The following is a 144,179-nucleotide window of genomic DNA, read 5'->3' as shown; positions in this document are numbered from 1 at the left end:
AAGATCTGAAGATCTATTTCTTTCAGTCGTAATTCATGGGCCATCCTCTGCTCCTCCTTCTCCTTCTCCAGCCTTGCTAAGTCCCATGTGAGCTGTCTTTTCTCCCTCCGGTCTGTTAACTCCACCTCAGACAAGCCACCGCTAGAGGCACTGCTGCCCTTCCTAGAAATGGTTCTGGGCCCTGCTGACAGGTTCCCCACCTCAGGTTGGTACATCTCAGCCCCCTCGGGGTCAGGCTCTCCATCCCTGTCTTCCTCCTCAGCCTTGCTTTCTCGGCGTGCCTCCCCCCAAGCCCTTAAGCTGGTTTGGAGTGCACCCTTCTTTGCTCCTGGGGGACAGTACACCCCCTCCCGCTGGCAAAACTCCCTGAGTTGGGCCACAGTGCACGTTTCTAGATTTTCTAGTACAAACTCCATCTTGCCCACTCAGGTTAGAGGACAGGTTTTTGTGCAGTAACTATGCAGGGGGGTACCTTTAATAATACCTCCTCCCACCACCAGAGTAAATTTGGAAAAAACAAAAACCCACAATTAGGAAGGCCGCTCTTGAGAAAACTCCCAGTGTAGGCCTATGGACTACCCACAGTTATTGTTGAGTATGCATAGGCACAGCTCTATCCCACCACTGAACACCAATTTATGTTGGAAAACCACTCCCACACTAGAAGGGGTGGTGGTGATCTTCCGGACACACTGTGGTAGCTTGGCTCGAGTGGTCAGGAATCAGGCTCCGTGCTAAGCATACAACATACCCAAACAATAACCATGCGTGCATCCGTTCCAAAAACGACTCTACACCGTAAAAATTATGAAAATAACTTTCTTTATCTTCTTTTTCTCTTAGTTGCTGATTGGAGAAAATAAATAACAATCACAATATACAAACTTTTTTAGAAAGTGCAGGTCAAATAAATACTGGCTTAATGATTCAATAAATAGGGGTGATCATAAATACTGAAGGCATAAATAAAAGTGCAATACAGACAGGCAATTAAATATTCTGAGGCAATAAATACTGTAACCAATAAATATTGTGCATCAATAAATACTGTGGACCAATAAATACAGTGGAACAATAAATAGGTTAAATACAATAAATACAGTGCCCCTAATAAATACTTAAAAGCTGACAGTGACACTCATGGAATCAGATCACTTTTGAATTCCTAAGGGCTGATTTGGCCCAGGCACAGCTTGTGGGGATGTGGAAGGCTTGGGGGTGTCTACTCCCTGGCTTGGTCAAGGCTGAGGCCTAAACTGAGGTAGATAAAGGGGGAAAATACCAGAGACCTGGCTCTCTCTCTCCACACAACTTCTCTAGATTAGTCCCAGTTCACCCCTGGCACAGTCAGGTTGGTTCCAGCACCTCCCTAGCCCCTTAGAGCAGTCTCTCAGGTCTCCACAGGGCCTTAGGCGCCCTCTACTCCACTTACTGCCCTTTTTCTGATGCTCCGACGCCGCTGGAGTCGTGTCGATGCCGTGAGGCGGTTCCGGATCGATGTCGGCGGCCTCGGCACAATGTCAGTTCCTGTGGACGCCGGTAGGCGGTTCCGGTTTCGATGTCGGCGGCCTCGGTTCGATCTCGACCTCCGATTCGATGGCGTCGGGCAGTCTTTACTCGATGTTGATTTCGGGCGGCTCCGGTCCGATGGCGACCTCGGCTTCGATGACGTCGGCCGGCCTTGCCTCGATGTCGACTTCCGGCGGCTCCGGAGTGCGATCCTCACTCCCGACCTCCGGTGCTCCTCACAGGTTTCCGGCGACTCCGGAGTGCGACCTCCACTCCCGACCTCCGGCACGATTCTCACAGGTTCCGGCGACTCCGGAGTGCGATCCTCACTCCCGACCTCCGTTACCCTTCACCTCGGTCTCCGACGACTCCGGAGGGCGGACTTCACTCCTCCGATGACGCCGCTCACTCGACCTCGGGTGACTTCCTCCTCGACCTCTGGTATTCCTCACGACCTCTGACGGCGCCCTCTCTCGACCTCTGGCGGCTCCGGGTACGACGTCTGCTTTTCCAGTCAGCTCCGCTTCTCCACCTCGGGCTCCAGGTCTTAGGCTACTCGACGTCGGACTTCAGGGAAACCAGCTTCCAGGTCAGGATCTTGCTGTTCTCTTGTTTCTAAGGCCTGTTCCTGCTGTCCAGGTCCTCAGGATGGTTTTTCTGACTTCTTCCCACACAGGGCTCTAGGCTGGGCTCCGTCAGTAGGGACTAGTATCAAGGGTGGGTTTATGGACCCCACTCCAGGCACAAGTTTCCACCCCTGCTGCTTCACTCCTTCCTCCTTCAAGTTTGTGCTGCTCACTCTTCACCAGTCAGGTGCCAACTGCCAGCTCCAACTGCCAACACTCTGTCTTAGCTTCCCAACATTCTAAACCGCCTCCAACTGTCACAGGGTTCTGGAATATTCTGGAAGGGGCTAGCAGGTTCCAGTGGATGCTGGTGATGTCACAGGTGGCCACCATTTTGTGCTCCAGGCCCTCAGACAGAAGTTTCAGGGGTAGCTAAAATGGCTCCCTGAATCTGCAGCAACACGAAAAAGTCTGGTGGTTCCCAAAAAGGAAAAATTCAAACAGGGTTTGAGGCAAAAGTGGGACAAAATAAATAATGATGAGGAGGGACCACCCAAAGGGCTGACAGGTCTAACACCATCCCACTGAGGGCGAAAAGCGTTACAACAAACAAATGATGGACGGAATGCTGACAATGCAGACATTCTCCCCCAGTCAAGAGATCTGGGTTAAATCCATCGTTCTTTTGCCCACTACGCCACCCCAGTTTAGACATGGGCATATGCAAATCAGTCTTGACCCTGTGCCTCATGGGAACAGTCCAGCCCGAACTGCCAAGCCATGTCTTCCCTGGACCGGAATCAAGCATCCTAGGACCGGTTTCTGGCTATCAGCTGTCATCAGCCAGGATAGCTTGACTCCAGTGGCGTAGTGAGCACGGGTCCCACGTCTGGGAATACCCATCCCACTTAGGGCGAAAAGCGTTACAACAAACAAATGATGGACGGAATGCTGACAATGCAGACATTCTCCCCCAGTCAAGAGATCTGGGTTAAATCCATCGTTCTTTTGCCCACTACACCACCCCAGTTTAGACATGGCCATATGCAAATCAGTCTTGACCCTGTGCCTCATGGGAACAGTCCAGCCCGAACTGCCAAGCCATGTCTTCCCTGGACCGGATTCAAGCATCCTAGGACCGGTTTCTGGCTATCAGCTGTCATCAGCCAGGATAGCTTGACTCCAGTGGCGTAGTGAGCACGGGTCCCACGTCTGGGAATACCCATCCCACTTAGGGCGAAAAGCGTTACAACAAACAAATGATGGACGGAATGCTGACAATGCAGACATTCTCCCCCAGTCAAGAGATCTGGGTTAAATCCATCGATCTTTTGCCCACTACGCCACCCCAGTTTAGACATGGCCATAAGCAAATCAGTCTTGACCCTGTGCCTCATGGGAACAGTCCAGCCTGAACTGCCACGCCATGTCTTCCCTGGACCGGAATCAAGCATCCTAGGACCGGTTTCTGGCTATCAGCTGTCATCAGCCAGGATAGCTTGACTCCAGTGGCGTAGTGAGCACGGGTCCCACGTCTGGGAATACCCATCCCACCTGGAATGGCATGGTGAGCAAAAAAACGATGGATTTAGGCCCAGATCTCTGTACTGGGGTGAATGTATGACATTGTTCTGCATTCTGTCCATCAATTGTTGTTTTTGCATTTGTCACCCCGAGTGGGAAGGGTATGCTCAGACGTGAGTCCCTTGCTCTCCATGCCACTGGAATCAAGCTATCCTGGCTGACGAGGGCTGAAAGCCCGAAACCGGTCCTAGGATGCTTGTTTCCTGTCCAGGGAGGACCTGGCTTGGCAGTTCGGGCTGGACTGTTCCCATGGGGCACAGGGTCAAGACTGATTTGCATATAGCTGGGTTCAAACTGGAATGGCATGGTGAGCAAAAAAACGATGGATTTAGGCCCAGATCTCTGTACTGGGGTGAATGTATGACATTGTTCTGCATTCTGTCCATCAATTGTTGTTTTTGCATTTGTCACCCCGAGTGGGAAGGGTATGCTCAGACGTGAGTCCCTTGCTCTCCATGCCACTGGAATCAAGCTATCCTGGCTGACGAGGGCTGAAAGCCCGAAACCGGTCCTAGGATGCTTGTTTCCAGTCCAGGGAGGACCTGGCTTGGCAGTTCGGGCTGGACTGTTCCCATGGGGCACAGGGTCAAGACTGATTTGCATATAGCTGGGTTCAAACTGGAATGGCATGGTGAGCAAAAAAACGATGGATTTAGGCCCAGATCTCTGTACTGGGGTGAATGTATGACATTGTTCTGCATTCTGTCCATCAATTGTTGTTTTTGCATTTGTCACCCCGAGTGGGAAGGGTATGCTCAGACGTGAGTCCCTTGCTCTCCATGCCACTGGAATCAAGCTATCCTGGCTGACGAGGGTTGAAAGCCCGAAACCGGTCCTAGGATGCTTGTTTCCAGTCCAGGGAGGACCTGGCTTGGCAGTTCGGGCTGGACTGTTCCCATGGGGCACAGGGTCAAGACTGATTTGCATATAGCTGGGTTCAAACTGGAATGGCATGGTGAGAAAAAAATGATGGATTTAGGCCCAGATCTTTGTACTGGGGTGAATGTATGACATTGTTCTGCATTCTGTCCATCAATTGTTGTTTTTGCATTTGTCACCCCGAGTGGGAAGGGAATGCTCAGACGTGAGTCCCTTGCTCTCCATGCCACTGGAATCAAGCTATCCTGGCTGACGAGGGCTGAAAGCCCGAAACCGGTCCTAGGATGCTTGTTTCCAGTCCAGGGAGGACCTGGCTTGGCAGTTCGGGCTGGACTGTTCCCATGGGGCACAGGGTCAAGACTGATTTGCATATAGCTGGGTTCAAACTGGAATGGCATGGTGAGCAAAAAAACGATGGATTTAGGCCCAGATCTCTGTACTGGGGTGAATGTATGACATTGTTCTGCATTCTGTCCATCAATTGTTGTTTTTGCATTTATCACCAGGACTGAAGCGCACCCCATCCCCAGAGCGGATGAGCTCTTTGATCGGTTGACAGCTGCCAAGTTCCTCAGCAGATTTGATTTAACGTCTGGGTACAGGCAGATTGCTTTAACCGATGGGGCCAAGGAAAGTCCAGCATTTTCAACTCCAGAATGTAATTACCATTTCCGGGTGATGCCCTTTGGGTTGAAGAATGCCCCTGCCACCTTTCAAAGGTTGATCAACCAGGTGTTGAGTGGACTGGAGGATTTCAGTGCTGCATACCTGGATGACATTGCAGTGTTCAGTTCCAGCAGGGAAGAACATTTGCAGCACCTCGGGGAAGTGTTGAGGGCTCTTCAGAGAGCAGGCCTCACATTCAAGGCCAGTAAGTGCCAGATCGGGCAGGGTTCTGTGATGTACTGGGACACTAGGTAGGAAGCTGCCAGGTGGCACCCCTATGACCCAAGATTGACACTATTCTGGCTTGGGAACCCCCCAAGACCCACCATTCCGGCTTGGGAACCCCCCAATATCCAAACAGAGGTGAGAGCCTTTTAAGACAGTACCAGTAACTACAGGAGATTTGTTAAGGGCTATGGCTAACCCTGGGAAATGAACTCCTGAAAAACACGTAGTTAAGCAAAAGATTTGCTCCACCACATATCGGAGTCAGCTTCTAAACTGCACCCACAAATGCTTTGATAAAGGAACTTCACATGTTAAAAAGCATATAACCAATTCACAAAAGTGAACTTTGACATTGAAAAATATCAGGCAATGAGAGAGGTGATGATTTTGGGGTCCCTCCTAACCTAGGGGGAGGACCAAGCAGATGCCTTGAACACAAAGAGCACATCATGCTGAACGATTCAGTGGTGGTCCCATCCTCTTAGGACCACCCCAAGCACAGTTATTATGGGCAAAAATACAATCCCAACCAAAGGCCCTGCAAAGCATTATGGGATGAGATTAGCAGTGGGCAGTGAATATTATAGTATCCAATATCAAAATAATTCTACAAAGAGCTGCAGTTCAACTCGTCCTTACTAGATGTCCCTCACAAGTCAAATACAAAAGCATTGAAACCCTTTCATGAAGCTGCAGTTCAGTTCTTTGTAGAATTTATTGTATTAGCTCTCAGCTCGGGGTTTCAATGCTTTTGCATTTGACTTGTGAGGGACGTGATGTTATAAACAAACTCCCCAACAGAATGGGGAGTTTGTTTATAACATCTTATAAACATAACAGGCCCTGGGAACAAGGTAGGAAAATACATTTTAGTATGCCTGGACTCGTAATGTTAAAATGTATCTTTTAGTGGGTTGATTTTTACATTCTGTGTTTGAAAATACCACTTTAAGAAAGTAGGTATTTTCTTGCCTAACCATCCAGTGTGCCTCTGCTAGGTTTGTGTATTGCATAGATGACAGGGACTGTAGGGGGGCATCCAGAAGTCTGATGGGTCAGGGCTGGACTGAATAGACCTGGGTTGCATTTAGAATAGTGGGAGGAGATTTCCTTGCACCTGAATGGGCCTGATCTGCCTTGCATAATGCCGTCCCCACCCCCTGCCAGGAAGCTGCACCAGTGAGGACAGAACCGGTTTGAGCTGGGTACAGACACACTCTGCCTTCCAAGCACAAAGGATTTGGTGGTCTAAATATTGGGCCCCAGACCCCAGAACTCTAGAATTGTTTTGGACCACGAAGACTGCCAAGAAGAAGAGCTGGAGAAGCTGTGAGGAGGATCTACCACTTTGCTGACAGCTTTGCTGTGTTGGCCTGCAGTGGCTGCTTCTGTCTTGGGCAGTGAAAGGACTGGACTGAACTTTCTGAAATCTATTTTTGTGAGTTTCTCCAAGGGCTTGAGGTAGAGCTTGCCCCTGTTCAAGAAGTCTCAGGGACAGCAAAAATGTCAAGTTCTTCTGCCCTCACCACTGGCAACTGTGTGTTTTGTGCTGCAACAGAAGAAAAAGCAACCCGACGCCATCTATGACGCCGCTGCCGACTCCGTGTCCTGAAAGCACTGCAGAGGGCACCGCCGTAATGCCGCACCGCAACCCTGGTTTCACCGATGACACCTGCTGACACCGCCACCGAGCTGCTGCTTGCACCATGACCTGTGGTCACCGCACTCCGCACCACCTTGCTTCACGACGCTGCCTTGGTATCCCTGACGACGACGCTCCACGCAGAAATGGACGCCACTGCTTACACCGTGGTTCGAGGGCACCAGTTCATGTTTGGTGTCTTTGGAATTGGAATGATAAATCCTCTCTTATGGTAACGTTGGATTGTGAATTACATTCCTGAAAATGCAACTTTTAGAAAGTTTATCTTTATAAAGGACATTTAAACATGAGAATATAATAGGGTTGTGATGATATCTCTATAGGCTGTCAAGTAGACAGTTTATAAATCAATTATTTCTATCAATATCAAACAATGGGGTAAAAATGAAAAAAAAAAAATAACAGTCAATTTTGACTTCAAAGAACCAGCCATTTGTATGTGACATATTTAACTAAATAGATGTAGTCACAATTCAATAGTACCTCTGCCCTTGTGTGCATTATTGTCAACATTACAATAGGGTCTGACTACAGGAGTCAATGACGTTTCGATCCTTACAGGATCATAGGGTCATCATGAGGTCATAGAAATAGCATGCCCAAGAGACTAGTTACATAATTGTAAACAAACATAAACTGAAAAGGAAGAGTGGAAGGGGAAGAAAAGAAGAAAGAAGCGAGACAATTAGTTGCCAAGCAGTGGTGGAGGGTTAAGACCTCATCTGTGCAGGTAGGAGAGAGATGTATTATGTTTCTAGGGCCAGGCATATTAGGGTCCCAGGTGCAAGTATAAGATGGGCCCCATAGGGTGCCATCAGTAGGTAAGGGATAAATACCTGGAAATTACAGTCCAGTAGGGAAACCAATGGATGGCTCAAGGCCTAAAGTTAATGAGCATCAGCTAAAAATGAGCTGTGAAGGGCGAAGAAAAATTGCCAAATTGCATGAACACCATTTGAGTAACATTTGTCACACACAAATGTCTGACCCTTTAAAGTCAAAATTCAATTTTTTTTGTTTCTTTTTGCCTTCCCATCCCATTATTTGATATCGATGCAACAAATTTATTTATAAACTGTCCACTGGTATCATGGCATCCCTATTGTAGTCTCATGTTTTCATGTTATTTGTGAGGGACCACTGATCCTCTATAAATACTATGTACTCCTGGTACCTCTACATCCATGGGTTTCCCATGTTCTTTAGAGGCACACTTTTAGAATGTTGGCATTTTCCTGCCTCAGCCATTTGGTGCCTGTAGCCTACCACTGATGTCACATGACTGGTTGTAGCTGACCCTTGGCCTTTGTGTATTTCACAATAGAGAGCATGTGTGTGCCTGGATGAGTCATCACTGGCAGGATAGGAGGGCAGAGCTGAGCGTAGCCTTCTTGCACTTGAATCAGCTGTGTCCTGCATCCACACAAAGGGCTGAATACCCTCGTAATGAGTCCGGAGCCAGGACAGTTTAGACAGGATGCCTGTGGACTTCTGAGGAAAACCTCTAGAAATTCCCCAACTTCAAAGTCAGAACTGTATTGGACCTCAAACACCAACTCTTCAGTACAGTACTGGGCTTGTGGATACTGTGCCAGGAAAAAGTATTGCTCTGCTGCTGAAAGGACTGCCCCTCTGCTGGACTGCTGCCCTGAAGGACTGCTTCCTGCTGTGCTGACCTGCTGCCCTCTTGCCTGGGTGAGAAGGACAGGACCTGCATCTGTTGAACCCAGGACCACTAGAGTGACTCCAAGGGCTAGTTGGCTGGCCTCCTGACTAGAGCCTCAGAGATCGAAGGCTCCAATGGCCTTTAACACAGCACTTGGACTCTGCCATTTGTGAGACATACTCTTCCAATATGTGCCACCTGGTCCTGGATCCTTGGAAGTGGGCCAAAAGGTGCTCTGCCAGCCCAACAGTAGACTCAGCAGAACTGTCACATTTCCTCTGCTGAGTGGCACAATCCAGAGTAGAACCAATGCATTGCCTCTGCTTCAAGGTTCTCCCAATGCAATGGCTCCACATCAACATTGCAGACTGCATGGGAACCGCTGCCTGTACAAAGCTTTCTCAGTGCAGGATCTGGCGTGGCAAATCTCTTGTCAACACAGCCTTGCCGATGATGCAGGTTATCACATCAGATCCTCACCACTCCACGGAACCAATGCATCACCTCAATTGCGCAATGATTTCTCGACACCGGACTTCGCAGTGCAAGGCATCATTGACAGGATACTCGATGACGACATAGGACCTCACATTGCAGCTTCAAAGGCCCTCAAAACTGACGCATTGTGTCTGCTGAGCAACGCATCTTCGACACTGGACCTTGCAACACCCTGCTATCACGACTTAAGGTACTCTTATGCAGCAGGTCTAACTGGGTCCCCGTAGCCAGTCCACACTCCATCATGGTCGGTCTGAACATGTGACTTTGTCCAGGTGCTTTTTGCTTTTTGACGCTATTTTCACTGACTTCAATAAACCGGAATAGCTCCAGTTCTACTGATTGGATTTTATTTGTTTTAGTCTTGTTTTATTTATTTAAAAAAACACTATATTCCTAAATTGGTGAGAGATCCTTTTGTGGTGTGTTTTCACTGGGTCACTGTTTGAAGAATTGCTCGAATACTTTACACATTGCTTCTGAGATGAGCCTGACTGCTTTGTGCCAAGCTGCTCGAGGGTTGAGCACAGGTTTATTTAGGGTTCGCTTGTGACTTCACCCAGACAAGGATTGTGGTTCCTTCTTGTGTAGGGTTTCACCCCCCCCCAACCACTAACCCAATTTCTTACAAAATATATTTAGGATTATGCTGCTTATAGACTAATACAGTCCGCTATAGGCATGAACATTTAGGCTGCAGGAGGCGTTAGGGGCAATGTGACTTTTCACTCTGATTTATGTACATAGAATCAGGCTGGAGGCTCCACTGCAACCTCTGCTGGTGTTAATGACATCGTGAGCTCTGGAGTGGGCTCTCATTCTGCTACTGCCACTTCCTGCTTGAACCTGCACTGACATTCAGAGAGTCTATCGACGTGCACTGCACTTTTCTGCAGATGGCTGTACCTTCCGAAGCACATTGAACACTCCTGCTTGCAATGCGGGAGCCCCTGCAAGTTTGCATTATTCAATGAAACGGGTGCACGTTCAAAGCCAAAGCGTGCACAGCCCACACTTCTCATCTGGGTGTTTTAAAGCTTTTCATGATATCATTTTGATACTATTCAAGTCCAGTGACAAACATTAATTTCCACCCTACCCAATACTATGTTCCCCTCCTTCCTCCCTATTCACTTTTGCATCCTTTTTTATGTTTAACCCTTTGACTATACACTACTGTCAACACTTGCACAGCACTCTTTGAACCTCTCTCTGAAGTGAATACGTTACCTCCATAAATATTATCACAAATTATAATTGCTTGTACTAAAAATATAATACTGAATCCAAAAATATTTTTTTTATGTTTGTAGTCTATGTTCTATTTTTATGCTGGTTACACTGAGTCAAACAAAGTGGCTATCACAATATTAAGAAATAGCCAATAAGCAACAGTATGATGAAAGAAAAACACCTGCAAAAGTCTATGAAATGTACACAAACATTTATTAATAAAACAGTGGCTCGAGCTGACATGCCCCACGGCATTCCATTCACATTGGCAAACGCAGGGCACAAGTCCTACAAAAAGAAGTGGGGTACGGACCAAGTTAGGCAGTATGCAAGTGACATCATGATGAGTGTCATCAAAGCACATAACGTCATGATGCGTGTCATTCCACATGGCATCACAGGAAGTGACATCACTGGAAGTGACATCACAAGAAGTGACATCAGATGCTAAAATCTCACACATATGTTTATAAGGTGCATCATGAGTACATTTAAGTGCATTATGATATTTAACAAATGAGATTTGGAGTCAGGGTTGTGCCAAAAAAGTGACGCAATCTGACGCAAAATCTGGCCCTCAACTAATACATTTTTTTTTTAAACTGCCACAAAGAAATTGGCAACGAGGAAAAGCAAGTTAGTAGATCTGTTCTGCTTAACTGGTTGCAAAGTCTGCATTTTAAAATATGTTATGGGGTTAAGGCATCTTCTGCAGAGCTACCCAGTAAATCTCAGGGAATAATAATAATAGTGAGATATTCTAGGAGCTTGATACATTTGTTGGTGAGATCTGTGTTTCGTGTAGTCCCAAATTTGAATCAAAGTAGTATAGAATATTAAGTTGTCTCCTGCAAAATATAATCACCCACTGTTGTGGGGGAAGGAGGGGACGTTTGGAGATTGTTGAACCTCTATTTTGTTGCTACCTACTTCGGGTTTGTTATTCATGATATCGCAACACACATGGTGTACATCTCATACAATGTTGTGAGCATAAATGTACCACTTAATTATGTAATAGTGCTCTGATGTGTGTATGTTATAACACGTGTCAACTGAAAATGCAATATAATATGTTTTTTTTAAAGTTGTCTCCTGCAAAGCATATCATGTAACATGAAGATCACAGATTTTTATTTTATGTTGATAGTAAGTGGATTACTGATTTGAACACAGATATCCTTTTGTTACTTGCAGTTAATAAATTGTAATCCTTCTAGTAGACCACAGCGAGCTATGAAGGGTATTTGACTCCTACACCTTGTAACCCTGACTGTCTCATGTAACACATCTTGTACATTGATGTACACACTTACATAATTTACTTGGAATGGATAATGTGTATGTTATGTAAAGTGCTCCAACACTCTGCATTGGGATGAGTAGCGCTATAAAAGAAATAATATTGTGCTATTTAAATTATTTGTTTAAATACTGGGACAGACCAACCCATCTGACATTCTACAGGTGAAGAGATAACAAGCTGTGTGCTTTTGTTTCTTCGCTGGTGAATTTGTATGGTTCCAGGATGCCTCCAGTCCGAAACTCGATTAAATGGAGACCTGATGGCCCCTTAACTTCTGTCTTTATCTCCTGCAAGCTGGAGGTTAAAACAAAAGCCCCCTCGCTGCCCCCACGTTGCTGCTGGGAATGGAAAGTAGACAACGTGCAGGAGCTGCTAAATGTGTCCAGTGTCTCAAAATTACACTGGGACAAGTTCAACATATTTCTGTGGGGCCCAACATCTTAGCAGGGTGGACAGCGTCCACTCTGTGGAAATAGTGTGTGGACACCGTGTACCCACGTGTATCCCCTGACTAGTGCCCCGGGCAAACGGGTGATACAACCATCTCTGTGCCCTCTGCTAGTGACAGGGCCATCTGGGCACACAGGATGTCTGTGACCTCCTCCGAGGGGGGATTTACTTCTGGAATGACGTACACCACAGCAGCCATGTTCCAACAATACACACCAGGTGCAGATGACGGCTTAAGGACCTTGGTCAATAGTGTCAATGGCTTCTGAAAGGATAAAGAAATGTGTTCCTTGTCCACTACATGGACCGAACATGCAGTTTGCTCCCTCCTCAGAACAGTGTGAGGAGATCTTCATACGTATGCAGCTCTTCCAGGACTAAGACCTTTTCTTTTAACTGGTCAGTGACGTATCTCGCAGGAGTAAATAACCATACCTATATTTTTTAACGTGTTCTGTTCGGGAAGACGTGTAATATTAGAGACATGTATGTTATTCTCTTTTAGACCTGTTTAGTTGGCAAAGATTCATATTTTTTTCTAGGTAAAGTGGGCTGGTAAGTCTGAAGCAAGTAGTAGAGATGTAATCAGGGCAATGTGGCCCAAATCTGTCACTATTGCACTGAGATTGCCACATTATCAGGAAGTAAAATTATAGAACTAGTAATATTGGTTTGGGGTATACTGTAAATGACTATAAACATTACTTACGAAGACATCAAATAGTTTCTAGCCATTAATAATAGAGAAGATATTTAGCCGCCTTAACAGTCTTTCAGTGCTTTTAAGGCGGCTAAATATCTTCTCTATTATTAATGGCTAGAAAGGAGATTTTGAAAGTGGCTTCCTTCAACGTTAATGGCCTTTATAACAAAGAGAAAATGAGGACAATTGAAGCGTGGATTAAGACAGAAAATCCAGCGGCTATTCTGTTACAAGAAACCCATATACCGGCAGCGAAATTACCAGACTTTTGCTATGTTTAGGTACTGGGCAGCCTATAGGGGGTTTTCCTCATCTTCAGCATCCTATCGGGGCACAGCAATATTCTTGAGTAAAAGACTTCAGGCGGAAGCTGTCAACTTTGCAAATTATCAGAGCGCACGATGGTGCTGGGTCACCTGCAATGTAGGGCATAGACTTATAACTTTTGCTAGTATATATGCCCCAGTCGAGGATAATTCAATGCCGTATGAAGAATTTTTTCAATCCTTTATTCAAGTACCCGGCGATTTGATCATAGGGGGGGATTTTAATTACTTAATGAATCCTAAAATTGACTCCTCTGTTCTGTCTAAAAAACAGCTGAAACCGAAAACTTTAAGAATTATACAAAACTATGGCGCGACTCATATTGGATCCTTGGAGGGTGGCATTTCCATCTAAGATCGCCTATACTTGTTTGTCAGGCAGATTTCATATCTCATCAAGCATCGATTTCTTTCTTATTTCTAGGAGACTGAGTTTCAGCTAGCAGAGATTCCTTCAGAATAGATTCTCAGACCATGCGATGCTGATTTTTGAGCTACAGTTAGAGGATTATATTAGGACCCCTAAAAGATGGATGCTAAATAGGCAATAACTATCAGAATAGAATTGAGTGCTTTTTATTGAAACCGAGATTAAGGAATTCCTCATACGAAACCATGAATCTGCACCTTTGAACATGATTTGGGACTCATTCAAGGCCTTTATTCGGGGGCTGGCCATTGGAAAAGATGCTGAAATTCTCAAGAAAGCCAAGGAAGAAAAGGGATCTCTAGAGCAGACAGTACAAAGGTCTCTCAACACATTTCTTAGCAGCCCCACCGTTTTTAATCAGCGGCAGCTTGATCAGGCTAAACGGGATCTTAGTGAAAGATACTATCTTAAGAGCGAATCCTTCTACCAGCATCATAGACAAAAAATGTATGAAGAAAGTAATTATACGGGTAGGTTTCTCGCCTGGCAGGCAAGGGAGCAGGCTGCCACTAACCATATAATGCTTTAAAATGTCCTTCAACTGCCTCCCGTACTGATGACCCGGTAAAAATAGGTGATATAATGTTACAACATTATAGGTCTATATATGGCCAACAACAGATTGTTGATACTACATCTCTGAGAGGTTTCTTTCAGAAAAATGAATCACCGGCACTCTCGGATATCGAGAAAATGACAATGGCAAGGCCATTCACAAAAGACGAGCTGGAGAGGGTCATAAAAAATCATCCGAGCGGAAAAGCCTGCGACCCAGACAGCCTCCCAGCAGAATTTTTTTACATTTTTTGAAAAAGGGAAAGGATAGTGAAGATCCGAATTCTTACAGCCCCATCACGTTATTAAATTCTGACTACAAAATAATCACCAAACTTTTAGCTAATCATTTTAATCAAAACGCCTCGAATTTGATTCACCCTGACCAAAATTATTTTATTGCTGGCAGGCAGCTTGGCACAAATATGCACTATTTAACAGAAGCATTGGACTTTTTTGAGACTCAGAGGATACCGGCGATAGTCCTCCTTTTAGATGCTGAGAAGGCATTTGACCTAGTATTCTGCAAAATGCTGGTATACCGCCTAAAATTACGGGGTTGGCTCAGAATGTATACCTTAACGCGGAAGCCAACGTAATCATTAACACCTCGGAGGCTGGCCAGGTTAAGGTTAAATGGGGGACTACACAAGGGTGCCCTCTGTCACCAGTTTTATTTGCCTTTTTAATCAAGCCATTAGTGATTGCAATCAGGAATAGTATTGATATCCGGTATCAGAGAATCTTCAGTGGTAATACAAAAATGGGCCAATGCTGGATTCCAGAAAATCTCAGATTTTTTGAGGAATGATAGATGGCTAAGCATAGCTTAAATGTCTCATTTAATCACCAATGATTTCCTTCTCCTTGGGTCATGCAACATCTTTAGTAAATTCCTCAGCAAACTTGATCTGGCTCAGATATGTGAACAGAAACACGTGGTATATGAATTATTAGATGATACCGCATTTAAGAAACCTGGGGAGTGGAAACAGTGTTTAGGCTCCACCAAGGGTATCGATCTGGAGCAGAAGGCTATTACGAAATGGGCTAAGCATGAGGGGTTGGAAATCTCAGCGAGTATGCGGTCAGCAGTTAATAATCTTAACTTTAGTATGTTAAGGTAAGCCAATTGGCGAAGGATGTTGTTTTTCAGTAAATGGCAACTTTATAGAACTCCTCTTTTTCTATCTAAAATTTACACCAACTAATCAGCGCAGTGCTTCCGCTGCCTTAACCATCCTTCAGCCAATTGGGAACACATTATATTACAATGCCCCTTGATCCAGAGGCTCTGGAAGGATATTTTCTTTCATTTGGAACGTGAATGCAATATTTTAATAGGATTGAGCACTTGGCTAATAATACTTGGCTTCGACCCAGATCTTGTTCTTCCAGATAAGCTTGTTAAATTATTATACATTGCAATGGCTGTAGCTAGATCAATTCTGCTTCAAAGATGGCGGTCAGATCTTATACCATCTATCCATAATGGGAAACTAGTTAAAAAAAGTGAACAAGCCAATGCATTAGGAATTGGGGGACTTAAACAGTTTGAGAGAATTTGGGCAACCTATTTTGACTAAGATCTCTAAATTCAAAGTATTTTTTAGGAGATACCTCCATTACCCTTGATATCTAGGCCTGGCAAAATTAGGATCTCAATTTATTATGTAACATTTGACAGATTTTTTGTGAGTCAGTTACATCATTGAACATAGGAAGTTGTATTATGCTCTACATACTTGCTGATTTTTAGGCATACGTTTAGGTACCCAAGTCTTAATCCATTGTTCAATTTATATTTATGACAGTGGATACTGTGTTCTTTGTCCCTCGTATAATGACTCAAATGTTTATGCTGCTTATCTTTCTGGATTTTAAGATTTATTCCCTCTTGGTAAATTTGTGCTATTTATCAACTTTGTATTATTAACATCACATTTAAATGAATTTTTATGGATGCATTTATGGATACTAAAATGTTTGTTATATGGATTTCAATAAAAAAAATAAAAAAGGAAGACATCAAATAGTTTTTTGACATGTTTCAGTAAGTCACCGTTCGTGTTTTTTGGTTCTGCTCTCTGGTACTTGCAGTTTTGTTTCACTTGTTATAAATACAGGTCTACAAGTACCAGAATGCAATGCGAAACAGATCGGGAGGAAAACTAACAATTGGCACGGAACAGTTATCTGCCCTGCTAGGTACAATACTACAGGTTATGTTAGATCTAGAGTACCTATACTCCTCAATACTCTGTAGGTACTGTGCTGAGGGTAGAATCTTATACCTCGAGGCATATTGATCAATGTGTAAAGCAATCACATCTGAAAATACAGATTAGGACAAACTGGTGATAAAAGGGATTTCAACAGCGTCTATTAAGTGGAGGTTGTAAAAAATAGAAAAATCTACTGTTTATGAACTACGACAGAAAGCGTGACCGCGGGGACCACATTATATCACAAGAAAGGCAGTGTACCTTCAGCCATTATCTAGCTTTGTATAAATATAGAGGTTTTGCTTCTCTAGGGGAAGCCCATGGATGAAACACTAATTTTGGATACGGGTGGGCAATATTGTTTTCCTGATTACAGTAATAAAAAGGAAAATCTGCCCAGGGGCGTGGCCTGTCATATTATAGAATTGTAGGTCTGTAAATTACAGGGTCCAGCCAATAAACTACCCTCCCCAAGGACCACAAGGCAAGGCTCTGCATCCTATAAATCTGCTTCTGTGGCTCATATTTGTGAGGATGGTATCAAAAAGCAACACACACACAGACTGCTACTGTTAGCTATGCAGGCATTTTGGGCAACGACAAACCCCACATTTTACTGAAACAATACATTTTGGCTGGAGATCTTGAATGCTTGACAAGATTGCAAAGGTAAGCATCCCGACCCAATGTAGTTTGTTGAAGGTTTTCAGATTTTCGTTATCTTCTGAATTTCTTAGTGCGTGTTGCTTATTTGCAGTCAAATGTTGTCTTGTAGCAAGCACAAGCTCCTTGTCGTTGTGTGCACATGTGTATTATTCATAGCAGACATATCATAAAAGAATTCCAAGACAACTTCAAGGAAGTCCACATTATGGTAGAAACTGATGTAATATGTAGAACATAGAGATATAGGGAACGATTTACATAAGCCTGGCTTGGGGAGTCACAGCAAATCTTGTGTTGTATGTGATGTATTTTTATTTAATTCTTGTTTTGTGTTAGGGTTAGTGGTCTCTTAAATATACCAATAATGTAGATCAAGGATTTTTTTTCCAACCATCTTTCTCGAGTTTTTACTTTTTAATTGATAGCATTCACCTATCTATATACATGTATAGAGTTTACATAAGTATAAATGTCGTGTATAATGGTACACATGGTGGGTAATCATGCAGTCGAGATAATGCACAAAGGCATACCCACGGAAAACAAGAACAGAACTGTGATCCTGGCTTTCTACAATGCTTGCAGTCATTGTGGGCGTGGCGTAGCTGTGACTGTAGTAGGCTGTGTATGATAGATGGGGTGCTAGCTGCATGTGTGTATGTGGGGGGGAAAGAAGGGCTGTGTAGACGGCCTAGTGTTGCGCCCCGTTTCAACACATGGGGGAGGGAGTTGACCCTCGAAGGGGGTGGGGGTGAAGAGAGCCGGGTGGTGGGTGTTCAGCTATATGGAGCGAACACCGTCGTCTGGCGAAAGTAGTTCAGAGGGGTGGTCTGAGGCTAGAGCTGCCGAGTTTGGAGCTGGCAAACCAAGGTTCGAGCCTCGGGGTCGCGTCCACATCCTGTGATTCTGGGCAAATCGCAGGGGGAAAAAAATAACGTGTAGTTGTGTAACGTAACCGGTGCTCATGTAAAGCACTCCAATACCTTTGAGTCGCGTTCCCACTATATAAATCTGATAAAGAAATCCCAGGTGGCGCAGCAGATTCTAACTTGCCTAGCTGAGCTGGTCGGTCATGTCCCGGCACCGCTCAGTACCAGGCAGCATTGGGACCCTCCAAAGCACTGCAAGGCCAGCTCAAGGGGGCGCTTGGCTCCTCCGCCCCCTTTGCAGCACCTGTGCCGCTAAATAGAAGCGCTCAAATGCTGGACCCCCAGTCCCCATGATCCGTCGGGAGTTGCACGTGGTCACGGCCACTCTACGTCCCCTTTATTACATAAGAGGGTGCCCAACCTTTTATTCAGCGCCTGAAATGTGTTTTAGAGGGTATTGACCGGTAGAGTGGGAAAACGTTTACAAATTCCTTGGCAACATTACTAGTATGCAGATCAAGGAAATGTATATCCCAGAGCAGTCTACCAAGTGCTGCTTCCAGCCAACAAGAAGGACAACACACAAGGGTACTGACCTCAGGATTCTCCCATACCTCAAAGCATGCTGTATACATCATAAATATTCATATCCATGCTACTGTGTGCTAAAATATGAAAATTCAATATTTGTTTTCAAAATATATACATGCATGAATAAACGCACATTTTTAACAAATGATTCAAAAGTAGCTATGTTATTTTTATTTCGGCAACATTTCAACATTGCAGATTTGTTTCCTTAGAATTGCCGTCTGACAATTTTACAATCTGGTGACAAGGTCAATGTGAGGAGAACACTGTATATATTTTTTATTTTTTTATGCAGCGTTAAAACGTTAGAACAGACATGTTGTACATAGCATGGAGGACAGTCCACATCTAATAAATGTTGGGTACTTACATACTAGGTGGGGATGGAATTTTCCTCAAGGACACATGTGCCAGTAGTCGAGTCTGTTTGGCGAAGAAAAACACAAAACGAAGGCGTCTTATCCTGTCAGTAGCTTGAGGCACATATAAGGCAGGTAACAATCACACTATCTATATAATGACAAAAGAAGGGGTGTCTAGTCAGCCAGTGTTTCTCGTTGCAGCCCATGTCTTTTGACTGAGAGTGTGAACTCTTGGACTGAGTCTGCGGTGCGAATGGAAGGTGCCTGGAGTTCCAGTGATGTGGGACTAACAGGCAGAAGGCACAGATACTGGAGGTGGCCAGGCTGCATTAGGGGTTTTCATAAGTATTTGATTGGTGGATTTAAGGTTCTAAGCTGAGGTGTAGAGTAAGAGGATATTAGAAAATGTTGATATTGTTTATTGATTAGAATAGTAATATAGGACTGTATTCTTAGAAGTGACCCAACAGAATAGGTGTCGGAAGGTATAGGTTGGAGGGGACTTAGCTGGGGTTAACTGAGTCTGCGTAGCAAAGATTAGACCCAGGTAAGGCGTAACAAGGAGAATTATCTATAATTCTCCTCTTTACTTCCTCTTTCTATGTGTGCTGCATCCTGCAGATACATAGGAAGAGGAAAAAGCCTCAAGGAGTTGCCTCACGGTGCCCCTTCCTGCACAAAAACAATCCTCCTTACAACGCATTTGCGTTGGTGCTAGGCAAAACATAGGGCACGGGTGCTGGGAAATGACAGAAATGCACTGTATATTGCTGATTATGGGGCATTATTCCCCTTTCCCTATCATGCAGCGCAGCAAGGTGACTTGCTGCACTGTGTGATAATTTCATAAATATGTCCCCGAGTGTTTTGACTTTGTTTAACCCGTTCCCTGCTCATGACGGAACCACTCCGTCATGAGCCACGGGCGCCGTGTGCTCATGACGGAGTGGTTCCGTCATGCTGCGGCCTTTGGCGGCCGCTCCTCCCACGCGGCGCTAATTCCCCGCCTGTGCGGGCGAATAGCGCAGTGGGCGGAGTCGTGACGGAACCACTCCGTCATGAGCACAGCTCGCCCGTGACTCATGACGGCGTGGTTCCGTCATGAGCACAGCGGCGCTGCACTGCCCCTAAACCCCCCCAGCGCCACGGCGGAATTCATGCCGCGGCGAAGGGGTTAAAGATATCAGAGGGCAAATCGCATCCATGTTAAGTGATTGTTAGCTTGCTCTTGTGGCTGTGTTGATACTGAAAGCTTTGATACTCATACATGGCCTAGAGAGAACCCTGAAGTTTCTAGATGATGAAGTGAAATTCATTGAGTCAGGGAGGGGAAATAGGATGGTGCTGCTAAGAGTGGCAGGTGCAGTGGAGAAGAAAAATGTGAACTCTGTGGCTTATTTATGAAAGACTTGCGCTGCCGGAGCACCACTTTTTTGACGCTCTGGTGGTATAAGCCTCCCAATCATATCTGAGGCCACACAAAGCCTCATAGATATGGAGTGAGACAAAGCAGCACAAGTCACAGCGTTGCCTTACTCCGTGCCAGGGACGTGATCCATGGACTTTGTGTTGGTTTTCCCAAGCAACATCCATGGATTTTAACACTGCCACAGATTTACTTAATGACAATGGGTGTGGTTTGTAGAAAATAACACAAAGCAACCTAGATGCTCAACCAATGAATCTATGGTTTTAATCAGGACTTCATACTAAATGCAGCAGGAAGGTCCAGAAAACTAGTAAAAGTCTGTCAACACCTGAAGCATTGTACACATTTTATGTTTAAGTATTTATTTATTTATTGATAGTTTTATTTGGCATGAATCTGGTGCCAGGGGGAGTGAGGGTACTCTGCAGAGGTCACTCAGTTATACAGGCTAAAATGCAATAGAAACATAGAGAAAGAGGAATGTAAACAGTTTTGCCAATAAACAGACCCCGATAATAGTAGGTCTTATGTCCAGGTGTAAAGAAAGAGAATACATACATGCCAGCAAAATGAACAGCAGGAGTGGAGCCCAAGAGAGCAAAACGAGAACCCCTTTGTCAACATAGTAGAAAGGCAAATGCATAAGTACACAGATTAGCGGTGTGTATCAAGCAAGAGGTATTTCAATTCTGTTTTGAAAAGGTGCACCACAAGTAGATGCTCTGAGTTTAGAGGGAAGATTTTTCAGTTGTTTCAGTTATTTGGGGAGTAGGTTTAGAAATAAAGGGCCTGGGTGCAGTGCTTTTTAATACCTGGTGTCTCCATAAATAATGTCCCACATCTCAATAATGATCAAAGACCACCCAAGTGCACCTGGCATCAGTACTTATCCGCTGTAGGAAGAGGAGGCTGGATGAAGCCACCTGGGCAAAAGCTGCTTGAGACCAGGAAAGCCTCAGTGTGCAGGGCAGCCTTCAGGGCGCAAGATGGACATTGGGATTCCTGGTGAAGAGAGAGCACCCGTAATCCAGTCCAACAACACCAGGGCCGGTACCAATGTCTTACCACGTCCTGCAAGGGAACTAGTTTGTTCTACTTCTCAAAGGCTTGAGCTGGAATTGTTCACACGGAGGCTAAGTCTCTTATCTAGGGAGAGCTAAAGGAAATTGTTTATTCAGTTATGACAGCTTTGGATTCGAAGAGGTGAGGGAATCTAGTCAAACGTATAAGGCGTGATTAAGAATGATTGCAAGCGAGATTGAGGGTTGGTATGGGGTCCTAATATAAAGTCAGTTTTCTGTGGCTTGAATATCTGATGATGTACTCTAGGAGTGAATGTTTTCCAGCGTCAACAAGACCCTTGAGGTACCACCTACTGAAGAGAGTTTCAGATACAGTTGAGCATCAAAGCATTCCTGTTGCAGGCAGCACGTGCGCTTGGATTTGGCCACCTAGAGGGTCAAGGGGAAGGTTAAAGTTTGAAGATTGACGGCCGATGCTGCTGCTCCCCTCAGATGCCTAAGAGATGGGCAGCATGGTACCGGGATGACGATGTCGGACGGGCCCCTTGGGAGGTTGACCTGTAAGACTGTGAGTGGGGCCTCCTGCAGCCACCAGCTGAACGCCCGCGGCATACTGGAAGTTGCCCTCCTCTATGTGACTTTGTATGCCACCTGTACTTACTGTTTGCTGTTATTTTCCCTTTCCTTTTGTTTTCAGTCCTGCTTTGGGCTGCCTTTAGTGTTTTATGACATAAAACCACTAAATAACATTTTTAAAAAAGATTGGAGATTGAACAGTGTGCTGACAAGGATGGAATCCTGGCTCACATCTAGCAGGACGGAGACCAGGACAGAGGGCGTCTTCCGTTTGACCTGCTGCGCTCTGATGGTGTTAGGAGGTTCTCAGTGATTGATTTGAGTGACAGCTGAGCCTTCTTGCCATTCACCAGGAAGGTGCAGGAAGGTGGGAGACAATATTGGACAACAATTGATGAGCTCGTCCAGGCCAACAGAGGGTGTTTTAAAGAGGAGCTTAACTAAAGGTACTCAAAGACAACACCCTGGGCCGGTGATGAGATCAACCGAGCTGCCTGATATGGAACAATACGGTGAGTGAGGTCCGTCTCAAATGGAGCGGGGAAATAATTAGAGTGAATCTAAAGGTAAAGCGCATCAATGGTGCTAGTGATGTCAGCTCCAGAAACAGCCTCAACGTAAGACGGCAGGATTATGATTTCCTAGTGAAGGCCATGGGTGGATAACTGTGTGTGGGAAGCACGAGGTCAATTATTATGCCTCCTACTTTGCCATATCTCACTTGTATCAAGAATGATGATGGGGATATGGGGGGATTTGTAGCCTGTAAAAATGGTAAAAATGTTCCGTTAATTATTTCATATTTTATTCCTATCAGCCTTTTTAAAAACTCCCTGGCTGTAGTCTAAATGTTAACTGAAGATTACGAATATAACATTGGCGTTACACCCTACGCCTCTCCTTGACGCACCCTGGAGGCATTAGTTGGGGGACCCCTTAACCTGCTCAGTGTAGAGAGGAGGAGATTCTCCCTTGCTTCCTCACCAAATAGCAGTATTGTCGGTTTCGTGTGCAAACTCAACTCTTGTTTGAGAAGGGAATGGGGTTCCAAGTCGGGTGGTATTAGGCTGTGCGCAAATTGCATAGGTTGTGTTTGTCCATGACCAAATATCTTAGCGAATAGTGTGAAATTCACAATTCCACACCGAGGAACACATCCATAGTGACAAATTCCTATTTATCAACAAGATTCCCACCATATTTTGCCTGGTACAAAGGGAAGAGACACATGGAAGTGACTTGGAAGGGGTGATACTTGGTATGGACAGACTGTGGCACATTATGGGCAGCTAGGGCAGGGGATACAGAGGGCGAATCAAATTAGGGGTAACTAAATGTACCTTAGGGATGCCAGAGGGGAGGTGGAGATAGGGTAATAAGTGTCGTAAGGTCAATGCAGGGAGTATCGGGACTGAGGTACAGAGGGAGCATGTCATTGTGGACCCAGAGTGCACTCTGGGGCATGACGTGGGAGCATCTGGAACACGGTGCAAGGACAGGCTTTTAGGCAGTGGTTGTTGAGTGCTCAGTAGCTGGGCCTGGCAGGCAGTGGTTGTTGAGTGCTCAGTAGCTGGGCCTGGCAGGCAGTGGTTGTTGAGTGCTCAGTAGCTGGGCCTGGCAGGCAGTGGTTGTTTAGTGCTCAGTAGCTGGGCCTGGCAGGCAGTGGTTGTTGAGTGCTCAGTAGCTGGGCCTGGCAGGCAGTTGGTTGTTGAGTGCTCAGTAGCTGGGCCTGGCAGGCAGTGGTTGTTGAGTGCTCAGTAGCTGGGCCTGTCAGGCAGTGGTTGTTGAGTGCTCAGTAGCTGGGCCTGGCAGCCAGAGGGAATACTTGGCTGCCTAGGATAGCTAAGGTATATCACAAAAATAATCCTTGAGGATTTATTCAACTTCTGTTAATCAATTCAATAGTCACCGCAGTGAACTTAATTTATCAAATACTCAGATACAGAAAAAATATATACAAAAAGAGGACCACAGTTCATTCTTTTGTATTTGTTTTTATCTGAAATGATTCTTTTTACTTTATAAATATTTTCATTGGTTTCATACGTAAACATCCGGAATACACAAATTAAATTTGAACATTGGCAACACAAACTACTGTCTTAGTATAAAAACATCAGCAGTAGTTATTGACACTTTTCTCTCCAATATGTACCATCCACGGTTGGTCATATAATTTCAACAATTATAATGTATATTGACAACAAATGAAATTTCTTTGCGTCAAAACAGTGTCATAGCGTCGACGTTTCGGTCTCTTTATCTGTAAGGTTATCCACCGAGACCATCATCAGGACCAAAGTTGCACCATGTATTCCTTCAATAAAGATTTCTCTCTCATTAGATTGTCTCGTTTTTCAAAGGAGCAAAGGTTCCACCCGTCAAACAAATCCGAGAGCGGCTTGCTATTCGGATTTGTTTGACGAGTGGAACCGGAGAAGCCGACTGGGTAGTTTACGAGAGTACGGAAGCATGGACGAAAGCAGTTGCTTCATTTGCTCCCTTGAAAAACGAGACAATCTAATGAGAGAGAAATCTTTATTGAAGGAATACATGGTGCAACTTTGGTCCTGATGATGGTCTCGGTGGATAACCTTACAGATAAAGAGACCGAAACGTCGACGCTATGACACTGTTTTGACGCAAAGAAATTTCATTTGTTGTCAATATACATTATAATTGTTGAAATTATATGACCAACCGTGGATGGTACATATTGGAGAGAAAAGTGTCAATACCTACTGCTGATGTTTTTATACTAAGACAGTAGTTTGTGTTGCCAATGTTCAAATTTAATTTGTGTATTCCGGATGTTTACGTATGAAACCAATGAAAATATTTATAAAGTAAAAAGAATCATTTCAGATAAAAACAAATACAAAAGAATGAACTGTGGTCCTCTTTTTGTATATATTTTGTCTGTATCTGAGTATTTGATAAATTAAGTTCACTGCGGTGACTATTGAATTGATTAACAGAAGTTGAATAAATCCTCAAGGATTATTTTTGTGATATACATTATACCCAATTCCTTGGGGTTAAGTGGGTTGCCCTATTGTTAGATATATAGGATAGCTAAGGGGCACAGAAAGAGTGGCTCTCTCGGGGCTCTGAGAGATGCACCTGGGATGTCTTTAGGTTTATAGTTAGGGCTGGAACTGGGGCCATCAGTGACTCCCAAATATCTGCTGAACTCAGGAGTTTTATGGAGGCTAAAAAGAACTGTGGACACTTCCAGCCTCCACAAAACCAGTCAGAAGAGGCCTCCTAGAGGCTTACGGAAATCCAGTGTTCTGACTGTGTGGCCAAGTACATCATCACTGATACACTCCTGTCGGCAATTTAGCCCACCTGCTGGTAAATACTAGTTTATTTGCTGTTTGACCAACTGCTGACCATGTAATCCATGATGTGCTTTAAATACCGCCAGTTATGTAGGGTAGTTTATTTGATATTTCCCTCGGCGCCGGCCCAATGATCATGAGCTCTTTTATTTAGTCATTAGCTGAGTAAATTATGAAATGTCTTTGCTCTATGTCTGGTGGCTGGGAAAATAACTGAGAAGCTTCACTATTTTTCCAGCAGCTAGGTAAGGATCCATCTTCAAATTTAAGAAACTGGCAAGGAACAAGCAAGCTATATCGTTTTACAAACATGATAATAGTCACAGGTAGAACAACTATTAAAATCAATAAAACATGGTGTGATATGATCAGTAATTCAATGGCATTCAGCCACAAGGAAAGAGAGCGAAATAGCAATGAATGACCTGAGTTATGCCAACATTGAATGAAACACAGTCTGGTGAGCATTAGAGGCGGAGCTTGCAGGGGTCAATGTTCTCCTAATAGTGTCCCTCGGGTCACCGTTTAGTAGTTCTAAGACGACCTTTCATTTAAGAGATAAAGGTATTATCTCTGATGTGCTATCACACAGATATCACAGATATGGGGAGGTATTCCATCATTGTATGACAACACAAAGGGCTGACAGGAGAATTGCTCAACACCAGGGTGGTAAAGGTTGTCTGACTAACATCTTTCACAAGGTTGGGTGTACAATTTACATTAAAACACCTTATTAGTCACATTTCTGCTTCAAATGTGTTCTTTTGATTTTCTGACCTCAGCACAATTAGTGATCCATAAATAGTCCTTGGATGAGTATTAAACCAGAAAATCCTTGGGGGATGCTTGTTCAGCTCGACGGTTTGTGACAAAGGTTTAAGAAAACATATCATATGGGAATACCATTTAGATCTATTTGAGTTTGCTCATATTGGATCGTGTCTTATTTTAACCTTTTTGTTTTTTTGTCCAAAGTTGTCAGATAGTGCCATACCTTCCATGCCACTTTGTGAAAAGGCAGTTCCTGGCATTCTCTGAACTGCAATGCTTGTTTTCTCTGCTAATGATCCCTTCCCCAACCATATTCTTGCTCATTTGTTTCCTTTTATTTTCAGGTACAGCCACAATTCCAGGTCACTGATCTGATTTAAAAAACCCTCAGAAGGTAGACCCATCCATGATCAATGGAAGACGTGCACGATGTGTTTCTACTCTCCTTACTCCTGATGCAGCCCATGCTTTTCTCTGGTGTCAATGCAACTGAAGACCTCACAGCCGACTGTACCATCCCTAGCAAGCCCAACCTGGCATACTTCAGAGATGGAGACCTTATTATTGGTGGCATCATCCCAGTGAACCTAAAAGCCGTCTACTCTGATGCCACATTCAGAACCCAGCCCAAACTTGTGCGCTGCGAGACGTAAGTCTTTTAACCTCATGAGTGTTTGACTGACTTGAGAAAACTGAAGCTGTCACAAGCAAATTCTCGAAAAGGTATTGGAGCATTCCAAAAATGTAAACCTACGTTGTTATTATTCTGTTAATAGAGGTTCATCTATCTTAAGGTTTGACATACTGAGATTGAAATTTCCAATTAGTAGTTTGAAAATTACATTTATCATTCTTAATGTGATTAGATTTTTGGAGCATTACCTTAAATCCTCTAGTACAGGTAATGAATTCTAAATATTGGGACCCAACCTATTTCATTTGTGAATGCTCCCATTTACTCTCCGAGTTCCCTAACGCCCAGTGTAAGAAGCACACATGACAACAATACGTAATAAAGGCTAGATTTGTAATTACACAAGATGCTCATTCTTAAACTAAAATTAAGGGCTGCTGTGATTAGAAACCTATGAAAAAAGAGAGGCAAAAAGGTACCACATTTGTTCTCAATGGCATAATCCCATAGGATTAGCCGTGCATCCTGGAACGGATAGCTGGAGTATATTCTCCACTTCTTATTTTCTTACGCCCTCTGTTGACACAACGTATAACCTTTCACAAGCCCTCTGAAAGATGGAACCACCTGCTCTGCAGAAGTTTCTTATTTTTACATCCACCTCATTCTCCCTGTTGCCCAAGAAGGCATTTGTGAAACTTCTACCTTCAAGTCTTTAAAATGCCTTGGATTTTGTCGCAACTAGATTGTTCCCATATTTTCACACAAAACATGCACCCAGGGCTCAACAAATTAACATGCAAAAACAGTGTTTAATTTGAGCTGGTGGTTGCAGATGGGGCCCACCAGTACTCATTTTTCGTGACTAGGTCTTTGGCTCTGAACAAGGCAGAACAGGGGGAAAGAAGGAGAAAGAAATAGATAGAAAAACAGGGAGAAAGCAAGGATAAAAAAGAACCTTCAGAGGTGAGAAAGAGTCAGAGAGCTTATGATGGTGGATCTAAGAGTCATGTGATGAAATCAAGACTAAGCAGCCTTACTGTTCAACAACCCCGACATTCTGTAGCTCTGGCCAAAGGCGTTTGAGCACAGCAAAACCTTATGTCCTGGCATTGACTCTTTCACAACCTAAACACTTTACAAACTGCAAAAAAGTTAACTTGTTTACGAGGGCCACCCGTAGCTTGAGTGCAATGTATGAATCATGAAAAGATTGGCTCCATCACAAGGCATTCCCCTTCTATTAAAGGAAACTTTAGAACTTCCACTCATCAATCACCTCGCCCTCTTTCCCTGCATGAGTTCCATGTGACAGTTCCAGAAATGGACTTGTTGGAAAGTGGATTATTATTAGTGATAAATAGTGACTTACCACTAGTACTAAGGCCACAACCACAATAAAAGGGTCAGTCAAGGTCTCAATAAATTATTTCCTTGCTGAACCTTTGGGAGCTGGCAACGAGCAGGCGGGTGTAACTTAGGAGACGTGTAAAACATTTAAAAACACCAAACATAAAATAAGACATTACACACAATAAAAACCCAACCGGTTATATGATTTTTAAAAAAGAATAAATACTTTCTAGTGCTTAAAAACACATAGCTCCACTTTGGGACATCTGGTCACGCTTGACAAGGACAAAGTCAACGTTTGAGGCTAACCGCGATGGAGCCCTGGTTGAATACATTAAGCGATAGGCCTTGGTCAAAATGTAACCTTTGGATTTGGAAACTTTTCTAGAGGATTTTCTCTCCACGTCGAGCGGTCCCTCCAGCAGGCCAATTTTGATGCAACATTGTCAGACTGCTTCCCCACATGGCCCAGGCCAAATTGTGGAAGTCTAAAGCTCCAAAGCTTTCAGCGGGACAAACCTGAAATCCAGGCTGGGTCACAGCTGAAGGTAATCGGCTTGACTCCCGATGTCAAGTCGGTCACCTTATGGAGCTTTTATTAAAAAGTTGCTCCAACCATTTCCAAACTTCTGGAACTTCTTCCTGAAGTTCCTCTTGAGGGTCTAACGTGTCGAAAACATAAATCCAAGGGTCTGGAATCTGTTAGGTGGTCCTTGGGATTCCTGGACTACACTTCTCAAAAAGGACCTGACTTAAAAGTCCACTGGACTCACTCCAGGATGGGGACTATTGGTGAAGATGATGCAGATGCCCTCTGTAGCTTGCAGGCAGCCAACTCATTAATCCTTTTTGAAGTAAGGTACAGTCCCCAGTTCTGAAGTACCAGATTGTGCAGCAGGTACAGTCAGTCAGAGTTCAGGCCTTTGGTTGCAAATCCAGAGTCCAGCAGGGAAGCCCTTCTTCTCCTTGTAGCTTCAGGCAGCAGATCTGAGAGACTATGCAGCTCGCACATATTTATTCAAAGCTCTAGGACACCGAGCAGGGGTGCACCTCCGTTCACTGAGATGCTAGATGGCACCTAACAGCATGACAACTTCCTCCAAAGTGAGGCATCTTCTTGTCCCACAAAGCACTGCGCTTCCAAAATACCACATGGATGATTTCAAATCCAGAGGAGTAACAGCTGGCTAAACCAACCAACATTGTGGCTCATTTTCATTAGCTCTCCTCCCCCTGACCTCTGCAAATTCCTATCCTAAGCCTCCCATCTAGCTGGGACACAGGATGTAGGGGTAGGTACGATTGGTATCCCTTACTGATCTGCTCTCTCTTTGAGGTCAGTTTTATTTACCCAGCCCCTTCTGTAGGACCCATCCTCCTCAGCTTCAGAGATCTCTCCATCAGATAATCTCTGCTCTGACCAGGCCACTTATCATCTAATCAAAGCAGCCTGGCTAGGCCTGTTAAGGCTGACCAATCAGCAGAGACCACTAGAAGGCTAGATTTCGACTCACAGATTAGAAAGTTCAATAACTTCTCTTCTGTACTAGTTATGATGAATTCAACCCATATTTTTATATAACTTAAAATTTTCTTTTTTAACATACGTTTATGGTTTATCTCTAGTCACAGGACCTGTCTTTTTAAATGTTGCACACACATGGGGGGTGTTCCTAGATAGATACTAGAACCATCCCCTTCCTAAATGAAAAATAGGGGGATCCCATGTAATAAGAATTAAGGGGCTGATTACTATGTGACTTGGAAAACCTCTGATACATTCGGAGTCTTTCCGAGTCACATCATATGTTTCACTTCCGACCGCCGCATTACAATGCAGGAGGTCGAAAGTGAAACTGCCCGGTCATTCAGGCTGGATTCTGATGGGCTAAACGAACCCGTTGGCCAGTCGAACGTCTCACTGTGATCCCTGAGGACGGTGTTTTCTCCATCGGGATTACGTTGTTGGTTTCTGACAGGCTTCCATGTTGAGCTTTCCTACATGGAAAGCCTGTCAGAAAGTGACTTTGGGGGCCCCTAGCAGGGCCCCTTCTCTTTGCGGCCTCCGGTTAGGGGCCGAGGGGGCACCTCTGGTGCCCCTTGTTAATCCGTACACCGTGTGGCAGGCATTATGAGGTGCAGGGATTAACAGAAACTCCAATTTCTCCTTGGGAGCTTGTGCTACAGCTGGTTTAAGGCCTCAGCACAAGCTCCCATAGGGAAATGGGAGTATTCAACTGCATCATGTGTGGTTGCATTGTAATAGTGGTGTCAGGACCGCCGATCGGATTTCGGTCACTCCCAAGACCACAATGGTGTCGGGCATTCGAAAGTTTGCCCAACATCGTAATCAGGCCCAAAGTGTGTCATACATATCAAGTGATATTGTTATGATTGAATGGTCTGAGTGGAGGGTGCCCTTGATGTATTTCCCTCTATAGCTCCCATTTTGTTTGTAGACCAGATTTAGAGGTGACAGCAAGGTTGGAGTTTCAGTACTTGGTGGTTCTTTCGCAGTGACTTGTGTGGACTCAGATTAGCATTCTGTGGAACTTTACATCAGTTTTCATGGTGTTCAGAACATGGGAAGGACTAATTTACTGAGGTTGGAGGGCGGATTTTCATTTATGAAGTCACACCTGAACCCACCTCCCTAGCACGATATCCCACAGAGATCATGACCAATCTCCGTGGGGCAGATTAGGAAGGGTTAACCTGGAAATGGAAGCTGTGGAGACTTCGAATAAGTAGTTTGCAGTATTGGAGTACTACATTATGTCTAACTACTAACTTCAAGATTTAGGTACAGCATTTTGTGTGCTGATTGAAATAATGGTTATTGGCACATCCAAACAGCCCAATAACTGAAAGATTAGGTACCGGTCTATGGAGCAGTGAATGGTACATCAGAACTGTTGTGGAACATGATACGCCATTTTGGAAAAGTCTTTGGTAAACCTCTTGCATCAATAATTTTCCCTATAATATTCTAATTGAGACAGCTATTAGGAGCTTTTTTGAGCTATGTGGTGGATTTTTAAAGTAATCTTCAGCTTCTTCAGCACAATTAAATAATAATATATTTGATAGGGTTTTCTTTCTTTATTAAGTATATTATGTAAAAAAAAGTATGAAATAACTTGGGGTAATCTTTGAGATGGAGCAAATAGAGCAAATGGAAAAATGTTTTACAAAATCAATGTGTTTTTTAGAGGAAATTTTGAACAGAACCAAAACATGCATCGCTGTTACACTTGTGAAGAGCGGAGGAACTAGAGGCGTTGAAAAATGTACCAAATCTAAGTCAAGAGGATGACAGAGGTCTGAATTAATATGATATTTGCTTTTAAAAAATTAGACCTACACTATTTACCACAGGTTAGCACAATTATGGAAAGGTACCATTGTGGGAGGAGGGTTCAGGGATAAGGAGAAGTGGTTGAAGACTATATAACGTGTTCAAGAAAATTACTTCCACTAGTAAGTTTTGAGTACACACAGATGAAACACCCATAAGTGAGGTGTTTGTGTTGGCAAACGGTTTAGAACACATGATGAAATGTGTTCTTCATCATCATCATCATCATAAAACTTTCTTTTGGTTCGAAGACCATAAAACTTAAGGGTGGGCGGTAAATTCCGTTCCGCTTGCGGAATTTGCGAAATTTCGGCAATTCCGTGTTCCGCGCGGAACGCGGAATTGCAGAAGATTCCGCGATCCGTGGCGTAGCAGTGCTTTCTCCCCATATCTACCGTCAAAAATTAGCTGTGATGCTTGATGGAGGTCTTTCTTTGCATCCATGAATTTCTCGAGCGCAATCCCCTTGTAGGTCTTGTGACCAGGAGGTTCTCTCTCCTCATCTGCTGCTCTGATCGGTCTCTGACCTTTTATAAACAAGAGGCATGTGAACTTGCATATAAGCCCCGCCCCACACACACTAGCTGTATGCAATATCTTCCCGCCCTTTACCCACTATGATGGACAGCTCACTCAAGGGACCCCGGCGCCTTTCGGCGCGGTGGCAAAGCTACAGACACACATGGTCACTGGAGACAACTCATCTGGCCCTTTACGCAGCTGTAGTGTAAGAAAGGCACTATACATTTACCCAACGAGGTAGCACTTACTGATTAGCCAGTAGTACTCCAGTTGAGTAGAGGTATTGCACAAAACGGTGGCATCTTCTTGGATAATATGCTGGGCAGGATTTATTCTCTCACGATGCTCCTGTCACAAAAATTAAACCTCAACAGGAAGCACTTACAGATATAAAGCAGGTGTCCAAGTTAAAGAAAGCTCAAATTCGGTAACGCATTAATCAGCCCAACAAAATTGTGCGCTCGGTCGAGGCTGGGCAGGTGTGCTTTCTCCCCATATCTACCATTAAAAATTAGCTGTAATGTGATGCTTGATGGAGGTCTTTGCATCCATGACTTTCTCAAGCGCAATCCCCATGTAGTTCCTGTGACCAGGAGGTTCTCTCTCCTCATCTGCTGCTCTGATCAGTCTCTGACCTTTTATAAACAAGAGGCATGTGTACTTGCATATAAGCCCCGCCCCACACACACTAGCGGTATGCAATGGCTTCCCGCCCTTTACCCATTATGATGGACAGCTCACTCAAGGGACCCCGCCGCCTTTCGACGCGGTGGCAAAGTTACAGACACACATGGTCACTGGAGACAACTCTTCTGGCCCTTTACGCAGGTGTAGTGTAGGAAAGGCACTATACATTTACCCAACTAGGTAGCACTTACTGATTAGCCAGTAGTATTCCAGTTGAGTAGAGGTATTGCACAAAACAGTGGCATCTTCTTGGATAATATGCTGGGCAGGATTCATTCTGCCACGATGCTCCTGTCACAAAAATTAAACCTCAACAGGAAGTTCTTACAGATATAAAGCAGGTGCCCAAGTTAAAGAAAATCTCAAATTCGGTAACGCATTAATCAGCCCAAAAAAAAGTGCACTCAGTCGAGGCTGGGCAGGTGTGCTTTCTCCCCATATCTACAGTCAAAAATTAGCTGTGATGCTTGATGGAGGTCTTTGCATCCATGACTTTCTCGAGCGCAATCCCCGTGTAGTTCTTGTGACCAGGAGGTTCTCTCTCCTCATCTGCTGCTCTGATTGGTTTCCGACCTTTTATGAACAAGAGGCATGTGAACTCTCATAGAAGCCTCGCCCCACACACACTAGCGGTATACAACATCTTCCCGCCCTTTACCCACTATGATGGACAGCTCACTCAAGGTACCCCGGCGCCTTTCAGCGCGGTGGCCAAGTTACAGACACACATGGTCACTGGAGACAACAATTCTTCTGGCGGCACAAGCAATTCTGAGAGCTTGTGGAATTCTGCGTGCTCGCGGAGATTTTTTGCCGTTTTGCAGAACTTTGTGTAGCGCGACTACGCAAATTCCGCCCACCCCTTAATAAAATTGCAACTGCAATACAATTCATACAAGCGATTAAGAACAGACTGAATACTTGAAAGCTTAATAAAAAAAAATATATAAGCTTAATAAAAAAAAATATATATATCCGTCCAACCATAATCTAAAATGCATTGGAGCATAGATGTGCCTAGGAATCCAAGCCATCATAAGCCTATGCCTATTCCAAAACGGGCAACGTGGCCCACTATGCTGCCTTAGTACCAGAGTTGCACTATGCTCAAAGCCGATTAGGAAATATTGATAAAACATGGACCAATAAGCTATTAAAACAATAAAAATACTTTTTAAAGAGAAAACACGATAACATATATAGCAGTCTCACTATTTCAGCAAGGTCCTTCTAATTGCCCAAATGATTCCCCAAAACTTTGCAACTGAGCAGGCTATCACTGGACTGGAGTTTGATTTTGGAATGCGAAGGGCTTCACCGTCACAGCGTGTTCCCAGTTGGTTGCAAATTGGTTTAAGCCATTTTGCTCTAGGGTGGGAATACAATGGACAAACAAAAAATACATGAGCAATGGTCTCAGTGACAGGGACGCACCTCGACAAAACTGAAGGGTTGTCTCAAGGAAGCTGTAAAAGAGTTTAGGGGGAGGGAACCAAACCTGAACTGCATATAGAGTTTGCTGTCCTGCGGTATCGTCATAATCGCTAGGTATTGTTCATATGAATTAAACAATTTAAAATCCATGAACTCTGTTGTTAAGGGACCCCAAGAAGGATACCTAAGTGAAGCCTCTGCGACCCAGCACCAGTACTGTTTCTTAACTAGGTTTTTGCTGGGAAGCAATTTTAGATCCTTAATGTCCCAATAACCATCTAATTCTATTGCAATAAGTAGGGATTTAACTTTGTGGATCCAACCTATCTTCTTGAGGTGGTCGAATGCACTCACCTCCATGAGAGTGGTAGCATATGAGAGCAACTCAGGGGTGGACCTTATGCACAGCCAAAACAGTAGAGGACGTAACTTGGACTTCTCTGTAATAGGGACTATACCCAAATCCAGCCTTAGCGGTGGAGTGGGGTACTCAGTGGAAGCAAGACCAGGGACCTCAGAAATGTATCCTCAGAGTTCAGCAGGGCATCCAGCTTTTCGAAGCCCCACAATTATGCACCGTAAAGAGCTGAACTTACAGCTTTAGAATCATAAATCTGGAGTAGTGCTGCCACTAGTTTGCTAAAGGAAGTCCTTTGTTGTTTGATCAAGGCACCCGATATTTGCCTGTGCTGCAGGGTCTGCTTTAGTACATGAAGCTTCCATGACATATCATCCATAGGTGATACCCAGATGATCAAAGGTACTCACCCTCTCCAAGGGAACCCCTCGTAATAAAAGTTTAGCTTTAAAGGATTTATGGGGATTCAGCAATAAAAGTTTTGTCTTTGAGATGTTGACCTCTAACCCTTGAGAGTCACAGAAAACCTTAACCGTTTTAAGAGCAACTGTAGACCTCCAGGAGTTTTGGAGACCAACAACGTGTCATCTGCAAATAATAGGGTTACCACTTTTACCCCCACAATGTGGGAGCATTAGCTGGGACATCTGAGAGACACTGGACAACACCATTCACAAAGAGCAAAAAAAGTGTGGGTGCCAGTACACAGCCCTGGCTTACCCCCTATTGATTTTAATTGGGTCTGTGAGCTGACCTTGGCTGCCCCAACCAACCCTGGCAAAATTTGCCTCATGGAGGAGAATAACAAGTGCTAAGATCTCCAAGGGTAAACCCATGTCTTTTAAAACGCGCCAAAGCTTATTCCTTGGGACGAGATCAAAGGCAGACTTTAAATTGATGAAGACTACTTAAAGGCTCCCACGACCAATGACCACAGTCTTCCAAGTCAGGAGATAAAAACAAAACACCTGGTCAGTGGTGATCGTTTTTCTCTAAAACAAGCTTGGAATGGGGTCAGGTTGTTATGCTCGCTAATCTAATCCTGCAGTTTAAGAAGGAGTGCATGGGCTAACACCTTTTGCACACAGTCAATAAGACTGATAGGTCAGTAATTGGAAGCAAAAGATCTATTGCCTTTCTTGTGCACGGGTATGACCTCTGCTCCCTTCCAGGAAATGGGTATTTGGGCCTCCGCTGCCATCCCATTGCTAGGGCCAAAATGTAGCCTGTCTAGTTCTCACTGTCATGTGCAAAAACATCACCCTGGATGCCGTCAGGTCCAGGGGTTTCAACCTTCATGATGGAATTAATACAGGTCTTCATTTTATTTTTAGAGAGGAAAACCATGGCCGTGACATGGGCAAGATCAAGAGAGACGTCTTCTGCATCTGAAACACGGGGCCCAGAATATGATAAACAGAAATGGTCAAATCATGCTGTGATGGAGAAATTATTAGTTGGTGGAAAGAGCCTATTGGCATCCCCCATAGTGACTAAAAGGCAGAACTTTAGGGAATCTTTCCTGGCACAGGCCTCCCTAATTAACATCCATCTATTTACATCCCACTCTTTTTTTGCTCTGACCTGGGCAGACTTATACACCTCCTCAGTTCCCTCACAAGGGTCATGTTGTATGTTCTGATTGCCTGGGCTAGTTGGCTCCTAAGACCTCTGCACTCCTGGTTAAGCCAGGCAAACTGTGGTCTTATCTTCCGGCCGGGATCCTGAGGTTGTAGTGGTTCACAAAAATATGTAGCCAGCTATTCAAAGAGGTGATTATTACAGACCGGAACCTCTCCTAACCCTCCCGCTTTGAATCTCTGCTATGCTTGTCAGGAGGTTCTGCTCGATTGCTTCAAGCTTGCCTGCATCCAAGGCTACCTTTAGTCGTCTATTGCTGTTTGATGGGAGTGCCTCCCTTGCCAATGTAAATCTCCTAATTTTACTAAATCATTTGTGATGAGGATAGGCAATGGAGGGTCCAGATCAAAGACGTACAAGGGAGTCTCACATAGTATAGCTAAGGTCCCATAATTTTCTTACCTGGGCTTTGTGTTTGATGATAAACTAAATTGGAAAATTCTGAAAGAGGGGAAGATAAGGGAAGAGAAAAAATCTCTGGGCAATGGCAAAATCACGCACACAGAATAGGTACATGGTCCCCAGGGGTGACTTTTGGAATTGTATCAGTCCTTCTGTACCTCTAGGGTTTTGTATGGTGGAGAGGTCTGGGGTACATGGGGGTTGTAAAAATTCAGACGGCGCAAAACAAATTTGTAAGGCAGATGCTGAGAGTCCCTCAGGGCACTCCGTCCCACACGTTTCATGATGAACTAGGCATTAAGAATATATACGACCTAGTTGCTTTTAAGCTCCTATTGTGCTGGGTGAATGTATGGTCTAACGAAGAGGTATCTTTTAACCAGGCTGTGATCCGGCATTGCCTTTCACCTGACAACGCTCTTAAAAATCCATGGTTAAGGTATATAAAGGAAAATTCATTGTCTCTGGGAAGAGCCGATATTTTTTATAAAATATGACCAACTAAGGAAACAGGACAAAAATCTGGTCAAAGACCTGTTTCTTAAAAAAAGCCATGGTAGATCGTTAGAGCATGGAGTTAAGAAAACCTATGGTGAGAGGGTTCGCCCTAGTTAAGTACAGGGCATGGAAACGTATCTCTCCATTTTAACAAGTGCCCATGATAGATTTCTAATCACTTGTTTAGACTAAATATGTTACATCATTTACTGGCATCCCCACCAGGTTTTGTTCTGCGTATAGAAGTTAGAGGTCCCTGTGGCTGCGAAAATAGGTCTCCACAGGATACCCTACATTATGTATTTCTATGCAAATATTATACCTATATGGGGTATAGGCAGGTTTGTGTTGCACTTTTACACTTGCAATTAATGTCAAATGTTCCAACTCTTTTTATTATCCCTCTGATGTTTAGATGGACTTCTGTGCCTTTGCACATATGATTTTAATGAATTTGTAACAGTTTTTACTTTTTGTATGTGTACTTTTATGGACCCATTTTAACAGCATTTTACTGAGGCCAAAGACAATCCAAGATTTTGTACACCTGGATGACATGTTGCTCACAAATGTACTTGATGCTGTTTTTAACTGTGGTTTCTTTTATGGCTGTGTTTACTGCAGAATAATGATTATTATTATTGTCGATGCAATGGGCTTTGGAGAACAGGGAGAGTCCCCCCCAGGGAGATCCCATGGAGAGGTTCAGGGGATTGTGATCGCTGTCAGTGGTAAATCCCACAGCCATATCGATCACTCTAGGCCATAACCTTAGGTCCACCAAAAATAATCTATTTGGCTTATGTTGTTTGTCCCGTTGTAAGTATTGGCACCCATAAGGTCTGATTTAATACAGCCATTTGCTGCCCTTAGGCCAAATTCTAGGGAAAGGGCATTGAGCTGGAGTGCCACTTGGGACCATTTTTTAATAGGCGGTATGAAATGCTGCAGGCAGGGACAAGAGACGAAAACTAAAAAGTTGAAAGAAGTATAAAAATTGATTGTTCTGGAATTAGACCTTGGTGGGAGAGATATTCCAATCAACTGGGTGTTAGTCATGGTACGTGCAAAAAAAGTATGCGTGACTCCTGCTCATGGTTAACCATTATATCAGAGGAAGTGTACTTTAAGTGGTCTTCTGAAAGAAACAAATTGTAAATGATCAAATTCGAAACTGGGGGGTAAGGCTGTGTAGATGAAGGGTTTATTTTAAGCTACAATACAATTTCAGAAGAGGTTGATTGAAGAAACTATTTGTGTCAAGAAAAGGAGAGGGCATTAATGGATGGCCACATCAGAAGTAATTGAAGTACAGGTAGTCGAGGAAGGCTGTTCTAATTTTGAAGAGAAATATCCTGAAGTCTTCAGGAAGGAGTTAGGCTGTTTAAGGAATTATCAATAGAAGTTTAATTTAAGAGAGGGGTAGTGTTTGTGGTGACAAAAATGTGAAGGCTGCCTATTGGAGTAAATGAAGTTGTGTCAAGGAGAGATTGTTTCAAGGCAGTGCAATTGTACCTAAGGAAGCAACATAATGGTTGGCCCCATAGTAGAAGCCAAGAAATCCAGTGGAAAGATATGTCAGTGTGTGGATCTGAGTTCAAAGAGTGAGCAAGTGGTTGTCGTTGTTGAATGGTCAGGGACTAATTTTTCACAGTTTTGGGCCTGGCCTCAGCAAACCAGTATATTTGACTGCACGCAGAGTCTCAAGATCTGAAGGCCTATATTACAACTATGGAGGTTTCCAGGTTTGTAAGAATGCCCTTCAGCATGTGTGTCAGCACCAACTGTTTTTCAAAGGCCATGATAGATATGTTAGGGACTTCTCAAGAGGGAGATTTTTCACTCACTTTACCAGGGTCCCTTTGGCAATTGCCCACTTTGCCAATGCCTTAAAACATTTCTGAATACCAATGCAGTAGCTTTGCTCACAGCCTGGGTCACCCCTGCCCTAACTGTGAATTGGGGCCAGCTAATTTCAGTCCAGCATTATACCTTGCAAATGAGCATGCATGATTATGCGTGTTTATATATATCCGTCTCAATAACTTGGAACAGAATGTTAGCCCTCTGCTTTTCATGACTGGTTAACCATTACTCATCCAAAACAATCAGCATCATCTAAATTGATCCATATAAAAAATGGGAGGCATGCGCTCTCTTTTTAGGTTAATTGAATCTTGAAAATGCTCGTTACTCCCAGTGATAGAGAAGGGACTTTCAAAGAGAGTTTACTGTAGAAAAAAGTTTACGTTCACACCGGAAATACAAGATTTTTGCCGCAGCTCATAATGTTCATGCTAGCTGCAAACAATGAAATAGAGCTGGAAGGCCAATATATGTGCCTCCATATTAGTCTGCTCCAATAAAAATTTGTGTACAGAACAGATGCTGATATGCGTGACAATGTATGTCATCAAGGTTAAAAGTAAAAATTAAATAACATCACTCATTAAACAGTAGCTCTGCATTACCCTAATATTCACCTCAACACATTTCCTGCTACTCTTGGAGCTTGTTTTCAGGTCTAAGCAGAATTGGCAAATATTAATGTGCTAGATGTTTCTGTAGGAACCAAACATATTCAAACTCTTGTTTAGGTCTTTAGCAAAGATATCAATCAAGTCTATGTTTAAATCTTAAGAAAGACTCTGCTCTCTCTACTCAGATTCTTTGCGGAGGGATACCAGTATGCACAGGCCATGGTTTATGCCATTGACGAAATTAACCGCAATCCCAACATTTTACCCAACATCACCTTGGGGTTTAAGATTTTTGACTCCTGCTACGTAGAAATGATGGCTGTACAAGGTGCCATTTGGCTCCTGTCAGAACAGCAGAACATGGTTCCAAATTACAGGTGCCAGGCTCCACCCAAGATGACTGCCATCATTGGAGACAATCTTTCTACATCTTCTATACAAGTCGCTCAAGTGCTGGGACTCTACAGATTTCCTCAAGTAAGACATATTCTAAATGCTTATAAATCTGTTTTATTATTCACCTACTTTCTAAAAAAACCTTAACCTCCTCACCTTCCTCCACCTTGTAGAACAAGTAAAATGATGGTATATTGACTGAGCAGGCTGAGTAAAGGCATACACAAGAATATGAAAGGCAATAACAGGAAACCTCAGTTGATGGGTTGCACTTCCCAGGAGGGTTAGCATAAGTTAATAGGGATATTAAGGTAGGATCATGGGCAAAATGTTTTAAGTGTGGAAACGGATACAAATAGGTATGTTTCCATAATGCAATCTAGAAATTATTGGGAGAGGGTTCAGATAGATAGGACATGGCAGGATATTCTAGTAATACACAAAGGGAAAATACAAGATGCCACAAACATACATGCATACAACAACCAAGCACCGTACTGAGTAAGAAGACAGGTCGCTACACTCTGAAACAAAATATTTATTGTATACTGTATATAATATTAATGATGAAAAAATTAGGGTTACAGCGGCAAAAAAGACAAATTTGTAAATTTAAATGCATTCATAGGTGTGTTCGAGCTAGGTTTTTGCTCATTTGGGTAAATCGAATATCCTGTGTTGAAGGATGAGCAAAAAATTAATCTATATGATAAGGGTTGCTTTTAGGGTTCCACAGAAATTTTGAGACGTCGGACACAGATTGATGTCTACGATGACATCAGGAAATAAGGCGTGAATTGCAAATGTTTTTAGATCTGTAATTGACTGATTATCGTTTTTATTGTATCTCTTCACCCTGGTGTTAATAGCCATGGGTGGTTCTCCTGTGTCATGATTCTGTTGTTGCACAATTTAACAAACCCTGCTTGGTTTGAGTATGTGGTAACCTTCCGTTTCAAAGTATTGTCCATATTTTTACCAGTCTCCCCCATCTGGGGACCTAATCCCTCCTTCAACTATGATTATCATTACTCAACCCATGGATCAATATAAGAAGAAACAAAGCTCAGTGAAAACCCTTGTGAACTACACATTAACAGAGAATGAATTCGAACATAAGTGTCAGCCTTGGAGAAAGAAACTAACATAACAGAAATTCCTCACTTTTGCACCTCTCTACCTACTCTTCTGCCACTTTTTCTGCAATCCTTCAACACAATGTAGAAAACATAACCTGAACTACTCTCAGGCTTTGTCAATGTCTTCACCTCAAAGTTTAGACATTCTTTCTTCCTTGGTTCTAGTTCATTTCTCCTAATTTCTGTGGTAATTTGGGGAATATCTTGGAATCCCAGACATCTCTCTCCCGTTTTTTAAGATCCCTCTTCAGAATCTAATCTCAGATTTTTTCTCTAAATTTGTTTCTAAATCAAGCTATGATCATAGACTCTTTATCTTCGCGCTTGCCATATCTTTCTTTTTGGTCTGATGCACCGCTCTACATTTTCTATTTGAATTCTCGTTATGCCAACTGGTATTGTTTCTGCCGTCAGTTCTTTAGAACATCATTAACAACCAACTGCACATGGTCCTGCCCCTGAGAAGCATTTATTGCAGGATATGACAGCCGAGATGGTTCTGCATTGTGCATTGCGACACCTTTTGTTTTCTCAATTCCTGAGAACGACCATATCAGCCCCCTTCTCATCATAAAAGGCATGCCTCACCCAGGTATAAGTCATGCAGCCTATGTTGATTCACCCTGTGAACATTTTATATGAAGTCATGTCATACTCTAGAACTGTATCCAAGCATCACACACAAACATATATAAACACAACAGATGTATGTGCAGGCACCCACATGTGCGCTAATTGCGTACATGCACACAACGAAATATGCACTCACGAATGCAAAGACGCACCCATGGTGCACAAGCATATACAGACTGACACACATGTGTGAATTCATCTACAGCCTGAACATGTTCCTAAATAAAAAGTGACAGTTTTGATCTCTTTCAAAAGGGGTGGTTTTCATCATTCTAGACTGGCACTGATAGAGCATTGCAAGCTGAGATGGCCGCCCTGTCAAGGGTTGGCTTAAGGATTGCCGATGTCTGGTGTGACAGCGTTAGTTACCTTCTGAACATCTTGCACATAATACATTGTGAGCTATTGGTTGCTTTTGGTCAGCCACCTCCAGCCATTGTTTGAGACAGTGCAATAACATGCCTGATCAACTGAGAGAAGCATTTCTGTCTTACCAATATGCTATTAGCTAGCTATCGGGTGTGTTTTTCTACCTCCATTGCTTCCATGGCAACAAAGGAAATGCATTGTTTTTCAGCACATGGCAGGGACCATTTGTTGAATGCAGAAGCCACACTGAGAAAAGACTCCACCTTCTAAGAGCAAGACATTTTGCATTATAACCAACTGCTTAGTTGACGTATGAGCTAGATAATAATGGAAATGTTCTACACTAGTTCCTATATAGTTACATAAAAAAATCAGTTAACTTATTAACCACTAAGACCAGACAATCTTTACAATGTACTTATACACTTAATTCAAGTAAACATTTAGGGGTATATTCACAAGAACGTTTGCTAAACATCTCCAGAAAATGTTAACACAATTTTACACATCGCAGCCTATCACGGGAAAATAACCCCGTGTCAACGTGGAATTCACAACACGGCGGTACCATGCGATAGTCCGCCGAAAACGCAGCCAAAGTCCGCGATACAACCACCTCAACGGAGATAAAAACACAAACCTCAATGCGAAAAAACATGCGATGGGCCAAAGCGCGATGAGGAAATCAGCGATAAGCAGCGCCAGGCCTGCAACACACACATGGCAGGCGTGAAAAATCATTATAAAAGTAGAAAAAACACTCAAACACAAACTGACCAACACCCAAGCACCATGGAGGCAGCCGGAGCATGCGTAGAGGACGAGCGCAACCCCACAAGGAACCCGGACGATCAGCCTAGGACCTCGGGAACAGGGAAGGGCAAGGACAAGAAGAAGAAGAAGACCAAGGATAAACTCGCAGCCAACCAGAAGGCAGCAAAGCAGAATAGAGTTGGGAGCCCAGCACCACAGCTCATGCTGGATGGCATGGAGGAGCTGGTGTCGACAGTCATCAGTGTGGAGACTGTGGCCGGAGTCGGGGGACCGGACACTGCTCGACAGGACACAACACAACTGCAACAGGGTGAGTGACCACCAGGTACTGGGGGGATAGGTGGAGATGGTCACAATGGCACACATGCACAATCAAGCAGAGCACAGTGCACACCCACAATGACTCTGGGTCATGGCCCTGATCTACAGACTGTCACAATGTGCAATGCCATGCTGTCTGAATGTCAACATGTACCATGCGACCACATACATGTGGACACATTGTAATACCCCATCTCCCCATCACATTGCAGGAGCACTGTCAACACCTCCTGCAGAGCAGTCCCAGCCACGCTTCACTGATGACGAGGAGGACACCCCCAGCATCGACACCCAAGCCCTCCAAGACATCATTGACATCACCCGCAACTCACCTCCAGGATCAGGGGAGCCCAGCTGCATTGAGGAGACCCCACCACTACCCACACCACCCAGCAGGAGGCACCCACAGCCCCAGCAGTCTCCCAAGACCCCCAGGAACAACACATGGCCTTCCAACGCCATGTGCTGGCGGGTGGAGTTCGACATTATGGCTACCAAACTGGACGCCATCCATGGGTGTATAGGCCCGCTCCATGGTCTCCAACGAGCCCTGACTGACATCGCTGGAGTCATGACATGGAGAGAAGAACACCTGTCCGCTCAGAGTGGCTCCAACGATGCCAGCCGTGAGCGGGCACACATGCGGAGGCTCATGGAGGACATGGTGCAAATGGAGGCAGAAAGGATGGCAGCCACCGCTGCACATCAGCAAAATGTAGCTGGGATCTACAATGCCCTGCAGATCTTCATCATGGCATTGGTGCCACAAGGTGTGACGCTGATGAATGATGCTGCCCCCACACCATCCCCCTCGTGTGTCAGTGCCTCACAGTGCGGCAGGCGTATCCACTTCAGCACCTGATGTGTCACTGCCACACAGTGCAGCCGACAATCCTCCTCCGGCACCTGATGTGTCAGTGGCACACAGTGTCACAGCTGGAACTGCAACACCCCCAGGTGGGGCAGAGCACACATCCGAAGACAAGGATGTGGATGGGTTTGAGTTCAGGAGGCACTAGCATTCATTTCCACCACCTAGCCTGTTTCTGCTTGGTGCCGCACATGGCCACATGACCTTCCACTGACCCCCGATACACTCCGTTGCACTCACCTTGGACCGCGACATGGACTGCCATTTCCTGTTCGATGACCAATGACACGGCGACCAGACTGCGACTGTACCCTTCCTCTTATGCCGTACTTGTCATCCCTGGATGGACTCTGGCTGGCCCTCCACGGGTCCATATTGTGTGGTGTGCTTGGCATGCCCTTTACCACTCCAGCTGCAAAACTCCACTGGATATGCAATAAACATCCAATAACGCACTGCTGTGTCATGTCTTTCATCATTCATGTATGAATGCATGGATGGACGTAGGGACAGTGATTTCCCTTACGTCAATGATGCTCATCTAGTGGGATGCCAGTCACAGTGTGCTACATTGCCTATTGTGTTCCGGGTGCCGTGGACACTACAACAGGGACACACGCATTAGTCACTTCCTTTTCCAGGCATGGACTGAACCACACCCAGAGCCCCTGAGTCTTTGTAGCAAGCCCTGCGCTGGTCCAGCGTACGCCAGGCCAGCCCACTCTGCTTACGCTCTAAGGGGGGCCCACATAATTACCTGTTGCAGGCGTACTCGCTGGTGGTGTGCAGGTCACTGGTCTAGTTGTCAGCATGTCACGGCCCCTCCCTGAGGGCAGGTTTGCACACACACCACACCCATCCGGCACAGGCGTCACAGGCCATGTGACCCCGCAAATATAAGATGCCAACAACATCACATTCCCCTCTGCCGCTGGTGACTGGATGACGGACGCTCCACGGTTCTCAATCGTAATGGGCCCATGAGTTGTTGCACACAGGGTTAGTGGCACCCAGAGCCTTGCAGCCGTCATGGGCCTACCACCATGTGGCACTGACTGGGGTTGCGCAGGGTTAGTGGCACCCAAAGCCTTGCAGCCATCACGGGCCTACCACCACGTGGTGCTGACTGGGGTTGCACAGGGTTAGTGGCACCAGAAGCCTTGTAGCCGTCAAGGGCCTACCACCACATGGCGCTGACTGGGGTTGCACAGGGTTAGTGGCACCCGAAGCCTTGTGGCCATCACGGGCCTACAACCACGTGGCGCTGACTGGGGTTGCACAGGGTTAGTGGCACCGAAATAGCTGAGCGGGTGTGCAGCCTGCGATAATGACATGTGCACTGATGTGGTCTCCGCCATAGATGACTCAGGACTCAGCATCATATGTGGGACCTGCTGGGCCGCGGGGCGGGTCTGCATGATGTTGAACATGCCATGGTGGCATGACCGGGGCCTGGAGCTTGCACGGGCACGTGGTGTGCCCACTGATGGACACACACCAGTGACAGCAGGCGAGCAGTGGGGCCTGGGTGCGCAGGGGCGGCGGTGTCTCTCTCTCGCTCTCTCTCTCTCGCTCTCTCTCTCTCTCTTCCTTTTCTTCCCTCTCTTTCTCTCTCTGGCTTTCCTTCCTTCTCTGTTTCTCTGTGTCTCGCTCCTTTGATGTGTGCATGACACACGTCCTGATTTTGTGCTTTATTTTCCAGGCTGTGACGTCGAGTTGTCCCTGACGGACCCAACAGGAGTCTTCCGCATTGGTGTTTTGTGTTGAATTTCAATAAAGTTTTTGGTTATTACTTCAGTGCTGTGTGACTGTTTCTCGTTCTTGTGGCCACACATGTGTGTTTATTTTGGGCAGTGTGCATCATCATGCGCTTGTGACTCTTGTGTCATGCACGGTATGTGTATGTCCGGAGGGTGGGGCTGGGGGTGGTTGCGGTGGGTGTTGTGGCCTTCATGGGTTTCCGCATTGCATGATCATTGTCTCCATAGAATCGGTGTGTCTTCCGGTATGGGCTACCTTTTATGCTGCAGGTAGTCGTACTGCTTAACACCAGCAAAAGGCAGGTGTTAATTCCCTGTTACTAACGTGGCTTATCGCCTGTTTTTGGTTCGCATCGCATATCTGGCAGTTTGTTGTGAAAGTGGTGTTGTGGTTTTTTCCTGTGTTTTTGCATGGGAATGCCTACTCTGCATCTCATTAGGGTTACTTGGTGGTGTCCACCGTGGAGATACATTTTGGGGCAGTTATCGCGGGAATACTGGCGTTGTCTGCAGTTTGCACCAACTTGTGAGTGGGGTGATACATCTATCCCCACTTTTGATGCGTTAAGGTGGTGATAAATAGGAGATAAGTCCTTGTGAATACCCCCCTTAGTTTTTTGCATGGTGTGTATTACTTTTTGCAGGTAAAGCCAACTTTTCACTTTCTTTCAAAGACGCATGTTGTGCTTCTCCTTTTTGATTGCATAGGTTTCCCTTTCACTCACGATTTACTGTTATTAAATTAATTAAATTGCCTAACATGAGACTTTTCAAATTATGTAAGAACTTTGCTTTCGGGATATGTATTTCATGGCAACGTACGGTCATTTTGCTGATCTGCAATTTTCATATATACCTGAGACAACATTGTACCAATTTCAGTGAATTTAAAAGTAAAAGCTCCACTACTTCAAAACGTTAGCTGTTCTCACTTTTGGAGACAATTGTAGTAATGAGTCCATTGCAGGGGGATCTGAAGGCGCTTGTGATCTAAAAATAATGGAAGGTTCTATTAACCTTTATGCAAGCCTCACTAGTTGCTTTTACCTATTTATCTTATCTATGTAACTAAACATTGCACCTCACACAAAGCGTTATACAACATTGTCCCCACGTACCTTAACAACATCATAAATGTCCAGAAACCTTCTGGACACCTTTGTCCAGCCAGAGCAATGCCTTCTCCTACCTCGTCCCAAGTCTTGATTAACCTGCCCCTGAATTATAAAAGAAATTGAAGACCTGGCTCTGCACCTAGCCCCATCCCTGGTGCTGCCCATACAGCTCCTTCTTCAGCACCAGGATATCCTCCAACGTAACGTACTATATAAACAGACTGATAAAGCCTCAGCATGTCTTAAGATCCTCATCATATTGATGGTCTGCTTGATTATTGTTCATTTCCATGGATGTAATTTGACCTTGTTTAATTTGGCGTTGTATCTTACATCATAAATAACAAAATCTGTTTTACTGATTATTATCTACCTTTTCACCCTTCATGTTGAGAAATTGCACTGAAAATATATCTTAATCAAAAATCTACATTTATTAAACTTAAAAGTCAGCCTGTATGATGCTTATAGAAGGGCATGTCCCAAAGCTGCATGTCTACAACATGTGAATTTTTCTGCATTTTATTGTTGCTTACGTCGTCTAGATAAATAGAAACAATGAGAACTCTCAATTATAAGCTTCCTAAATAGTTCATGTAGAGCTTGCACAAATGCTCATGAGTGGCCTCTATTCATACACTGTAAGTCATGTCACCCATCCTATGTTGAATGTATGTATCATCTGTACAATACACAATTATTAACATTAATCGCCCTGATATATTAGCGCCCAAGTGAGGGAAAAAATAATAAAAAATAGAAATTACATGTTTTAGCTTGAAAACGTTCAATGCCCCTCTGGTCCCATTTGCTCCAAACAGCCCTCTGCAAAATAATAGACAATCTTTTGTAAAAACACTCTAAAACCATTGTACCGATAGTGCACACTTTCATCTTGCGATGCGAAATCGAAAACATCTGCAAACCCATGTCATAGCAGAAATTCCTATGCACCTGTTATTAACACAGATGCAAAGTCAGCTCCTCATCTTTGTCCTGCCCGGTCGGGACCTTTGTCTTTAATTTAATATATCTAGATTCCGTCCTATGATGGCCAAAAAGTGACAGATGTAGCCAATGCCATTATTGATGGTTGGAAAACAATAAAAGAGTTGTAGTGATCCTTTTAAATATGCACCTTCTTTTCTAATTGGAAAGCGTGATTTGGATGTTTATGGGTGCTCACACCCACTGGGCACCACTGCCATGAGGGATGAAGGACTTGTGAGGACTTTGGGTATGACAACATTTATGATATTATATTCCATTTTATAGCCAGTTTCTGTTAATACTGTTACCTGTATTTATTTCTTAATCAGTTAGCATTTTCAAGGAACCTTAGGGGATATAGCCAGTGTCATATAGGATAATATGGTGCATTGGTTTTAGTTTCTAACTAACAACATATTAGTTAAACACACTGTTTAACCAAACCATCATTATTTTGCAGTTTCTTCCTGTGGGTTTAGCTGTGACCCTCTTGCTGATAATTTTCAAAGTCAATAGGTCTGTGTTATAAATGGGGGTCTCTAGTTGGCAAGGGTTTGCACTTTTGTCCAAGTAGGAACCCTTCCTTCTAGTCAGGACAAGGGAGTTACACTCGTAAAATAACCCCTGCTCCCCCCCTTGGTAGATTGGCACGAGCAGTCAGGCTTATTCTAGAGGTAATACAGTGTAAGCACTACAAAAGTACACCACACCAGTTTAGAAAAATATCCAATATTTTTATATACTTAAGACAAGACCAAAAACTATAAAAATCCACAATACAGTACTTAGAAATCTTCAGTTATCGGAATAAACTTGAAAAACAGTTCCTTGAAGTCAATAGCTCTGTCTGGGGCTATCACGGCGCCGTGAACAACAAATCCAGACAGTTCTGGCTGACTGCCACGTCGCCAGCTGGCTATGGTGTCGGGAAGACCCGCAAAGCAGTACCTTTAGAAATGCAGGGTGTCAGCGACCTCTCGTTGAGCTCCGAAAGCACAGTGTCCGCAGGCATAGGTTCTGGAGTTCGGTGCAGGAGTCATTGGGCCCTTGAAGTCACACGCGTTACAGATTGAACTCATTGCGGTTGAAGTGAGGAGTGCCGGCGTCGGCAGGCATCGGATGCTGCAGTGCAAAATGCAGCGGTGCAGCGTGCTGTGCCCTTGATGGAGCGGGTAGTACAACATTTTGTATTCCCCCCCCAATTTGCATGTGCATACTAATAAGAATAATGTATTAATTATAATAATATTAATGTGTTTGCACGAAAACCCTAACCAACCATACTAATGTATGAATTACACGTGGGATTGCATTTTGCGTGGCTAAAATAATTATAAACTAATATATGTACGCATACTAATAATTAGAAAATAGAATATTGCATGATATATGTTGCTTTTGTGACGCTAATTGTATGTTGCACCAGATGACATCATTGGGTGAATATAAACGCTTTAAATGTTGCAATACGCTAGATAATTACATACACATAGGGGAATTAGTGAGGGTTAAACATTTTATTCGTTATTTCCATGTTTTAATTACTTTTTGTGTTTGTTTCGCTTAAGTTGACCATTTGGGCCTACGTTAAAATGCCCGACTGAGGCATTCGACGTGACGGCTACCATTCCACGAGGTTACAGACCAAGTGCGCATGCCCTAAGCTTCTGAACAAGTGGCCTCAAGATGACCTACACTGCCCGTACCAAAGCAAGGTCGCGACTGGACATTGGCCAAGAACTTTAACAATAGACAAGTTTGACAAACCAGATGAAATAGGCCTGAGAGAGTGACATCATGAACTTTCTGAAACCGAAACGGACGATCTTAAACGGCCAATCAGAAGCCCCTAAAATTGGGTTTCGTTACATTTTGACATTATTTTCATTATAAAAGATGGTAGAATAGTGAGTTGGGCGCGCTCTTTTTTCTTTTCCTGACGTTATGCTGACGGAGAGGACGGTGACACTGCAGGACAGCTGTTTCCCTGAATCTTTGACAGACTGAATTACTGCCCAATTTCCTGATGAACTGAAGAACTTTTGACTTAATGGGCATTGATTGATGAGAACACTCTTATGGTCTCGACCCAATCTTTGGGACTGTAACGTGCTACAGGATGGCTTGATTAACTTAAAAGGATGACTTTTAGCCAGATTAGGTAAATATGGTGTTCTGTGGTTTGACTAATGCTGAATTTAAGTATTGCAATAACTAGATAAACAATATTATTGATTAACAAGCAAATGTGTTGGATGGTTTATTTGAAAAGAACAATTAAGATATGAATGTAGAATATAGAAGATTAAAATCAACTCTCCAAAACAACTAATTAGATTCATTGACCGAGTAGAAGGAATATCTATGGTTCAGGTTCGAGGTGTGTTGGGTTAAAGGTGTTTAGTGCTTATGTAAACACATTTTCTTCAGGTATTCCTTTCATGTCAGCATTTGGAATAATTATCTCTCCGTAAGGGCAGATCAGTAAAGAATGTTAGTGTGAATGTTGGTGTTATGGGCCCCACCAATGAATGTATTGATTGAATGTGTTAGTGTGATATTTGGTCTGTGACGAAGGGAGGATTTGGGTTTCCACGCTGCAGCAGTTTTTCTGGTAGCAAGATGATGGTTTTATTGTTTTGGTGATTATTGCTTGTAAATTGCTTATTGATTATTGGTTATTGATTGATATTGGTTTATGTATTAACCCTCTATGTTGAGTTGCGTTGAGTTCTATGTTGTTTGCACAGCTTTGGGATGTAGGAAGTCGGAAGTTTGTAACAGTTCCGTAGTAGAGCAGAGGTAAGCGCTGCTCTCGGGAAAGACGGAATTGTTGTTGCCCTGTAGGTACACGGGGGAAATTTGTAACAATTGGAGTTGCACGACGCATTGTCTGGGTTCGATTCGGTAGCATCGTCGTGTGTTGCCATTAGAGACACTTTCTGTATGAGAGAAGTGTGTATGATAGCAAAGGTTACCTGTGAAATTTTGGTCTTAGGTACCAGGAGGCCAGAAGGTACTCTGATAACGCTTATCACTGGAAAGGTAGCTTGCTAGAAGGACAAAGGAGAGGGAAGTGCTACTTTGTTAACGAGTGTCATATTTCTGTAGTAGGACTGACTGTTCGCTGTTCTCGGGAAAGACAGAATTCTGTGTGAATGTACTACAATTTTCCCGTGTGAAAGTGTGTGAATGTAAAGGCATTCCGGTTAATTGCGAAACTCTGGTTGTATTTCTCAGGAGCATTGGGTCTCCAACTAGGTGTCTTAATTCTGGAGAAGCGGTTAGCTGATGCTTGTTAGAAGGGTGAGGTAGAGGGATGTGTTACTTTATCAACGGAAGTAACAATTCCGTAGTAAGGTAGAGGTAAGCGCTGCTCTTGGGAAAGACAGAATTCTTGTGAAAAAGATCTTTTGGTATTCTTTGGTTAGCGAAGCGGACAATGGTGGTGTTTTTATGTTGTTACTAACAGATTTGTAAATTTGAAAAATGTAAAAAGCTTACCGAGAATTTTTTTGTAAAGGAGGGGTCAACAGGAGCAGGAGTAGGAGCAGCAGCTGTTGACGTCAGAAAGACCGTCCTGGGATTGGCCAGTCAGCTAGAAACTAAACGCTCCTGATTGGTGCGTTAGTGTACGCCGCGCTAGGAGTGGAGAAGTACAGGGTGATGTAGACGTTGCTGATTGGTGCGTTGGTGTGAGACGCGCTGGGATTGGAAAATTACAGAAGTGACGTAGACGCTCCAGATTGGTGCGTTAGTGTGAGTCGCGCTACGATTGGTCAGGATAACGGTACAGCCGTAAGGCTAGTGATAAACGAAAAACAAAAAGATGTATTACGATCCACCAGAAACAGAGAAAAAATCCTGGTTTGGGAGAATCAAGAAATGGTTTAAAAAGGACAAACCGATAGTGACTAGGGAAGGACAGTTACTTCCTCCGCCGAAACCCCCCACATCCTTTATGGTTGCGAAATATGGATATCATACTTGTATTTGGTTAGACAATTGGGTGAAGTACACAGAAAATGATGGAGTTTTGGCATTTCCGGAACATGGTTCATTTAATTTAGCAGTTTTGAGAAATTTAAGAGAGAAAATGATGAATCTAGAGCTGAGACCTAGACCGACACAGTTTGAGGCATTGACAGAATGGGAAGATGAGATGCATGACAGAGAAAGACAGAGGAGCGGCGGAAGATATAGGTACATGTTTGGTAGATCGTATGGACATGAAAATCATGATGACCGAATGAGAAGGTTTGGAATGCTAGTATGACTGAAGGTCTATTCCCTGTAAGAACTGGTGAAGAAGTTGGAGGTAGAAAATGTACCGAAAAGAGACATAATATAGAATCAGGAGGGTATGGAGTGCATGAGTCGGAGGATGATGTTATTGATGACATGTTTTATAAGAATCCACCTCTGTATCAACCAGAATCTGAAATGTTGACACCAAGTGCCCCAATGAGAGAAACTTTGCGAATTATTAAAACTGAACCAGCACCCCAAGAATTAGGAAAGAGTAATTCCATCAGAGAGATAGAGAGAAAATCGGATAATAAGGTGAGTGGAGAAAATTCAGCAGAGTTAGCAAAAACGACTTTAGAACTAACTGAAAAGATACGTGAATTGACTAAAAATTTAGAAGCTGTAACTGTTCCAGTGACTATAGGCCCTGTGATGCCCATTTTTGATAAACAGAAGAATAGAGAAAATTGTCTAACAGTCCCTTATAACAGTCAGAAACAGATAGAGAAGCCAAAACAAAACATGAATGAAAATTCATGGAGACAGACTATGAATATAATTGAGCCAAATGTTTTGAATAATCCATTCGTAGGTCAAAATGTAACAGAGAGACATACCATGACAATGAAATCAGTAACGGAAACCCAAAGGGATTTAGAACAAAGTAATGTAGAAAAACCAGTAGGTCCAACTACAGATGAATTAAGTGAATGGCTAAGAAGTTTACAAAGAAAAGACAAAGAATCCCAGTCAATAGATGTAGCCAAATTACGGATGGTACTGGAAGAGTTAATAGTAGGAACTATCCCCACAGAGAAACTAAAAACTTATCAGGATGAAGAATTGTTAATTTTATGTAAAAGTGTAACATGGCGGGCAACAAATCTGCATGAAAGATTGGAAGAAGTAGCAAATGAAATGGGTATAGATATTGAAAAGGTGAAAGCTCTACAAAAACAATATCAAATAGATTTTACTGAAAAAAATATTGAAAATTTGAGTAGCACAGGACGAATAAGTCAGTTTAGGGAAATAATTATTTTGTTGAGAAAATGGGGAGATGGAGAAGTAGGTGGTACAGAAAGCGAGATGATGCCCCAGACAAAACATTTACAGCATTCCCTGTAAGAGAAAAAGAGAAGATAGTAACAGAATGCCCCATGAGAGAAATTCCAGGAGGAGGGTATGTACATGTTCCATGGACAAGGCAGGATATTTTGCCATTTACCAATGATTTCCCTCAACTCCGCGAAAAGCCTGTCGAGTGGTATAGGCAAGTGGACAGATTTGTGAAGTTATCTAAGGTATTATGGATTGATTTGAATAGTCTATTTGACATAATAGTACCGGCAGATTTATGGACAGAGTGCAAATTGATGATAAATTGGCCAACACAGGAATGCCCTAGAGATCCAAAGACAGGAGCCCCTGATCCCGAGGTAATGAAGAAATATGAACAAGTTATTGTCTTTCTGAAAAATAAGGTACCGCCTAAAGAAACAGATTGGGTGAAAATTGACAGAACACATCAGGAAAGGTAGGAGTCGGTACATGCCTATTATGAGAGGTTGATTTTGGCCTTTAAGCAGTTTAGCGGTGATGAGAATTTGAGTGGAAAGGATTTACGTCATTTTGTATACAGTTTTGTATATGGTCTACTTCCAGAGATTAGTGAAATGATCAAGCAACATACTGTAGATTGGCAAAATAAGAAAATAGATGAAGTATTGAGACATGCAAAATATTTTAGTGACGAAACTGAAGCAAAACAGCGTAAATTAAAGGAGAAAGCTATGTGGGCACAAGTAAAGGTAGCAGAGAGGCAGGAAGCTCAGTTAGCAGAACAAGCAAATAATACAGGCCCTAGACAAAACTTTATTCCTGGAAAAGGTAAGGGAAACTTTAATATAGAAGAAGCTAAAAAGAAATTCTCATGTCATAATTGTAGTAGAATACGGCATTGGAAATCCGGGTGTAAATTTTCCCCAAACACTAACAATGAAAATGCATCATTGAATCCACAGGTGAAGAATGAGGTGAGTGGTCAACCGCAGCGACAGCAGCAGGTTGTAACCCAACAGAATCAGGTGCCAAAACCGCCTTTTCCACAGAGCAAAAACTCCCAGAAATTTAGTAAAAAAACGAGATTCTACAACGAAGAACAGGTAAATAAGCTGTCGCGCGCAAGCACTGTTTCGCAGTATTGGTTGCAACGCGATGAGAGTGAATCAGACGAAGGTTATTGACGGTGCCGAAGGGAGGAAGAAGAGTGCGTACTTGGCGCAACTCTAGAAATAGACCAGACAGGCCCATTTGTGGATGGGAAAATAAACAATGAAAGTATTACTTTCTTAGTCGATACTGGTGCTACTCGATCGACTGTCAGGTCAGCTGATGTTAAGAATCTTCCTTTCTCGGATGAAACAATCCAAGTAGTTGGGGTATCCAACAAACAGATCAAAACATACCTTACGGAACCTGTGAAGGTTAGTATAGGGAAATTCTCTGAAATGCACCGTTTTGTCGTGTGCGATACAAGTCCAGTAAACTTGTTAGGTAGGGATTTGTTGTGCAAGATGAATTGCACTATATTCTGTACTCCTGATGGTATAGCATTTGAAACCCCTGATGAAGATGTACTGTATAAAGTGACAATGGCCAATAGGGAAACTGAGGTTACTGAAGCTTATGCTGTGTTCAATCCTGATGAATTACCTTAAGAACTGAAACAGACCGTAAAAGCAGAAGTCTGGGATTTTACAGGAGAAGATGTAGGACTGATGAGAAATGTAGACCCACTGAGAATAACAATAAAAGAAGGAATAAGTTATCCAAATGTCCCTCAATATAAACTGACACCAGAAGTAATAGAAGGAGTTACTCCTATAATTGAGAAAATGATAAAACAAGGTATTTTGAGAGAAATAATGAGTAGTCCATGTAATTCACCGATTATGGGACTGAAAAAGCCTAATGGTCAGTTCAGAATAGTACAAGACTTGAGAAAAATAAACAAAATAGATGTCCCATGTTGTCCCATTGTACCAAACCCATCTGTGATTTTGTATCAGATTCCCCATGATGCTTAATGGTATACTGTAATCGATTTATGCCATGCTTTCTTTTCCATTCCATTGCACCATAACAGCCAGCAAATTTTTGCATTTCGTTTTGGCGAACGTATTTTGGCTTGGTGTCGAATTCCACAGGGATATACAGAGAGCCCCTCAATATTTAATCAGATATTAAAGAAATCACTGGAAAATGTAACGATGCCTGAAAATTCAGTACTAGTCCAGTACATCGACGACCTTCTTGTGGCGTCGAAAACTCGCGAAGCTTGCGAATCAGACACTATAGCCTTGTTGAATCATTTGGCAGATGGAGGACTTAAAGTGTCGCCATCAAAATTACAATTTTGCAAGAAAGAAGTACATTATTTAGGCCATAACATTGAAAATAGACTGAGGAAAATAACAATAGACAGAATCAGAATCATAAAGGGAATGAGAGCTCCCATGACACAAAGAAAAGTAAGAATGTTTCTTGGAATGGTTGGATTTTGTCGTCAGTGGATAAGCAATTTTTCACTGATTGCAAAGCCCTTAGTATGTTTGACGAGAAGTGATGTGAGAGATTCCATTGAATTAAACAAAGAGGAATTGGCTGCTTTTCAACAACTGAGAGATGGTCTGTGTGAAGCTCCAGCGTTAGGACTGCCTGATTACGAGAAGGAGATTGAGTTGTACTGCAGTGAGAGGAATGGATGTGCACTTTCTGTATTAATACAGAAACATGGAAAGCTGAGGAGACCAATTGCATGTTTTTCGTCTATGCTAGACCCAGTAGCTGTAGCTTTACCTGGGTGTTTGAAAGCAGTAGCTGCTACTTGTCGGAGTTTGGAACAAAGTGAAGGAATTGTGATGGGATATCCTGTGAAAGTGTTTGTACCTCATGACGTGGCAATCCTTTTAACAAGGAGTCGCACTCCATACATGACACATAGTCGGCTGACTAAGTATGAGAAAGTCATATTAGGTGCAACAAATGTGAGTCTTGTGAGATGTTTGAACATGAACCCTTCAACGTTATTGCCTGATGCTGAGAATATAGAAGTCAGGGATGAAGCAGATCATGATTGTCTGGATGTACTTGATTTCTGTACGAAACCACGACCTGACATGAAAGATGTACCATTGCCTGAAAGCGATTTCATGATGTTTGTGGATGGTTCTTGTCTGAGAACAGATGATGGAACATTGAGTGCAGCATATGCAGTGTGTACAGTTGCAGCTGTGATGGAAGCATCCTATCTGAAAGGAGTGAGATCGGCCCAGGTAACAGTCAGTATAGATTTGATGTTGTGCATGATTTTGGCCAGATATGGCTACAGAGAGGATTTTTGACATCAAGTGGAACTCCCATTAAGAATGCTGAAGTGGTTGGAAAATTGCTTGAGGTGATACAGCTGCCTAGGCAATTGGCAGTTGTGAAGTGTGCTGCTCACAGCCAGACTGGCGATTATATCGCCACTGGAAACAAATATGCCAATTATATGGCTCAATACTGTGCCCGTAATCAGAATTCGATCAACAGGGCAAAGGAGAAAGAGGCGGTTTCTTGTGCCTTAATGTTTACTAACATTGTAGGTACTTGGGAAGAAGTAAGACAGTTGCAGGAAGAAGCAGGAGATGAGGAAATGAGACTGTGGGTAAAAGCAGGATGTGCACCAAGGGAGAAGGATCATGTGTGGGTTTATCGGGATGGAAGACCAGTTATGCCTGATAGCATGATGTCTGCCATGGCACGGATGTATCATGGTCAGGGACACATAGGGAGAGATGCCATGATCAGGTCATTTAAACAGACCTGATACAATGCAAAATTCAGACTTGTTGCAGAGAGTCTAAGTCAAAGATGCCTTATATGTCAGCAAGACAACCCTGGAAGGAAGACAGTAGTGAATCTAGGAACCATAGGTCGAGAAGGAGGGCCTTTTATCAGAATGCAAGTAGACTTCATTGAAATGCCTCCCTGTAACAGATTGAGATATGTCCTAGTAATGGTCTGTTTGTTCTCAAGATGGGTAGAGGCATACCCAACTAGGAGAAATGATGGAATTACAGTGGCAAAATTGCTGTTGAGGGAATTCATTCTTAGATTTGGGTTCCCAGTAACAATTGAATCAGATCGAGGAGGACATTTTCATAATGAGATCATACAATTGATTTGTGAAGCATTGAATATACGACAAAAACTACATTGTGCCAATCGTCCAGAGGCTTCTGGAGTAGTGGAGTAAATGAACGGTACTATTAAAAACAGAATAGGGAAAATGTGTTTAGCCACAGGTATGAAATGGCCAGATGTCTTGCCTCTAGTACTCATGACTATTAGATCAATTCCTGACAGAACTACAGGGTTGAGCCCCCATGAAATTCTCATGGGAAGGGCCATGCGTCATGTGTTCATACCAGTCAACAAGCTGTTGCCTATAACTGATGACATGGTGTTGGATTACTGTAAAGGCCTGGCTGACGCAGTTCATTCTGTGTTTCATCAGGTTGGAGCGGATGCCACCACCATTGAAAAGAAGCAAGTTCATGATCTGAGCCCAGGGGACTGGGTGAGAGTAAAAGTACACAGAAGAAGAAACTGTCTGGTTCCAAGGTGGGGAAAACCATGACAAGTGATCTTGACTACAACAACAGCTGTGAAGTGTGCTGGACTCAAAAACTGGATACACGCCAGCCATACATTGAGAATCCCAAATCCAGTGGATAGCAAAGGAAAATAATATTTTGATGAATCAGAATCAAGTACTGAATCAGATGACGGAGAAACAGGAAGAAGTGAAAACCCTGAAAGGGGGGAATCAGGATCAGATTTAACTTCTGTCCAGAGAAGTATTGCCCTAATAAGAAGGCTACAGATATCTGATACCAGCTCAGATTCAGAGGCTGAGAAAGAAGCGGTGCATCTGAGAAAAAGAAAAAACAGTGAAAAGACAATTAAAGAAATTGTTGACAAGGAAATTCCAGATGAAAGACTGAGAGTAATTCCACCTGAAATAACAACTTTAGATGGACAGGTGCCAGATACAGAGAGAGAGGGAAAGATTTCTGCGGAAGACCCCTGAGGAGGTGTAGGGAACTCCAACATCCAGTTAGAGGAAGGGACAAGTAGTCAGCAGGAAGATTGCGTGCCGGAGATTCGAGGAGGGATAGAAGTAGGGAAATCAAAAGAAGTGGTGGAAAAAGAAGCTGTTGACAGTAAAAAGCAAGTTGAAACAGAATCAGAGGAAAGTGAAGACGAAGTACCAGAACCTTCGAGCTCTAAGAAAAAGAGCTTGGAGAACTAAAAAGAATGATAAAGGAGGTAGACTGAAAAGAGCAGCCAAAGATGAGATTTGGCCAAACAAAATAAAGAGACTGAGATATCGATTAACACGAGTGAATTCACCAAGAGCTGAACAGGTGAATGAGGTGACAAGTCAAGGAAAATCAGAAGACGAAGAGTTAATCGTAATAGAGGAAAACAAAAGAACGAGGAAACCTAACCAGAAGTATAAGTCGCCGGAATGGACGTATGTCGCCCTGTCTGAAAGAAAAGAAGAGGCAGATAGTCAAGGAAATCGAGAGGAGACTGTACTGAAAGTGGTTGAGGAAGACGAAGAATCGGAAATCCTGAGAGTTCTCTTGTCCGATATTGGAGAAGAAGAAGCGGAAGTTCAGGAAATTCTGTATTCAGATCACAAAGGAAAAGTGAAAGACGATGAGATGCCAAACTGAATGAAATAAGAAAGCTGCTGCTGGAGAGACAATAAAATACGACAAAAAGACAAAAACTGGTAGAACCAAGTATGTGCTTAGAGCCTTGGGTTAGATAATCTAGTTGTGAAGTAGAAGAGGCTAAGTCAAAAGACACTGCTCATTTTAACAAAAATGGCAAACACAGATAGTAGAAAAGGTAGATGTATATTCTTGAGAAGATGGTGTAAAATGTGTTGTTGTTGTACAGGATTACTAATGCTTCTGTGGATACTTGCTCTTATAATCTCATTTAAGGTTACTATAGATACAATAGAAGGACATAGCGAAAACAAAACTAATATAGAAAAGATTCAAAAGGTAGTTCCGACTAGAATAGATAAAAACTATTTACATAAAGACAGGTCTATAACTGATTTTTCTAATAATGTGTTTTCGAAATTGTTGTATGAATATGTAAAAACCATGGATGTAAGGGACTGCTACGTTTGCATGCATTTACCTGCATCTGTATCGGAGGGAGTGACTTTTCACCACCTTCCAGTAACATATGGAATAACATGTAGTGTAATAGCTAGTTTATTTTATTAAACAGGGAAATTAGAATATTATTTTTCAGATGTAGATAACATATTTGCACAAGTACCTTCAATTAAAAAGCTAAACAAGGTAAAGCCTGCTAAGGTATTAGGTGAATTTTTTCTAGAGACTAAAGAACTAACATTAGAATATATTTTTAGAAATAATTTGACTTGCAGTTTAAAGAAAGATCATTACTGGATATGGTAGAAGAAAGGAGACTGAAGATGCAAAAGAAGGCATCTGAAGGAAAGGTAGAGAAGACAGTCTGGGATGTAGAATTGGAAAAACACTTGAAAGGAGAAGCTAGTCCAACTATGGCTTTAGATTGGCCTCAGAAAGGGAAAAAGTGTATTAGGAGGAATGAAACTGCATACAACAATTACTTCGTAGGGAATAGTGAGTGCCATGATACATACCGAATCATGGGTGGATGGGGATTTAAAGGTGGAAAAGATCCAGTTTTTCCTAGATTATATTTTATTTGTGGGAACAAGGCGTATTATCGTTTGCCAGACCATTGGTATGGCACATGTTATGTAGGCCTGGTTTTTCCCCAAAAAATTCATATGGAAAGAGGAGAAGATGGTGTACATAGCTTAGGTAATTATTTAGCACGTAGTAAGAGAGAATCTTGGTTAGAAATTGTAGGTGACATTTTTGGAGCATTGATACCAGCAGTGGGAATATCTCTGAATGCAAACAAAATTAGAAAACTATCAACAGTAGTGGATCGCTTGTCAACAAGCACCGCTGGAGAATTCTTACTAGTGGATACAGAAATGGTTGCTGTGCATGCTATGGTAATGCAAAACTGACTTGCCCTTGACATTTTATTGGCTAAAGAGGGTGGAGTCTGTGGAATGATGAAAGTTCAACATTGTTGTACTTACATTCCTGACAAAAGTAAAGATTTGAATATCTATATTAAAAATATCACTGAAGTGCATGATGAGATTGCACCATTGGAGGTTGAAGGTGTTTGGGAAAAGATTGGAAAGAAAACAGCTGCTATTAAGAATATCTTAGTAGCTCTAGTTAGTACCTTTTTAGGAAAGATCTTATTTCCATTAACATGTGTGATTTTTCTAGTATTAATAATAAAATTAGGTTGTCTTTGTTGTAAAAAGAGAAAAATTCAGAAAAAGTTAAAAAGAGAAAATTTAAGAAGAAAAGATCAGAAACAAAGGAGGGAAATTGAAGAAATAGAATTAGAGGAGTTAAAAGAAAGTAGGTATAAGAACACTAAGTGAGAAGAGGCTGGAGAAGCTGAACTATAAATTATACAAGAAATCACTTCTGAACTCCATGAAAAATTGAATACAAAATTTTAATGGTGTGGTGATAAAATCACCAAAGGGGGGTTTGATGGAGCGGGTAGTACAACATTTTGTATACCCCCCCAACTTGCGTGTGTATACTAATAAGAATAATGTATTAATTATAATAATTTTAAAGTGTTTGCATGAAAACCCTAACCAACCATACTAATGTATGAATTACACGTGGGATTGCATTTTGCGTGGCTAAAATAATTATAAACTAATATATGTACGCATACTAATAATTAGAAAATAGAATATTGCATGATAAATGTTGCTTTTGTGACGTTAATTGTATGTTGCACGAGATGACATCATTGGGTGAATATAAACGCTTTAAATCTTGCTATACGCTAGATAATTACATACACATAGGGGAATTAGTGAGGGTTAAACATTTTATTCGTTATTTCCATGTTTCAATTACTTTTTGTGTTTATTTCGCTTAAGTTGACCATTTGGGGCTATGTTAAAATGGCCGAATGAGGCATTCGACTTGACGGCTACCATTCCACGAGGTTACAGACCAAGTGCGCATACCCTAAGCTTCTGAACAAGTGTCCTCAAGATGACCTACACTGCCCGTACCAAAGCAAGGTCGCGACTGGACATTGGCCAAGAACTTTAACAATAGACAAGTTTGACAAACCGGATGGAACATGCCTGACAGAGTGACATCATGAACTTTATGAAACCGAAACGGACGATTTTAAACAGCCAATCAGAAGCCCATAAAATTGGGTTTCAATGCATTTTGACATTATTTTCATTATAAAAGATGGTAGAATAGTGAGTTGGTCGCGCTCTTTTTCCTTTTCCTGATGATATGCTGACGGAGAGGACGGTGACACTGCAGGACAGCTGTTTTCCTGAATCTTTGACAGACTGAATTGCTGCCCAATTTCCTGATGAACTGAAGAACTTTTGACTTAATGGGCATTGATCGATGAGAACACGCTTATGGTCTCGGCCCAATCTTTGGGACTGTAGCGTGCTACAGGACGACTTGATTGACTTAGAGGACGACTATTAGCCAGATTAGGTAAATATGGTGTTCTGTGGTTTGACTAATGCTGAATTGAATTTTTGCAATAACTAGATAAACAAATTTATTGATTAACAAGCAAATGTGTTGGATGGTTTATTTGAAAAGAACAATTAAAATTTGAATGTAGAATATATAAGATTAAAATCAACTCACCAAAACAACTATTTAGATTCATTGATCGAGTGAAAGGAATAACTATGGTTCAGGTTCGAGGTGTGTTGGGTTAAAGGTGTTTAGTGCTTATGAAAGCAAATTTTCTTCAGGTATTCCTTTCATGTCATCGTTTGGAATAATTATCTCTCCCGTAAGTGCAGATCAGTAAAGAATGTTAGTGTGAATGTTGGTGTTATGGGCCCCACCAATGAATGTATTGATTGAATGTGTTAGTGTGATATTTGGTCTGTGACGAAGGGAGGATTTGGGTTTCCACGCTGCAGCACCCTCAGGTCATGGTGCAAGAAGTGGTTCGGTGACGGTCGTCCAGCGGCATCGGTGAAAAGGGCTGCGGTGCGAAGTGATGCGGTGCGAAGTGATGCGGTGCGAAGTGATGCGGTGCGAAGTGATGCGGTGCTCGTCGCGGTGCTGGCAGGTCATGGTGCAAGCAACTGCATCGTCGTTGCTGAAGCACTGTCGTCGGCTGACGAACTGGAGTCGATGGTGCCGTTGTTGGTAGGCCAAGGCTGCGGTGCGGAATGAGGACGGTGCATCATGTAACTTACGAGAGGTGTCCTTGAACCACGGTGCAAGCAGTGGCGTTGATGTTGGCATGAAACGGCGTCCTCAGGGATACCAAGGTGGCGTTGTGAAGCAAGGTGGTGCGGAGTGCGGTGCCCACAGGTCGGGGTGCAAGCATCGGCTCGCTGGCTGCATCAGATGGCATCGTCATGAGACCAGGGTGGCGGCGTGGCGTTTTGGCGGTGCCCTCTGCGGTGCCTTCAGGACACGAAGTTAGCTCCGCCGTCGTAGATGGCGTCGGGTTGCTTTTTCTTCCGTTGCAGCACAAATCACAAAGTTCCCAGTGCTGAGGGCAGGAGAACCTTGCTGTTCCAGAGACTTCTGAACAGGGGGCAAACTCTACCTCAAGCCCTTGGAGATGCTCAAAGAAAAGAAGTGGCAGAAAGTTCAAGTCCAGTCCTTTCACTGCCCAAGACAGAAGTAGCCACTGCAAGCCAACAAAGCAAAGCACACAATAAAGTTCCTCCTCACAGCTTCTCCAGCTCTTCTTCTTGGCAGTCTTCTTGGTCCAAAAGAGTTCTAAAGATCAGGGGTTTGGGCCCCACTTTTTATAGCCCATAATCCTTTGCCCTCTCAGGCAGAGAGTGTCTGTGCCCAGCCAGAACCAGTTCTGCCGTCTCTGGTGTGGCTTCCTGGCAGGAGGTGGAGAAAGCATTGTCAGAGGCAGACCAGGCCCATTCAGGTGAAAGGAAATCTCCTCCCCCTACTCTAAATGCAGCCGAGGTGTATTCAGCTCTTTTTTCTGACCCGACTAGACTATCTGGAACCACAGCTCCTCCCCAGCCCCTGTCATCCAAAACCCAGACTGTCAATCCAAAACCCCAGCAGAGGCCTACTGGATGGCTGAGCAAGAAAATACCTACTTTCTAAAAGTGGAATTTTCAAACACAGAATGTAAAAATTACCTTCACCAAAAGATGCATCTTTAGAGTCTGAGTTCAGGCATACTCAAATGTTTCTACGTAGTTCCCAGTTCCAGTCATGTTTATAAGATGTTATAAACAAACTCCCCATTCTGTCCTATGGGAACAGGTAGTCTTGCAATAGTGAACAAGCATTTGCAATGCAATCGGTCTCACCTTTGGGACCTTATATGTATTAAGCTATTCAGCACATTAGCCTGGGTTCTGAAACATCAACTGTTCTTTAACATGGAGGGAAAGTAAACACCAAACTGTGTGACACGCCAGGTATGGGAACACATGGACAGATATATTGCCTTTCAGTGGGAAATGGTACAGTCCAAAGCTCTGTTTTTAATATAAAATCAGGGCCTTCGGTGGTCATATCATTGAAAATACAAGATTTGATTTTTTTTTATTGTCTATGTGTGCTCATGGAAGACAATTTCTATGGACTGGAATTTAAGAGAATGCTAAAGTGATTCTGGTATTTTACTGACCTCTGCTGGTCGTTTTCTATCAAGAAAGTTAAATAGAGGCAGTTGCCAGAAAAATTTAAAAAAGAAAGTCCCTCAGCGGAAAGCAATTCTGGTATTTTACTGACCTCTACTGGTCGTTTTCTATCAAGACAGTTAAATAGAGGCAATTGAACAGAAAAGAAAGTACCTAATCGAAGCAGACAAGTTCTAGGGCTGATCTCCAGAGCCCACAAAGTACATACACATATAAGTATATTCTAAAGTTTATACAAGTGGTCTCGAATGCACAGCCCGAAAATAAACAATTGCTTCATTTTAAAGCAAGCAGAGCCTTGGTGGTTTGCTGTCCCCAGCAGGCCACCCTCCCTGTGTTATCGCTCATTTCCAATAGGGGGTCAATTTGTGACCTGCCTCATGAATATTAATGAGGCAGGTCATTTGCGACCCCCATTGGTAGTCGCTAAATGTGTCTGAGACACATTAGTACATTTCATGTTGGGTATCTCTAATTGTGAGTCGCAAAAAAGCGCAATTAGTGACTCACAAAAAGTAATGGTCCTACATCTGGCCCCACATCTTTTAAAACTGCTAGCCCTGTTGCATGTTTATCATTGTATCTTGATGTCTGACTTGCTTATATACAGACATATTACCTTTTGACATTGTAAATGGCAGCATTGAATGTGAACTTTCAACTATTCCTAGTTTTTCCAACTGAGGCAATATGCATGCAGAGCGGTATTGTTTTACTGTTCCATTATAAATACGGACTTTCTTATTCCAGCATGCTTGGTGTTTTTTTAAAAGCAGGACTGGCTAAATATCTCCCTCATGACATGGGATCAGCATCCAGTGATATTTATTCAATAACATTTAATATGGGTTCTTGTGTCAGCCGCTCATGCCTACTCCTTGGTGAAATAATGGAACTGGCGTATTCATGGCATTTTTAGGCATATTAGAGTCATGCATGGGGCTTTAGCACCCTTCCTTGGCAAATGCTTGGCCCAGGATATTGGTGGTACATTTTGCAATATTTAGGGAATCAGCACAAAGCTGACCATATTGTATTGTGTGAATGTTGGCCTACTGATGCCATAGATGGCATGATTCTGCCATCCTTGGGCCCATTGGTGTCATCGATGGCATGGTTTTGCCATACTTGGGCTTGGCTTGTTCGCTAGCTTCTGGATAACTATTATGCCACGTCACTATCAAAGCTTACTAGCCACCATTGATATGTTCATTATGTAATTGGGGTCAACTCTGCAAGTGGGAGTATATATGCTGTGTGATAAAAACATTTTAGCGGACACATTTGTATGGAATAAAGTTCCCCTGCCATACATTATAAGGATATTGCCTAGAGGTCAGTGACCATACAGTGGAACAAGGCTGAGGTCTGTATTCTTTTATAAGTTCATGGAATTTCAGGTTAACATGCATTATTCCTTTAATGTACTGCAGAGGGTTGTTCCTTGTAATACATTGTCACTTGAGCATTTTTCCCTCACATCACCTATATTTTTGGTGACTTGCTCTTCAATATGAAAGATATAGTATGGTTGCAGACATAAAAGAATAAGAGCAGAATCCGTAGAGCAAAATTAAAACACCAATGAGAAGTTAGTAATTTATTGCAAAAATAGTAGTTGCAAAAAGACATCAGAGTCATTTATTAATAAGATTAACAAATTACTGTGTCTCAGAATAAATAGCAGCAAGTAGAGATATTCTCTTTCACCTCGAATGAACTATAAGCACACATTTACATTATGTCATAAATCTCTCCTTTCCTTGTTTAAACTGCAGCTACAGTGATGTCCCATGTCCTTGAGCAACTACGTCATTTATTATGACAAGTGGCCAGAGAGTCACAGCCGTACTGTAATGAGAAGATTAGGGGCAGGCTTTTACACAGGGATTGTAAGCTCCAATGTATTATATATGCATAATTTAATTGAACCTTTTCCCCATTATACACAATATCATTGTTGTCAATATATCTTAAAAGGTAGAACAATTTGAGCTACAATAGTGCCCTCAATTTTGTTCAGATTGCCAGACCTCCACTAGAATTATTTTTTTGCCTTACGGACTACAATCTCATTCAGGCAAGATTTAGCTACACAATATGCATAGCTGTGAACATATCAAAGTAATAGCCTAATTTAAACAAATTAGTAAGACAAATGCCTAAACTGACCAGCATATTGCTCATAGGGTAACTTTAAACATACTTTGTCATGTGGTATTGTTTCCTGTATGTACCAGGTCATGGGCAAACTCTGCGATTGTTAATCCACTGTTAGCCTACTGTATATTGAGCAAATATACAACTGTGCTCATCTCTAAATTAGATATCCGGCACCACCATGTAGCAGACTGTCATACTTCCTGGTGCTGACAATCAAGTGCCAATGCCCAGCACCTGAACCCACTGGCTCAAATTAAGCATTGCATTAGTGTTGTTCTCACGCACCCACTCGGTCTTTTTGCCAAAATATCATCACTCTTCCTAAGACATTTGTTGTTGCTCATCATACTCATCTTCTATTTTCCTCGCTACTCATTTTTTGTTCCCTACCAATGAATGTAGCTCTCTCCCCCTCAGATTCGTAACTTACTCCCCAATGGGTAACAGAACTCCTTCTGTACAGTCGAAGGCCTTCACAACTGTATCTTCCTACAAAACTCTTCCTTGTTCTGTGTCTACGTTCCAGAGCCCAGACTCCGATTTTTTAATCATGCTCCAAAAATAATGATTTCTTAATTATTTTAAGAGTTTGATTATCTTTACGTTTATGGCGTTTCTTCTGCATGGTTCGTGGCATATCTCAGTCACATGTTTGCTTTTCATCTCCCTAAACATAGCTTTGCAAGCTCTGTCACAGCCCCTGTGAGCAGCTGGTGGCGTCCATTTTACTTTCTGACTTGCACGAGCTACAAGATTTAAATCAAATTTATAAAAAATTATATTGCTGATGGGGAACATGATGAACAAAGAGACAAAAGGCCAGCAACGTTTAATTTCTACCCTGCCAATTCCGGGTCCAGAGCATTAATTGCCGCGCACAGATGAACGGCCTCTGCGAGCGCGCGGGGACAGGCACCAGCTGCATGCCCCTACTCAGCGCAAATCTATTTTATATTAATTGTTAGATCTCACTAATAAGCAAAGATAACAAATAATCAATTTTCTCCCCCTTGGATTGTGATGACGGAGAGGGGAATGAAATATGCGCCTCTGTCGGGTGATTTAGCACTGATGGCCGAAGGCAAGCAGCCAAGGGCCTGTTGCCAATGCTTTCAGTGAGCATTTAGGTACAACAGGCACCGTGGCCCAGAATTACAACAAAGCAATATCCTCTTTGAGGAAGTAGGGAATAAAGGCTTTGATTTTCCCTTCTTCCGTATTCCCTCCAGCTAATTGGGGATCTCGGCGTGTGCTGATGGAGAGAGGGACGGGAGCTGCCTGCTGCTCTGCAGTGGAGACGCCGTGCAAGGAGGCAGCAAGATCGACAAAGTAGGTTCTCTGCAGGGCGTCTTTGTTTACCGGATTGACTGCAATGATGATTGTAGAGAGCCCCTCCTCAGTGATAGGTTTGATGACAACGGAGCTATAGCAAGCTCTTTAAAAAACCAGCACGACGCAAGTGCGAACAGAGGCATGCCGGGATATCAAATCCGCCTTGTACAGAAAGGACTTTATAAGCAAGCATTGAAAATGCAATAGGACTCGCATTTACGCGAGACCTATTGCATTAGAATCAGAAGTGCGGGTTGGGAAGAAGGCGCGAACAGGAGTGGGGGAGCTGGTGTGGTCTGAGAAGTCACGGACTGCGGGAGGGGAGGGGGGAAGGCAGTGGAAGAAAAATACTGTTGGAAGTAAAGGGCCCGGTAGCCGTGGAAGGATACAAATGACGAATGAGGAGGGACTAAGAAGCCTCAAACCAATCGGAAGGCAGCATTTAAGACAAAAGCCAATGGGCAGAGAGTGGGCGGAGCTTCCACAAAGCTTCCATGCTACAGAATATACTGCATGCCTCGCAAAAGCGATGGCAGCGCAATAGTGCTGCAACGCTAGGTGAGACCTAAAAACGGACTTGGCAGTAATTCACTATCAGGACATGCCACACACACCAGGGCATGCCTTACCTTTCACATACACTGTACCCTGCACACAGGGGTACCTTGGGCCTACCTTAGGGGTGACTGACATGTAAGAAAATGGAAGGTTTAGGGACTGGCAAGTGGGTACACTTGCCAAGTCGATATGGCAGTCCCAGACTTCACACAGGCTCTGCAATGGTAGGCAAGAGTTACATTTACAGGCTGCTTGTGTGGGTGGCACAATCCCGTGCTGCAGCCCACTAGCAGCATTTGATTTACAGGTTCTGGCACACTCAGTGCACTTTACTAGGGGCTGACAGGTAAATCAAATATGCCAATCATGGAAACTCCAATCCATAACACAGTTTACAACAGGAGCACTTGCACTTTACCACTGATCAGCAGTGAGAAAAGTGAGCAGAGACACTAAGCCATCACAAACAGAGTCAACACCGGGAGGGCAGAAATCAAAATCTCAGGGGGAACATGCCAAAAGATGCCAAGTCTAACAGTCTGGCTTATTACTGAAACTGTCTTTACATTGATTGGTGTGTTGTGTGTGGTATCCAGAACTGGTGATAAGGTGAATGCAAGAATGAGACAATGGGTGGATGAATGGATGGAAGAGTGCAAAGAGGAATGGTCAAGTGTATTGGTGATGGGTGAGTGCATAAATGGAAGCATCTATTAATCCAATCATCAACTCATTCTTACCTTCAACTTTTCTCCCACCGCCAGAATCACACACACACACAAAAACATACATGCTCACACACTCCCCACTCAACCTTATATTGGCATATTCAGTTGTATATCAGACCTATTGGCTGTGTCATTGCTTGTTTGTATTTGGGGGATTTTCTCCTGAGAGTAGCTCAATAATAAAAAGAGAAAACACCATAATAGTGGTGTGGTCAGTAGAACAAGAATATATTTAGCAGTGTATTCTAACTTAGGCTGATTGCTGTTAATGTCTGCCACTGAAACAAAGATATTTTTAGGCATGTACATGCTCTTTCTATGCCCCATACTTAATATAATGTTTGGTGTAAATAATGCTTGCATCTGATTTTGGATTCTGATTTGAGAAAAATGTGCACCTGGCATTTTTCCCCACACAAATTCCTTCAGAAATTATCTGGAGGAATTTGCGCAAAGAAAACAATTTATAAAATGGAAAACCTGTAGTTTTGCTTTGCAAGAAATCTCATACCCCACTTAAGCCTGGTCTCCTGCTATCAGGGCAAGATCCAAAAAGGGTTGCTGTGAAAAGGACCAGTATCATGAGATTGCTGTGGAATGACCAGGAGAACGATGTGTTTTTTTGAGACCATGAAGGCTGGGAGATGCTGGAAGATGCTGTGATGACAATAGTCGAGCTGGGATGTGTTAAAAAAGGGTGTAGCTGGGTAATCATTTGTAAGAGTGTCGGTAGAGGATAGATGAAGTAGCTGAAGACAAATAACAATAGGGGCATAGGAAGAGATTGAAGGAGGAGAGCTGGAGTGCAAACCAAGAAGATCATAAGAGGAGCCTATTTTTGCAGGGAACAGACTTTGGTGGGGGTAGGCTAATGATAGGGGAAGCCTTGAGCAGATGACGTCTGGAGCAGTGGGGAAAAGACAAAGTTAGTCAGCTGGTACCAGGGGATAATGGAGTGCTAAGGAGGAATGAGAGCAGAAGTGGCAGCCCCGAGAGAGATTGCAAGCTGATGATAGACTTTGTTTCGAAGAGGGCTCAGATGAGAAGGAGAGGCTGGAAGCAGGACCTATTAGAAGGGTATGGGAAAGGGTGGGTGGGGCAGGTGCAATGAGAGGCTGGAGGATGAGGGAGACTGGGGGTAGGAGACCACTTGCAATGCCTATCTGTATGTCATACCTTTTATAATCATAATTGCTCCCTTTCTTTATAGATCAGCTATGCCTCTGCTGTATCCGTGCTCAGTGATAAAATGCAGTTTCCATCCTTTCTTCGTACTGTCCCAAACAATGACTACCAGTCTGTTGGCCTAGCACAGTTGGTGCTGCACTTTGGTTGGACGTGGGTCGGCATCCTTGCCTCGGACAATGACTATGGTTTAACCGGAGGCAGGAAACTCATGGAGGAGTTGGTCAAACATGGTGTTTGTGTTGATTTCTTTGAATTATTTCCAATCCAAAACCCCACTACCAAGATACTTCAGCTTGTCCAGGTTGTGAGGAGATCCTCTGCAAAAGTGATCTTTGTCTATGTTAACAAGCCACAAATAATACCTTTAATGGTGATTTTTCAGAGAGAGAACATCACAGGAAGAGTCTGGGTGGCCAGCACCAGCTGGATGGTATTTCCTGTGTTCTCCCAGAAAGAGCTGAGGCCCAGTTTACATGGCACTATTGGATTTGCTGTCCACCGTGGAGAGATTCCAGGATTTAGTAACTATCTTTCCCAGATTCATCCATACAGACATCAAGAAGACATATTCATTCACACATTTTGGGAAAATGTTTTTGGCTGTCACTGGCCAGTAACTACTCCATCTTCAGTACCTTTAAATGGCAACAGAACAAGAGAACAACTTGTAATCTGCACTGGAGAAGAAGTGGTGACTGCACTTGATGCAACTACATATGACATCTACAATTATCGAGTGGTGTACAGCATGTATAATGCAGTGCATGCCGTAGCCCATGGATTACACCAACTCTTGTCATGCAGGCCTACGGTTCTGCCAGCTGCTAACACATGCACTACATTTCTACAGTTTCAACCTTGGGAAGTAAGCATCTTTGTACGTACAGTTTTGTATTCTAGCCGTGTCCTCCTCAGCCTAATTTCTTCTCTAATGGTCACAAACTAGTGGTGGATTGAGCAAACCATATTTGTTTTTCTCAACCTCACCCCATTCAAAGGCTGTTAACACAAAAGTATAAAGGAAAAAAACAATGAACTAGGGTGTGCCATCCAAATAATTTCTGGGACATTGCAATATTATGAACATCGCAAATGTTAATTTATAACAAAGTCCATCCAGATGGGTGAATACATTCTTGGATTAGTTCTTAAACATACAAAAAGACGTAGAGGTGAGACTTCAATAAACTTTGTTCTTCACAAATAGAACATCCAGCCCAGCCAACTTGTTTTGCTCTTCTTCAAGGACTTCATCAGGGCTGTGAAACAAATATATACAAAAGATATATTTAAAAAAACATAAATCACATTATCGACTCCCTCTACTTTTATCTATACATATCATATTCTAATATTTTAGGACCCTAATCCCATCTTCACTAGACCCACACCCACTGTGAGCACAGAATATTAAACATCACAAGTGTTTGAAAATTGATATGCTCGGATTCAATCCCCACATCCCGTCATTCGATTTTTTTTTCTAGTGTTGCCAATTGTTATTCCTATCAGCATTGCATTTAAAATAACTCAATACAGTATTTACAACATCAGTATCTTGCTATTAATGTCATCATAAGTCATTGCATGCTTGTACAATGTAAGGTGATTGCATTATTGCAGATCAATGCTGATCATTGAAAATGAAATCTCCTGCATAAGTTAGAAATGGAAAAAAGAAGCACAATACTTCATTATCCACTGTTTTGTTTCAACCAAATTTTAACATATGCACTTTATAGTCAAAATGTATATTGGCTATTAAGTTCCTTCCATCATGATATACTTCTTCTGAAGTGTATGTCTTCCCTCTACAAGCATTTCCCAAATGTGCTGGTGCACTAAACTGGAAAAAACAATTCAATTTTATTACATACCGCCATATCACTCACCACTCTACAGGAACTTACTTTAAATGTATCAACTCCCATTCAAATCTCTTTACCTCAAGGTGGTTGAGAGTGTCTGCCATCTTCCTACAACAGTGTGCAGTGATATCAAGTTATTCAAAACATTCCCAAAGCTTCAAGCCCTCCCTCATGGCCACCTCCATTGTTTCCAAACAGTCATTCGAGTCTCTAACCTTTGTCTTCCAATCTTATCAAAATGTACAATCAGTACAAACTGCCACACAGGAAAAATTATTGTAATTCCCTCTCTGCCTTTATTAGTCTAGTAGACCCACAAAATCACCTTCATAAAGTCCCTTCCCCTTATTGTAGAGGGTATCTGATATCTGGCGTGCCTACTCCACCTTTCAAGGCCTGTATGTGAGGGAGGCATTATTGTTTCCCTTTAAATATCTGCAATAGCCAATCAAAAAAACCCAAAACACAAATGTCTTCAACTATCTAGCCTCTTCTGTTAAGCAGGCCCCTAGTTCAATGTAGGTCTCTCTCAGGTCCACTGTTATTATGCATAAACAATTTCTTTACAAACATTTTGTGTTACAAAATTACAACCTCCAAATAATGTTCATCCCCCAAAAAACATCCGTCCGAAGGGAAAAATGTCCATTGTTGCTAGATGCAAAAATTCACTAGGTCTTCCATAGCGGTTTCCATTTAGTTCTGTTGTTGCAATATGTAAAAGTACGCTAGGTCTTTAATAGCAGTTTCCATTTATGTCTTCTCTCGTTATTTCAACAGTATTGCCTATGCATGTCATTATTGGCTTGTTCTATTCACCAATAAGCTATCAGGAAACTCTGTTGCAACCAATCACGTGAGCCCTGTGCATATGGTCAGCCAGTTCAATTTCTTATTCGCATCAATCTGGTTCCCGGTACTGCTTTATTTGTTAAGAATTTCTGTATGTTTTTTCTCATGCTCACTCAATCACCTATAACCCTAATGTTCAGAACTCAATTACAACATACATGTACAACCTAATGCCTAAATTCCTAATTCCTTATGTGCTTATTCTCGACAATCCAGAATCTTCCTATTAATTATGAATTGCAGCCTATGCATCACTCCATTAGTTCCCTCCATTAGTGTTGTGACTTAAGTGTTGCCATACCTTTTCTTTAGCTCACAGTCCCTACTGCTTATAAATTATTACAATGGCAACGATTTGAGGAAAGAACCTCTGTGATGGGGAAGATAGACTGTATATGAACCTGCTGAGGAAACTGGAACGAAGGAATCAACTGAAGAAATTGGAACTAAGCAAAATTAAACTTGAAGAAAAAGCACTGACCTGGTCAGCTGCACCAGTGTCCCTCATCACCTTGACAGCTTGAGCGTTTGACCTTCTTGTCATCCATGGCCTTCAAGAACTCATGTAAGCAAGTCTGAAACAGATTTCCACAAGTGGTGATGCTGCATGCCTTGATGTGTTGAACAGACGTCTACAAGTGGTGGAACACTTGGATTTGATGTAAGTGTACACACGGCCTGCTTGCTGAGCCAGCAAGAGCAACTGGCAGCATTCATTTCTAAAGATATGGGCAGTGTTTTGTTATTACCCCAAAGCGTGGGAGGTTTTTCTGCTTTGTGCTCACTACAAAAAAAAAAGAAAATTGGATGTGGCATCCCTGGTGTTTATTTTTTACTATTCATGTGAGGCAACTGCATCCAATTGGTTGTATACTTTCATTATCTTTTCATCTGGACTGGTAGTTGGCAGAGGGACATCCCTAAAAATCGACGTGATCATTGACAGTATTGGGTCACATTGAAACTTTGCGACGTCTGTGTTTTTTGTTTTTTAAATATTTGCAATGCCTTTGACCTACAAAACCTTTGATGTGATTCTGAGCTACTGTTTTTAAAAAACATGAGCTTTGACTTTGCCTTACCATTGGTTTTCAGCTTGAGCATGTAACTACGAGTTTGGGAGGCCACGAGCTACCACACCAATTTCGTTCCGTGCTGTCCACGTAATGGCGGTGGAAAGTGCTGTTCTTTGCGAGGCTCCTTCCTGCATGCTGTAACGAAACTCCATGAAGTCACAGTGTAGGCTGCGCATTCCGAGTAGTGCACAAGTAAAAGACAGATGCGCTGACTCACATGAATGCACAGGTTATGCTTTTGCGATGCTGTTCAACTGTCATGTGATGCAACGTGTGGTTGAAGTATTCTACACTGACTGGAGCGGAGCACAGCTGGATTCCTTGTGTCACACCGCGTGTAAGGATATCCCAGCAGTGCACGTGGATATCTTATCTGAATCCCTTGCCTTCATTTTTCGTTAGCTGTGTGGGGATACCAGTGAGGTCATATCATTCCAGTACATTGGTGCTCATTTTAGTTGCTCTCCTGCTGCTGGTGATTTTAGAAGAATGTCGGGTGAGGGATCGCTCACCATAAGCAGTTCTTGTTTATGCTTATGTGTGTTAGTCTAATTATATGGTGTGGTTGTTCATGGTTTATCCTTTATGGTGGTGTATGGGGAGTATTCTTCCGTGGTTCGCCTGCTGAAATTTATGCTACATGCCAGTTGAATTTACTCTTTCTCAAATCATTATTGAGTCTCATACTCTGACTTGCTGTCTTGTGTGTTTAATAATATTGTGCGTCTGGTTTTGAGTTGTAGGTTGGTGAGTACCCTAGTGCTGTGTTGTAGGGTTGTGAGTACCATAGTACAGAGCTGTTGGGTAGTGAGTAACCTAGCACCATGTTGCAGGGTTGGACGCACCCCAGTGCTAAGTTGTAAGGTTGTGTACTTTAGTACGGCGTGTAGGGTGAGTACCCTAGCACTGAGTTGTGGGATTCGGAGTACCCCTGTACTGATTTGTGGAGCTGGATGTACCCCAGTGCTGAGTTGAACTGCTTGAGTGCTCTGTTGCAGGTTTGTGTATTCGGTTTAGTGTGAAGTGTGATGCCAGAGATTTGTGTTGTATGTGACTCCACGTCCTTTCTGGTCACGGTGTTGTGTGCAGATTTAAATTCCGTATATAGGTTTCCAGATTTATGACCTTATATAGGTACAATTCACATTGCCCTTATTTGGACAAAGAAATCCAGCCCTTATTTAGACATTGTCCATACAAACCAAATACAGGCATGGACACCTACATAAGTCCATCCACGTCACAACGAATTCTTGGAAAACCAGACCCTTAAGCTTTTAGGAATTTCCCTCAGATTGAATATTGATTTCTCCAAGAACTCATTAAGTATGCATAATCTATTCCTTAGGGGTTCATTCATGATGTTCCTCTGCCCGACTTTTACGTCAATACTGACATTCCTATACACCTTCAAGGTATAAATATACGAGCACTTGCCCTGGAAAATTGCGGTTCCCGGAGGATTCGATCCAACCCTGACTACGCGGGGTTTGCCACGGCAAGTTCGGAAGGAGATTGAGTTCCAGCCTGATGCACTGACCTTACGCTGCCATCCTCCTCGCAGAGAATCCAGCTCTAGTGCTCTCTGACTTCCCTTGCGGGGGGTTAGACTATCGAGTCCAGAAAAGAGATTCTAACCTCTCTCATTCTCAGGTATGGAGCTGACTAGAACTAAGAGAAACTTTTGGCAACTCTTGGCTAAACTAAAATATAGCTAGCTATACTTTAGAAATAGCACCTACTTCAAACCTCGTACTGCACTTAGTTTAGGTACACTGGGGTAGAACAATTTAGAAGCATCAGGTGAGTATCACATTTTAGCATTATGTTATTTATGTATGTATTTTGATTCATATATGTCATAGCTACAAACCATGCTATTGCAGTATTATTTTATCTTACTGCTAACCTCGTACATATTGTACTTCGCAGTCCGTCTTACGATTGTAGCAATTCATATCTCTTGCATGAGAAATAAGACTGTTCAATAAACCTTTTTATTGAAATGCCCATCTCCCTATTTCTGTGCAACTCTGTAGAAACGCAGCATGCGCGATTGATTGAGTGAAACTGTTATCTATTGTTTCCACGATTCTGAGAAAGTTCCGATTCTAAAGGGAAACAAAGTTGCCATCTTTATGCGGTTGTCAGAGACTAATCCTTTCTTGTATATTCAAGAAGTTTCTAGTGACCTCTGAGTTAGCTGGCACACACAAGTAATTAAGTTTAATATACTCGATAGAGACATTCTGACCTTAGTCCTATGTCAAATCTATAGTGTATGTTATTCCAATGTGCAGAGCCTATTAGGGATATAGGAACTACACTACAATGGTATGCTTGTATCAGTTTGTTCCCTTATGAAATGGGATGGGTGAGAGTTTAATGTATTTATTGATTGGGACGTATTGTTTGCCTTAGGAATATTCTACCTCTTCTTTTCGTGATTTTATAGCCTTTATGCATTAGCAATGTTCTATGAATTATTTGTAAATCTAATGTATTTTATGATTGAGCAATATATTTCATCTCCTATTTTCTTCTGTTTGGTTTATATGCATGCCTTTGCTTTTTGCATTCTGTCAATAGTTTTCCTAAGGAAAGGAGATAGGTTGTGACTAGAGTGTTGCCATACCTTTTCCTTAGCTCACCGTCCCTACTGCTCAGCCAGGGTGAGTGCTGCTATGCTTGGTGGTGAGTGGAATGCTGAATGCTTGGTGATGTCATAGAATGCCCGGGTGCCTGGTGATGTGCTGAGTGTCAGTTAGAGTGTGCAGGCTTAGCAGCAGGGAGGCTGCTCATGGTGGGGCTAATCCGCTAAACTTCATATATTCGATATACTTATTTACTAACGTGAAACTTGCCATCTTGACTTGTAACTAAATCTTAATAAACCATATTCTACAATCTACTTTATTGCTACCATGGGCTTTTTATACATTATTACAATTAGTTATTTCTCACAACCACCAATCACTGAGCTGTACTGTACATACACAAACTTTTTTGAGTTAATGTATGCATGCTAAGCAGGAGAGTTTTTCCAAAATCAGTATAGAGATGCCATCTGGACTAGTGCATTGAAGCTTAAGATGCTCATGGTATCATCACTGATCCTTTTGTCTAAAGAATGTGACTCATATAGACATGCTTTTCAGTCCACCTTGATGTAAAACTAAGAGGAGTGTTGGATGCAGCACTTTATGGGAGGACATTGATTCTGCCACAATCCTGATACCCAAGCATTCAGAAAGCAAAGTAAAGTCTCCTCTAACTGAAGCAGAATTACATCTTAGTGGTGCCCTTTGCCCATGACAGAGTGCTGCTCACAATTCAGCTTGCAATCTGCTGCCCACTACACAGAAACATCCAGTGAACAGTGAGTTGAAGCTATATGGAGTGAGTAATGCTTCCAAAATGAAAGTGGAAGTATGTGCTGGGGGTTCAGGGACCTTGTGGACAGTTAGAAAGGCATATTAAGTGACTAACTCTGTGGCCAGTGGGTCATAGCAGGAACATTCATCACAGAAAAGTGCTTAGAGGTGAGGGCTGCACTTATAATGCTTTGACACCAGAAGGCACCAAAGCCATAAAAGTGCGGTACAATTCAATGTTTGTCAGTTACTACTGCAAAGCAAAATGGCCTTTAATTGCCTTCAGGGTTTTATTTTTCGATCATAATCAGGTTTAACTGTAAAAACAGAAATCCTAACTATGCTATATCAATGAACTTCTCAAGGACAGCTGTGGGTACATAGAACTCTTTTAGCTTCTGTTCGTGCCATGTGTGCTTGTTGCTGGAGGGTGTTTGTGTGCGGATAACAATGTTTATTAAGTCTGGGTGTTGACAGTTATAGCTGTCCATTATCTTTTTTTAAAACAACATATATATATATATATTTTTTTAAATAATAGTACATTAAAATATGTTAATAATGGGGCTTTAAGCCAGTCTTCTTAATCATTTGATGATCTGAAGGTCAGTCACATTTTGGAACATCAATGTCAATGCCATATCTAGTGCTTTCTGCTTATGGCAGACGATATTGGTCAGCAGTTGTATGAGTTTGCCTGAAGAGGGTGTCTTCCATGCAGACTTATTATTGTCTAATTTACCTATAGTTATCTATATTTAAACATACACAGCTCCTACCCAAACCTGTATTATTCTCTACCAGGATGCCATTGGCTGCTTGATGTATTACCCACCTGCTATCTGGTGCTCACATTGGAATGCATGAAGGGCTGTTTATAGCTCAAAGGAACACCTGGCTACATTTGTCTTCAGTGAGTCATTTGCTTTCGACTTCCTTTTATCTCAATGCCTCTTCTCTACTCTTTAAGGCAAGTGGGTGAACTTCTCGGTTCTCAGCGTTTGCATTACTTTGCATCAAGGAGGCATACCATGCGTGGTACATGGGTGTTCACATACAGCCAACCATGGTTTATGACAGAAAGCCCTATCTACTTACATATTTATACAGTACTTTGCACCGAGATATTATGCCTGTTTGAAACAGGCATTAAAATGTAGACGTGTTTTTACTCCTCCACACTTTTCATACTTTGTCATTGCATGTGCGCTGCACTGTAAAACACAAATCCAAAATAGGAAGTTTCAACATTTTTCAAAGTTTAATATATTATATTGGAAGGGTGCCCTTCCAGCATAAAACGTATGCTTTGCATCATGCAGACATCTTTGTACTATGGTGCAAATAAATGTGTGCTGCTGAGCAGCCTGATTGTGCACCAGTGTGAGGGAAGAGGGCAGGAGCACCATGTCTTTGTAGATATGGCAATGTCTAGCTCGAGCTCTGCTGTGCAGCAGTGTGAGGCCACTTTGCAAATCTGCCCCATAAAGTGTTGATGCAATTATTCAGACTGCCAACAATCTATATGCTATGGTATTCAGTGATAAATTCACATATTGATATTCAAACTGGTTTCTTTGTCCCCTTTCAGCCATTCACACACAACGACGAGTGTGAAAGAAGTGTCAACTAACAGAGAAACCTTTCTCTCTTACTTTCTGCTCTAATTCACGCAAATAGCACATTTTACTATCTTTATTTTCTGGCATTGTAATTCGGTTTGCTGCATCCTCTCTACTCTTTTTTTTCTATCCTTTTTTATTTAGTGCTTTTCGCAGTTATTTTTGCGTTATGCTGCATACAGCGCTGCCCATTTTAAAGGAATGTGTTTTTTCATAGAAGTCGGGCATGTGTTTTAAATTTGATTTAATGACTTTGTACCCTAGGTTCTACCAGGTGTTCCCCCTAATCAAGGCTGGACTAGAACCGGAAACCAAAATCAACCTTGCCCAAAAATGGTCATCACAGTTCCATGCTACAAGAAGCTGTGTCTAGAATATGGCATGTGTGTTCTCACGGTTGGGTCAGTGCCAGCTCTGAAAGCCCTTCCCAGAATGCATTCCACCGGGAAAAATCCAGAGAGACCAAAAGGACCATCCAGCTCTGTCCTTATTGAAAGAGATGTCATGTATTTGGCAAAAACTATAGCTCTAATAGGCTGAATGTGAACATGGGCAAGTTTGCTACCAGTAGGACATTCAAACTAGCTCTTTGGCTTTCCCAATGTTTTTTATTTCTCTGTGCTGTGGATGGGGATGACCACTCCATCCATTGCTTTGTTGGATATTTTGGATCGGCCAAAGGAGCAAAATAGAGCTGTCAAAAAACATAAGTTGTAGCACACACTGCTGTGAGGGGGAAAGTGCTCAGCATAGAAAGAAGCAGGAGCGCTAAGCAAGGCCCAGCCAGGGAACCAAGCAGGAATTGTGGAAGCAATCCTCTCATCTAAGGTAGCTGCCACGTGATGATATGGCAGCTACCTTAGATGATGGGATCATCCTCACAATCCAATGGGATTCACCAGTTGGCATCATTCTGTGCTACAACTCCCTACAGTAGCATCTTCAATTTCCAGAAGGCATCTGAGGTGACATACCAGTGATAGCATGTATAGCGTGACTATAGTGCTTGATGCAATAGGCACACCGTGACTAAACTTTTTTCATTGTACATGCATGCATATTTGGATATCATGATGATTCACTTATAACTGGGGTACTGCAACATATAGTCTACCCAACAGATACTGCTTATCAGAAATGGATAATATGTAGCAGCCGTATTGCGAAAAAAGCTTTGGCAAAGTCAATATGTGTCAGAGGTGAGACCTATTAGACACTGTCTGTTTAATAATGGAATTCAAAGATGGCCCCCACGTGTTCATGCAGATGCAAGATGACAATCTTTGAATTTTTTTAATTTTCACAAATGAAAAAGGTTACCTGACCGATTGTTAGTGTTTTTGCATGGTCCCAGGATATGAACACTTGGTATATCCTTTCCACTAATGATTAAATATGGTCAAAAGGGAAGTTAGAATTTGGATAAAGGACTGGATCTTTTCGTCGTCCTGAAAATGTTTTAAAATACTTTTCCCCCCAATTTTTCTTTCTCACATTTCTGATGTTCTTTTCTTCCCTTGCATGCAGCTGCTCAATTTCATTCGTAAAGTTTTCTTTACAAACTCTGCTGGTGAGAAACATTTTTTCGATCAGAATGGGGACCCTCCAGCTCTCTATGACATTTTAAACTGGCAACTCTTACCAGATGGAACCGCCCGGTACGTAAAGATTGGCACATTTGACTCCTCCTTGGCTGAACATCAGGATATCACAATCAATGACAGTGCTATTGTGTGGAGCACAGGACACACAGAGGTAAATTCAAAACCGAAAAAAGTTCATCTATTCTGATGGAAACAACACTTTTTTTTATGTTCTGGAGACTATTACCACCTACAAGGCTAGTTCCCACACAAAAATTATATTTATGATGCTACGCAAAATCTATTATGCTAAAGGTTATTCATCCTAGATATGGGTCCAAGGTTCTAATATCTTTGACATTGTGCAGTGCAATCTCTGGCGACTTCCTTGGATGACCCTTTCAATCAGTAATAATGTTTGGTGATATGGTTGGCACTCTGACGTACAAATTCAATCACAATTCTCTTGTGTTTTTGAATCACAACTTTAACATCAGTTCTTGACATTTGTATAGATTTGGCATGCATTAACAGTTTCTTTGTTAGAAATATCAAAATGGTCTAATTAATGATTGGGCACCGCTTGCCTGGAGGCTATTTCAACCATGTACCGTTATTCTGCCAATTATGGGGTATATATTTATAAGGAGGTTTGAATCGTGTTTGCACCACCGCACAACGTGAAACATGTATGACACAAACCTTAAGTAAGATTCATGAATACACACAAAGCCACTTTACGTGGCCCTGAGTGGGTTCATAAATCTGGAGTAATGCAATGCAGTGCAAATCGCTGTATTGCTACCACTGCCATGGAAATGCGTTCCATGGGCGTTGCATAGGTGTTCCCATGCAACGCCCATGGTTTTTGATGCATTCCCAGATTTGCCAGAACTGGTAAACCTGGGAATGCACCAAAAACGTCCGCCTTCCCAGGGGAGGCGTAACAAGGAGAAGTATCTCTATTTCTCCTAGTTTGTTCCTCTTTCTATTTATGCATTCAGCGGTACACATAGAAAGAGGAATATGCCTGCCAGGATTGCTTTTGTGCAGGAAGGCGCCCCTTCGTGCACAAAAACTAACCTGCATGTGACACAGTCCCCCTTGCAGCGTAGTACAAGGGAGTCTGCGTTGGCGCTAGGCTGCCAAAAGGGTGCTAGAGCAGGGGAAAGGATAGGAATGAGCCCTATTGCCTTAAATACAACAAATTCCTGCCCTTTCCCTGTCAAGCAGTGCAGCGCGGCAAGTCAACGTGCTGCGCTTACTGCGTGACATTCTCATAAAGGAGCCCCTGTGTGTCTATGTTCTGCCTGTCTCTGACTTCAGAACTATATTTGAATCATGTACAGGACCTCAATCAACAGCTGGTTCAAACTTATATACATGGAAGTACTGATGTAGACAAAAAAGTATGTGCAACATCTGAAAGAAGAAGACTTAGAAGCTGGAGTGCTCCGTCAACATTCAGGGCATTGAGGGAAAAACAAATTAAGGAATAAGCAGTTACATGCATCATATATGGTAGAAAGGGAAATGCGCGCTCTCCCTCTCTACAAGCGACTACAGGAAAGTCATGCAAGACACGACAGAGCCCTGCTTAGGAATTATTTTCTTCACCTAGTGCTCGGTGGAAGTTGTCTTTCCTAGCAGCAGGTAAGCTATGACTTTGTCTGATCTTTTTTGGTATAAGATGGCAGCTAATCATAACTCATAATCCCCTCTGCATGTGAACTATTATTGGTGAAACATGGCTTTTATCAGTGCACAGACTGAATCGTCTGTGTTTATTAAGGAAGACAATCTCATGGAAGTGTCTGTTCTCTGGTTCTGTCTCGCACTTCTGTAGATTCCTGTCTTCCTCTTTCTTTTAGCTGAGAGCTCACTGTCTCCGAGCTCAGCTGGTGCCTTCAGTCCCTTGGTTCCAAGCATTGCCTTGACAACCAGTCCCTCACACAAAGGGGCTTTTCTCAAAGGTCCCTTTAAATAAAAAAATGCATCGCACTTTCTAAGCCATAAAATACTTACCCATTGGATTTAATGCACCAATCCTGCGCATGAAATTATGAATATGGATTCAGTCATTAACATATACATGTTTAGCTATGCTTACACTGTTCACAATAACACACACATGAGTGTGGTCAAAATAACTAACAGTGTCTTAAAATATATTTTAGATCATTTGGAAAATTTCAAATTCGAATTACATTTTTATGGTTCTGCAATTCTTGTAGCATCTTAGTAGTACACAATACCAATTTAGGAAATATTTAAAAGCATACTTTTATGACTGCTACATATTTGTTCTCGGTTTTGTATTGCCCTGGCAACCAAACAGACTCATTTTGGTATTCACAGAAGACACTTACTCACTTCGGTATTCACAGAAGTTAGGAGTCCTAACTTTAGGACTCCTAAATGCCTTCTGTGAATACCGAAAGTCTTAAAATTAGGATTTTTCTCAGTTTAGGAGTCCTAAAGTTAGGACTCCTAACTTTACTACTACTAAACTGAGAAAAATCCTAATTTTAAGGCATTCGGTATTCACAGAAGGCAATTAGGAGTCCTAAAGTTAGGACTCCTAACTTTACTACTACTAAATTGAGAAAAATCCTAATTTTAAGACTTTCGGTATTCACAGAAGGCATTTAGGAGTCTTAAAGTTAGGAGTCCTAACTGTACTACTACTAAACTGAGAAAAAGCCTAATTTTAAGGCTTTCGGTATTCACAGAAGGCATTGAGGAGTCCTAAAGTTAGGAGTCCTAACTATACTACTACTAAACTGAGAAAAATCCTAATTTTAAGACTTTTGGTATTCACAGAAGGCATTTAGGAGTCCTAAAGTTAGGACTCCTAACTTTTGTGAATACCGAAATGAGCAAGTGCCTTCTGTGAATACCAAAATGAGTAAGTGCCTTCTGTGAATACCAAACTGGTAGTAAGTTTAGGATTTTGTCTTAAGTTAGTTCTGTGAATCGGGCCCTCAGTGTTTACCAAAAAGCTGACAATGCCACATCCACAGATTTTAGTCTAATGCTTTATGGATAAAACATTGTTTGTGTCCATTTTCAGCTCCCTCGCTCAGTGTGCAGTGAAAACTGCTCCCCTGGTCATAGGAGAGTTGCTCGACGTGGACACCCCACCTGCTGCTTTGACTGCCTCCCATGTCCAGAGGGAGAGATCACAAATAACACTGGTATGCTTGATACACCAGGAAGTTCATGTAACTTTATGTGCATATGTGCTGTATGAACAGGCTCTTGAGTAAAATCTTTCTAGGGGAGCTTTGAGGGGCGTTGATGTATTATTACATCCTACCTTAGATGTGTGATTCTGCAGCTGATCAAGTCATGGTCAGACTGGTCAGCCTTTGAACTACGCATGTCCCTACAGCACTGCAGGTCAGGCTGGTGCGCAGGCTTTACAGTGGGCGTGGGGAGCTGGGACTGCAAATGGATTTTAGAATGCTAAATGACTACTGTACTTAATCTATCGTGACTATGTGGACAGTCATGGGGGGGTGCATGACATTAGAACTTCTTGTACCGGAGCTATGTGGAAATTTGTGTTTTGTCCTCCGCTGGGACAATGATGATTTTAACAAAAAGGTATTTAACAAAAGGGCCTGTAATGTATGTTTTACTTATTAGTACGCTATTAAATTGAAAATGACATGTGTTTTAAATATTATGTAGCAATCTGGGCACTAGCAAGGAACTTTGTGATTTTATATATTTTGGTGAATGTTGGAATTGTCATGCCATGAAATTATATAATCTGATGGATATTTCTACTGTCTGATGTTTGTTCCTGCAACTGTCCTTTGTAAGCAACCTGTCCTGATACCCTAAGTAATATCCATGGTATGCCATTTCCAGCATCAAGTAACCTTTTGCCCCTAACACACAGTAAGCAGAACAAACACTAGGAGTCATCCTGGATTACTTAAATCTAAGGGATCACCTAGACAGGCTTGCACATGAATGCAGAGCTCTGGCACACTGAAACAGTACTCTTGGCAGGCTGAAACTTTAAGCACCCCATTATCAACAGCGCCCATTCATGTTTTAGTAGAGTCATATAAATCTTAGCACCATGAACTATTTCAGTAGAACAATGGATGTGCCTTATCGTGTGATGGGTGTGCCATGGCACGTGATGGCGACATTCTGGCATATAATGCCTTACCTTTGTATGGTATTATATGGCACAGATCTTTTAATTGCCTATTAATTGCCACATGAATAGGGTAGGGTGACCTATCACAATATTAGAAACTAGTGTTATTTTTCCTGACATTGAAACTGTTATTGCTAGGGCAGTTATAATATCAACACAACTTGTCTTATAACAAATAAATGTTTGACTGTCCTGTTGCCAGTGTTTTGTATCAAGAACATAATTTTCTTGCACGTGCATTATTTGTTGCTTTGGAGAAATAGTGCCCCAGTGCACCATGGTAGACTGAGGTCAGGAACATTTTGTTACTTTAATTCAGGATCGTGATCCATGCACTTTCCCTCCTAGTACTGTGGGTGGAACCACCACACCTGCTGCATTCACTTGCTTGGTGTGAATGTGTTATCACATCCATCTTTTTGCCAGGTTTATGTTTAATTCCTAGTCTAGCACTGGAGCTTTCTTTAAAAATGTAAGTGCATGCTTCTGTATAAATCACTCCACCCGCCACATTAGAGCAGTTGCACCAGCCACATGACCCCTATAGTGTTCTGTTCCCTCTAGCTACAAGTGTTCAAAACTTTAGCATCTACTATATTATCACATTAGGTGTCCCCAGAGGTTGTGAAGTTTTAAAACAGAAGATGAAGTAACTTTTGCTGCACAATGCATCTCGTCAAACGTCTGTGCATGTAACACAAACAATGCTGGAGTTGAAAACAATGGTTAGAAACTTTTTTCACCAAATCAAAGAAGGTATGAAAAAATAAGACTAGGTTTCCTCACCCACGTATTTTTGTGGCATGTTTCATCATCTTGGACCTATTCACACCAAGGTAGGTGGATACCACATTGCCAGACTCCACCGTTAGACAGGAGTTCTGATAAAGTGGACTGGATAAGGCACAGAGTATACTGCATGTTTCCATTTTCATAATTTGATACTCTGGATATGAACAAAAATGTGTGGATTAGGGATGATTCGCAATGGATCATCAATCCACCATCATTTAGCCAACATTTTCCGGTTTACTTTTAATCCCATTCGGGTCACAGGCCTTTATCAGGACTTTACGAGGTTCGCCCCTTGCCTACACTGACTGTCATTCTATGCATCACACTAGTGCAAGAAAAACATGAGAACTCAGAACACGTATATTATGTGTAGTTTCGCAGTGTGCACTTTTGTGCCTCTTAATAGCTATTTTTAATATATGTGTCTGCAGGTATTATATGACAACCAAGTAGGTTAAATGTTTTTCTTACATTTCTTAGAGTGCATCACATATTAAAAGGGACACCTGCAGTGTATACTCTGGGATGTTTTTATATAAATGAATTGGTTTAGGTCACCGATGATGAAGCATGCCACAAAAATCTGTGGGTGACGTAACCTATGTATATCTTTTTGATACCTGCTTTGATTAATAAGGTTTCGCGCCATTGTTTTCAACTCCATTTTTTTTTACATGTTTAGATAGGGAGGTCGTGCTGGATCTGTTTAACCTCTCACTCTCTTGTGGTGAATACATTTGGTCAAAGTCTGCCTGCAGCTGCACCTTGAGAATAATGGAGCTCATTCATAAATCATTTACATGTCCAAGTTTCAATTTGCAAGTATTCACAAGGGTTCCTGGCCCTTTTCCCTCTCTTGAAATGTTTAAGGCTTACTCCCATTAAGTCCTGTAGTAAATCCCTGTCTAGGGAACAAAAGGAAAGAGATTACCCTTAAAATTGGAGGGGTGCAAATGAAGGTGTTCTACCGCAGGAGCTAGTACATTTGAATTGGTGCTTCCAATTTTAAGAAATCGGGTTATTAGTTGAGGAGGTGACTACCCACATTAAGTAATAATCCCAATCCTTTTAAAGGTAAACCCTTAAAGTCACTAAATGAACTTGAGCTCAAACCTCTGGTAGCTATAGCACAGATCAGACAGGCTTAACTTCGTGCAATGTGTAAAGTATTTATACAATATTAGAACAGTAATAAAGTCAAAACACAACATATCAAAAATCCCAAATTGATTTTAAATACAATAAATAAATGAAACCAAAATGACAAGAATCCAATAATGGGAACCGTAGGTATGAATTTTAAGTCTTAAAATAAAAATAGCGCCAAAAAGTTAAGCGCCAACTGCATTTAGCTGTCAGCAGTAGACCAGGACCTAGAAGCAATTTGAGGCAGACCATGATGGAGCACGGGTCAAATACAGAAATCAAGTTCAAACCTTGGGGATTTGTCTCAAAAATGGAAAATCTTCAGTGGGCAGTGCAGCACACTGTAGACTAAGAGGGCACCACAACGTCAGAGAGCCATTGGATTCGGTCCTGGAGAAGCAGTTGGTTTTGGTGGTAAAAGCTTTGAGTGGGAGAAATTCTAATTACATGCCCAGGGAAACCCTCTTGCCAGCTTGATCATTTTTTTATTTTATTGAAAACCATATCAAATAGAAAGCATTAAATACAAATATACATCCTTTACACTCCATCAGTAACATCTGAAGGGGAGAAAAGTGACACCAATAGATCATAAAACATACATCTAATAGTTGTTAAACAAGGGGAGAGAAAAGAAAAAGAGAAAAAAAAAAGACCATACAATAGATAGAACACCCAAAATCTCAAGACTATATGCGCTAATTCCAAAAAAGGACAGTCCAATGATGTTAAGTAAACACTCCATGTTAAAAAATGGCAAGTTGTATAATACATAAAACGAAAAACACATTGAAAAGATACAACTGATTAAATACTGACTTAAGAATCACAGTCAAAATACAATGCCCAGATCTTCTCAAATTGCTTAAGTCCTCCTATTCGTGAAGCATAAGTTTGTTCACTTCTTTTTACCTAACCCATTTTCCGAACCCAATCGATCTTAGCCGGAATTAGATCAGTCCGCTATCTTTGAAGAAGGAGTGATCTGGCGACTGCCATACAAATATATAAAAATGTAATCAACTTCATGGGGAGCCCTAGATCTGGATCATAGTCCCAAACTATTAGTCGATCATTAAATCCAATAGATATCGAACACTCTGTTGCCAGATATTCAAAAATATCGTTCCAGAACTTCTGGATCCTGGGGCACTGTAATATTATATGAGTCCAATTGGCTGCAGGGTGAGTATGTCACCGAAAACACTGTCCCGATTGATTGGGGTAAACTTTAGCTACAAAACAAGAGGTTCTATATAGTAACCACTTGCTGAAATATAACATCCTCCTCCAGTTGGCCCCTCTGACTGAACTGAAGTTTAGCTTATTATTTGGGGCCCATGAATTTACTGAGATTTCCAAGTCCTCATGTTTACCCCATTTTGTTACAGCCTTTGCGGCCAAGTCTGCCCCTTTGATTACGGCTAGACATTTTTTCCAATCCCCCGGCTTTTTCACTACGCTCTCTTCCAGCAGGTCTAAGACTAGCTGTTGCTGACCAATAATCTGAGGGAGATCAAGCTTACTAAAAAATGTACTAATAATATTATAGGAACCGAGGAGAAGGAAGTTGCCGGGGACTAATTGAGACATCTCCCTTACGGTCAACCATCTATCATTCCGGAGAAAATCATAAAGTTTATGAAACCCAGCCTTGGTCCAATTGTGTATAGATAAAAACGAATCTCTAATACCTGCTGAAACAAAAAGATCTGCAATTGGGGTTATGGCATTGATAACAGGAATGGAATACCGTCTAAAAAATGTCTGGTGTTTGTGAAAAAAACAGTCTACACATTTGTATCCAACTAATTTCGGAGATCCAAATATTGATAGTGCTCAATTAATCTGATTTTCCTTACACATTAAATTCATAAAGAAGTTGATAAAAAGACCCGACTGTAAACCCTGCTTAAATCTAGACATATATTGTGCAAAGTACGCAAAGTAGTATTCCTTCAAATTGGAGAGGGCTAAGCCACCATCTTCCAACTTTTCATTTAAAGTGCTTAGTGCGATGCGGGGGATTTTCTTATCCCAAAGGAATGATGAAAACATTGACTCTATTTTCAACCAAGAATGGTTAAAGGGAGAGAGCTCCATCGTGAAAATAAGTCCTGGGTTTTTCGTAGCAATGGAACAAAATTCAAATCATATACTTCCGAAATAAATGGCGAAAAATAGATCCCCAGATACCTCTTGGGATTTAAATTAAAGCACAAAGAAATATCGGTATGTACAACCCTAGATGCGCAGCCACATAAAATTATCTTTGTTTTTCTTCTATTAATTTTATAGCCGCCGAATAACTCATAAAGATCAAAAATCTGGAAGGCTTTTACCTGCACTTCCTCTTCTGGTTTTAAAATGAGCATGATGTCGTCTGCGTATAATTTGATTTTACTCATACCTGGAAGTGGAGGGCAAATGTCCCTGTTGTTCCTAATTGCAATCGCAAGAGGCTCAATAAAAAAGGCAAATAAGACCGGGGATAGCGGGCATCCCTGCTGGGTTCCCCTTTTAACTTGGCATTGATAATAATATTGGCCTCTGCATTCATATATAGCTTCTCGATCAGCCCAGTAATTTTGGAGGGTATACCAAATTTTGATAAAATGTAAAATAAAGTTTCCCAAATATCCAAATCAAATGCCTTTTCGGCGTCTAAAAAAAGTACTAATGCTGGAATCTTCCGGGTCTCAAAGTAGTCCAGTGCCTCCACTTAAAAATGTGTATTGGTTCGAAGCTGCCTCCCGGCGATAAAGCCATTCTGGTTAGAATGTATTAAATGTGAAGCTATTCCATTAAAGCGATTGGCTAAAAGTTTGGTAATTAATTTGTAGTCAGAATTTAAAAGCGTTATTGGACGGTATGAATTTGGATCTTCACTATTTTTTTACCTTTTTTTTTAAAACTGACTACATTCCCCTTTCTAAAAGAGAGAGGTATAGATCCTCCTTCAAGAATTGAATTTGCCAATAAAAGGAGAAAATCCTCAATTACACTCATAAATGTTTTGAAAAGGACACAGGCTTTCCCAGTCAGAAGGTTTTTAATAACCTCCCCTAACTCTTCTTTTGTAAATGGTCTCGCCATACTCCTTTTTTCTAAATCTGTTAATGCAGGTAATTCATTATCCTGAAGAAACTCCCCCAAAGATGGCCTATCGATGGAATGATGTTGGCCATATATCCTCTCATAATGTTGAACCGTGATATTTCCAACTGCGTCCATGTCCTCCACACGAGAACCTGAGAAGGGGCATTTTAGTGCGAGTATTTGATTCCTTGCAGCCTGCTCTCTTGCCTGCCATGCCAAAAATCTGCCGGTATAATTGCTCTCCTCATACATTTTTTTGCCTAGTCTGCTGAAATAGGGAATCACTCTTAGCATAGTAATTGTTAGCCAGGTCCCGTTTAGCCTGATCCAACTGTCGACGGTTTGCCACAGAGGGGCCAGAGAGGAATCTATCAAGGAACCTTTGCACTTTTTGCTCAAGTAAATGTTTTTCCTTCTTCCTAGCCCTTGAATTCCCAGTGTCTTTAGCAATGGCAAGCCCTCGAAAAAACGCTTTAAATGAATCCCAAACAACATCTAGTGGGCAGCTTGATAATTTTGACAGCATTACCCATTCAAGATTTCTACATTCAGACACAGTCACTTCTTTGGAGCTTGTAATCCTTCAGCGGGGGGAGGGGGATTATGCTGCTGGCTGTACAGAAGAGGGCTCCATAAGGCGTAATACTTTCTCCGCGAGGCATTCTGAATCGTATTTGCTGTGTAGTGACGCACTGTACGGGAAGAACCTGAATCTACTGCCGCACACATTGGGAAGGTAGGCTTGGAATGTTGGTCCCAGTCCTCGAGGTCTTGAATTTCAAAAAAGTTCTGTAGGAAATTAGGTTACTGGTTGAAGGGGGTGATACACTACCCAAGCAGCAGCCACAAGTTTGGTCATGGTGAAGTCACAAGCAAACCCCAAATTAACCTGTGTTTAACCCTTTGGTTGCTTGGCAAAAGGCAATCAGGCTTAACTTAGAGTAGGGCCACTGGAATTATGCAGCAGGGTTGAATAAATTACACAGCAAGATGGGGCACATTTTTGTGTGTAATGCGGTACATTTTATGATAGTATTACTTAATTATTTTCTGATTTTGTATACCTGTTGACACTGTCTGGGCTTAGGTTGCACCTCATTAGCACCAGTAGCACACAAAGGTAGCAATAAGCAATAGAAAGGTGACCAGTACACCTTTGCAAAGGGTGTTCCACTGTATTTTCAGTAACCTTTGAACCATTTGAGCTAAAAACAACTTTGTTTGTTAAAATCTGCAGATTAAGCAGCAGATGATGGATTATATGGCAAATGTGGCAAGTCCATAACAATGCAGCCACACCATAATTCTAGTGGCCCTGACTTAAATGCAATATGAGACGTACTTATGCGGCTCCTCATACAGTAATAAAGTGCAAACACAAGAGCCCGATTCACGGAACTAACTTAAGACAAAATCCTAAACTTACTACCATTTTGGTATTCACAGAAGGCACTTACTCATTTTGGTATTCCCAGAAGGCACTTACTCATTGATGAGTAAGTGCCTTCTGGGAATACCAAAATAAGGTAGTGTACTTACTCATTTTGGTATTCACAAAAGGCACTTACTCATCGATGAGTAAGTGCCTTCTGTGAATACCAAAATGAGTAAGTGCCTTCTGTGAATACCAAAATGAGTAAATGGAAGTAAGTTTAGGATTTTGTCTTAAGTTAGTTCTGTGAATCCGGCCCATTGAAAACCCCACACCAATTTAGAAAACTAGAGTAATATTAAATACATTTTTCAGACCAAATTACAAGCAGTAGAATAGGAGATATGCAGAGTTAAAGATTTAAGTGAAAATATTACCAAGAAGCACAACGCGTCAACTGTGATTATCATATCATGATGGACTGGGGCAAAGTCACAAGTTAAGGCTGACCATGATGGAGCACGGGCCGGATACGAGGATCAAGTTAGGCCTGCTGAACAAAGTACCTTCAATACTTCTTGCGGGGCATTGCAAGATCTTGTGTCGAGGATGGGTCACGCATCGGCTTCTCAGAGGAAACTGAAGGGCTGCAATGAGGAGTCCTGCCTTCTCGTTGAGATGCTGTCAATAAGGGGCTTGTGGTGTGAAGGCCTGCGTTGAGGATGTGTCATGCAGAGGCAGTTCAGAGGAAGCTGTGGGCTGCAATTCGAGGGTCTGCATTGGGATGCATGGCTCTGTGGTTGTTCCAAAGCGGCTGCGAGGAGATGCATCTCGATGCATCAGTTCTGCTCACAGGACTACAGCTGGGCTGGCAGAGCACCTTCAGGCCCACTACCACAGGTCCAGGACTGTAGTGGCACCACTTGTGGGACAAGACTCACAGAAAATATAGTCCAGGTGCTGGGTTCTTGCAGAGCAGCACAGCAGTCCTTTTGAGTCTTCCACAGGGCCAGAGATATACTGGAGAGCTGTGTCTGAGGGATAAATACATTGAAAAAAGGAGGGGTCCCCTGCAGCAAATTGGCTTGTGGGTCCATTATTTATACCTGGTGCCCACTTTGAAGTAGTGGGAGTTTCCACCTCCAGATGTGTTCAGAATTTCTTGCATCCCTAACCTGGCCCAGCTTGTCTCGGGTCACGAAAGACTAGTGTCAAAATCCTTTGTGAGTGTGGTGGTAGGACATATGTGATGTGCAAGTATGGTAGGTGACAGCTCCTCCCCATCATCAAGTCAGAGATGGCCTAATCTGCCAACTCCATTTCTCCCTTTGTCTTCCTGTCTGCGAACAATACACACAGACCAACTGCCAGCTTTGACCCAAGATACAGGCTGTAAGCACCAAAAGGTGGGAACAACAAAATGCAAACTTTATAAAACTGCCCTTTTCAATTGTGACTTAAAATCATTCCTACCTGCTATCAATTAAAGGTTCTCACTTATTAAATATAATAGTTCAAACCAATACTATCATATGGGAGAGACATGTAAATGTTAAAAGTACATGTTCAATTTTTTTAAATACACTACACCCTGCCTAATGGGCTATTTAGGACCTATCCACCGGCTGACGTATATGTATTAAAAAGGAATGGCTAGGCCTGGCAAAACGTTTATTTTGCCAGGTTGAAATGGCAGTTTAAAAAGGGACACACAGGCATCAATGGCAGACCTGGGACATGTTAAAAAGGCTACTGAAGTGGGTGGCACAGTAAGTGCATCAGGTCCACTAGTTTGATTTACAGGCCCTTGGTACATGTAGTACCACTTTACTAGTAAATTAAATGTGGCAATTGGGTGTAAGCCAATTTCATAATTTTTAAATGTGAGAGCACCCATACTTTGGAATGCACAGAGTTCTAACGCCAACAAAAACAAGATGACCAAAAATAGAGGAGTAAGGCAAAACATTTGGGGGAAGACCACTCTAAAATTTGACATGGCTAACAGTTTCTAAGTGCTTGGTTTTCAGGAGTGATAGGGAGAGTCCAGTCAGGCACAGCCTAGAGATTTAGGACCTCAGGAACAACACTTGGGGGTTAGAACTCACTCCAGTAGAGGCCAACAACAGGTTAGTGTTTTAAAGAGTGTTCCAGGGGATGCCACATTTATGCCTGGCACTAGCTTGTGGGTGGATCACTCATTGCCCCTAATTAACCAATTGGGTAAATGTTCCCAAGAGTAACCCTACCCACTTTTGCAGCAGTTCCTGTCTGCTCCACAGCAAACAATCCCACAGTGCCGCTCATTCCTAGAATCCAATATGGTAAAACTCTTGTCTTCTTTTGCAGAGCCTGTGTTCCCACCCATAGGTGTAGCCAGAGAAAGGAGGCCCCTCCTCTGTGGTCAATCTGAACCAGTTCTGGGGACAGCTCTATTCTCACTGGGTTTTGTGTCTGCATGACTAGTGAAATAATGGGAGGGGGCTGCTCAGGTATCCATTAACATTTATCTGCAAACCGGGAGGTCTCTTTGAAGTAAAATATGTACCTGGACCCAGCCCAACTTGCCATCCCATAAGGCAAACAAAAACACCTCTATACACTCAGGCCTTTGTTTCTGTGGGAACAGTTTTCACAACTCACTCAGGGCCATCCACCAGCTGAGTGACAGTTGGACGTCAATGTGAATTTGCATTTAGAAGTTTCAGGCAAAGAAAAGTAGACTTTCTAAAAGTTACTTTTCCTGAATATTTGTTAAAAATCTGATGTCACCATTTAGTTTTAATATATTTTAAAAAGAATTGTTGAAGCCTTTGTCTAGATGGTCCCTACTTTGAAATAGCAGAAATTATATATAATATAGCTTCCAAGTGTTTCTCTGTGGACCATCCAGCAATCATACACTGAAAATAGCTTTTGGGTGCTAGTCACTATAAGGACATGTTCACATAAAAATTCAGCATATTGTACTTTTAACTATTTGACTGCTGGGGCTTACTCCCCCTGTGCTAAGCCCTTTTTTGTATCTTAAGGATATTTAATATTTAAACTTTTTTTCCACACTGTGTATACATGCCCAATTTGCATCTTTCTTTTCCAATATTCTGGGATTTCTAAAAGTAACCAGCGTTTGTAGATTCCCTTCAGAAGGAACTGAGAAATGTGGCCAAAATGTTGTTAAATTTTTGTGGGAAAAATGAAAAGAAGTGCTGTGCATGAAAGCATTTTTTTATTACCTAAAAACAGCATCAATGAAAGGTTTGCTTTGCTAAGATCACCATCTTCCCAGATTTCTGGAATAAACCGAGTTTTATAGAAAAATTTGTGTTTTACCATTGTTTTTGCAATTTTCTAAGAGGAATTCCATTTGTCCCACAATTTGTGGTTTCTGCCTACTTACAGTTTGTGGTGCAAACAGGTGTGACAACAATGGGTGACCCTGTAAAGCTGTACATTTCTGAAAAGTAGGCATAATTCTGAATTCAGCAATGGGTCATTTGTGTAGATACCACAAGACTTTCCCAAAGAAACTTTTGAAATAAAACAATAATGAAAATAAGTAGGAAAAACTGTCATTTGTGACAACAACTTCCTGTATAATTTTATGTCACAATGACGATACCATTAAGTCCGACAGACGCTTTTGGTCATGGGGTTATATAGGATTTGTACGTTTGCCAAAAACACAACTGCAATGCACCGTACAATGATATTTCTTTTTCATTGTGTACCGACTCTACATCAATTCATATGATAAAATATAAGGAATGACACATGGGTATGAAGAAAACCTAGGTATTCCTGAAATGTACACAAGATACTGATTTTAGGAACAGTGTTTATTAGTAAACCTCTAAATTTGTGGTTATTCCATACATGTGGTTCTGAGGACATTTTGCAAAATGCCTTCTTTCGTGCACACTGGCTTTCATTTGGAAGCCACTAATACAGAAAATCCAATTGGTAATAATGAATTGCCCTCTATTCTGTGTTCCTACTTGTCTCCCGATAAAAAAGGTACCACACTTTTGTGGCTAGGCCTAGCACTTGGAACACTAAACGTACTAAAGCACCACCTGGAGACATCACATTTCTTCCACAAATTAAAATCAACTTTCTTTTTCAATGGAGGTGTTGCAAATGGGTTCCACTCATTCAGTAGGCCCAGATTCTTTTCGATCACCCAGTTTTGGACCTTTATGCTGGGGGAGTCTCCCTACCCGAGTATCAATCCCAGTAATTTCAAGATAATAAGTACTGAGTATTTTTACACTCAGTGTCTGCCCGGGGTTTAAGTCAAAGCTGCTGCGATGCAAATAGGGTAAGAGGCCCTGGGTTGGTTACACAAGAACATGTGTACACATGCATGTGTTCACAGGTGCAGGCTGCACATAAGAGACTTGTACTTGATATGGAATGGTGCAGCGGTAATATTCTTATCCAAAATGACAAAACCAGCAATTGTAGTGATAGCTGTCGTTTTTACTTTATTTTCTGGTCTTTTGTCCATATAAAACATCCAGCCAATGCTTTTCGTTCAATTTAAATTACTTGAACTTTATCAGGGCTTCCAAGAGTAAATAAATTGTTGGAGTATTCCCACTAATTTGTGCATGTGAATGGTGTGAGAATTGAATTCCTCCTCTTTGTATAAGAGGATATATCATCACTAAATCCTTGCTTTATAATTAATCCATACATATGGCCACATGTTAGATATCCCTGTCAATGATACCGCTTTTGATGGAGCCTTTGAACAACTTTTCCTTTTGTGATTCGGAACATAGACATCTAGGAGGCATTGTCCCCTTGTTCCACCACAAGGCCAAAGCTTCTTTCTCGATGGTAGAATATGTGTTTTCTGCCTCCATAACGTTCTGGAGGCAAAAGCTATGGTTTCTTCACGTCCATCATCTCTCTTTTGCATAAGGACAGCACTTAGACCAACAATGCTGGCATCAATAGAAATAATGCACAGGTCATTGATGTTAAACAACTTGAGGGGACATGCCTGAAAAATGTCCTTCTCTATTAGTTCAAAATTCTTACCACACTCATTGTTCGACACATACTTGACATTCCTCTTAAGAAGCTCACGCAAACACACTGATTTGTCAGAAATGTTTTTCACAAATTTGGCATAGTACTCCACTAGCCTAGGAAAGAACAGAGTTGGTCTTAGTTCATAGGTTCGGGTGCACACTGACTAGCTTCCAAAATTTTCATTTTGGGTTCCACTCCCTTGCATCAAACGTGGTAACCAAGATAGTCCACACCCTCTCAAACACAAATTTACATTTGTCCTTCTTCAGGGTCAACCCACTTGTCTTAATGATCTACAACACTTGTCTAACCCTGTTGTCATGCTCAGATTCTGTCTTCCAATGTATGAGACTGTCCACTTGGAAAAACATGACTCCCACAGTGCTCTTAAATAGATTTGCCATCAATCGCTGGAACACTGCAGAAGCCGATGCTAGTCCAAATAGCATGCGTATGTATCGATAGGCTCCATCAGGTGTTACAAAGGACGTTAGGTGCCTAAAGTCTTTGCTCAATTCGATTTGGTGATATGCTGTAGTAATATCCAGTGAGGTGAAAAATGTAGCACCCTCCTAAGTCGCTGGCATCTTGTTAGTGTTGGGTAGAGGCTGGCGATCTACCCAAATAACAAGGATTTGTTGGCCTTGCGCGGCAAAACATTGGGGGCCACCACTCTGAACCTTTGATGGGCTCAATCACCCCCATGACACACAATCGTTCTAACTCACGACTCAGTTCCGTGCGCAGAATTAATGGTACCATGCGCACCCTGTGTGTTACAGCCTTTGCTCCACCCTTGTGGATAATGCGGTCTGGAAAACCGTTTAGTTTCCCCAAATGATCGCTAAATACCTCTGGATAGTTCTGGATTCATCAATCTCCCATCAAACATCGTACTGTACCATCATAAGATGGAGAAGCTGATGAGGAGGTACAATAAATTTGCTTCACCTCCCTTCTTCACAGAACCATGTCGGGATGGTTAGGATCAAAAATGATTTGGAGCTCCCCTTGCTCTTCCTACCCCAATACATTTGCACCGTCTTCCACCACATACACAGTTCCAGTACCCAGAGCCTCACAGCATTCCAGACTAGCTTCAAATTTCCCAAAGAACTCCACTCTCTTGCCACCATAAGCAAAAATCCTAATGTTCGACTGCTGCAAGAGAATGCCTTCCAAACCTTCAAAATCCTTCGCATTGTCGAGTGTGAACCGGGAACCTGAACCGGCTTAACTAACCTTCTTGCTATTCACACTGACCACACAAGCAGGAGTTTTCCTCTTACGCAGCCCTGCCATGGATGCAATTTATACAATTCCCTCAGCTATTAAAGATGAAGAAGATAGCAGCAATATTACATTGTCTTCATCACTAGAGTTAACAAAGTCCTCCTCAATAGTTTTAACTGTTTGTGCAGTGACTTTTTGCATCACAGTAGCTTTGCACATGCCTGTGAAATGCCCTTTTTTACCACATTTAAAACATGTCTGATTCAAAGCAAAACAATACTTGGCATTCCCCAGATGCGACTTGCTCCCACAATAAACTTCCACTTCCTCAGTTTTAACCCTAGGTAAACTTGTTGTTGGGCTACGCACAGGACCGCTATTTGTTCCCTTCATAGGTTTGACATTCTGCTTCGCATTGATATGCTTAACTTCCCCAGACTGCATCGTACAATTCATTTCTTTCATCCAGAATTGAGAATGTTCAATGCTTCTGGCTAGAGTGAGGCAGTCTCTAAGTCGGGGTCCTCGGAAGACAGCAGCTTCTCTTGGAATTTCCTATTGCATGTTCATTCAATTAACTGATCACGGATGATCTCATCCCTAAACTCTCTATAGTTACAAGTAGCAGCTAAAGACCTGAGTGCAGCAACAAAATCATCAATGGATTCTCCTGGAATTTGAGCACATTGCAAAAATGTATGTCAATCTAGCACAAAATTCTTTCTAGGATTAAATCTTTTGTCCAATGTTTTAATAAGAGATGCATAGGCGTCCACTATCAAAGAATCACCATCATCTCCACCACTCACATGGGTTCTCACCAGCTCCATAGGTAGAGTTTTTAAGATTGTTTCTTCCTTCAGAACCTAAATTGTAAATCAACAATCCCTTTTTCTTCTTTAAAGAAAATGCGTCGCCATCAATGGCCTCTAAGTAGGCATCAAAAGTGTCCTTACATTGTTGCAAATTCAATGAGCAGTGCCATCTGAGTGAAGGAAAGGTGGTGGTGCTAATACCCGATCCATTGGGTGACCGTGCATGGGTGAGTTTCTGCCCCACACAAACTCTGACCTGAAAAAATGGCCTGGCTAGGAGATTGATGTTGCACTAAAATAACTAAACAGAACATGGAATGATTATGAAGGTGACATCTCCAGGTTGCAGCACAGGTGTATCATGGAGATGTTGTGGAGTTTTGGCGAACAGGCTGCATAAATATGTGTCCGAGAACTAAGGGGCATATCAACAAGGGCTTTATCTCTGCTTTTTTGGCTTTAAAAGCCAAAAAAGCAGAGATAAAACTAGCGCCCTATCAACAACAGGGTGCTAACACGCAAATTTGCATGTTAGCACCCTTTTACTCTACGCCTCCCCTTGCATCTCTAATGAGATGCAAAGGGGGCGTTCCAGAGTAAAATAATAGGAGAAATGTCGCTAAGCGACATTTCTCCTATTATCAAGAATGTCGCTAACCCTGTTAGAGACAAAAAAAGCAGCGCTAACCGCGGTTAACGCTGCTTTTTTACGTCTGCTAATTTTCAGACTTAGCCATGATATCCTATGGAAGGAGGATATCATGGCTAAGTTTGCCTGTCCCTATCAACAAGGTAACGTGTGATTATCGCTGGGTTTCCAGCGATAATCTCACGTTAGCCTGTTAGCGTATAGATTTTTATCGCTATTGAGATAAGCGTTGCTAATAGCACGCTATCTCAGCGATAAAAATTCACGCTAGCCGGCGATAATTATCCTCACGCTAAGAGCGCTGAGCGATAATTATCGCCGGTTGTTGTTGATATGCCCCTAAATGACTTACAAATGCTAGTCTCAAAATGAATATATACACAAAATGTTCTTGGCTTAGTTATCGTGAGTGTATATCTACTCCCAAAAAATCAGTGTAAAGTTAGGATGTGCGTATCACCGAAATGCACGCACATAGAAGCCAGATACTAAATGAAACAACGAACAAATCGCCAAAAAGTAATGAAATTACTGTTCAAGGTGTGCATGTCACCGTGTGTGCACTGCCGACTCCAACGAAGCTCAGAAACACTGAAGAGTTTTGAGGAGTGCGCATCACCGTTTGCACGTTGACAACTGGCGCTTCCCTGTAGCACGATTGTTTGCTTGGCAACTGTGGCCTACGCTCCCCAGCCTCTTGCATCCCTCGATGACATGGCTGAACTGGGACAGCCCTCACATTGACGCAGAGACTCCATTCTGACTGGAAACATGCCAGAAACCACAGCGCTGTTAGAGCCCCTGGACTGCAAGCACAAGCAGCAAAGTTCGAACTTCGTGCCGGTACCCCAACAATACGACTATGGAGTGGAAGTAAAACACCAAAAAGGATCCTGCAGGGGGATGCTGGGAACAGCGGACAACTCGTCGCCAGTGAAATGAACTTCATGAAGCATGACACCAGGTAAATTTGCCTTCCGTTTAGTCCGTCCAACATGTTCCAGCCCCCAGCAGCAACTGCTGTCTTCCCCTGTTCCCAGGTTCCACGCAGGGAACACCCTCGAGCACTTCGTTCCACATTCCAAATCCCAACAGACACACTATTTTTTGTGAGGGGTGGGTGGAACTTGCAGAGTTTTACTCTGTGGAATTGCGCTGAGTTACATAAAAATCCGTGGGATTCTACGGAGTTCCACCCACACTAATTACACACACCAGTGCTTAATTTGTAAAATTTGAAGTGCAGGTGCTAAAACCTTTGTCGGAGGCCACACCTACTTTTTCTTTGGCTCCACCCACTTCCTCCACTGGCTCCACCCACTTCCTCTATTAGCTCCACCCACATCGTCAACTGGCACTGCGAAAAGTCAGATGAATTTCAGCAAGGGCGCCTGCCTTCCTCATAGTACGGTTTAGATAGGAGGTTCCCCTGCCCTGTGAACATTTTCAAAAAGATTAAATCAAAAGTGCATTTAAAGCACAATTTTGAAATAAATTAGATAAAATCACTAATGCATTGAAAAGGGACAATTCCAGTGCTCTATGTGCTAATTTGGGGAAAGGACAATACTGGGGTAGGGTATGCCCTTTTTAATAGGGAAGCAAAGTGAAAGAAAACACGCTAGACGTGTGAAGTGCGATGTCAATTCGTCTAAGTAACATGCACAATTAATATTTATTTGCAGTTTGCACCAAAGACATTTCTGCATCTGCACATATATTACCATCCATGACTGACTACAAGTACAATCCAAATGGATCCTCCTCCTACTTTGCCCACCCAAATTCAGGCCTTTTCCAAATCATACCCCGGCCTGCTTGCCCTGCAGCGCTCACTCGAAAGAGACACAAAGTCTATACAGTTTGCCTCAATTTTAAGCTTTGGCTTCTGGAATAGCAAAAGCAGGGTAAGGTGGCAGTGTGCAGAGTTAGTTACACACTGTGATTCACAAAAATTAATTAATTAATTGACACTCAGGGCCGGACTGGGAACCCAAAGCAGCCCTGGCAAGTTTTGTTACACCAGCCCCCATACGGTGCATAGCACACAAGCACAGCAAGCGTAATGACTGCCACAGGTGTTTGCATGGGGGAATTCTCCCCTCGAAAACATTTTGCAAAAAGAAAAACCAAAATGGTGCACAACACATTTTCCATTACATATTTAGCTGTATCAACTTTCAAAGCATAGTAAATCATAAATGAGGACCTGACATAAGCACCCAGGCCAGAAAGCATGGAAATCTCACACTCATAAGTACTCAGACAAGGAAACATGGAAATGTCACACAAAGGCACCTAGGCCAGAAATCATGGAAATGTCACACAAAGGCACCCAGGCCAGAAAGCATAGAAATGTTACACAAAGGCACCGAGCCAGGACAGAAAGCATGGAACCGTCACACAAAGGCACCCAGGCCAGAAAGCATAGAAACGTCACACAAAGGCACCCAGGCCAGAAACCATAGAAACGTCACACAAAGGCACCCGGGCCAGCCGGCCAGAAAGCATGAAAATGTCAAAGAAAGGTACCCAAGCCAGTGGGGCTGGAACAATTTTCAGAGTGTTGGTGCTGCCCTCAATGTTACATCACTGAATGAAGTCATAAGATTGAGAAAAATGCAAACATCACACACACTAAGGACAAACATAGCAAATGAGCCTTGCCCATTCCGGCGGAGGTGGTGAGAGTGTGGTATGTTGCAGTGGAGCATTTAGAAGCCCACTGCTTGTTGAGTGGTGTTGGTGAACTCAACTGTATGAACCAAATCTTTCCACAATCCTAAACTCACCAACCCCAATTGCCTCAACTTCCTGCTCTATCCAGTGCTGTGGTAGAATACCTGCATATCGGCTGATGCTTTCGACAGTTGAGTAGCTTTGATGGGAAGAGGAGGTTTCTGAGGTGGGAGTATCAGGCAAGTGACACTTCTCGGGCTCCCTCTGTGCGAGCCTTTAGGGAGAATCCCTCTTCATTACTACCTCCGGCTCCACCTGACCCTGGACTCTGCAACCCACTCCCTTACAGGCTTGTTTATCCCAGTAAAAACAATAGTAAAATCACCTTCAAACTTAAAACATTGAATATAGTGGTAAATATAATTAGCACGCACTTCAAGTATGTACCACAGTAGCCCTTATGACCCCGACTGCTAATTAAATAAACAAAATCAGGAAGGCCATGACAGGGCCGGCTTCAGCGCTGATGCGAAAGTCTTTTTTGGCGTCGCACCAATAACCTCTCTCTCCGTAAATAACCTTTACTACCACCTTCCAACAGTGCCCCTCATCCCTCCATGGCCCCCCCTATTGACATCCTCCTCAGATTCCCTCACTGCCACACGCCACAAGTGCCCCTCATCTCCCCATAGCCCCTCCCCCTCATGACTTCCTCCTCGGATTCCCTCACTGCCACCCTCCACCAGTGTCCTTCATCTCTCTGTAGCCCATCCCCCTCATGACCTCCTCCTCGGATTCCCTCACTGCCACCCTCCATCAGTGTCCCTCATCTCTCTGTAGCCCATCCCCCTCATGACCTCCTCCTCAGACTCCCTCACTGCCGCCCTCCAGCAGTGCCCCTCATCGCTCCCTCCTCCACCCCATGACCTCTTCCTCGGATTCCCTCACTGCCACCCTCCACCAGTGTCCCTCATCTCTCTGTAGCCCATCCCCCTCATGACCTCCTCCTCGGATTCCCTCACTGCCACCCTCCATCAGTGTCCCTCATCGCTCCATAGCCCCTCCCCCTATTGACCTCTTCCTCAGATTCCCTCACTGCCACCCTCCAACAGTGCCCCTCATCTTTATGTAGCCCCTCTCTCATATGCATTTCATTTGTTGTATAGCGCTACTCATATCAGTGTCAGTACTTTACACCACTCACACATTATACAGGAGACAATGAATCGTACAAGTATGTAAATCAGTCTACAGGGAATGTCACATAAGCCAATGAGGATTACAAGGTGTATGAATCACGTGTCATCCATACCTGTGGGACGGAAATTTTACGAGGGTTTGGGCTGGTGAAACACAACCTTAGGATTTTTAAAGAGTATTCAATGGGGGTCAGCTTTACTGATAAAAATGTATATCTGCCCAAACATACTCATTTTGAAAACATTAGAATAATGAAAGACTGGGGAAGTTCTAACTATATCACACAAAAAGAAAGCAAAGTTCTAACTATACCATTCATGTTTAAACTTTGTATGTAGGCAGCTCTTTGGTGACAGTTCATTGGTCACTGTCCTATGTTAGGATTGTACCTTCTGAACTGCATGTAACACAAGGATCTCTGTGACAAATGCAGTAACCCACTGAGCTTCCACATAAAATACAGTTTATCTGCATTTAAAAACTACTAACAGACAAATGATTGCTCTCCAGCAGGGTCATTTATCACCAGCGTTATTACACTTGCTCATATGATTGAACACAATTATACCCGTCTGTCCTGTGCCCAATCCGCCGCTTTCTAGAAGAGACGCTACTCGATTGAACACATTTATGTTAGCACATTTCACCCAATGCCATTACGTTCAATCCAATTACAGATGGCCAGGCCAGCCATGGTGCAATCAAATGCAGATGATCCATCCATCGCCACTATCCATGCCACTATCTGACCAAGCACTCACCCTCGGTTTATTCTCACAATCTCACTTAGGTATTTGACCCACCGACCTACCCACAAAAAAGCAGTCTTGATGTCGATGAGTAGTTTGGGTACTAAAAATGGCCGGCGTGGGGGATGGACTGCATTCTGGAAGAGGGGTGGATAGGGTGAGATAAGGCAGCTGCCTAAAGGTGTGTGAAACAAGGGAATGGACATGGCCTGAAACTGAAAGTGGCACACACAACCTAAAGGAGACCTAATACACCGTCTCGTGCTGTACCGACGTGCACGGGCGGCTGTCAGACGTCAATAGACTCCCAGCAGTGGGGTCGGAGCCGGGACGGCAGCAGGCACTGCGGATACATTGGCGTTGACTGCGCAGCTCACTTCCGAAAGCAATTAGAAACCAGGCATTGATTAAGTCGGCATTGAGGGCTTGGCAGGCGACAGAATGATGGCACATAAAGTCACGGGACGGGCGCCAGAAATGCAACTTTTTTGCTGATTGTCAATAATGGAGAACTCCCACCGGGCGTGGGGCGACTCTCGCTTGGACAGCTGGCACATTAGGACGGATGCCAGCCACTAAATGAGTGTTTCGACTCGAGACCGTCAAAGGAAAAGGTCAGGACCTGAGAGGACATCAGGGTTAATTTGTTTCTGTCAGATAATAATAAATGCCATTTTCTGCAGCCAAACCGTTACATATCTTGTAAAGTATCTGTGTTAGCAACATGCATGCGATAGGTTCGATTTGGAGCATGGTATGGATAACACTCTATTTTAATTTTTGGGGAGAATAAACGTAGTACCAGTGAATTAAGTAGGGTAGGGGTAACTTTGTTATTTAATCCTGTGCATCTAACTGTGCATTTTCTCCGTGTGTTCCAAACTTTGAATCTATTGCTCCATTCCACGCAGCACAAGTTTCATCCTGGATGAAGGTGACCTGGCCCCTGTCTCAAAAAGTATGAGGTTTTTTGACAGGCTAGACTGTCTGAAAGAATGGCAGGGATGGGGCAGTGTCAGTTGCCTTTCATTGGCACCTGAAGTACAACTGGCATGGCTGATGGCTCCAACCTCATTGCCTTCCCTGATGCGACTTCCTGCCATAAAATCTCCTAATTTCCCTTTAGATCTGTATTCCTAACTTCTTGAAGTTTTTGGAAGCCCACAATTGTTGTATGCAGCTATGTTATTTGCAAGTTGTCAGAATGTAAGCAAGGGCATAACTTGCATGCTTGCTATCACAACAGGACCCTACCATTTTGGGGTTGAGGAGTGCAGTCCAAATGCTTTGAATTTATATTACGAGGTCAGAGAGTAAGTTCTCAGGGCAGGCTCACTTCCAGAGAACAAATCCCAGACCTCCTCATCGTCCGTCATGACCATAAAATACCTAAATGGCTGAGAGAGAGTGTGGGCATCGCTCACGTTTTGGTGTGATCATCATCATGATGTTGTTATTTCATTGATAGTACTATAGTTCCTACTTCTTATAGAAATGGCGGCAAGTCCGGCAACAACAACACTGTGAAACTCAAACTGACTGATCACATACATTAGGCGGCCGTAGGCGGAGAGGGACAGTAGCAGTAGGAAGGACTTATGCACTCACTGCCGGCTGCTGCCTGCGCAGCTTCATTAACTGTCTCTTTGTCGACTTTCTCCGATTGATTAGGGCTTACTTAGGCCTGCCGCCTGCTAGGAGGCAGGCCCTGTCTCACGCTCACCTGGTGGCACGGTGCAGCAGCTGTTGCAGACCTCAAGGCTCTCACAACGTCGTCCGACACTGAGTGTGTCAGTAGTGTGAGCGCTGAGCCGCGGCCCGCGGCTGTTGACCGATTACAAAGAACGGGAACCAACCACGAGACTAGGTGCGGCACTGCGCGGCTATGCTGGGGCGTGGCACTGAATGCGTGGCGTGCGGCGTGCGCAATCAATCCAGAATTTTAACAAATCTGCGCAGTGCGCACGCTGCCGCGTACAGCCCCCGCCCCCAACCCGGCCCCGTCCGAGAAGTGAAACAAAATCGAGCCCTGCCCGCCCGCCCGGCGCCCACTGACAGTGCATCGCCATCATCAACCGCAAAAGAAAACGCGAGCGAGCAAGAATCTGATTGAGAACTTATTAACTCTCAGAAGTAGTGAAGTGAAGAAGGCAAGTAAAAGTCATACAGTCCGCCGGAGTCAGTCAGGAAGTACTGTAACACTTAGTTTTGCCACTGCAAAGTCCCGGCCGTAGCGCTTCGAAGCAAGTCAATCAATTACGTGCACCTGAGTGTGTAGACCCGGCCCTGATAATTAGGTGCCGGTGCTAAGCACCGGCAAGCACCGGCACAAATTAAGCACTGACACACACACAGAGCTGACATTTTCACAGAACACACATTTATCAGTTAATCTTACACAAATGCACAGCTTGAGGAGTATAAAACAATTAGAACATAATTTTTGTCTCTCATCATCATGGAAAGTCCCTGGCTGAGTGCATGTGTGTTTTCCATGGTGAAAGTGACCTGGAGGCGTCCGTTTCAACTATGAACAAATGGTACAATTGCTGATCCTATGCACACAGTGAGGCAGATTTACAAGCCCCGTGCGCCACTTTTGCGCCGCCTTTGCGTCACTTTTGTGATGCAGCGGCGGCGCAAAGCTAGCGCCAAGCTGCACCAGATTTACGACGTGACGCATCTAGGGAGATGCGTCACGTTGTAAAGCCCTGCGCCACATTAAACCTGCGTCAGGTTTAATGTATGCAGGGTGGGCGTTCCGTCTGAAAAAGCCTCGGAAAAGTGACGCAGTGAAATCTACAAGATTTCACGCAGCCACTTTTCCGACGCTGGTGCGTCAAATCCTTACGCCTGCTTCAAGCAGGCGTAAGGCGTGACGCACCATGTTAGTGATAGGGTAGGTTGGAACAGTGCTGGAGTTACGTCGCGCTTGCGACACAACTTCAGCACTGCGCCAACCTTACGCCGCCAGATGCGTCGCGTATCTGCTTGTCCTTGCGCCACGATGCACCGCATTGTAAATGCGGCGCATCTGCGGTGGCACAAGGGCAAACTTGCGTGACGCATCTTCCCTGGCGCATCCCTGCTGATTTGCAGGGATACGCCAGGGAACATAAATCTGCCCCAGTGTGTATAGGCACTCACCCAGGCAATTGTCCCAGTGTGTCATGGGGCACCTACAAGCCTGTTCCAGTTCAATCATAGCTACTAGATCTGAAACCGATCAGTCTCCACTCTGTTCCCGCACTCATTGCAGACAGGCTCTGCGAGACCTATCAAACTCTGCCCATTTCGTTATAGTATGAGATAGCTCAGGGGGTGAAGCACCTGTTTTTAAAGCAGATGTATAAACTTTAAGGCTGAAAGTTGAGTAAGAAAGCTCAGTTGGGTAATGGGTCTGCTTTATAAAGACAGTATGGCACAGGAGACTACAAAATGATTTTGGATGCAAGAAATTTCATAAACTCGATGCAATACAGCTTTGACCTATACGCAGTGACCAGGGTGCCTCAGTTGTCGACTCCTACACCTCACGAGTTGGAACACATAACAAATTATATGAGAAGCATTTTCTTAGGCATCGGTTGCCAGCTTCGTTCTATCATCGTTCTACTGAGGGGTTTGACCGTTCACAAGCCCCAGACTCAGTGGCGTATCGCAAAATGATGCCCCCCCCCCCCCAAGCATGCACGTTTCTCAAAAGATGAATGCAGGTTTCCTTTTGCCAACAAAAACTCAACTAAACGCGTCATGAAACTTGGCGGCCCCCTGCGGCGCATGGTCACTGGGGTCCCATTCATTCCAAGACCAATGAATATCTGTAATATATGGTTGGAGACTAGGGCCCCCTCATCACAGTCTGGGGGCAGCATGTCTTATACCACTGACCTGGTGAGGAGAGATTCTACACTCAAGAGCTGTGCACGATGGACGGGGCACCACTGGCTGACCTCCAGAATTCACTCTCTCCTGCTATACGTGCTTCGGCACCTGAAACCCACTGGATGCGGGTGCTTCACGCCATCTTACAACAATGCACCCAGAAGTGTAACAGACAAGAGGGTCACCGAAACGTGCAAACACAACACTGTCCAGAAACAGTGACTTGTGGGTACTCCTACTCACCCCTCCAAATCCCTGGTATGCCATGTCAGAAGTTATTCTCAGATGGAGGCTGGGAAGGACGTATAGAGGGATGTACAGGGGCACGAGAGTTCACTGATCCCTTGATGCCTACTATGCCTGCTGCTCAGTTGACATCCGAAAACTCCTCCTACCGCCGGGATTCTGGTGCATGGCACTCCTTTCCTGCCCGCACTGTGAGCCGTGATCATTGCCACTAATCTTGGGAGTCCCAACTCCCCAAAGAAAGCTTCTCTAAGCAAGGCCAGAGAGCTCTGAAAGCCGGGGGGGGGGGGGGGCCCATGAGAGTTGCTTCCTCTTCTGTCAGCTTCCCTTACTTCCCCTCCCCATGTGACCTAACCATGGCCTCTTGCTTCTTCCTGCCAGGTAGCGTGGGGTGGGGGTGTGAGAGACTGGGTGTTTCGTGTTCAAGGTGGAAACAAGCGACTTAGAAGAATTTCCCAGCACTGCTGATCAAGTAATTCCGCCGGTTGAGCAACGAAATTAATTGGTAATTCTGTGTTACAAGAGTAACACAGAATCACTAAATTCCACTAACTCTGCTGGAGGAATTAAAAACTCCGCTCACCCCTATTAGTTATGAAGCGTATTCTAATCAAGCGGTAAGAAAAGGCCCAGTTACTTAATCTCATTATCCTTAGTCCCTGATGGCCTTGTCACAGCCCTTACTTTTGAGGTGGATTCCACCTCAGGCCGGGAAGGAAAAACAGGAAGTGGTGGAGTAACCCCAACCACCCTGGGATGTAAACACATTCCTTTTACCCACGTCACTTCCTGACCATACCCAGCCACACGAAGGCTAGCTGACAGCGTGGATGCGGTGGGTCGTAAGGGCTGTGACAAGTACACTAGGGCCTGAGGATAATGAGATTTAGCAGTAATTCGCCAGGCATTATCCTGAAGTCCCCAGTCCTCGTCCCAGTCCTACTTTTGTGACTTGACAAAGCAAAAAGCTGTCCTTCATCACCAGCCACTCTTCATAAGAAACTGAAAATATTGTACACCAATTATGTTAATCACAGTTTTAATTAGTGAAGAAATCATGTGGAAAATACAGCTGTTAAAACCTCTTTCTCAAATGATTTACCCTCCAGAATATTTTCAGTATGGTAATGTTTTACAAACGTATGAGATGAGGGCAAAGTGGAAGTTCTACAGATGTCTGCTGGATGAGCGCCCTGAACCTCCACCCACAAATCCCCCACTCTCCTTCAGTAAGAGGTATATTAGACAACGAATACGCCAACACACTAGTAGAACAAATCCATCTACTCAGAGAAGCATTAGAAACATTGTAACCCTAATTTGCAGCCCAAAGGTTACAAAAAAAGGTTCAGACTTCCCATAAGTCTCAGATATCTGAAGGTATATTTCAACTGTTCTTTTGGCATCCGGCAAAGGAAAAAGCTGCCCTTTCCTAAAAGAAGAAGGAAAAAATACAGGAAGCAATGCTTCTTCGCTGTGCATCTTGGAAACCACCGCGGGAAGAATAGCCAAATTATGCTTAAACAAAGTTCTTCACGAAAGGAGGTTTGCACAACAACACTCCTACCTCTCCAGTCCTCCTAGCAGAGGAAAATGGTAGTAGGAATAATACTTAAAAGATAAGTATTTTAAATCAATTGAAAGGAGAGGTTCATAAGGAACTTCCTTCAGAGCCTTAAGCTCTAATGGCAAATTCCAGGGAGGGACAAAAAGCCGACCCATGGGTCTGGAAACAGAAAAACTGTTCAAGAGCCTGACCACCAAATCAAATGCAGTATCTGGAACTGAAAGTCCTCCTTCAGGACATAAAACCTGAGAAATGTATGATGAGGTACCGCAATTGGAAAGTAAAAATATGCATCAGTTAGATCCATGGTTATCAAGAAGGATATGTCTGGAATAATGAAAATGAAATGAAAAATTATATTTATATAGGGCGTAACTACCCGGAGGCCTCGCAGCGCTTTAATTGATCACTGTGGCGGGCTGCAGGGTGAGACTAACACGCTTTTGCGAACAGGTGGGTTTTCAGAGCCTTCCTAAATGCCAACCGGTTATTATTTTCTCTGAGAGCTAAAGGGAGGGAATTCCAGAGTCTCGCGGCGGTGTGGGAGAAGGAACGGCCACCCCATCGGGTTTTATTGATTTTAGTTGTAGTTGCTAGGTGCAGTGAACCAGAGCGAAGAGCTCTAGATGGAGCATAAGGCATAACTAAGGGGAACAGAATGGCAGGGCCTGTACGATGGAAGGATTTGTGCACAATGCACAAAGCCTTAAACTGAGCTCTGGCGGCCATTGGGAGCCAGTGCAGTTCTTTTAGAGCTTTCTTGGCTGACTGCCAACGGGGGATGTTAAATAGTAATCGAGCGGCACAGTTTTGTGTGATTTGAAGCCTATTGGTCACTGATGCTGGAGCTCCTAGGTATAGAGCATTTCCATAATCCAGGCGGGAGAGTATCAGGGCCTGAACCATGATTCTCCTCGCCTGGAAAGGAAGCAGAGGGAGAACTTTACGGAGCATTTTCATTAAACCGACGCACGTAGAGGCAGTTTTGGTAGCCTGGATCGAAAAGTCCAGCGCTTTATCGAGCCAGATTCCCAGGCTCTTTATCTGAGGTTTAGGAGGAGGAGGAGCACCGAGGCAAGTGGGCCAAATAGAAGCCAGTGTGGACGAGAGAGAGTTGCCTAGTAACATAATCTCCGTCTTCTCCCCATTAAGTTTGAGATAGGAGGACTGCATCCACTTAGCAACGGCCTCTAGACAGAGGCCCAGGGTGTTGGACGACTCCTCGGTGTGGTCCAGAGAGACCACCAGTTGGGTGTCGTCCGCGTAGGTGACAATACGCACACCAAAAGACTGGACTATCTCCGCTAGAGGTCGCATATAGACATTAAAAAGGGTGGGGCTCAGGGACGAGCCCTGGGGAACCCCACAGCTAAGTGGTTGCTTAGGGGAAACTGCCTCACCCTCAAACACCTGGAAGAAACGCTCGTCCAGGAAGGAGGTCAACCATTCCAGGGCCGCGCCCGACACGCCCACGCCTTTCAAACGATGTAGTAGTGTGGCATGGTTAACAGTGTCGAACGCGGCGCTGAGGTCGAGTAATATGATGGCTGCTTTTCCTCCCCGATCCAGCACCGATCTAGTTTCTTCCGTCACCGCTAGGAGAGCAGTTTCCGTTCCATGCTGAGGGCGGAAACCTGTCTGAGAGGCACATAGCAGATTACTTGATTCTAAGTAATCTACTAAGATATTATTGATGTGCCTCTCAAGCAGTTTGCTCATCCAAGGCAGTAAGGAGATGGGGCGAAAGTTGGCCAAGTTGTTCTGGTCCAAGGTGGGCTTTTTCAAAAGGGCCTTAACCATCGCACACTTCCAGGGTGCTGGGACAGATTTAGAGGAGTTGGAGGCATTAAGGACATCCAAGATGACTGGGCGGATGACATCCATCACCTTATTGAGAGTCTGCGGAGGGGCTGGGTCATTAGGAGATCCCGAGGTGACATTAAGAAGCATTCTATCTAAAGTGATGGGATCTAGGAGGGGGAATTTGTCCAGTGAGCTGGGAACCAAAAGGTCAGAATCTGTAGTGGTGGTGCCCATCGTGTCACCGTTGCCAGTAGAAAATGAAGAATAGATGGCCTGGATCTTCTGAGAGAAGAAAGTGGCTAGATTATTACAACGGGTTTGCGCGCCGTCGGATGACAGACGCTCAGGAGGAGGGGGGGAGATTAAAGACTTGGCTATTTTAAAGATTTCTTTAGGGGAGTTTGCAGCTAGGTTGATTTTGGCTTCATAAAAATGGGCTTGTGCAGATTTTATTTGGTTTTTGTAGAGCTTTATTGCTGCTCTGTACTCAGCTTTCTTTGATTGTGAGTATTCATGTCTCCAGGCTCTCTCTAATTTGCGACAGGATTGTTTCTTAGTCCTAAGAACCGGGGAGTACCAAGGAGCAACTTTAGCTCTGTTTATTAAGTACAGGGGTTCCTTTGGCAGGACTAGGTCAAGGGAACTGAAGATCCAGTTATCAACATTGACAGTGGCTTTATTGGGATTGGCCACCTTCGGGGGTAGATGTTCTGTGAGAGCTAGTTTCCACTTGGGAAGTGGGCGAGAGGCCCATTTTCTTCCCCAATGCTTATTGTGAATTCGTAAAGTGGGCGGAGTGCATGTGGACCATGTAAAGGGTACTAAAAAGTGGTCGGTCCAAGGTAGTGGTACAGGAGCCTCAACGGTTAGGCTATCTAGATTACTATAAATGTGGTCTAGAAGATGCCCCTTGATGTGCGTTGATTGAAAACCTTTCTGGGACAGATCAATGGACTGAAGGTTAATTCGGAAACTGTTGGCTATTGAGTCAAGCGGATCGTCTAGGTGTAAATTCAGATCGCCCAGCAGGGTGGAATTTGCCGAGGTGAGCACTAGGCTGGCAACTATATCCATCATGTTAGTGATGAAGTTGTTAAGGGTGCCAGGTGGTCAATAGACTAAAATGCCAGAGAAAGTGGTGGAAGGGGAGAACTCAAGAGTGAAATGTAAGTTCTCGCACGCTGGCGTGGAGGAGGGAGTGACCCGGCATCTAAAGTTGACCCTATAGATAATGGCCAACCCTCCACCTCTGCCAGTCTTGCGATCCAATCGTTTAAGAGTATAACCTTGGGGGATGGCCCAAACTGTTGCAGGATCGGTTTCTAGCTGAAGCCATGTCTCTGTTAAGAAGAGGACATCAGGATTGAGCTCCTCTATCAACATGGCCAGCTCAGCATAGTGTTTCGGCAGGGATCGGCAATTGAGGAGGAACATCCTCCATTTCTGCTTGAAGGAATGTTTCCCTGTATTTGGGGTAGGAGTGCCCCAATCACATGTTTTGCAGCGGGCCTTCAAATTTGTAGGAAGGACTGAGTGTATGCATAATGGGTTGCAGGTAGGGCGCAGTGCGTACAGTGAGGAAGTACTGTATGAAACGAAGTTTTCTACCATGTTAACGGCTAGGACCGGAAGCTGGAAGCGGACTGGCGCAGACTGGCTTCTCTTTGGCGCCTCTTCGGCGCGTCTAGGGCGCTACCGCTGCACGTGCCGCTGCGCGGTACAGTGGGAGTTGATATAGATTAGGCTCAAGGAACACTAGAGCGTCACCCCACTAAGATGGCCGCCGAATAATGGCAATACCAGGAAGTAGGATCGCCCTGTTCTCCCTCCACATCAATCAGCACGAATAGCTGCGGTGGACCGGGGAGTCAGTGCACAAATCAGGTCTCACTAGCAACAGCAAATTTTGCAAGTATAAAAACGATTTTCCTTCTTTTTTAAAACACATACAGCAGAACACAAATGGTGCTATCACCGAGAGCGCTAGCGCAGGAGTGATCAATTTCAGAATAAACTCGAGCGTGTCGGCGCTGGGAGCCTAAATAGTCAGGGCTCAAGGAACACTAGAGCGTCACCCCACTTAGAAGGCCGCCGAATAATGGCAATACCAGGAAGTAGGATCGTCCTGTTCTCCCTCCACATCAATCAGCACGAATAGCTGCGGTGGACCGGGGAGTCAGTGCACAAATCAGGTCTCACTAGCAACAGCAAATTTTGCAAGTATAAAAACGATTTTCTCTGTACAGTCTTCATTTTGAATGGAATGTTCTGAAACCATTTGTTGACCCCTCTCAAGCCTATAATCAATCTGAATTGACCTGACAGGTTGGGCACGAGTAGGTTTCTCGAGCACATACCGTGGCTCCTTTCTGACCTAGGGACTGGGAACACCGATCGCTCCTGTAACAAGCTGATAACAGCTGTCTTCAAAGCTAATCTCCTTATCTTGTCTGGAGGATCTGTTGTAGAAATGACATCCAAGTTCTCAGGATGTTCCAGGAATTCTATTACGTATCCACTTCACACCACCTGATGAATTCATGCATCTGAAGCAGATTCATCCCAAGCATGTAGGAAAGATTTTACCCTGCTGCCCAAAGGAAGGAAAGAGCTGTTTCCGGCACTGTTAGGACCACTGCTTAGATGGAGAGGCAATTTTCCCCTTTTCGTTTCCCTGATTCTCGGAACCCTTCCCTATCTGCTTCCTGTAGACAGAAAACTGTTGCTGCTGGCGCTGCTGACCAGATCTTTGGGATGGCTGATGAAAAGAAGACTTATGAAAGGAGGAGTGCGAGCTAGCAGCACTTCCACTCTATTGAAAGGATTGAGAATGTTTATTTTCCTAATAGATTCTGTGTTTTTACTCCCCAACATCACCACCAAATAACCCAGGACCCTCAAAAGGCATCGTAAGGTGCTCACCGTTTGCACTGCACCAGTGTGCCATTCCTTTTAAAAGAGGTTCTATCTAGCAGAGATGACTGCACCTCCAGCAAGTGCAGAGGCTCGGGCAATGTCAAAGGAAATGTTAGACAGAAAGTCCACTTGCTTCTCCATAGCCGCAAGATGATCCAAACTCTCTGAGCCATCCTGAACAGCCTTGAAGAGTCATTTAAAATCTGAAAGGAGAGACTGAGAGACATAGGTACTATAAATTTCAGCCCTCAATGATAGCTTAGTACTCGTATAAGATTTCTTGCAGAGTCAATCTTTTTATCCGTCTGATCCTTAATAATGCTCTCCTCCATGGAAGTCCTGCTCACCACCAGACTGGTGACCAATACGTTCATTGTTACAGCTTCAGAAATAGATTGATCCACCTCCTCTAAAGGGTACAAACAGGACAAAACCTAGGAACAGAAATCTTGCCTGGATTCTTTTACTGTCTTTTAACAACATCAGACACATTGATGAATAGGGAGACCCAAAGGCTTTGGTTGATGGAACCCTGGTTAGAATCTCAGGCAACAGCTCCTTATATTAAAAACATAGATTAAAATATTTTAAATTATTTGAGATCAAATGGCAGAAATCCAATCTGTAGAACAGGAGATATGCAATTTTAAAGACTTAAGTGAAAATAGTACCTAAAAGCACAAAGCGTCAACTGTGGTTATCTGGTCGAGCCGAACTGAGACAAGTCACAAGTTCAAGCAGACCGTGACGGAGCGCGGGCCAGATACAGCGACCAAGTTAGGCCTGCTGAACAAAGTACCTTAAATTTGGGATGCGGACTATTGCGAGATCCCGCCCGGAGGATGCATTTCGCAGCAGCGGTTTTGATACATTGTGGGTTGCGATGCAAGGTCCTGCATCGAGGATGCATCATTCAGTGGTGATTCTGGGGAGCTGCAGGGCTGTGATGCGAGGTCTTGCATCAAGGATGTGTCGTACAGTGGCAATTCCGAGGGAGCTGCGGGGCCCCGGTGCGAGGTCCTGTGTCAAAGAGGCAGCACCCAGTGGTGGTTATGATGAGGAGCTGTGAAGCGATGCATCGCACTGCTTCAGTTCTACCAGGACCACAACGGGGCTGGCGTAGCTCATTCAGTCCCACTTCCAAACGTCCAGGACAAGTAGGGCACCACTTGGGAGGCAAACCTCACAGCAGATGGAGTGCAGATGCTGCGTTTGAGGTGGTTGGAGCCTTTTCTGTCCCTGAGTCTCCGATCAGGAGGCCTGCCAATTAGTCCTTGGAGTCACTATGATGCTCCTGGGTTCAAGGTGCAGGTCCAGTCCTTTCTACTCAAGCAGCAGGGCTGCAGGGCTGCAGGTCAGGAGAGTAGCAGGGCAGCAGAGCAACAGTCCTTCTTTCAGCAGAGCGGCACAGCAGTCCTCTGCGGTCCAGAGGTGCACTGAAGAGTTGTGTCTGAAGGTTCAATATTTATAGTTGGTGCCAGTTTTCAAGTGTGAGAAGCTTTTAGAGTTTCCACCCCCAAAGGTGACTAAAAAATTCTTCCTCACTGCCCTGGCCATAGCTTGTCTGGGGGCACAAAAGGTCAGCGTGAAACCGTTTGTGAGTGTGCTAAGGCGGAGTCTCTGTGATGTGCAAGTGTGGTTGGTGACAGCGCCCCCCTCAATCAAGTCCGAGATGGCTCATCCTGCCAACACCTCTTCCCCCTTTTGTCTCACTGTCTGGGAGTAATACACACAGACCAACCAAACCACCATTCAGTTTTGCAGGAAGCAGAAGGTCTGCCAGACACTTGCCAAGCATAAGAAAGGAGCAGCTGTTAGTGGATGCTGTGAAACTGCCAGGTGATGGAGCATGTACTAAAAATGTCTCCAGTAGCTATATTATTTAAAATGTGGCGTGACACATAATAATAAGGCAAACTACTGTCACTAACACTGTCTGGATACCAAATGGCTTTCCAGTTGGATGACCCAAGGTTGGGAGCAAAGTCAATAGCAGAGGAGAAATGAGAAACTGCCCCATTGAACCTATACTGTTCTGTGGGATGAACCAACATTTGAATGGTGCTCTATATGACCAATGACTGAAGTTCCCTGAACTAGAGCCCATTTTCTGTAAGTAAGATTATGTAGTATTATCTATTATTTTTGTGAAAACATGAGGCTGGAAAAACCGTTTAAAGCTGTCTTTGGGCCAGACCTAAAAAGGAGCCAGTATCATTGAAATGATTCTACCAATTAGAAGGATTATGATTCATTTCTGGTGAGAACTTTTTTTGAGCTATGAGTTGCATAGAACCCCAATAGCTTTTAAAGTGTGAACAGTGTCAATAACACAGAGAACAGCTTCATTAATATCCTTATTTAAACATTTTGTGAGAACTGAAAATGTAAGCATTTTGTGAACTCTGAAAAAGATGAGGCGGATTCTTTCAACGCTAGGTAAACTAATGTTAAATTTCTCTGCTTTCTTCCAGATGCTGTTGAATGTGTGAAATGCTTGGATCATCAGTGGTCAAATGAAGTCCGTGATAAGTGCATCCCTAAACCCCTATTGTTTCTTTCCTACCATGAGCCTCTGGGAGCAGCGCTGGTGAGTGTCTGTGCCATCTTCTCAGCCATCACCTTATCAGCACTGTGCATTTTGGTGAGGCACAGGGACACTCCAATCGTCAGAGCGAATAATCGAGCCCTCAGTTTTCTTCTTCTGGTTTCCCTCCTCCTTTGCTTCCTTTGTTCCATCATATTTATTGGAGAACCTAAAAGAGTGTCATGTTTGCTTCGCCAGGTCGTTTTCAGCATTGTGTTTACCATCTGCATTTCCACCATTTTGGCAAAGACCATCACTGTAGTCATTGCTTTCAACGCTACAAGACCTGGGAGTATATTCAGAAAGTGGGTGAAGCCAAAATGTCCATTCTACCTCCTTCTGCTGTGTTCACTTCCCCAGGTCGTCATATGCATTGTCTGGTTGGTACTTTCACCCCCCTTTGTGGACCTAAACATGAAAAATGAAATTGGAACGATAACCATTGAGTGCAACGAAGGTTCCTTTGTACTTTTCTATGGCGCACTGGGGTATTTGGGGCTTTTGTCGAGTATCAGCTTTGTGGTTGCGTTTATAGCAAGGAAGTTACCTGACAGTTTCAATGAAGCCAAAATGATCACTTTCAGCATGCTAGTGTTCTGCAGTGTTTGGATTTTGTTCATCCCCACCTATTTGAGCACCAGAGGAAAATATATTGTAGCAGAGGAAATATTTGCAATCCAAGCATCCAGTGCTGGGCTCCTTTGCTGTATATTTTTCCCCAAAATGTATACCATTCTTCTGAAGCCTGAGAGGAACTCCAAGGAGCATTTAATAAAGAAAACCAGACTTGACCATAGTTAGCTGCGGCAACTGGGAACTATGTATGGCAAAAATACTGTGGTGCAGCACAACTGTTGATTCTGATTGTTGAGATACATTCCTTCCAGCAGTAATGAGCAGATTCATAATGAGGATCACATTAAATTATAGCACATAAATATATTTTAATCAACACCTCAAAGAACTGATTGCTAGCCATTCATGACTTGGTTCTTCCTGATTTGTTATGATAGAATATACTCACATAGTACGAATATTATTCCAATAAGGTGAGTCATACCTCTGCTCAGGAAAACATTGTTCCTATGCCAACTGAAGAGAAATTTGCTAACTGCAGAAACAAATGTTTAAGCTTAATAGTGGCACGGTCATGGGATCAGATAGACATGAACAGAAGTAAAACAACTAGGGAGAATGGAATGCGCCTTTTTCCCACCAGAGCCTAATACCATCAATGCATACGTCATACTCTCTTAGGCATGGTTTCAGTATGTACAAATAGCAAAATATGGGGGAGTAACCTGCTCAAAATGGGTTCATAAGAGGGAATTCGGGTAATTGTGCCCCAGTTTCAGCTCTCCATAAAATAATTATGGGTTTTGGATGGGGCAGTTTATGGGAGTTATCAGTCTCATTGCAAGCATTCCAATGGAAGGACTTCCTGTGAGGTGGAATGATACATCAAATAGCCAATAAAATTATATCAGAGGGTACTACTCATCTGAGTGGAGCCAAACCTTAGTAAAAAATAATTGGTATTAATATGTTTTACAGACAGTTGTGCTGTGGTGACAAGTTATGCCTGAACAAACTCTTCTTCCCAGATGGTTAAAGACAGAGGACCTCACTCACAAACTGCATTTTGGAGTAGTACTACAGTAGTAATACTCACTACACAATGCAATTCACAAACCTACAGTTGGACAGCTTCATCTCCACCTCTACCTATCGTATATATTCTAATGGGAGATCCACACTTGTACGTTTATTATTCAGTAGGTAATCAATCAATCAATCAATCAATCATAGGTATTTGTATAGCGCACTGCTCACCCGGAGGGTCTCAAGGCGCTGGGGGGGGGAACGCTACTGCTCGAACAGCCAGGTCTTGAGTTGCTTCCTGAAGGCGAGATGGTCTTGCGTTGTCCGGAGGTGGATGGGGAGGGAGTTCCATGTCTTGGCTGCCAGGTAGGAGAAGGATCTTCCTCCGGCGGTGGCTCTGCGGATGCGGGGGACGGTGGTGAGAGCGAGGCTGGCGGAGCGGAGCTGGCGGGTGGGCTTGTGGAAGGTCAGGCGGCTGTTGAGGAACTTGGGGCCCAGGTCGTGGAGGGCCTTGTGTGCGTGGGTGAGGAGTCGGAACGTGATTCTTTTGTTGACGGGGAGCCAGTGCAGGTCTCTCAGGTGTCCAGAGATGTGGCTGTGTCGGGGGATGTCCAGGATGAGTCGTGCTGAGGCGTTCTGGATCTGTTGGAGTTTCTTCTGGAGTTTGGCGGCGGTGCCGGCGTAGAGGGCGTTCCCGTAGTCCAGCCGACTGGTGACGAGGGCCTGGGTGACCGTCTTCCTGGTCTCGGTGGGGATCCACCGGAAGATCTTTCGAAGCATGCGCAGGGTGTTGAAGCATGAAGATGAGACGGCGTTGACTTGTCTGGTCATCGAGAGGGAGGAGTCCAGGATGAAGCCTAGGTTGCGTGCGTGGTCCGTTGGCTTGGGGGTGGCTCCCAGGGCGGGGGGCCACCAGGAGTCGTCCCAGGCGGAGGGTGATGATCCCAGGATGAGGACCTCCGTCTTGTCTGAGTTCAGTTTCAGGCGGCTGTTCTTCATCCATTTGGCGACGTCTTTTATCCCTTCGTGTAGGCTGGCTCTGGCGGCGTCCGGGTCGCTGGTGAGGGAGAGGATCAGCTGGGTGTCGTCGGCGTAGGTGATGATCTTGAGGTTGTGTTGACGTGCGATGGTTGCAAGGGGGCTCATGTAGATGTTGAAGAGGGTGGGGCTGAGCGATGACCCTTGTGGAACGCCGCAGATGACTTTGGTGGCCGCTGACCGGAACGGGGGGAGGCGGACTCTCTGGGTTCTTCCGGCGAGAAATGAGGTGATCCACTCCAGGGCCTTCTAAATATACTCTCAAACGTACTTGTTTATGGGCGTGTACATACTGACACGCAAAGCTTCAGCGAGGTCATGAAGTGTTATATATATATAATGAAACAGACCACCCAGAGATCATTTTATATCTTGCAAGTGGTAAGGAAAATGTCACATGAACTCCAATATAATATAATAAAACACTATTTCCTGATCACTGCACATCCTTGAGTGAATAACGTTCCAAGATGGATAGAGAACACCCCCATAGAATTGGTGGGGGTATATGGTTAAGGGGTTTCTCCATAAGGACATTTTTTATTACTGTTTTCTGAAAAAAACAGTATCTGCAATTGCTCTTGCTCTGATTAGTTGGCACTTGACAATATACATACATACATGTTTGCATGCAAACATGGTACACACAAAGCCTTTACATGATTTAATCTAGAAAACAGTGTCGCTCCCTGGGATAATCTGAAAGAGTTTTGTGAATTCCTGAAATAAATAAATCTACTCCATTTGGTATGAACATCATTTTGCAAATTTACTTATTTCTTTAAGAATGATTCTTAGTCAGTCTTTGGGCAATATAAGGTTTGGTGAACAGAAAGGTGTGAGGCTGATAAAATGCAATCAAATGTTCAAGGCTTGCCAAACTCTTACTTGGGTCCTAATTTATACTTGGTCATGCTTTAAAATGGCCTTGTTGGCCTTCAAATGCCTGGTTCTATCAATTACCACCTATGACACAAAAAGGTTGCAATATGCAGTCCTTTAAAACTCTCATGGGTAGCTATTCAGTGACACATGAATTAGACAACAGGAGGAAGAGATACTTCTCAGAGATATTTAAGGAATAGGCAATGTGGGAAAATGCCATGGGACCTTATATTCCAAGAGGCCGCTGTTAAAGTAATGGGGTTATAGGTAAGATATCGCGATTCTCTCCTCTATCCCTTTCTCTAGCTCAAACTTTCTCAGTTTGTCTGCCTATCTGTACCTCTGACCCTCTACTCATTTTTCTAACCCTATGCTACAACTTCTTACTTTTTGATTTACCTCTCTTTCTCTATCAATCACTGGCCTCTCTCACCCTACCTTGCCAACCCCTGTTTACCTCTCTCTTTACTTTTGCCTACCTCACTCTTGTGCACGCTTATCTCATTGTACCTACTTTGCCTCGCTCTATTTCTCCCTTTAGTAACTCACTTTTCTATCTGCTTCACCTCTCTCTAACTCTATAGCTTCTTGTATCTCATCTCTCTACCCTACTCAGCACTAAATCCCCATCTTCCTTACTCCCTGATGATTTAATGTCCCCTCTCTCTAATTACCTTTATGTCACCTCTCTCTTAACTACCCTCTAGAAATGTATTTGCTTCACACAGCCTTTTGTATCACAGTTCCGTTCTTACTTCATGTCATGTCTTCTTTGCCCCTCTCTATCTCTAGCTCTCCCTTACTCCTGTCTATCTCACATCTCTTTCAATACCTCTCTGTTTCTCTACCTGACTCTCCCTACCTGTCTCTTATGTCCTTATCTCTCAACCATTCATTTGGGTAATTCACAAAGAATGGTGTATGAGTAAATATGACTCACACTTGTGGTACCATTACATATACACCCACACTACCCTTATAGAGGAAGTAGTGCCAAACACCCAAGACCCATCAGTGCTTGTTTTGTTGAAGCATGAACAGACCAAACCAGTAATTCAAGTGGCACAGGTATTTTCTCAGTTGACAAAAATGTTAAAAGGAAGGCGTTCCTCAACCTGTGGCTTACACTGCAACACTGGGATATAAAATATGGACAATTGGAACCAGCCAGAATGTGGATCATGAAAAAACTGAAAATCAGCAGAATACATGATCCAGAAGACCTTGAGCAATTTTTGGACAGTTTGGAATAATGTGGCAAGGACACTGCAAGTTCAACAATAGCTCCCTCAGGCACCATAAAACATTTGCCATAGACCATACTAAGAGAACAATGCCACGGAAGGAAAGCACATCAAAATCTTTGCAGACAATTGGATAGAGACAATTTGATCAATGTAGAGGAAGAACTGGCAAATGGAATTGTAAGGGGTAAATACAGATCCCCACTGAAATCAATGAATGCCACCATACTGACTACCTGAACTTACCTCGTAACAAAATGGTAGCAAAAGCTGGTGATAATGGCCATTCATACATATTCTCCACAAAATAGTATAACTGATAGATGGCATTAAAATGATGTATGGTTATTCAACATGGTATCTATCATCCTTTTCCTCTCAGAGCAAAAGTGATAAATGGGACACATACATACTTGGGGGAGGCTGGGAACAAAAATTATCCTTAACTTAGACCAGAGGGACAACGGTAAAATACTTTACTTTATATATTCATTTTTTTTTTTAAAAAAAAGGATTTTTATTGCCATTTTTAAAAACATATATAACCGAAGTACATTTTTCCACATAATATCTTCTCCACTGAGTCAACCCCATATTCCAAGAAGCTGGGGCACCTACTGCCTTTACCAGCCCCCGATGTAGCAATTTTACTCAGGGTGTAATATAGGAAAAAACAAGTTTTATATAACTGGGCTTGAGATTTGCAGAGAGTAAATCAGTTTGTGCATATAGGAGGGATTGCTGAAAAGCTTTAACAGTGATTCCCAATTTCAGCTGCCATTTCCCGTAGATTTTACACAGGTCATCTGACATCAGGCTATTAAGAATATTATAAAGAGTCCCAATGTGTGGAAAATTGCTATGGGACAACTTCTCCAAAAGTTCACAATTGCCAAATCTAGAGGGCCCTCCCCCCTTACACTGTAAACTATTCCTAATGAATAAATATTCAAAGAACTCTTTATGGCTGAGGCCAAAATTCATTCTTAAATCTCCAAATCATATAATCCCATCAGGGGGAAAAAAACTCCTAGTTTGTTTATCCCTGCCTTGAACCAGGTTACCAAGTAATGGTCACCAATTATCTCTGGCAAGTTCTCATTATTTCTAGTTGGAGTATAACAATTCAATCTGCCAATACTGAGACATTTAAGAACAGCAGTAAAAGCCTTGTAGGCTCCCCTAAGGGTCTTGACCTCACTCTTTTAAAATAACCTAGTTCTAGTTGCCACCACAAGAAGCCCCAAGCTTGTGCGCCAACCAAAAGTTAGAACGGTGAAGGAAACTCTGATATTTGATCATTGGAGCGGTCAAAGATAGTTGCCTAGTAGTACAACTTTAAATTGGGGAGCACCCATCCACCACTATCCTTTGGGAGTGATAAAAACTTTATAGATCTTCTGGGCTGAGAATAGGCCCACAGACATTGTGCAAAGAGATTATCAAATTTCTTTCATATTTGAATCGAAAATTCTAAAGGAATGGCTCTAAATAATTATGAAATTTTCAGAAAAAATTACCATTTTTAAAACCTTACATCTACCAGCTAAAGAAAGGTGCAAAATAGTCAGCCTGTGCAGTGACCTCTTCATCTTGGTGGCTAGAAGGGCTAGATTTTCTTCCACGATCAAGTCAACATTGGTCAAAATATTCACCTGAGATATCTAGCCTTGTTTACCACTCTAGGGTCAGCCCATTCAATTTTCTTATTCAAAACAATCTGTGTCTTTTCTTTATTTAGAGCATTACCTGAGACATCCCCAAAGCATTGAGACTCTAGTTTAATCAGCTCAATTGACCTTACAGGATCAGAAGTAACAAGCACTATATAATCAGCGTAGGCAATATTATTCATATCGCATCCATGCCTATGAATCAGGCAAATACACAGATTTATTTCTAACTTCTTGATAAATGTGATATTAGAAATTGCTCCGTCAGCACCCCATTTATCAAGACACTGTCAGTAGGCTTAATGTATAGTGGCTTTATAGCCTGAATAAAACCAGGCCCAATCCCCATTTTCCACATGATGGTCCACAAGAAAAGCCAGGATACCCGATCAAAAGCCTTTTCGGCATCAAGCACAATCAGCGCCATTAGTCTCCTGTAACCTGCATTGCATCAAACAGCATGATGGACCTCCTTATATGATCAGTAGTACCTCTTCCAGGTATAAACCCTTGCTGCCAATTGGGAGATCAATCTGTCGATTACTTGCGGTATGCTAGTATTTTAGAATAGATTTTGGACTCCCCATTAATTAAAGTAATTGGGTGATATGAGCCCAATTCCTGGACAGCTTTGTTTTTTTTTAGAAAGATTTTTGCAGATGACTAGGATTGAGGTGGTACAGTGCCACTAAAGATTTGCTTTAGTATGGTTTTAAAAATCTCTTTAATTTGATCGATAAGAACTATAAAATTCAATGGGTATAAGGTCTAAACTGGTGGCTTTCCCGTCCGGCATACTGGTCAGTGCAGTGACAATCTCCTCCCAAGGGTTTGCCTTCTAAAAGGTCACTGTTGGACTTGGCCCTTCTGGCAGGTTCACCCCTGAACTTTTTGCCTTTTATTGGTGACTTGGTGTGGTGATTTTCTTGGTTTCTGCGCACTTTCCCTGTGTCCCAGGGTAAAGTGCGTGCGTGCTCTGAGTGCATGTGGTGAGATAGGCCTGCCCTCCCATAGGAATGCATGGGGAATGTATGTGTCCCTGGTAGTTCCTGATGCGTGGGGTGTGCAGGCCCGAGTTTGGTATGTGCGGACTCGTGGGAGTGAATGCTGCGCGATGATGTGTGCGGCGTGCATGTACCTAGTGTGGAAGTGCCACTTCTAGAAGTGGGCACTTCTGTGTGCAGTGCGTCTGGCGAGTGATTGGCTGGAGCTGGCTGGTGAGCCTGGCTCCAGGAGTCTGGTTGGGTCTGCCCCAGTGGTGAGTGTGAGATTAGCATGCTGATGGCTGGGGAGGAGTGCACCTTGGACCTGAATAGGGCAGGGTTTTCCCCACACACTGCTGGCTCCGCCCCCTGTGGTGCGACTGACGACCCTAGCCCTGCCAGTGAATAGAGTGAGGGGCTGAGCACATCAAGGGTGCTCCCCAACCAGCTGCGACTGGTTTTCCCCCTCACCCTGAACCCAGAACAAAGGGATTTGGTGTATAAAAAGGGGCTGTGTCCCCTTACAAAATGTTCTTGTTCTGTCTTGAATCTACCAGGGGCGTGCTGCTGCTGGGGCCCAGGGGAAGGCTTGCCTCCCTGGGCCCTGCCCAGCCCCTGGATGTCCTGGATATTGGAGGACTGTACTTCTAGCGCCTGGTGAGCGCTTTATTGCTGGTTCTGCTTTGGATCCTGACAGGAGGGGGCTTGCTGCTGGTGGGGCCCAGGAGGGACCGCCATGGGGGCTGCCTCCCTGCTGGAGGGCCCTGTGTGCTGGCCCCTGGGCCCTACATTGCCCCCTTGATGCCTCCAGGACTTTCTGTTGTCCCTAGCGCCTGGGAAGCGCTATCTTTCCCCCCAGGAAGGAGGAACCTGTGGGCCTTAGCAGCGCTGCGCTGCATGAAGAAGAGGGAATCCCCGACGTAGGGATTCCCCTCTGGATGCCGAATTCGCGGGTGCCCACCCCGCGTTGGTGCCGCTTATCTTTGCCTCCAATTGCGGGTGCCCACCCCGCTTATGGCCGCCTATTGTTGAGGTTTTAAGAGCAGGTGCCCACCCTGCTTTATATTCCAATTCCGAGGGAGCCTACCCCTCATAGCGCCTGTTCGATGTCTCTGCGGGTGCCCACCCCGCTGAAAATGCCGCCGACGGCTTTTAGTTGAATACGGGTGCTCACCCCGCGTTCTATTGTGGAAGTCTCCGCCGAGTCCACGGCCCGCCTGCTTGTGGGCGGGGCCGCGGGACGGAAGCGGAAGTGCTAGCACTGCCATTTCCTGGAGGAGAAATCCCTGTCCCGGGAGAAGGCCGGCGCGTCAAGAGGACGGGGCTCTCATGAAGTGAGAGAGCCCCGCCATGACCGCTACAGAAGTGGAGAAGCCGCCGATGCCTGGGCAGGGCTCCCGTGTTTGAGAGGGAGCCCCGCCCGCACCACGAGAAGAGTGCGGCTGCTCCCGCCGGCGGTGTCCCGAGAAGTCCGTCTCAAGAAGAATCCCGGTGAGTAGAGGGACCCCCTGGTTGCCGGATCGAGGCCCAAGCTCCCGTGCGTCCCAAGAGGGGAGGTGAGATCAGTACTGCTTGAGCGGCCCCACATGGCAGAGGGCCGCTCCATCGGGGGTATGTGTCTTCTTGAGAGCCCTGTGACTCCAACGTGAGCCTAATGATTTCTGGAGCCTGCGTGGCTCCAAAGGGGGCATAGTTGTTTATAGAGCCCAAGGGGGCTCCGGCATATTGGCGCACCATTATTTCAGGAGCCAGTGTGCTCCAGGGGGCATGATTTCCAGAGCCAGATGGCTCCCACGTTTGGCACACTCTTCTAGAGCCTAGAGGGCTCCAAGGATTGGCGCAGTTTGTTCAGTTTGTTCTGAAGGGCTAATGAGAGCCCCCCCCTGCTTCATTTGCCTTCCCAGCTGCGCAGCACTTAGTGCCAGCTGCAGCGTTTAGGCCCTGTGCTTGTCCCCAGCTGCCCAGCAAGTAGTGGGCAGCTGCTACGTTTAGGTTCTGGCGCAACCTGGACTCTGATGTGATTGTGGTGCTAGGAAATGTACGGTGTAGTATGTTTTGCGCACCCTGTGTTCATGCTTTTGGTGCTAGGAAATGTGCTGTGTATAGTATGTTTGGCGCACCCTGTGTCTTATACCTCTAAATGTGGTTATTTCTGCCTAGAAGGTTGTTTTACCTGCTTAGGTTGATGGTAGGGAGAATGTACTTCCCTGTGCGATGTGCGCCCCTAGTACAGTTATACCTAGGTGGTTAGGTCTAATGAGTTAGACCAATGAGAATTGCATAATGTGATTTATGCCCCTGTGATGGATGCAGGATAGGTTTGATACCTGATGCTAGTGTGATGACGCTGAGGTCATTATTGCGCCAGTAGAGACTGGTTGTGCTCTACAGCTACTGTGTGTTATGTTCTACGTTTACTATTGGTGATTTGTGCTATGTTCTAAGTGCTAATTCCTGACAGTGGTCCATGTGGCCCTGTCCCCTGTACATATAATCCCTTGTAAATTCTGCCCGTGCCTGTTGGCACATTGTAGAGTGTGTGTTTTTATCTAATGTGTTGTGTATAATACAAAGGCTATTTTTATAGAATACCTTGTGTGGAGTTTCCTTTGTGGTGGGCCTTGGGTGTTGTTGCTGGGTGCGCGCGCAAACGCTTTACACATCGCCTCAGGGATAAGCCTGTCTGCTCGTGCCAAGCTACCAAGGGGGTGAGCAGGGGTTATCTTTGGCGTGTAACTTCCTTGCCCTGACTAGAGTGGTGGTTTCTGTCTGGCTTTGGCGCAAGCCCTAGCCAACCAGAAATCCCATTTCTAACATTAGTGATCAGCGGTGGGATTTGGACTTGCGTTTGCGCTGTACCGCAGCAGCAACTGGCCGCACTACAAAACTCTGCATTTAGATAAATCACATGGTATAGGGATTATTGTTTTTAAATGTCATTTCTGTGGAAATGTGTTTCTTGTGCACTGTGAGTTAGGTGTCCCTAGCTCGGGAGGGTAGATCATCCCCCTTAGTGCGTTGTGTTTTCTGGATTCACCAGAGGGTGGGATCCAGTGGTGGCAGCAGATGTGTGTCCAGTGCATGTATTCCCATTCCCAGTTCCCGGGGTAGTGGTACCTGTGTCACGTGGTGGTCAGGTTGAGAAATCAGGGGCGGTAGAAACTGTCTTACCAGTCTTGGGAGGGGTTTGGGGATGAATGTGTAATGCGCTGGATGAATGTGAATGTCCCATTCCCAGTTCCCAGAGTAATAGTACCTGTGTCACGTGGTGGTCAGGTTGAGAAATCAGGGGCGGTAGAAACTGTCTTACTAGTCTGGGGGGTGTGTGTATGTGGATGAAGGATGTGAGTTCTCTGAAATAAGGAGCTTGCTGGTTGATTGGGTGTGAGTTCTCTGGGATAGGGAACTTGCATTGGGGAGTGATTCCAAAAGTAGTGGCTGAGGTGTCTTCCAGCCCAGCGTGGTGGAAGAGGTTCAGAGTAGCCCAGCTAGGTCTCGGTGTAGGGGCTCACGGCCTGTCTCTGCGGAGAAGGAGTGGGTGGGACTGCGTGTCTCCAGGTGCCCGAAACCCAGTGTCAGGGCCTGGATGGTTTCTTTAGGGAACATCAGGTCGGGGGCCTAGGCTGTACCAATAGGTCATTTGAGGAGGATCTCCCAGTGTCTAGAGGACGTGGAGCGTCTGTAATCAGACCTCCAGTAGTCCTGGTGTCTGGCGGTACCGCTCCAGTTGGGAGGGTGCAGAAGTCCAGAGGGAGGGGTGAGAGGGGGAGGGATTCCCCAGTGGGAACCAGTAGGTCAGGGACCAGCCGGGATGGCTGAGTCGCCACTGAGTGACCGTGGTGTCGCCACTTCTGTCCTGGGGGGTCTGCACGCACTGTCAGATGGACAGGAGGTCGTGAGATCAGCGCCAGGCAGACTGTCACACGACCCATTAGGTATGTGTCACCCTCGTTAAGTCCTGGTTCGCCAGGCATCTGACCAAAGGGTACGTCCCTCGGTTGGGGAGCCAGTAGTCGGTGTTTCCGGATCTGGACGTAAGGGCAGCTGTAGTCCTGAGGGCAGGTGGGGCTCATCTTAGGTGAAGAGACCCTGCTCTACAGTGGAAGGGGGTGCAGAGGGAGGGAGTCCTCGCCTCTGACCCCTTGGATCCCAGGTGGTAGACCAGTTGGTGGAGAGAGGTCCTGAACTGGTGGGAGAGTTGTGTTCTGGTGGGTGCTTCCCTGGGAGGGTGCGGAACCCCAGAAGTAGAGGTAGGGTGGGGCATTCTTGCCTGTGACCTCTGGTCAGCCTGAGGGTGCGGACCCTAGGTTGAAGGATCAGTGGTAGTTGGGAACTACACTGAGAGGGAGAGTGGAGAATGGCTTGTATGCCAGGGGTTACTACCCCCCACTCTGGGTTTGGCAAGGACCAGTGGTATCTGGGTGGCCTAGGGCCTGGTCCTGGCCGTGGACAACTAGGTAGTATCAGTGAGGTAGCCTAGTTGGGCCTGAGTTCTTTTCGGTTGTTTATTTTCAGATGGAACCATGTTGATTGAGAATGGCGTAGAACCGGAGAGTGTCCCTGCAGTGCGGGCCTGCGTCCGTGTTCTATCGCCCCAAGCAGGGAAGTCCATCACGGTGGTGATTGGTCTGCCCTGCGTTTTGGCTGGAAGGGGGTTGTGTTGGACTTGGCCCTTCTGGCAGGTTCACCCCTGAACTTTTTGCCTTTTATTGGTGACTTGGTGTGGTGATTTTCTTGGTTTCTGCGCACTTTCCCTGTGTCCCAGGGTAAAGTGCGTGCGTGCTCTGAGTGCATGTGGTGAGATAGGCCTGCCCTCCCATAGGAATGCATGGGGAATGTATGTGTCCCTGGTAGTTCCTGATGCGTGGGGTGTGCAGGCCCGAGTTTGGTATGTGCGGACTCGTGGGAGTGAATGCTGCGCGATGATGTGTGCGGCGTGCATGTACCTAGTGTGGAAGTGCCACTTCTAGAAGTGGGCACTTCTGTGTGCAGTGCGTCTGGCGAGTGATTGGCTGTAACTGGCTGGTGAGCCTGGCTCCAGGAGTCTGGTTGGGTCTGCCCCAGTGGTGAGTGTGAGATTAGCATGCTGATGGCTGGGGAGGAGTGCACCTTGGACCTGAATAGGGCAGGGTTTTCCCCACACACTGCTGGCTCCGCCCCCTGTGGTGCGACTGACGACCCTAGCCCTGCCAGTGAATAGAGTGAGGGGCTGAGCACATCAAGGGTGCTCCCCAACCAGCTGCGACTGGTTTTCCCCCTCACCCTGAACCCAGAACAAAGGGATTTGGTGTATAAAAAGGGGCTGTGTCCCCTTACAAAATGTTCTTGTTCTGTCTTGAATCTACCAGGGGTGTGCTGCTGCTGGGGCCCAGGGGAAGGCTTGCCTCCCTGGGCCCTGCCCAGCCCCTGGATGTCCTGGATATTGGAGGACTGTACTTCTAGCGCCTGGTGAGCGCTTTATTGCTGGTTCTGCTTTGGATCCTGACAGGAGGGGGCTTGCTGCTGGTGGGGCCCAGGAGGGACCGCCATGGGGGCTGCCTCCCTGCTGGAGGGCCATGTGTGCTGGCCCCTGGGCCCTACATTGCCCCCTTGATGCCTCCAGGACTTTCTGTTGTCCCTAGCGCCTGGGAAGCGCTATCTTTCCCCACAGGAAGGAGGAACCTGTGGGCCTTAGCAGCGCTGCGCTGCATGAAGAAGAGGGAATCCCCGACGTAGGGATTCCCCTCTGGATGTCGAATTGGCGGGTGCCCACCCCGCGTTGGTGCCGCTTATCTTTGCCTCCAATTGCGGGTGCCCACCCCGCTTATGGCCGCCTATTGTTGAGGTTTTAAGAGCAGGTGCCCACCCTGCTTTATATTCCAATTCCGAGGGAGCCTACCCCTCATAGCGCCTGTTCGATGTCTCTGCGGGTGCCCACCCCGCTGAAAATGCCGCCGACGGCTTTTAGTTGAATACGGGTGCTCACCCCGCGTTCTATTGTGGAAGTCTCCGCCGAGTCCGCGGCCCGCCTGCTTGTGGGCGGGGCCGCGGGACGGAAGCGGAAGTGCTAGCACTGCCATTTCCTGGAGGAGAAATCCCTGTCCCGGGAGAAGGCCGGCGCGTCAAGAGGACGGGGCTCTCATGAAGTGAGAGAGCCCCGCCATGACCGCTACAGAAGTGGAGAAGCCGCCGATGCCTGGGCAGGGCTCCCGTGTTTGAGAGGGAGCCCCGCCCGCACCACGAGAAGAGTGCGGCTGCTCCCGCCGGCGGTGTCCCGAGAAGTCCGTCTCAAGAAGAATCCCGGTGAGTAGAGGGGCCCCCTGGTTGCCGGATCGAGGCCCAAGCTCCCGTGCGTCCCAAGAGGGGAGGTGAGATCAGTACTGCTTGAGCGGCCCCACATGGCAGAGGGCTGCTCCATCGGGGGTATGTGTCTTCTTGAGAGCCCCGCGGCTCCAACGTGAGCCTAATGATTTCTGGAGCCTGCGTGGCTCCAAAGGGGGCATAGTTGTTTATAGAGCCCAAGGGGGCTCCGGCATATTGGCGCACCATTATTTCAGGAGCCAGTGTGCTCCAGGGGGCATGATTTCCAGAGCCAGATGGCTCCCACGTTTGGCACACTGTTCTAGAGCCTAGAGGGCTCCAAGGATTGGCGCAGTTTGTTCAGTTTGTTCTGAAGGGCTAATGAGAGCCCCCCCCCTGCTTCATTTGCCTTCCCAGCTGCGCAGCACTTAGTGCCAGCTGCAGCGTTTAGGCCCTGTGCTTGTCCCCAGCTGCCCAGCAAGTAGTGGGCAGCTGCTACGTTTAGGTTCTGGCGCAACCTGGACTCTGATGTGATTGTGGTGCTAGGAAATGTACGGTGTAGTATGTTTTGCGCACCCTGTGTTCATGCTTTTGGTGCTAGGAAATGTGCTGTGTATAGTATGTTTGGCGCACCCTGTGTCTTATACCTCTAAATGTGGTTATTTCTGCCTAGAAGGTTGTTTTACCTGCTTAGGTTGATGGTAGGGAGAATGTACTTCCCTGTGCGATGTGCGCCCCTAGTACAGTTATACCTAGGTGGTTAGGTCTAATGAGTTAGACCAATGAGAATTGCATAATGTGATTTATGCCCCTGTGATGGATGCAGGATAGGTTTGATACCTGATGCTAGTGTGATGACGCTGAGGTCATTATTGCGCCAGTAGAGACTGGTTGTGCTCTACAGCTACTGTGTGTTATGTTCTACGTTTACTATTGGTGATTTGTGCTATGTTCTAAGTGCTAATTCCTGACAGTGGTCCATGTGGCCCTGTCCCCTGTACATATAATCCCTTGTAAATTCTGCCCGTGCCTGTTGGCACATTGTAGAGTGTGTGTTTTTATCTAATGTGTTGTGTATAATACAAAGGCTATTTTTATAGAATACCTTGTGTGGAGTTTCCTTTGTGGTGGGCCTTGGGTGTTGTTGCTGGGTGCGCGCGCAAACGCTTTACACATCGCCTCAGGGATAAGCCTGTCTGCTCGTGCCAAGCTACCAAGGGGGTGAGCAGGGGTTATCTTTGGCATGTAACTTCCTTGCCCTGACTAGAGTGGTGGTTTCTGTCTGGCTTTGGCGCAAGCCCTAGCCAACCAGAAATCGCCATTTCTAACAGTCACGATTCTCCTCACTCAGTCTAGTCATCAAAATAGGGTCAAGAAACTTATCAATAGTGTTCTGTCTGGTCATTTTGTCACCGACACCTTTCTCGGTCGACACTGCTTGATAGTACTGAAGGAAAGCTGTACAAATTTTGTCCGGCTCTGTTATCACCCTATTCATTGGATCTCTAATCGACTGTATCTGGTTGTTAGTAATTTGTCATCTAGTTCTCATGGCTAGATGCTGACCAATTTATTTGCTAAATTCATAAGCCTTTTTCCTGGAGGCGGCCCACTTGGAGGCAGCTTTCTCAGTTAGGATTTCCCCAATTGTTGCTTTAGCAGTTGCGACCTCCAACTGGGCCATATCCACTTCTTTCTTTTGCTGGACCACCCAAATAAGCTTTTCTTCAGACCTCGCTAATTTCTTTTGAAGTTCTTGTAGGAAACATTTATCTTTTTTGCCCTTTCTTAATGAGAACTAAAGAGTTTCACTCTCTGTGCATACCTTTATGGTGTCCCACACCAGCCTAATTGTGCAGAGCCAATAGTTCTTTCCAAAAATTCTGATAGCCACCCTTTTATGTGATTACAGTATTCCTTATTATATAATAAGGCTCTCTCAAAGCTCCAGGCAGAGGCCCTCTTACTGAGGCCTTTCCGCTTAATCCCTAGTATTAAATGGTTATGATCCGATATAAACTGGGGAACAAGCTCAATATTAACACCCAGGATCATAGAAAAGGATACTAAAAAATAATCTAATCAGGCATGCGACTGATGTGGAGTGGGGTAGTAGGTATACCCATAGTTGATTGGTCTCAGGCTAGACCATACATTGACAAGCCCGTGGACATGACATAAGACTCTAAGAGCTTGCAGAACTTTGATTTTCCGATAGGAAGAGGCCAGTGTACCAGTTCACTTGTGAGCTAGTCAAAAATTCCTGGGTCATCAGCTTGTGCTACCGTGAACTGACTCTAAAGTAAAAGAAGACATGCATAAAGGCCTGCATCCAGTTAAAAACCACCTCCCATGGGGGTCCATCTTGGTTTGGGTACGTTGAAGCGACTTACTTCGGGCAAAAATTGCTTCCCCTCAGATGCGTGTGCTAATTGAAGTCTCCCCTATCAGAATATATCCCATCGTGTTTAAAACTCCCTTCTATGCCACTGCAATGTGCGTCTCTTGCAGGTAGACTAAATCTGCTCCCAAAAGTCGCAGTCCCTGTGAAACTTTCTGTCTTTTCCGCAGATCATTTAATCCACAAACATTAAGGGTGACAATCCTAAGATTCCCGATATTTGGAATTCTTGCATCTGGGTTACTCCCTACCGTGCCTAGAATAATGTACACAATACTTCCTCTTGTCACCAACAAAAAACAGCATAAAAAAAAAGAAAAAAAACACTTCTATTTAGGCATATCCGCCTCGTTGTGTAGGGCCCTCCTCCTCGCCACCCACCCTCATCCAACTGCCCAGTAACCCCATCCCTCCCACCCTCCCCTTCAAAAACCGAGCAATCAGGACATGCCTAAATGATGTACGCCTATCTTCTGACCCCGCCACCCAACCCCACCGTGTTAATCAAAGAACACATTCAATCGTTCGACCAAACAAGGCCGGTTTCATATTAGCCTGGATTCGCACCCCCTCACTCTTTTGAGGGCAGAAAGCCTGCAACACCAAAATTAAGGTCAGCTGGGTTGGTTGACATTGTTCCGTTTCAACTTAATTTCATTGAGATATTCCTGGGCCTTGATTTCTCAAGTAAAACTGCGAGAAAGGCCATTTAGATGAACTTTAGGCTTTTCGGATTCATTAAGTCAACTTTGGCCACAATCTGTTGAAAAGGGACAAACATTTGATGAAGGCGCCACCTGCGCTCAACTGTTGTATGAGAGAAGTCTGGTTTAACCAAAAACAACACCCCTTCAAATACTTTTTTTGAATTTGGACGAGCTTGTACGTAAACCAACTGTCTCAGTAAAATGTTTCCAAAATAGTCTAAGATGACTCTAGGTTCTCCACTTCATTTGATGGATGTTTCTTAATCATGAAAGGAAATCGATGTGCCAGTTGTATCTTTTTGTCCCAATTCTAATTAGATTGGTCAGGGAATGCACCTTTTATAAGGTTTAACTGTTGGTGGTTATCCCCTTCCACCCCTTCAGGAATCCCCAGGAATCAGATATTATTCTGGCGCTGCCTGTTCTCCTGGTCCTCTAGCTTCCACATGATGTCAGTCATACAAGCTCCATGAGAAATGCTTTGCGTTTTCAAGGCTCTGACATCTACTTCAAGACTCTCGGTGTGACTTTCTATAATGCTGACATGTTCAGCGATGTCTGAGCAAGTTTTGTTCAGCTTCCTGATCCCACCTGAAGTTTTTTGGTAGCCCCGTTTGACTGGCTATTATCACTCTGCACTTCTTCTTGAAATTGTTTAATCAAGTGAAAATTGGTAGACAGAGAGGGTTCTCAGTACACATACTTGGCTTGCATCTGTCTTGGCCAGGCTCTCTAAGCAATTCATCTCCAACGGGGAAAGTAAACTGCATGCCAGAATAGTCCCATTTTAAATGACTGTGGCTCCTGCTCTGTTACCCCTTGCTTATTCTGCACTGACTTCCTGCGTTGCTGGGTACCTGCCTCATTTGTGGTGCAGCTACAGTTCGAATGTGAAAGTACATCATCACTTGAAGATAGATTTCTATCCGTGGGGGTGTCAGATCTGTATGTTAATGAAAAAAAAAATTCTCCTGCTAACTCATGGGAGGGGATCATTTACTGTTGCCACCCCACAGAGGCAGTCCCACTTTCATATGTCGAGGTAAAAGGGGTTTCCTCTTCCAACCCCCTCTTTCATAGATCCCTATGATGAATCCAGGGTCTAGTCCCTGTCGGACGCAGTCGTGCTAGATTTAGGGACCTCTTGTATCTGGGGCATCGCCTCCCCAGCAGACAAATCCATCTGCCTTTCCGGACCATTGCTCAATGGTGGTTACAGGCCATCGGCATGGTTAGTGCTGAGGGGGTGCGCAACAGTAGTAAGTCGGGCCTCCATCCCCAACCCAAGAGGTTCAGTGGCTACCAAATGGCTACTCCAGCCCGAGATTAGTTATATCAAATATTTATTTGTAATTTAAAATGTATTTTATTTGTTAGGTTTAAAAATAACAATGCATTTTTATAATTTGTAGCAATAATTTATATTATATAAATATTTACCTTAATTACAGAAATTGTGACTTATTTACATTTTTGTTTGACATATTCGAGTACAAAATCTGTAGTACTTAAATTAATTTTTTTTTTTTGCTGGATATTGCATCCTTGGCAACGTTTTGCCTTCCAGCCTCCTGTTTTTGTAGACTTTGTTTTTGCTAGTCTGAGGACTTTCCACACTTTACTACTGCTAACCAGTGCTAAAGTGTTCTCTTCTTTAAACATGGTTACATTGGCCTACACCCAATTGGCATATTTAATTTACATGGAAGTCCTAGTGAAATGGTAGTACATGTGCCCAGGGCCTGTAAATTAAATGCTACTAGTGGGCCATCAGAACTTACTGTGCCACCCACTTAAGTAGCCCTTTACACATGTCACAGGCCTGCCATTGTAGTCTGTGTGTGCAGTTTCTAACTGCTATTTCGACCAGGCAAGAAAAACCTCTTGCCAGGACCAAACCTCCCTTTTTAATACATATACATTACTCCTATGGTAGGTCCTACCGAGCCCAAAGTGCAAGGTGCAGTGTATTTAAAAAGTTGGACATGTATTTTACATTTTTACATGTATTGGTAGTGAAAAAACCCTAAATTTGTTTTCCACTACCTCTCCCATAGGATATCATTGGGTTACCTTGTTATATGTAATAAATTATAACTTTCAATTGGAAGCAGATGGGGATGTCATGTTTGGGGTATGTGGAATATAATTAAAAATCTTCTTCAATGGTAAAATCAGATTAGAAGGTTGCCATTTTCTTGTCCTAACCATTGGTGCCTACAGCCTGTTCCTGGGTCACACTACTAGGCATAATTGGTAGTTGGACTTTGTTTAGTCCTCCCAGACAGCCACACGATAGAGGGATTAGGTGTTCTTGGAAGGGCCATGAACTGGCAAGATAAGGGGCAGAGATAGGACCACCCCACTTGCAACTAAATAGGCTGAGTCGTGCCTTCACTCAAAGGACTTGTCAACACTGTGTTGTTCATATAGCCAACTGGAAGCCAGGGCGCGGGAGGCAGGGATCTTCAAGGACTTGAAAAGGAATTCCCTAGAAACTTCTACTTCAAAGTGGGCATCAGATATAGATAATGGACCCTCAGAACCAGCTTATCCACGATGCCTGGCCTACTCTTCACACTACTTCGACAAGCATCATCGACTCCTTTCTGGATCCGTGTAGTACCTTCCGCAGCCAAGGGAACTCTTCGCATTGGATTTGAAGGTAATGCTTTCAACTGGAGTAACCTGGTCCCTGTATCTAGCCAACGCTCCAATTCGGTAGGGCTGAACTTATGACTTTCACCTGGTCTCGGAAAATTCACCTTTCAAAGTGTAAAGGGAAATGCCCTTCCTCCTTTCCTCCAGTGGGTTCTACCCAGCTCACAGGACTGCACCTATACACAAATCTGTCAGAGGAGATTCTTCTCCTCCTCATGTTTATACTAGGCTGGCCTGTGCTTCCCAAAATGGAACCCAAGGTCCTCCATGCAATGTTCTGTAGGCACAATTCCTCTCAGTGTACTTTCCAAGCATGCTTACTCTCCAGTACTGTTACCTCCATGCACTGTGCCACTACAGCCACACATGTGTTTAGCACATAGAGTCAGGCTGCAAACACTGCTCAGCACTTTAGAGTTTCTGTATGGTACAAGAATATGCTATTCATAAATACACACTCACAGACTCACCATGTTTGTGCTTTACAACACTTCACCCTTCATGTACTGTACTTCATGCAACGCAAGCACCCATACACTCAGCACATGATTCTATTGTGCAAGCACTGTACAGCACTGCATCTTTCATGTCATGTAATCCTCGCATGCATAAATACACTCAGAACATGCACTAATCCCACATGTACTGCACAGTACTTCTCTATCACTGTACTGAACCATTCCCAGCCACTCATACATCCAGCACAGTTACTAATCCTGTGCTGTGCAACACTCCACATCTACCTGATGTAGACAAAGAGTGAGTTAAGCACAAAGTAGCAAAACGTTTAAAAAGGTGAGTGAGCCTTTAGTACTCACTCGTGTAACACAGCGTAAGAAGGACTAGTTCAGTACTACTGATCACTGCATAGTATGCTATGGCCACTGTGTTCCTGCTGCTTGGTTCTTAACTAGCACTTTAGGCACCCCTCAACAAGACAACAATCTGTAAGATGGGCTTATGTCATAAAGCACATACATGATCCGTGTTTGCCTATGACAAACAATCAGACTTAGAGATCCAGACAACAGAACAGTTCGGAATTCAATGCAAGGGTACACATCTTTAACCATGCAGGGGACTTTTTTGTCCCTTAAGTCTATGCAAGTCTATGCTTTAAAGGGTGACTATCCTGACAGTATTCAAATTATGGGAGTGTTCAAATTCTCACTGTGATAGGGACTGGTAAAAAATAGGGTTTCCCTCATATTATTCACTTTATATGGTGCAAACTATGATGATTCATCAATGTTCCAACAGCTTCTCCTGGAACCGGTTAGTTGGTAAATTCATTTATAACCTGAGGAGATTTTACCTTGACCTTGGACCCACAGATTAATTGTATTAATAAGGGTTATGGAAAACATATGCATGATATGCGTGACATAGCATTACATCTTATTTAGGTGTACAGCTTAATCGACATCTGTCGAAACAGTAGACCACACTCCCTCAGCTATACATTGTACTGTGCAGCACATAAGCAGCATACTAAGATTGACATGATTTAGCTAACTCAAGAGTTAGCCTTGCTTATCTCTATATGTGTTCACTTGTATTTTATCAGACCATAATCCAGTGAATTTAATTATTTCCTAAGAATATTTATGTACTCAAAATTATCAGAAAATATGGATATTTCATTGATCTCTTCTTCAAAATCCTCAGTACTGCAGATTCATTACTAAAATGTTTTATATTATTTTCTAAGAATACTGTGCCTGCCACTTCTGCTATGGTTTGGGATACTATGAAGGTGGGGACTCAGGGGCAACCTGGTGTAGGTAGGGTGTCTTCTGATGCTGCTACACCATATTCCTACAAATCTGAGCAAATACTGCTTATGTTGAATGCCATTTTATGTTTGGGGAACCTGGAGCCTTTTGATCTTTGCTTTTACTTGGTGAGTAAATGGTGCACAGGTAAAGTGCCCACTCACTTGAGCACCTATGAGGCCATTTTTGTGGGCCCATACGCAGCACTCAATCAGTGGACTAGTTGTTCCAGTGCTCAGCTCTATTTAGACCAACGGTGGCTAATGCTTAGTGGTATAGATAGGTTATCTGATGACACCGCTACACCTTATTCTTAAAAATCTGCACAAATATTGTTTCAATTGAATATATTTGTATGTCGAAGAACCTAGGGCCTATTAATCTTTGGTTTTACTTGGTGAGAGCATGGTGCACGGTTTAAGTGCTCTGCCCATTCGAGCACCTATAGCGGCCATTTTTGTGGGCCCATACGCACTGCACAGTCAGAGGTCTAGAGGTTTCAGTGCACAGCTTAATGTATAGCAGCCATCGTGCAAATACACCGCAGGCTCGTGTGCACCCGTCCGTGCCCGAAAGGGCCCAGGGGCCAGGAATCTTGCTCCCTTCACATCAGACAGAAAGTGCTTTTCCTCAACCCAGCTGAAAGCACTCCGCCCAGTCTGCGGCGAGGTGTGTTTGGCATCTATGTATTTTCAAGCTGCCTCCTTCAGTCATAGATTCTGCCATTTTTCTTGTTACTCCCCTAATAACACCAGCGGGATAGTCAGTGAATAGAGCACCAACACTAAGGGCTCCTAGGGTAAGAACGCAAGGGGTTCATTTCATCTCTTTAGTATAAACTGTCACTACCTGGCAAGCCAACAGCAACACATCCACAAATTTCTGATGGACAAGGCCCCTGATGCCCTGTTCTTGACAAAAACCGGGTTACTTGAGGCATCCCTGCTTGATATCATCGGAACAAGGCCGGCTGCGTTATAGCCATCATCTTTAAACACACCTTTCAGAGTAAAATTAAGGAGCTCCCCTTTTCTAGCTTCTCACTCTGTCTCACGCCTAATTTCATAGTCTCAGGTGTGCTAATGCATCAACCTCCTGGCTATGCCGGAAATTGGTGCCCGGTAATTCCTGACTTGATTGTTCCCTACATACTCAAGAGCACCAATTTTATTTTATTTGGAGATCTAAATATCTACTTGGAGGACTCTACCTGCAAGCTTAGCCAAGCCCTCATTGAGGACTTGGGTGCCCTGAATCTCACCCTCACCAATTTTTCCACCACACACAAGGTGGACCATCTCGCAGACCCCATAACAACGACTCTCATTGTGAAGCCTTCCCTGCCACTACTCTTGTCAGATCAATTTGCAGGGCCTTTCCACAAACCCTACCACTCCTCACCCTCTATGAGTTAAGCTTGGCCCTAAGACATGTCCATGATTCGGTCTAACCTAGATATGCCTTCTCTCAACACATGTCCGCAGCTGGTACAGAAGGTTGATCAAGACCAACCCATGGTAGATAACCATGACTCTTTAGATGTAAACCTACCAGCCAAAGTTAAATTATCATCCAGGATTAACCCCACCACCCTGTGGCTTAACAAGGTTTTAAATGAAGAAAACAACTCTGTAAGAAATTGAAAAGGGCCTGGCGGAAGCAGTGTGATGGGTATTATAAAATAATAAAGCAACTTTGAATCAATATCATGGGCATTGCAGACAGACTTGTGCCTCATTTTATTTAGCCAAAATCTCAGAAGCACAAAATTGCCCCAAGACACTCTTTAGAGTGGTCCAAGACTCCAGCAATATAGCACCACCTCCATCGCTATCACAATCTCAATGTGAGGAACTTGCAGGTTTCTTTATTAAAAAAGGTGACTGACATCCAGCTCGCCCTAACCACAGCGTGGATAGTCAAATCACAGATGGAGATCAATAGTCAAAACATCAATCTTGCATTACCGCCTACCAGGGAAGGAAATTCCCTGGATCTGGGTCACTTTCCCTCAGGAATGCAGATGTTGGCCCCTATGGACTCTCTTCTCCTTGTAGCCTTATTACAATCAATAAAGTCGGGCTTGCCTTTAGACCCTCTTCTCCTTGCTAAGCTGAGACACTAAGCACATGTGTTACAATTTCTAGTGGGACTCTTGAACTCCTCTCTCCAGGAGGTTTATATACCTAAAGCACGGACGCCAGCGATGGTTCTTACCCTTATTAAAAATAACTCACCTGCACCCATCTAACTGGTCCAATTTCTATGCTGACCATTCCCATAAAGGTGCTAGAGAAACATGTTTACACTTAACTTACCACCTTTGTTGAGGCCCAAGTCTCTCTACAATCTCCTCAGTCAGGCTTTAGAGCAGGATACAATACTGAATACTCCCTTCTAGGAGTCACAAAACATCACAGATGGCTCGGGCAGTACAACCACATTGATTTTATTAGCCCTTAGCATGGCCTTCGATACTGTGTCACATGACATCCTTGCAGGAAGACTGACGCGCTAGGTCTCAGAGGGATAGCTCTTGCCTGGTTAATCTCCTCCCTGATGGACAAATCCTTTCAGGTCTTTTTGGCTAACACAGTGTCCAGCCCTCTTATCCTTACTTTAGGGGTCCTGCAGGGATCAGCCCTGTGCTATTTACATATTTGTTCACCCTTTAGCAAATCTGTTGGAAAGTCGTAGCCTCACCCTGTTTTCATATGCAGACAACAAACAAATCCCAAGTGATCCCAAGATCTTCTCCAAACTTTTGTCTAATTGGTTTGCTAATTGTGTTAATGCGATGTAACATGTTTTTGTCCTTCAAAGGGATAACACACCCCTGCCCCCCATATGAATTTGGTTATCTGTTTTTGATGGTGTTGTACATCTTAGTACTCAGGCTGGGTTAATCCTGTTGGACACTGAAAAAGCATTTAAGGGAGACATTAGCTGCTAAGGGCATTGGATCACATATGGTTGCTTGCATACTTATGCTTCATATTTACCTCTTTGCTGAGCTGACATATAGCTTACGTTGATGAGGTAGCTGTTTTCTCTTCAAGTCTAGAACATGCTATATGTGTTATAGAAGAAGAAGCCCGGCTCTTTAGTAAGTTATGTGGATATAAATGAACTATACCCAAAATGCACATTTTATACAAAAAATCTAGACAATGTGATGATAAAATATACATTAATTCCGCTACGTATTTAGGTATCAAGGTATTGCCAGAAAAAGATACAGTGATGCCACTTAATCATGTTAATTAATACAACTAAGCAATTCCTGTAGAAATATATCAGAGTATCTCTTGGTATTATAAGAAGATGTAGTCTAATTAATATTATAGTCAATATAGAGGGCATTCTATGGACAAAGTTTATCTGGCCGTATAAACGGCATTTTGTGTATTACAACTTTAATAGACATGGAGGACTGCTCTCTACCTATCCTTAGATTGTACTAATGGTGGCTTTTTGCAGATCAACTGTCAAAGAATTTGTTTATTCGTGAATCTGTCTATCTCTATTCATTGAATTGAGATATAATGTTAGCTGCTGGTTTTTTTTTATCATGTCTATTTTAAGCCTACATGCTTTAAAAACCTAATCAGATTTTGCTGCTATATGGCAAAGTATGGCAGGTAGACTGTCAATCCTACTATATCTAAATATAAGTTTCTAAGAGGCACTAGAGGATTCCCAATGTTTTACTGGTTTTCACTTATTACTTCATGCCACAGTGACCCATTACAATAAGTGCCGGATTACCAGATAGGCAAATAAGGCACCGGCCTATGGGCCCTACTTCTTTTAGGTGCCTAAGACAACAGATCTAAATAATATTGATTTGATCTTGAAAGAAAATTGCAATCAAGCTTTCTTAAATATTGTTTCCAAAAGATAGAAAAAATGGGAAATCATAAACCGGCATGTATGAAAGTGTGTTGAACACTTTCTGCGATTCCTAGGGAGTCACAAATTACCTACCTCATGAATATTAATGAGGTAGGTCGCAATTTGCGACCCCTTAGGAATCGCTAAACTCACGGGGATGGCGGCCTGCTGGAGTCAGCAGCCCACCATGTCTGTGATTGCCTTTAAATAAAGCAATAATTTATGTTTAAATGGAGCCCGTTTTCCCTAAAGGAAAATGGGTTGCATTTAAAAGAGAAAAATGAAAAGTTTTCTTTTCATTTTGTAAGTGCAGGCAGTGGTCCATGCTTTTACAAACATTCACAAAGGGGAAGGGGTCCCTTGGGGATCCCTTCCCATTTGCGAATGCGTTACCACCTACTTGAAGTAGGTGGTACAATGTGAATGTTTTGCGACCGCATTTACGGTCACAAAACATTCATACATACCGATGTGATTCGGTATTAGGACGGGACGCACTAAACATGCCCCTTCTTAATACCAAATCACAAACCAAAATTGCGATTTGGTAACAGGTTACGAATCGCAATTTGGAATTGATACAGTTGAAACGCCTTTTTCCATTTGCCCATTTGCAAGCTAAAAAAAAGGTACATACATCTGGCCCTTTATCCCGCACTAGCCAGACAGCTAGGGACTGCATCTAAGACAACATGACATAACACGACACAGCAGTGAGAGTCAAGCTAAACCCTTCTATTCATCCAGGACCCAACCCCAGTCCAATCCAGTGGTAATTTTGTTCTACTGCCCTTCTTGTCTTTTATGCCCCTGGAAAAATAAGAGGACAGTTGGTCTTCTCTTTGAAAAGTACTTAAAGTTCTTGTTACAAGGGAAAGCTGGCCAGGCTTCTGTCCTCTCCACTGGCCGGCCCAGTTTACAGGTTTTTCTTTTTCAGTTCTTTCAAATTCGAGTTGTGCTGTAAGGTGTTTATGGTTGAAGCACCAAAATAGTGGTACCTCAGCAATGGTTGGTTCTGTTTGAATCAAAGCAAGTAAACAACACTGCAATTAAAGGCATGTGAAATTTTACTTTCCATTCAAAATTCTGACCAGTCTGTTGAAAGAGGAGGCAGTATCCCTGGAGGCTGCTTTGAATAGAGAGGAATCAATCAATCAATCAATCAATTAATCAATCAATCAGGGAATTGTAAGTGCGCTACTCACCCGTGAGAGTCTCAAGGTAATGGAGGGGGGGGGGTCCGCAGCTCGGTTTAGCCAGAGAGCCAGGTCTTGAGGGTCTTCCTGATGGTGTTCAGGGAGGGGGCGCGTCTGATGTCTGCTGGTAGCTTGTTCCAGGTCTTGGCTGCAATGTGAGAGAAGGATCTCCCACCTGCTCTGGCTCTGTGGGTGCGTGGGGTTTCGGCCAGTGCGAGGTTGGAAGATCAGAGGTTTCTGTTGGGTACGTGGGAGTTGATCATGTCGTTGAGGTATTTGGGTCCGTTGTTGTGTAGGCATTTGTAGGCGTGAGTAAGGATTTTGAAAGTGACTCTTTTCCCAACGGGGAGCCAGTGGAGACTTTGTAGGTGTTTCGCTGATGTGTTTGTGTCTTGGGATGCAGAGGACGAGTCTGGCGGCGGTGTTCTGTATTGTCTGGAGTGTGCAGAGTAGGTACTTGCTGATGCCGGCGTAGGTGACTGTCTTCCTTGACTCAGGGGGGATCCACTTGACGGTCTTGCGGAGGGTTTTGAAGCATCTGGATGTGACGGCGTTGACCTGTCAATTCATGGTGAGTGATGAGTCGAGTACGATGCCAAGGTTCTTGGCATGGTCTGAGGGGGTAGGAGGGCTTCAGGGGGCGGTCGGCCACCAGGTGCTGTCCTATTTCAGAAGGGGCGGTACAGAGGACGTGGACTACTGTCTTCTCAGCATTGAGCTTCAGGTAGCTGTTGGTCATCGAGACCTGGACATCTTGCATTCCTTTCTGGAAGTTGAGTTTGGGGTCTTTGGTGAGGGAGAGGATGAGCTGGGTGTCGTCGGCATAGGATACGATGTTGGGGCCGTGTTGTCGGATGATGGCTGCGAGTGGGGCCATGTAGATTTTGAAGAGGGTGGGGCTCAAGGATGTGAAAAGAGGCTGTGGATGAGGAAAGAGATGAGGAGTGAAATATGCAGATTGAGCGTTTCAGAAAGATATGAGAAAAAGAGCATAAGAGGCTACAGGAGAGAGTGATTTGAAGAGGAGAACTGGATTAATTGAGAAACTCTGAAGACCTTCTACTTACTATAGTAATGTTTAGCTCACAGTCTGCTTAAAAGGTTTAAACTACTACATATATTTAATTATTTTCTTATTTATTGTTATTCATGATTGCCTGTTCTTGATAGTCTGTCAGTTTTATCTATGGCTCCTTGTTTGCATCCCTAAAATTATTGTCTAGAGATAACCACTAGACTGCAGCATTTGTGTATGGATGCTACTGGACTTCCTTGGTCCTCTAGTGGAGGCACGAAAAAAACTGACATTTTACTCCAGGAGATAAAATACCACAAACACTTAAAACTAATGTAGAGACAGTTTTACTAAATTGATTTTAGATTTGTTTCCATTCACAATGGCCTGGTACAGGATGGCTCTGTGAATTGAAAAAGAAATGGCGCATTGTACAGGATCAAAGGCATGCATACAGTAAACGATTAATACGAGTGGTAGATGATTGTTGGATTTTTATTGCATTGGGCAATGAATCACATCACAGACCATTGGGGTTAAAAGGTT

The 144,179-nt window shown here is 43.8% G+C and overlaps 1 protein-coding gene across 1 annotated transcript; it reads left to right on the top strand.

Moving 5' to 3' along the window:
- The first annotated feature begins 39,679 nt into the window (after nt 1-39,679).
- LOC146809809 (extracellular calcium-sensing receptor-like) lies at nt 39,680-117,081 on the top strand. Its single transcript, XM_085614903.1, has 5 exons — nt 39,680-39,964; nt 69,964-70,806; nt 80,261-80,488; nt 83,390-83,513; nt 116,168-117,081. Exons 1-5 carry the CDS (start codon nt 39,707-39,709, stop codon nt 117,079-117,081), a joined length of 2,367 nt encoding a protein of 788 aa, XP_085471029.1. The 5' UTR covers nt 39,680-39,706.
- The last annotated feature ends 27,098 nt before the right edge of the window (nt 117,082-144,179 follow it).

Source organism: Triturus cristatus, chromosome 7, assembly GCF_964204655.1.
Source record: "Triturus cristatus chromosome 7, aTriCri1.1, whole genome shotgun sequence".
NCBI classification, from domain to species: Eukaryota; Metazoa; Chordata; class Amphibia; order Caudata; family Salamandridae; genus Triturus; species Triturus cristatus.
Note: the sequence above shows the minus strand (reverse complement) of the source record. Positions and strands in the feature narration are given on the sequence as shown.

Excerpts from the sequence above, each read along its gene's own strand:
- LOC146809809 (XM_085614903.1), top strand. The coding sequence starts at position 39,707 with ATGGTTTATGCCATTGACGAAATTAACCGCAATCCCAACATTTTACCC. Across the intron at positions 39,965-69,963 it reads GACTCTACAGATTTCCTCAA|ATCAGCTATGCCTCTGCTGT; the intron begins GTAAGACATATT and ends CTTTCTTTATAG. Across the intron at positions 80,489-83,389 it reads GGAGCACAGGACACACAGAG|CTCCCTCGCTCAGTGTGCAG; the intron begins GTAAATTCAAAA and ends GTCCATTTTCAG.